General features: G+C 51.4%; 1 protein-coding gene across 2 annotated transcripts; it reads right to left on the bottom strand.

The window, feature by feature from the left end:
• Window positions 1-21,344: 21,344 nt before the first annotated feature.
• ASS1 (argininosuccinate synthase 1) lies at window positions 21,345-95,951 on the bottom strand. Of its 2 annotated transcripts, none has more exons than XM_030535302.1 (16): window positions 95,811-95,951; window positions 87,448-87,499; window positions 86,485-86,597; window positions 84,344-84,412; window positions 83,076-83,264; window positions 76,277-76,333; window positions 72,857-72,931; window positions 67,300-67,370; window positions 65,837-65,867; window positions 57,137-57,227; window positions 54,431-54,515; window positions 50,442-50,506; window positions 39,116-39,247; window positions 29,495-29,651; window positions 23,325-23,390; window positions 21,345-21,624 (listed from the first exon to the last, which is right to left on the bottom strand). In XM_030535302.1, the coding sequence occupies exons 3-16, from the start codon at window positions 86,590-86,592 to the stop codon at window positions 21,570-21,572; spliced, it is 1,251 nt and encodes a 416-aa protein (XP_030391162.1). In that variant the 5' UTR covers window positions 86,593-86,597; window positions 87,448-87,499; window positions 95,811-95,951; the 3' UTR covers window positions 21,345-21,569. The 2 variants fall into 2 exon arrangements, with proteins under 2 accessions (XP_030391162.1, XP_030391163.1); XM_030535303.1 differs by lacking the exon at window positions 95,811-95,951 and adding an exon at window positions 94,174-94,196.
• Between the last annotated feature and the right edge of the window lie 5,079 nt (window positions 95,952-101,030).

Raw genomic sequence — 101,030 nt, 5'->3', positions numbered from 1 at the left:
AGGGGATGTCAGGAGGTCATCTAGTCCAACCCCCTGCTCAAAGCAGGACCAATCCCCCAGAGCTTCTTTCTCTGCAGGTGAGGAACAACTCGGAGCAATGCCTACAGGAGAGCTCCCAAGTCCTCTGCATCCAGGATCTCCCAGTCTTCGTGGGGATGGCCTGTTGACACCATCCCATTGCCATCTCTTCAAAGAAGGGCCACCATCAAGGGGTGTCTGCTGCAGGGAAGCTCATACAGTGCAGTCCATACAGCTGCTAGCCAGGGGCACTGGAACAATTTTTATACAGGGTATGCTGAGAGCCATTGAACCAAACTGTAAACCCTGTATATGATGGAAACCACTTCAAGTCAGGGGGTGCAGTAGTACCCCCCAGCACCCATAGCTCCAGCACCTATGTTGCTAGCATCAAATATCTAGCTATTTTTAACAGGGTGGGTGATTAATCATTAGAACAACTCAACAATGATTGTGGTGGAGTCTCCATCACCGAACATTTTAAAATCAAAGTCAGATCTTTTTCTAAGAGACATGTGCTTGTTCAGCCACAGCTATTGGACTTGGAGGAGTTATTACAGGGATGTCCTAGGGCCTGTGTTATACAGGAGGTCACACTAGATTATCACAATAGGCCCTTCTGGCCTTGGAATCGATGAATCTTCAGATTAATTGTAGTGAGGGGTCACGTGTGGGGACGTGAGACTATGCAGCTGCAAATGTGTGTGACTGGCCATCTCCAAGTGTATGTGTCTACTGCAGTGTGTACGATTGTGTGACTGCAACTGTGCATGTGCATCTGGACAAATAGCTGAGCAAGTGTGAATGTGTGTGTGTGTGAGAGAGATGTGCGTGAGTGCATCGGTGACTATGCATCTGTGTGAGTGGGCATGTGAACATGGGGTGGGCAGGTATAATGGTATCTGTGTGTTAACGTGTGGCTCCAAGAGTGAGCAAGTGTGGGGCGGTGCACACATATGCATTCCTTGTGGAGAAGGATGCCAGCAGGAGTCCTAGCAGAGGACAAGGATCTGACAGGAGAACATCACCCAAGGCCACAGGACCAGCGCTAGGGGTTAGAGCACCCCAGGCAGACGGCAATTTCGCCGCCTTGTGCGCTGGTCCCGCTGCTCCGGTGGAGCTGCCGCAGTGGTGCCTGCGGGCGGTCCACTGGAGCCGTGCGAGCAGCTTACCGTCCGCAGGCACGACTGCGGCAGCTCCACCGGAGCCACAGGACCAACGGACCCTCCGCAGGCACTACTGCAGCAGCTCCACCGGAGCCGCCTGCCGCCCCCTCCAGCAAAACGGTGCCCACCATTTATTCTGGCGCCTTAGGCGATTGCCTAGGCTGCCTAAATGGTAGCGCCGGCCCTGCAAGGCCAGCAGGAACAGAGCCGGGCTGCCAGGTGGAGGAGGCAGCAGAGCAGGGAAGGAGAGCGCTGTATCTTTAAAGACAGGAGGAGAGCAGCAGGAGGAGGATGCAAAATTGGCCCAGTAGGTAGAACTGCTATTTAAGTGCTGTTGAGAGCATACAAGGAATTAGAACATAGATGATGGTGCCCTGACAGCTGCCATTTGCTGCTGCTGTGGCTAGTCTCTCTCCTAATGGAGTTCTAATGTAGTGGCTCTTCACTGACAGTCGAGGCCAGAGATATGGGGGGATGTCTTTGTGTGTGTGACAGATGGGACCGTCCCGCAACAAACCTGTAATCCTTTGATTTCTGCTGGTGCGGGCTGTACTTAATCCCTTCCTCTCTGACCGGGGTGGCGACCAGCTCACTGAACCTCAGACAATTGCATGGGGGGAGGAGGCCCACGAAGAGGCTGAACGTAGCTGTTTTGCCAGACTGTCACCGGAGTAGAGATTTTACTCACCGTAAACATGGACCTGGCCCAACTGAACCGGGCTCTGTAGCAGGTTCTGCAGACGCCGAGCTGGAGCGCAGACAGGGTGTCATTGTGGAGTTGTCACCAAGCTGGCTGTTGCTGGCATCAGGGTGTCAGACAACCTAGAAAGCAAAGCAGGCCTTTATGAATTCCTGTATGCCCCTGCTGTGTGGCCCACTGCCCCCTTCCCCACTCCCACTCCATTCTCCTCACTCCTGTTATGTTTCCTTCCAGGGTCCTCGCCCTCCATTTCACACCCCAGCTCCCGCCCACCCCTCCCTGGGTGCTTCCTTCTCATGCCCTCTCTCTCCACTCCCCCCTTTGTTTCCTCCCCACTTGCACCTCACTGCCCCCCCACCCCACCCCTCCATCACCACAATGTCACCTCCCTCCATCTCTGCCCCATATCCCCCCTGTTCCTCCCACCCTCAGCTCCATTTCTCCATTGCCCACTCACGGGTGGCCCACTGGCCCCACCTCCTAATGCTATTCGTGGATGGCATTGGGTTGTTTTCTGACAATCAAAGCTAAACCCAATTGTCCAAAGCCATCAAAGGGGGTTGGCACCCTGTTAAGATGAATGCCTTCAGAAATACTGCCTGTGTCTTTTACGCAGTGTCTGAAATGAAGCGATCTCTGACATACTGCCTGGTCCCAAGCGCCCTCCAGGATCTCAAAGCACTTCACCTCTATTATTGAAAAAAGCCTCACAAGACCCCCACACGGGCAGAAACCGAGGCACCGAGAGACCACTGCCAACAGTTTTAAACACACCCCAGGTTTTGGGGACTTCACTGGTCCTGATCACACCCTAGCCCACATGCAGTCAGGAGGACCAGCAGGAGTTCGAACATCAGGCTCTAAGGCCAAGATTTTCAGTAGAGCTCAGCTCCCACTTAGGCACCCAACAAAGCAGCTAGATTTTCAGACGAGCTCAGCACATTGGGTGAAAATCGGGCCTTAGGTGTCTCACATTGGGCACCCAGTAAAGAAGACATCGAATGTCGCTAGCTGATTTGTCCCAAAGTGACTTGCCCAGGATTTCCTGGTGAGTCACTGTCAGAGTGGGATTAGGACCCGTTTCCCGCTCACCACACTCGCTTGGGCAAGAGGCATGAGCAGGCTACATGCTGCTGAATATAAGAGGGCTCCAAGCTAGGCTACAGCAGCCAACACATGCCAGAATTACAAACCCAAACTGCCCTCCTGGCTTCCTTAAGAGACTACCACACACGGGGATGGGGTGGGGTTAAACCCCTCTCCTTGCCACTTTTATGTGACATTAAAACACCTTCCCAGGGCAGGTGAGCTCCAAGCCAGGTGTGTATTCCACCAGTGGAGATGCTCCCTCCCGGGGGATTTCCGGGCTGCATTCCCATCTGCTGCGCAGTAGCCAGTTGGCTGAGGCTTGAGTGCTGCAGTGCCTGGCAGCTTAGCTTAGCAGCTTTCACACTGGCCCCACCAGCTTTAGTTTTTATTTGTCTTTGCAGAACCGTGGTGCATTTTGCTCTGACATTAAGAAGTCAGGCTGGGCTGTTAGTGTTTCTCCTTTTGAAAGGGTCCACGGGTTTCTTTCTTCCACAAAGCCCAAGACTGCCTGGACTGCATGTGACTCCTCTCTTGCCCCCTGGTGGCACCGTTTGTGTTTGGAAAAGAGCCAGAGCTCTCAGCTGAGGGTTTTTGCCATGGTCTGGAGAGACTCCCTCAACTACAATGAATCTCAATGAGGGGACAAAATTCTCTCCTGGGAATAAAGTAATCAGTGCCCCCCACATGCATGTTTTTCAGCTTACAGTGAACCCAGCCGTGAGATTTGCTGCCAGATTAACAGCCCTGGAAGCTGAAATCCTCTCCTTAGCCACAGAACAGGTAGAGCACGAGCAGCAGTAACAGCACAGACCTTCCCCCAGCCAACATGCCTCAACCCTGACTGTGACATTTGGAAGGGCCACCTCTATGGGTGAGAGAGGAGCCCCGCTGGTTCAGCCCTTGACCTCTCCACTGAGTCTGCCCAAGGGGCCAGCAGGGATTGGGGGGTGGGGCTCTGTAGATAGGACAGTTGTCCATTAGGAACAGGTCTGACACCAATCAACTCACTTCAAACACAGGCCACCAACCAACCCAACAGTTGCTAACATCTGTCTCTCACTTGCACGTCATTCACACCTGACACACAAGACTGGGCCTGACTCTCCTCTCCCACACACCCATTTTACAGCGGTGACTTCCTCTTGATTTACAGCAACAGGAGAGGAAAGATTTCCTTTCCACCTACCACCTGAACCAACCAGCACCCCATCGCCATCTCATTGTACCTAGGCTATGCACTCATAATGTGCCTATCACCATGGTATCTAGGTGTCGTACACACAGATTAAAAACCAACTATCTGAGAGGCCGAGACAAGCCATCCTTTTGCTGAATTTGTGGGGTTAGTTGCTCTATTCTTGGGGAAGGTGCTCACGGTTATTGAAGAGAGGCTTGAGTGAAGCTATCTGACCATCTATGGATAAAGCACCCTGGGCTCATCTTGATCTCCAGTGGCAAGGAGTTCCACAGTCCAGGGCATGCCACTAGCTCCCAGAACATTACTGTCCCTGTTGATCATGTCTACAGAGGCAGACTTGGAGAGCCACATGGCCCTTGAGCAGCAGGACCTTGACCTGTGTGTTATCCGATGGGGAGGCAGTGTAGAATGCAGGGTACCAGTGGGGCATGCCCCTGTTTGTCCTTATTACCTCGTGGGTGGGCTGTTGCATAATGGTTCAGCTGGAGCTTCCAGATGGCTTTCACCCCCATCTCCAGGTAGAACAGGCTATGGTAGCCTAGCCTGGGGATCGTGAACGCATTGATCACCTCGCTGATGAGAAAGGAGACAGCCCCCTAGCAAGTTGAAGACAGCAGCATTTCTAGCTGATGCTGCTTGTGGGGAGCTGTGGAACAGCGATGAGTCCAGGATGCCCCAGAGGCCGTTTGCTGCCTTCAGAAGTGAAGAGCAGATGGCGGCAATGGACGAGGAGAGGCCAGCATTCCTTCCATGACCTTGAGGTGCTTTCCCCTTCGTAGCTTAAGCTCTCTTTAGCTGGAGCCAGCTGCTTTCCACCCAGGGGCTGGTCTCATCCCCCAAGCACCATGACATCAGAGAGGTGTAACAGTCTGGGGTTAAAGGTCACCTTGCAGAGATCTGTGCTTGTGACCTGGCACTCCTGGGCTCGAGACAAACCATTACTAAGACCTGGGTCAGGTGTAACAAAACAAAAGGGGTTTATTTGGCTGCCGCAATCTTTTCTGCTGCAACGAGCAAGGCACTGGCAGCAAACAACCATCCCGTGTCAGGCCTTGCTGCAGGCAGGAGTTGACAGGCAGCCATCTCCCAGGGACATCCCAGGTAGAACCTCGGGTGGGACCTGCCTTCCTTGAGCAAGGCTCTGGTAGGTAGCAATGTCTTAGCCAGGCCTCTGTCTCAGAGCCAGAGCTGGAGATGAGCTCACTTTCCTGGTCTGCTCCCAGCTGAGCTGGGCTTTCCCCTTGTAACACCTCCCTCCAAGCCTGTCACCTACCACAGGTGTCAGGGGCAGCGATGACTGAGCCCACAGCAGCCCATTAACCCTTCCCTGGCCACTGCGTAGGCCCCATCTCAGTGCCCCTTTAAACACAGAAAAGTGTTCTTAGCAATATCAAGTCTCATATCTTGCTGGAGACCTGGGGTGACGTCCTGGAGCCGGTGAAGTCAATGGCAAAGCTCCCGCTGATGTCCATGAAACCCAGATTTCAGCCTTGAAGAGGGTCAGTCCATCTCTGCAGCCGTACGGGGGCCTTGAGTTTTAACAGAGAGAGCTTATCGCCCAACTGTCCATCGGGTGTTTTAGTAAAAAAGCCACAAATGTTATGGAAGCCTTCTGGATAAAAAGCCCCACCCCTCACAATTCATTAGGCTCCATGGCCTGGGTGCTTGTGATGTCACAGTCCTCCCAGATCTCCTGTTGTCCACGGAGTCTTCCTGGAAAGCAGGGTGGGCCAGTCCTGAACAAAAAGCAAGCACAAAAACATACATACAAACATATATTTTCAGGGCACAAAGAAGCAAAACACAGGCCATGAAGCTAAATGCCAGGTCACAGAGTGAGTCAACGGCATAGCTGGGTTCAGAACCTTCATCTCCACTGCACATCCTTCCATGTCAGCATCTACATGGGCTACAATAAAGGGTCCAACTCTGCAAGCTGCTGAGAACTCTCAGCTCCCATTTCCTCCTGCTCGGAGCTGAGGGCTCTTAGAACCTGCCAGCTCCACGCAGGATCGGGCCTCCCAAAAGCAGCCCAAGAAAGAGAGCACTGGAGTGGGTAGGTACGCAGCACAATTAGCCAACAAGTGGCTGTTTTGTGTAGGATTGTTGCTGATGTGTGTTAAGTGGCTTTTTGAGAGGAAAATGTTAGGCACTAGAGAGATTGACAGACAAAGAGGGGAAATGCATTAGGTTTTATTGGTCTGTTTTGAACACATCTGACATCATGCTATTGAGCAAGTTCTGCTCGGCTTTTGGGAAACTGAAAAAAAAAAGAGCTAGAAGAGGAGGGGGAAGAAGAGAGAGAGAGAATAATTCAGACAGGCAAGTGGTAGCATAATGGCAGGATACACTGGAGCAAACTGTGGCAACCAGATGGGACCTGAGCGCCAATAAAATATAACAGAATTAGCAAACTCGGGCATTGTTCCCCGTAGAATGTGTGCGACGCTCCCTTTGAAAGCTGCCTAGCTGTGGTAGAATACACTCTCTTTTAGTCATTAAGCCGGCCAAGGACAAAAATCACTGGTAAATAGCAAGAAAGACTGAAAAGCAGAAGGCAGAGTTGCTGGTAGAGCCTCCAGCTAGTTTCTACCCACATGGCCAGTCTCAGATTGGCTCACAGAGTGGGCGAAAACCCCCAAAGACAGGCCTCCTGACCACCCATAACCCACTTCGCCTGACCCCTAGCACCCTCCCACCTTTGCTGATATTACATGGGGACAGTTGCACCTGCTGCTCTCTCTGAGGCAACCCAGTCGGCTGCTTTGGTCAGATCTTCCAACCAGTCAGAGGCATCCCAAAATGCACTGGACTCCTCTGGTCCCACATGGTGCCAGACTAGCTCGAAAAGATTTAGCAAAGGTTGGGGACCTCTTGGGGGAAGAAACAGGACTGGAGGAACGTTACTTACTCAGAGTGCAGTAGGTCAATGGAAAGATTAGCACTGACTTCCTGTTGGCTGAGTCAGGCCCCCAGGTTTCCAGTCCTATCACCACTGGCCAGGGTAGAAATATTGGCGGAGGGTGAGGGCAGGACCATAATCAAGGTTGATTTCTGCCTTCTCGCCTCACCAGTCCTGAACCCTGGCAAGACAAGTCAATCAGCCTCTTCCCTAAGCCGTTCCCTCACACTTTCCTGTAGCCAAGTGAGAGGAGCACGATCAGCAAGGAAACAGACGGGAGTCCTCCAGACAGAGCTTTGCTGGGCCAACTAGTCTGAGGACGGCAGAGAGCTACTGTAATATTCCCGCCCAGCCATATTGTCAAAGCCATTGGCCACCTGCCCTCTTCTCCGGTGCCTTTCTGAACTATGGGTAGAGTGCTTTTTAAGGCTAGCGAAGGCTTGGTGCTGCACAGAAACAGGTATTGGGAGAAGGCACTACGGTGACAGAGGAGAGCAATCCAGCTGCTGTGGCCTGGGATGTGAGAGGAGAATTGGCAAACGGGGGCCCTCATCCAGCTCAGGACCGGTTAGGCTGGTGCCATGGTTATATTTGGTCCTGGTGGCATGTCAGCTCCATTCCATAGCATGGGCGGGACTCTTCGGACGTTACATTGCTCTGCATCATGTTATGGGCAGCTTCCCATCAGACCCCAGTTTACAGCACTGCCGATCTCCATTCTAGAGTGCTCTGTGTCATGGCCTCCATACTGATCTGTATTAGCAGGTAGCCCACTGACCCGGCCCTCTTGCAGTAAGGCAGCTGGCCTGGATTACTGCAGTCTGACAAAGCCTGGCATGACGGGGTGGGTCAGATCTGTCCATTAGATTGCCTAGTCTGTGTGTGCCAGGTTCCCAGCACAAGGTAGCCCCAATCCCAGCAGAGGCGCGGGCACCACCACTAAATAATCATCACCTGAATGGGATTAGTGGAGGACGTCCCTGGCAGTATTAACACTTCACAAAATAAAGCTGGATCCAAAACATGAGGGTTCTTGTGGGTACTTAACCCCTCCCCGTCAGCTGTGTCCAGACGACAGCGAGATGCACAGCTGGCCCGAGTGAAGGAGAGGGAAGTGAAGTCATTTCATGTCCTCCAGCATCCACACCCCAGTAGCAAGGGAGTTCTTCCACCCCCATCTCTTCAGTCCCTCACCCATCCCGCCGTTCGATCCTGGCATAAAACGATGTGCCTGAAGCTGCACTTAGGGCCTTTGGTCTATTGATTCCCCACTCTGCGAGCACTAAAACGGCCCGGCTGGCCAGGACAGGGTATTACAGCTTCCTCCCTATTTAACACACACGGCAGAGGAATTGCCACTTTCATTAAACAATGGTTAAGACAGTGGGGAGGGTTATTTTCCCCCCTTCCTTCAGCTCAGGGCTCGACTCACTCAGTCACATTATGGCCACAGAGGAAACTAAGGCCGGAAACATCTTACTGCAGCTCTTTGCGCAGTGAATGAAAGCGAGGTGAAAGCCTCCCGTTGGCTCAGCCAGTTGGGAGGGGCATTTGGGTCCCTGGTCACACCAACATAAATAACGTCACTCCCGCGAGTAATCCTGTTCAAGTCACTTATGCAAGTGAAGTCCTGTGCACAGGCCCTCGCAGGTTTGGGACCATGGAAGGCTCCCCATATTGGGTGCAGGAGATGTGGGGGAGGGAAAGGACTTACCTGGGGTGTGTGTGTGGAGGGGGGGGGCAGTGCAGAATAGATTTTAAAAATAGGAACACCAGCACGTTAACTCTTCCAGGACCAGATCAAAAGGTTTGGGGGGGAGTTCTGGAGTTTTTTGTTTTGTTTTTTTGCAGGAGTCCAAAAACAGCTATAAAAAACATATGGCAAGGAAATAAACCAGGGTAGTGGATGGCCAAACAAAGGAGATAGCAAGGCAGCGACTTTTTAACCTGTAAAAGGATACTGCACCCCCATGCTCCACACAGAGGGCAGCCTAGCCAGGGTGCTGTGCCTGAATGGCCTGGCTGGTGGGCCCTGATGCCTGATGCGCTCCAGCAATAACAGAGGGGACCCCCCTACCACTGCTGTGCCATGTGGCACTTACATTCCCCAGCTTGGTTAGAACAGACACAGCAGAGAAAGAATAAGGAGGGGCCAGCCCCTTAAACAGAGCCATGCGAACCTGGCAGTGACGGGGACAGGGCTGCAGTGGCTGCTTCAAAGCCCTGAGCTACTTGGCTTCCAGCGTAGCCATCCCCAACCATTTAAAAAATCATGCCTCAGGCCCCCAAAACATGGCTTAAAAATCATTAAAAACAATGGCATGTTCCTTTTCTTCACAGCTTGGTTTCTGGGCCTTTAGGCCTCATGCAGCTCTTGTTTTTTCAGCTTCTCTCTGCAGCCGGGAGGGCAAGAAGCTTGCTTTTTCAAAAACGAAACCTGAGATTCTTACATATTCACATGCCTCCAGGAACTGGGGCTTTAAGAGACTCACCAAATATGGTGACACTTTGAGGGAAGCGGGAAATCTCAAGAGCTGGCAACGCTACATTCAGCTGAGAAATGCATCCGCCCACAGGGGCTAGTCAGTGCTGTATGCAAAGGAATCTTCAGCTGGCGTTGGCTCCATTCTGGTGCTTAGCTGGATAAAGTTCTCTAGAACTGAACAGGGATTCCTAGATTTTAAGCCTGGAAGGGACCATTACAATTATCTAGGCTGATCTCCTGGATAATCCCGGTCAGAGAATTCCATTCAGTAATTCCTCCGTTGAGCCCAACAACCAACAGAATTTGAAAGAATTGGCATGTCAGAAGCAGGTCTTTGAGGCAAGGATGCTTTTTGTTATATCTTAGAGCCTAAAGGCCCCATTGTGCCTGCACTGTACAATCATGAGACTAATAATGGATTTTGTTATTTATTGGAGTAGTGTCTAGGAGGCCCACCTCTGGACTAGAGCCCCATTGTGCTAAATGCTGGACAAACACAGACATAATAATAGTCGTCATCATCATTAGATGGTATGAAACTTCTCTAAAAACCTAAGGAATTTAATAGAGATTTGAGATTCTTCCTGTCCAAGCTTTTGAATCAACCTATAACATTCTGGGGAAGGGACAGAAGCAGGGTTTAAATTTAGCCAGAGCTGCTCAGAGCAGAGCTAACCTCTGGTAAATATTTTCAAACTCACGGGGCTGAAGTCCCAGTGTCCCCCGCAGGGCTAAAGTCCTGTTGCCCGGCTCCTCCCGTGGGGGACTCTGGAAAATACTTTATGCAATTTAAACCCTGGACAGAAATCTCTATTAAATTCTGTGGGATAATCCAAAGAACCTGCAGAAAGGATTCTGTGTTCTATTAAATTCTAGAAGATGTTTCCATAAGGGACCAGGACTTATGGGTTTTGTGATGGGAAAGCACCTTGGCTGCACATGCCCGGGGTCCACACCCAAGGCAGACATCAGTCTGTTTACTCCAAAGGCTGACTGGAAAGCCCATTTTAGACCAGCCCCAGGCGGCAAATAAGTGTTATGAAAGTATTTAGACTTTCAGAGAGAGGGAGTGTAGCCGACACGTGGCATTTAAGGCTGGCATCTCAGGCAGGTTCAGCTCAGCCCAGCCAAGCTTTGTCTATAGCAGACAGTCGAGCTCTGAAGTCTACAGAGCTTAAGGACTTTCCCGGCCCAGAACCTGAAGGCCTGCATGCTCCAGACTCCTACAAAAGCTTGCAGACCTTGTCAGGACCTCCCAACCCCCACCATAGCCTCCCATTGCAGAGCCCTGCAGAGAAAAGTGGTCTAAACCAAGCGCACACACACAAAACCAATCAGGAAGTTTATGGTTCTATCTTGCAAACAAGCAGAGGTCAGGGTGGGATTTCTGAGAGCCCCTCAACCTTCCCTCATACTGCTTATTTTTTTATGGAAATATTGATTGAGATAAACCAGGGAGCTGCATTACATCTCCTGCCGAGGTCAGGAGTTCAGCAGCACAGCTGCCAGCTCGCCCAGCGGCCACAATTTAGACCTTCTCAACACTGGCCAGCAGAAGTTATATTTGGTAGCGGTTTTCCCTTCGCCGTCGTCCCCCCGCCCCTGGAGAGCTCAGGATGGGGAATAGAAGGCAGAGAGGGCTTATGAAGCTGGATACAACTCCTAGGGGCTGGGGCCAAAGTGCTTTCGCCAAGGGGAGCTAATAACAAATCGATGAGGGGCTACCATGACATGCTGACCCTGCTGCTAAAACACAGTTTTAACGTGTGACAGTAAATCTGTGTTGTGGTCCCTCTGCGGGAGACGGGCCAGCAGTGGGGCCAGGGCGGGGGGGGGACGAAGGAAGCTGTGCTAGTACATGGGGGAGAGGCAGATGGGGCGGGGGGAGGGGAGCCTGGGACATTGACAATTTCAGCTTGATTCATAAAAAATAAGAAATGCTCTTAACTAAACACAGTCAGCAGCGAGCCCAGCTCAGGGGAGCAAGGCGAGGCCAGAGGGCTCCGGCAGGCATGTGCGGACAGCAGGACTCCAGGCTGGCAAGACCCTGGAGTAGACAGTCTTCTTAGAGCAGGGGTTCTCAAACTGAGGGTCAGGACCCCTCACGGGGTCACAAGGTCATTACATGGGGGGGTCATGAGCTGTCAGCCTCCACCCCAAACCCCACTTGCCTCCTGCATTTATAATAGTGTTAAATATCTTAAACAGTGTGTTTAATGTATTGAAGGAGAGGTCACACTCAAAGGCTTGCAGTGTGAAAGGGGTTGCCAGTAAAAAAGGCTTGAGAGCCACTATCTTAGAGGAATGTTGCTGGGCAGGGGGAGGAGGAGATTACCTGGCCTAGGTAGCTCCTTGCTGGGAGGGAGCTCGTACTGGGCCCTGTTACTTGCAAAGGTGTCAAGGCATGGCCTGAGCTAACATTAGCCATCATGTGAGGGGCTCTCCAACCCCACTGCTTGGAGAAAGGACCATCTTTCCTTGCGTTCCAACCTCTCTCCACTAGGGCAGCTGCAAAGGAGTCTGAAACCCTGAGCAAGGATGAACGGCTCCTTGGAGACGAGGGGAAGCGCATACAATTGGTCACGGGGATACTGCTCTGTAGCCCAGCATCGGGGCATGAATGCTCAGGCCCATGCCGCTACAGGAGACCAGCTCGGTGTCAACAAGAGGTGGTGCTGCATTGCTATGAGCTCCAGCTGAACGTGCAGGAAATGGGCAGTGATTTGTGATATAGGACCTTATAGCTGTAGGGCCAGATCCTGGTCTGCTACCCCATCCTCTTTGTGCCACAGGAGAGCTTAACAGGACAGATGGAAATCCCAAGGCACCATGAGGTTAGGCAGCCGTACATATCTAAATCCACTAGGGGTCTTCTCTGGGGAGGATGGGATTTCCCCTTCTTAGTCTCTGGGAATGGTGTGCAAGCCCTCTGTAGGACATGCCAGCGCCTTAAAGTTGGGAAAACAAGCAACAATCCCACAGTGTCCTTCAAACTTTCCTCGATTCTTTGCAGTATCAGCCTGCGGTGTGCACAGCCAGCCGCAATTCTAGGCCTCATCTCCGGGGTGGGGGAAGGGGACCTGCAGCCTCAATCTAACACAATGGGCAATACCCCTAAAACACTCTCTCTCCAGCAACCCCTTCTAGGCTTTGCATTACTCCAACCCACTGCTGAGCGTGGGTCCCACTCCTCTCCTATTTATACACTCCTCCTTCTTCCCTGGTGTTCCCATTGGTTGCACCCTTGGTGAGTGAGTCTGGGTGTGTCCCACTCAGGTAGCTCCAAACAGCTAACGAGCCAGCCGAGTTTCTGGAAGCTGGATGATTCTGGCCTATCTGGCAAAGTCATCCCAGCTAGCTCAGGTGTGTCTGCAGGCACCCAGACGCCCCCCAAAACAAAAGCAAGACTGTTGTAGCCTGCTGTCACTTCCCTTATTTGCACCACTAAATGCTGCAGTGCAAGGACACGGGCTCCACGTCCATCAGCTGCTGCCTGGGTAACACACAGCCAGCTGCACTGGTAAAGTATAGGGACAGACCGGCTGAGCCAGGGGTGTGGGGCGGATGATGCAGCAGGGCAGGGGTTCTCCTACTCTAATTCATTGTAAGACAAAGAGGGAATGTGTCAAGCGTGCCCAATGACTTAGGAGCCTCGGCCCCACTGACTTTCAGGGAGGAAGCTTAGACGCCTAACTGCCTACAGCACTTTTGAAAGTAATAATACAATATCTAGCTCTTCTGTGGCACTTGTCATCAGTAGATCTCAAAGCACTTCACGGCCAAGCCAGTATTTACCCTCGGAACATCCCTGGGAGACAGGGCAGTGCTGTTATCCCCAGTGCACAGCTGGGAAACTGAGGCCCAGAGAGAGAGACTCAGTGATGTGCCCAAGCTCAAACAGAAAGCCTGTTGCGAATTGAATACAGGTCTCCCAAGTCCTAGGCTTGCTCCACACACTGCCCCAAACTCCTTAGGCGCGTTTACAAATGTGAAAAAGCCTCATCTCTCTAAATGCCCTCGAAGCTACTGGTGCTTGGGTCTCACAGTGCTTCATCCTGCAACTCACCAGCCAAGCCGGGCTCCTGAGGCCCTCCCGCCATGAACCATTCAGGACGTGGGACCCCTTTGGAGAGCGTTTAGGAAAGCACCTGGCCACTAAGCAACATGAATGCCATGGCCTTGGCCTCACTGGACACAAAACAAACACACAGAACAGCCATAGAAAGGTTAACTTTATTTTAGTGGTGGTGAAGTAAAAAAAAACCAAAAACCTGCCCCCCGCCACAGCATTCAAGGGCATTACAAATGCCAGGGCTTTTGCCCCAGAGGAGGGACACTACCCCTTGTATTCAAGCCACAGCCCCGCTCAGGTAATTACATTCACCTTGAAGATTCAGCTGGGCATGATCTGCTTCTTCACATCCTTGGAGCAGGTGTGTGGCTGCGCAATGTTACATGCCTGCTGCCTTAGCTGGGGCTGCATCCTAGGGAGGTGGAAGCTAGTGGGGTAGTTGAGGGTAAAGTCGGATAAGCCCCCTTCTTATTTGGGGACTAGGGAGGTTAGGTTAGGTTATCAATTATTGGGAGTAGACTACATCCACCCTGATCGAATTGGCCCTGTCAGCACTGGTTCTCCACTGGTGAGGTAACTCCCTTCTCTTGGTGTGTCAGTATATAATGGCTGCATCTGTAATTTTCACTCCATGCATCTGAAGCAGTGGGTTTTTTTACCCACGAAAGCTTATGCCCAAAGAAATCTGTTAGCCTTTAAGGTGCCACCGGCCTCCCTGTTGTTTTTGTGGATACAGACTAACACGGATAACCCCTGATACTTGATAGGTTAGGTTAGTTCACCCACTTCTTTTTTTTACCACCATGCCCCGGGTGAAGCTCTGGCTCGTTCTCGTTTGCAGGCGATGTCATGCAGCTTGCGGAGTGCGTTTGGAGCTTTGGGTGGAACGTGCTATAATTAGGGATGCTGGCCATTTAATTGCTCACATGCCACAACTACATTGCGAGCTGTCCTGGTCCCGCTTTCATCACCTCCCTCCCACCCCACTGAAGTGACCCGTAAAGAAACTCCACCATAGATTTCCCCATAATCATGTGGGTTGGAGCCAGAAGGGTGGGGGGAAAAGAGGGCCAGGTGAGAGCAACCCCCTGGAGGCAGCTCATGTGACCACAAAAGGTCACTGCTGCAACCTTTGCTTGCACCTATTTGCCCTGAGAATCCGAGATGCAGAGAGGGTGGAGGCGCTGGGAACAGCAGGGGTCTGACTCTCCAGTTACCAGAGGCCAACAAAACCTACCTGTCCCTTCTACAGCCTTCCGCCAATAACCACGTCTCTCATTCACCCTTCTGGGGTGGGGGGGAAGGGCAGGCCAGAAGGAAGCCCTCACAAAGCAGCAGTAGGTCATTGACCACTGCTATTGAGTGACCAGATGGACTTTCCCGCTCTGCAGCTCCAGCCTCCTGTGTAGGCCTCTTGTTTCTTTCTTCGCTGCGGCTGAGCTTTGACTGTCTGTCCCCTCGGGGCAGCCTTTTGTAATGGGGGTGCATATCTGCCCTGGTGTCTTTCTGATCCCAGGCAGCCTTCTCCCTCTACCGCCCATGGCAGCGCGTCCCAGGAACAAGCATAATGGGCTCTTTCAGGCCTCCCAGCCCCAGCTTTGGGAAACTCCCAGGGAGAAGCAAGAGAGATCCTTGTTAAATGTTTAGACAAAGGCACCTTGTTAAGGGGTTTACAAAGACGCCAATCGCCTGCAAAGCCGTTGGCTAAATGCACCCAACCCCACCGGGGAATTTCACTCTCGTGGAAACGCAGAAACACACTTCACCACCACGCTGGGCTGCGAGTCCGTGAACTGTGCGCAAGGCTCAGGGGCGTCTCATGGCCTTTTGTTAACCGTCCGGGGCCACATTCCCCAGCGCAGATGCAACCACTGTGCAGTAGTCAGAGGGTAACATTTCAAAAGCATGTAGGTGCCTCAGTCCCATTTTCAAAAGTGGCTCCTGAAAGTCAATGGGATTTAGGCACCTAAGTGCTAAGTCATTTTTAAAAATGGGACTTGGCTCCTAAGTCCTTTAGGTCCTTTTGAAATGTTTACCAAAAACTTTTGGTTGCTATTATTCTGATCTATATTCCAGTAATCCCTGTCCCAATGCTGGAGCTCACTGTTCTAGGCACTGTGGGAACACCAACAGTGACATGGGCCCTGTCCGGAAGAGCTTAATTATAATCTAGTCGAGATTACATGGCTGTTGCCTAACTTCTGTCAGTTGTGCAGTAGGTGGTAATAATTAACTAATAATTCTACTTAGCAGCACCCGTGCAGGCTTTTTCAACCCATGACCTCAAAGCACTTTGGAAAGGCAGGGAAGAATCACCGTTTCCCTTTTACAGCTGGGGAAACCGAGGCACAGGGCAGGAATGTGACATGGCCATGGTTACACAAAGCGTCACAAGCAGAGCCCAACCCTTCTGACTCCTAGGTCTGCGCTCTTACCACTAGACTACACAGCTCTAGCTGGGCCAAAATGTTACTCCGCCAAAACTCTCGATCATGGAGCACAAGAACTCCTACAAGGCTCTTATGGTCCCGTGTTAGTGTCACTTGCTTACACAGTGAAAAAGAAAGCAGGCTGTCCACAGGAGCGCTAACACCATGCTTCTGCTCACCAGCAGCGGCCCAGCAGGACCCTCTGCGGATGACAGGCTCCTGGTCAACCGCTGAGGAGGATGCCGAGAAGCTGCATCAGCTCAGGAGCACGGTAGCAACCCCATGCTCCCCCCGCTGCTAGGCGCAGGTGTAGCCCACGGGGCAGCAGTTTAGTGCGAGTGGTGGTCACAGTCTGTGCCACTGGACAAGGTGCACCTAGACTGGCCAGACAAAAATCATCCTCATGCTTTAGCTCTGAGTTTGAATTAACCTATAACCAATGGGGAATGGCAACGCTGGCTGCTTGGCTGCTCCATGGCCCGTGCTGGTCCTTAATCATGAGTGTCGTTGGGGTGCCATCACCTTCCTCGCTACCCAGGGGTGGACGCTCAGGCCTCTGCTGTGGCTGATGGGCTGTTCAGCAAAGCCCCACTGCTGCTATGGAGGCTGCACCGTGATGCTTTGGGGCATTGGATCAGCTGTGCCTGCATGGATCATCCACCTGGGAACTGGGCCTTGTTCAGTTACTGGCTGTGCAGGGCCCACAGGTTGGTTGCTTTCTCTCTGATGGTAGCTTCTCCTTCCTGTGAGGCAGCACCCCCCAAAGCAGAATAGCACCCCCCTAGCTTGGAGATGGCCCAGCATATCTGACAAGGGGTGTGCATGTTCATTCTGCACTGGCTGGAAGGAATCAGCAATAAATTGGGCAGCTGCAGCTTTAAAGAAAAACGTCTGTTCTTCGTTGAGCTGCAAGGCCTTGTGGCAGCCGGGAGGGAGAATGCTGGAGGACACCTGCAGAGATCCTGTACAGCTGGGGAAGATTAGCCTTTTCCACTAGACAAGACCCATTACCATGTTCCAATATACTATCACTTCCGCTAGGAGAGTCTGCAGATGAGATATCGATTGAGGTGACCCCTTCTCTCTAGCCTGAGACACGTGCAGACTAGCCTAGCCAACCTGGGGTTAGAGCCAACAGGAAGGCCGGTCAGCTGCCAATTACCCACAGCTCTTTGGGCTTCCGTGTGCAGGGCTGTCTGCCAAAGCCCTCCTCCGTGTGCTGCTGTCACAGGATGGAGGGGGCTGGAGGAGCTGTAAGGAGCAAACCCTGGACTGGTGGGAGAGCAAGAACTGTTCCCTGGATTCAGAAGCTGGCCTCCACCACCGATTCCAGGGATGTGGACGGACGGGAGATGGGTGAGTTAACTGGCTGCAAGTGGGGCAGGGCGCTGAAAAGAGCGAGGGTATGGTAAAGGGCGTCCAAATGTTCTCCAGCTGAGGCCAGCACTGGCCACGCAGTGGGGAGACAAAGGGAGGAGCTTTCCACTGCCGTTGTCTTTAACGCAGCGCAGCCAGCCATGGAGTTTGCAGATCTGCCCGGGCAAGGCTCGGTGGGATTGAAGACCTCCCAGCTCAAACTGGAGTATTGCACACTCAGCTCTGTGTTCCTCCCAGCCACACCGCTGCACTGGCCGGCCCTACGAGCCACACTTGGCCCCCTGACTGCACTGTGGCTTTCCTGTAGTTATGAGCTTGGAGGCTGCTGCAGGGAGGGAGGGACACCGCTAGCAGATGTTCTGTGCAAGGGGCCACCTTGAATGTTTGTGACCTGAACCACACTCAGCAACCAACCCGGCCTCCGTTAAAGGTCTTTGTGGGGTCCAGCTCCATGGGAGCTCCCAGCCTGGGCTCCCAGGTAGGGTGAAGGGATGTTGTGATAGCACAGTAATAAAGCAAGATACAACGTTACGCACTCACCCAGCACCTTCCATCCACAAATCTCAACCCAGCCTAAATATCAAAATGTGCTTAAACAAAGGGCAGTGCAAATGTTGGGGCTCCCTAGGCACAGGTATCAAGTCACTGAGCAAGGAGATCGAGTCCTCCTTGATATAGGTCTGGTGAGATATCGGACTCAGTTCTTGGCTGGCTAAAATCAGAGAGAGATTGGCAAAAGTTCAGACTCAAGCAATGGAATGATCCCAGCAGCTGGAAGGATGGATTTTTGGAAGAAGGATAAAAGGAGCTAGATAGTATGTAGAGCCTGGCTAACCTGCTGTGACATGATGCCTACTTACAGCCACACGATGTGCAGACGTACCAAGGATGCAAAAAAATTAGAGAGATTCGAGGTGTCACGGGCAGATTGTCAGGAGGAACGCCTCCCAAGAAGATGATGGAAATGATGGTGTGATAGTCTCCAATAGGAAACAGAGGAAGCTCCTTTGCTTGGGACCTGTAAACTTACCTGAACAAAGCACTAGAAGACATGCTGTGTAGGGCATAATACTGCACTAGTTAGTGGGGAAGAAGGGTGGATCATCTCCTGGGTCCTTTCCATCTCTAGGTTCTACAGTTGTAAGAGAATTCTCCATGGAGAAGATTTTTTTTCCCCTACAAGACTTCCAAAGGGTCAGGGTTAGCCTGACCTCCACTGTAACGTGCTTTGAGATCTAGTGAGGAAAAGCACTAGACAAGAGCTGGCTATTGTCAGGTATTTGGATTCTCAGTTCCCCGCAAGCTCCATTTAAACAGCATGCACCTCACGCCACCCACTGCCTGGGAGCTGCAACAGGAGGCTGTCACCGACATAGACCTTCCGAAGGTGACAAAATGAATGCAACAGAACGTACGGTCGGCTTCAACAGCAAAGAAAACAGCCAAGACTTTGTCTGAACCAAGCTGGTTCCCCCTCCCGCGAGTTGAGATCAGGATCTACAGCTGTTGTTTTATGCAACGTGCCCCATTCTCAATTTAAATTAATCCCACCCTAGTGTCACGGCATAACCCAGTTAGCACCCAAATTGCATGGAATAAATGCTCCTGTGGCACTATCTGACCACCAAAGCCATTGTGCTAGGGGTTTAGAGGCCTTGGATTTAAGTGCATCTGTCAGACGATAACACAGGGATCTGAGGGAAACAGGCCAGCATTTGCAATAGCCATGCTAATGAGGCTTTCTAGAGCTCGGTTCTTGCTGGAACTCGAATGCAACATGGGTCAGATTTTCCAAAGTACTCAGCATCCGGCAGCTGCCGTTGTGCTACTTATGGTCAGATTGCTCTAAAGAGATCGGCACCCAACGTCTAAAGTCTGGGGCTGCCTCTCGCTGTGTCCGTTACACCAGGAAATTACATCCTGGAATAGCACACACGGTGTTAAACACCACTTAGCGGTCTGGAGCAAGGAGGACTGCCGTGTTTAGCGTCATGGTAGTTCAAAGTGTTCTAACAAGGAGGCATTTCCCCATCATCGACAAGATCAATCTGTGAAGTTCTTTCGTGCTTTTTTCAGATGATCCACCGGGCGTTGGTGATGTTCCTCATCCATATTTTGCTCCAACAGCCAAATCAGGTTGTTTTCAGATTTTGTGTGTCTGGGGGGAGGGAGTTTATTGTAAGGATACAAACCAGAGTAATAGAGTTGGACTGTTCCATTGTGCTTTGGCCACTCATAGCATCCCAAGCCTGTTTGGTAAAAACCTCTTACGGGATCAGTGACCATTTCAAGAGAGGATAGTCCAAGGTTCATTACCTGCGCAAATAATATTATACGGCATTGGAAAGCTGGTGGCTCCAGCTTTCCCACAATGCATGGCAAATTTTTCTAATGATGGTGGGTGATGACGTATCAGACTGTGAAACTACAACTGTAGGAGTACACACATGCATACTCTGCAGCCTCTCCTGATTGTAGCATGGCCTCCAAGCCTATGCCATGAGGAGCTAAGGGTGCTGAGCACCAGGCAGGATCAAGCCCTTGCCCTCTTACTCTGACAGGCCCATCCAGCACAACAGGAGGTAGCACAGCTGAAAATGGGTGCCAGTGAGATCGCCAAGAACTCTGAAGGAGCCCACCCGAAAGGAATGGTCTCTAAGGAGAATTTTGGAAAGAAGAGGGCTTGGTCCTGGCCATGGTAATTTTTTTTCCCTTGCACAGGGCATGGCCTGGTAGGGGGATGGCGGGAGCATTCAGGGAGGAGGTTTGGAGGAGAGTCGTGCATATGGGTGCAGGGAGAGAGAGCTGTCGGCAAGGCAGAGTGTAGAGTGGCAGAACCCAAGGGAGCTCAGCCCAGCCAGGTGAACATCAGCAGTACAGTGACAAATCCGTAGTCACTGAGCAACTTACTGTGCCCCAGCCCCCTAGAATGTCCTGGTGACAGCTGGGCTGGAACCCAATTCATCCTGTTTCAAACACACAGTCCCTTCCCCCTGCATACCAAGAATTTCACATGATTCAGCCAAGGTTTGGGCATTTATATGGAGCCTGAGACTAGCCTGAGTGAATGAAAAATTCTGGGAGGGATGGTAAACCTCCTGCAGCAGAGCTTAAGCCAGACTCTAACCATGAGAGCCCAAGATGAGCCCCAGTGTGGTTGCAGATTGGCCAACATCTGCTACTGTGGGGTTCAGACATCTTCCTCTGAACCATCTGGTCCTGGCCACTGTCAGAGACAGGACAGTGGATGAGCTGGACCTTGGATCTAATCCAGTCTTTCTTTCTATCGTGCACTTCAAAGCAGGCTCGGTCAGTTTCACCTCTCTCTCCCCAGCCCCTTCCAGCGAGCGGTGTCCACACTCTGCCACAATGCCGCCATGTCAAGGCTGCACCCGGGAATGACTGTATCTCAACCACCTCCTTTTAGAAGATAAAACCTCCCTTTTAAATTGGAATTTAAATAAAAAATAATCATCCTAAGGAACAGAACATTCCTTCTGGACTCAGATTGAGTAAAAAAACAAAACAAAACAAAACCCCACACTTTTAATTAAACAAACCCTAATTCTGACCCTTTGGCACTCAAGAGGATAAGAGAGAAACAATGACATCCCCTTAATGACTTAAAAATCAAAAGCAGCGTAGCAAGGATGGGAGTTTTGCTTCCCCATTCTTGGTGGCCTTTTAGCATTCAGCCAAGGAAGAAGCAGGTAAGTGGATTGTTTGGGTAGATTCCCTCTCCCCCTTCCCACTCCAATCAAAAGGTACATACTGGGACAAAAACGCATGTCCTTCAGAGGCACTTAATCCACTGCAAACCTCACAAAGACTGGCTCCAGGAACAGTTTGGCCATCTAAGTGCAGGAAGAACAAACAGCAACAATCAAATAATAAAACCCGACTCGGTGTAAAGAAACAAAACGCTGGGTTGTTTTAATTTCTTTTTTCCCTCCTCTCCTGCCTGACCCCCTTTTTATGTATTCCATTTCACTTGCCGCCGAAGCCTTGTAACAAAGCCATCACCTCCATGCCGACTCTGGGAGACGCGTTACAATTATAAATTACCAACACAATTAGTGCGAGCGCTTCGAAAAATTAGAAAGGGGAGTGAGAGCCCCATGCGCTATTGATTGCTATTCATTCTGCTTTGCCGCGACCTTGCTCTGAAGACGATGATATTCCTTTAGCCTGTAAACCAGATTAAAAAAAACTTAATTGTAAATTAATAGGAATAACACGCATTTCGAGTCAATTAATTTAGGCGGAATGAGGGGGTGTCGGGGCAAGCATTTGTTAAGGCCTGTACAGTTTGATTCCTTTTTTTCCCTGCCCGCTAGTGCAATTAATTGATAATGGGGGGGTGGGAACGTTGTGCATTATTGTGGAGAACAAAGCAGTTAACAGTCAATGGAAAAAGAAATCGCCCATTATGTAAATATGGTGTGTTTCACAGCATTCAAGGGGATTCACAGGGCCCGGGAGATAAGTAAAATACAGAGACTGGAGGTAAATAGCCAAGGCTCCTGTTCCTGAGATGCTCTGTAATCGCTCTTGCAGGCCATGCGGTCTAGGTTGGGCTGAAGGCACTTGAGTGACCTCTGAGGGGGTAGCGATGAGCGGGCGGTTTTCTTCCTGCCCATGGTCTCATCTACGGCCTTAGGACGGCCTGCCAGGGCAGCTCAGCTTCCAAAGAAGTCAGGCTCCGTTCTCCTTTTAACTTGGCATTAGATGTTGGGAGTTGGGGTCATACACCACCTGGTGAGTCTCAGGCTACGTCTACACTGCAATCGGATCGCTTCGCTCACCTCCAGCAGGCTATGTCTGCCCTGCAGTAGGAGGGGTGATTGCAACGCGGCTTAGCTTACCTGGGCTAGCTTTGCTGTAGCTAGCACAGCTAAGGCTAGCAGTGAAAACGAGGTGGCCCAGACTCCAGCCTGGTCTAGCAACCTGAGTACACACCCAGGGGGACCAGGTGAGCTTGTGCGGCCCAGGCTGCTTCATCTTCCCTGCTATTTTAATCTGTGCTAAAGTGAGTGCAGGTATGCGCACCTGAGCTGCAGTCATGCCGCCAATGGCAGTGTGGACACAGCCTCAGCCCCAGCTGGCTAGAGGTGAGTGAAGTGGACTCCCAGGTGTTGGCTGACTCGGCTAGCAGCAGACATTGGTCTGTCTGTCTGTCTGTCCCAGTGCTAACCCTCGCAGGTAGACAAGGGCAAATCAGGGTTTGCACCAGTTGAGCTAATGGGAGTTAAACCCCAAATACAAGCAGGGGCAAACCCTGATTAGCTCGCCTGGCCAGGGTTTTGCATCGGGACAGCTAGCCCAAAGGCTTGAGCGCACCAGACACAAGGCTTCAGGGCGTGCAAGCCTCACACAGGAAATGCCTCCTGCAAACCCAAAATTGGAGACAGCGAGGGCAGCTCCTAGGAAGGGTGAACACGGGGCCGAATGGGGCCCAGAGAGTGATACAGCCAGGCTGCTGCTCTCTCTCCAGCACTTGATTAAGGAGAAAAAAGCCAGTTTTCATTCCTGTGCTCAGACAGCTGACTAGTTCCCATGTGGCTAAGCCTTTGGAACTAGGGGTCTCAGGAGACCGCTAGTGGGGGGCAGATATGCCAGGGGCTCATGTGGGGAGGGGGATCACAGTCCTTGGCGCAACAAGCCACATACCACCTCCCCACTGCCAGGGAAACCCTGGCTGATCTTTGACCTAGGCTCCCGATGTCTCCTGCCTCCCTGGGAGGGTTCTTGGCTGGGAATGGGAGAGAGAAGCTCTCCATGCATCAGCATTTGCAGGGGTCTCTGGCATGCTACCAAGCCTGCTACAGCAGCTCAGCGCACGCTGGCTTCACCTGAAAATGGGACGTCCATGCTGGGGCTATACAAACCTAAGGGAGTTGATGTTGATGAATCCAGTAGCATCAGAGGGCTCGTAGTCACCTTGTACGTTCATACTGCAAAAAACGGGGGAAGTGGACAGGAAAACAGACCGTTAAGGATCAGGACACCCCTGGCTCGGCAAATGCAACCAGAAAGAGGAGCTGAAAACCCCACGAGGCTGCCTTTTATCTCCGTCGCCCAGGGAGTGATGCAAACTGCCAAACGCCAGGATCGACACCTAAATAAGTGACCATTCTTATCTGGTCCCTGTCAGCGTAGCACGCACAGCTCAGACGCTTGTAATGCAGCCTGTCCTGGGCATCAGGGCAAGGCTAGCATCCCCACGGTGCAGGCCCTGAGAGGCTGAGCAACTTCCTGCAGGTCACAGCGGAAAACTGTGGTGGAGCAGGGAATTGAACTCAGGTCTATCAGCTAACGACATAACCCCTGGCCTCTTCGGTCTGCGCTGAGCACCCCCGCTAGCTAGCGGTGCCAACGGGAGTGGTGGGTATGTAGCACTGCGAAAATGACCAACCCCCTGGTTCAAGGGCCTTCTGTTGAGATTTAGGTGCCTGGTTTTTCACACACTTTCCACCTGGTGGATACAGAACCCCTTTGGAGCAAGGATACCAGGCAGAATTCTTCTTCAGAGCGAGCCATGAGCAGGGCCAAGGGCCAACATCACCTCATCCCGATGGGGTAGGGGAAATGTTATTGGCCCTGCTTGTCAGACAGGGAAACTGAGGCAGAAGTATCCCACATGAAGAAATGCGTGTTTCCCTCAATGCGCATATAAGTAGTAAACAGGATCCTCAAGACAGCAGGGCAAAGAGATGGCAGGAGACAAAGAAAATTTGCATTTCAGCCAACATGGGTGAGAAGAAAGAACATGGAGCCTCCTTCACCACCATACTCCATGTTGCCTTTTTTATTGTTTGAATAAACTTTGCTTTGAGGGGTAACCCTTGGAAGAATCCCCTTGAAAGGTAACTGGACTATAAAAGAAAGGGGCAGAAAATCCCAAGTACATTCTCTCTCTCAAAGGAATCAGCCATTTCACCTGAGAATTTGGTCAGCCATTTGCTGACAGGCTCCTGGGGTCAGAGCTGCTGGACAAGGACTATGGCTGTCCAGACCCACAGGGTGTGACCTGCCTGCTGGTAGGCTGTTGTGAGCAGTCCAGATTGGAAACTAGAACAGCAAAGCATTGCGAGGCACCCAACACTGTGGGGCAGGTGGTGACACAACTGCTCACTGGTCTGGATTGCACCTGAGTGTGACAGCTTAGGAGAAGGTCATGTGAGAAAGTATTAAAAGCCTTACTAAAGTAGGGCTATACCACAGCTACTGCTCCCCCCATCCACAAGGCTTGTTACCTTGTTAAAGGAGGTTCTTAGGGTGGTCTGACATGATTTGTTCTTGACAGAGACATACACAAGCACACAAACAGTAAATACAAGTTTGCACCTCCTAAGCATGTATATATGCACATGCATCGCACAAGTGTGTAACTGTGCACGTGCAATGCACATGTGAGAAGAAAACCTGGGCCCTTAGCCTGGGCCTCAGCCATTAGAATACAGCAAGTCTCATTATTCTGAGAGTCCTCTGGAGAGGAATCCTACCCCTTCCTCCCGGACACTGACTTTTCCTGCACTGTCTGCAGTTGTTGGATGGTCTTGATGGAGGTGGATGCTCTTGAGCCTTTTGGAATTAGTAAAATGGAGCTGCAGGTAATCCCTGGCTCCTTCCCAGCCTCCTACAGAAAAATCCTCCAGGCCTGAGCCTCCTTCTAAGGCAGCACCTCCCTGAACCATTTACCAATGCAACCGTCATGTGCTCCATGATCCATCACCAGGAACAGAGGCTCCAAAGCTCCACAAAGAGAGAACAGCTTCAGCCCCATAGGAATTCAAATCCAATCAAGTAAAACGCTCTGCCCTGTGCTGCCCCTCTGGCGGGCGCTCACCAAAAAGCACCTCCCATCATGGTGGCTTAGGATACGGCCCTTTGTTGGGCTGAGTAAATTCAAATTAATTATAGAGCAAAGGGAAGGGGGGACCCCCCCACACACACACAGTTTGCTGCCCCAAGGTCTCTGACTCAACCTTTCCCTTCTCCCTCCCTGGTAACCTTCTTCCATGTCTTGAATAACGGGCACAATTTACTCTGCCATGTGACTGGCAGGAGGCCCCTCACCTTGAGTCACACACTTTAAATGCAACCCTTTTAACCAAATGGTGGGGGGAGAGCGGGGGGCATAGTAGGTGGCCTTTTCCTCCTCTAAAGTTTCCTCCTTACACTCTCCGGTCATGAGCCCTTGACCCTCACCGACAGAAACAACATCGTCATTTTCTACCAATATGGCGCTAAATGCTAACCACTCCTCCCTCTCCCCAACCTGCGTCCCCATAGCTTGGTCTGCAGCTCCTTCTTCCCAGCTTCTCTTCCCATCGTCCCTCTCCTCTCCACTGCCCCATCTGTCTAGATCTCTCTCGTCTCTCCTCCGCCACCACCCCGTCTGTCTCTCTCGTCTCTCTCCTCCGCCACCGCCCTGTCTGTCTCTCTCCCGTCTCTCTTCTCCGCCACTGCCCCATCTGTCTAGATCTCTCCCATCTCTCCTCTGCCACCGCCCCGCCTGTCTGTCTGTCTCTCTCTCTCTCTCTCACACATGCGCACACACACCCACACACACCCCGTGCTCCTGTTTTCCTTTCTAACCACGCCAAGCCTAGCAGGTTCCCATCTCCCCATCCAGTCCTCGACAATCCCGTCCCACTGCTACTCAGGGAGGTTTCATGCTGAAGGGACTGGCAGTTTCCGTAGAGTGCCTTTACCTCACCCCCACTAGGCAGCACTAAAAACTAGAGGTCGGACAGCACGACAGCAGAGTTCAAAGACCGAGATTTGTCCAGACTGGGGTTCCCCACACCCCAGGCACACCCCAAGGCCTTGTCTGCAGCAGGGATCCCTGGGAAATCAGCCATGCTTGCACTAACACTAGTGGAAGCACTTAGCGTAGCCCAGGTGGAGATGGTTTCACCATGCACCCCTAGCCCTTCCCCGAGCAGGGTTCGCTAACAGCGGTAAAGATGCCCAAGCACTGTGTGCACTAGTGCGCTCCCTGGCACAGCAGCATTGGTGCTGGCACAACTAGCGCCAACCTAGGGCATGAGGGTCAGGTCCCTGTGCTAACTTGACCATAATGCCTGTTGATGCCACCACAAGTGTGGCCGAGCTAGGGTTGAAAACCAGGCCCAGGAGACACAGCCATACCCTCGCCTGGTGCAAAGGGGTGAAGCGCCAAATGAAGGCAATGAAGCAAGGCCCACGTAAACCAGCTGGGATCTGGCCCATTGCCTACCATGGGGCTGCTGCCGACTTACCCCAGCTTGGGATCTGGCCCATTTTTTTTTTTTATCCTTGCCCTTTAACGCCACAATATTAAAATTTAAAAATCCCCCAACCACCTCCAATCACAACAGCCAAGAAAACAAATCCCAACCCAGCTAGCTTCCTGTTTCCTGGCGTCCCCCAAAAAACACGGCTCATTTCTCAGAAACTGCAAACCTAAAAAAAAAAAATAAATAAATAAAATAAAAAAAAAGAGTTTACAATGATTTTACCTCCCCTGACGGGCTACAGAAAAACCTCTGTGCTTTTATTTTTGCTCATTCGAGTGGTTCTGACCTGCTCTATAATTACGTTACTTTCTACCTACTGTGCAGAGGCATTTCCACGCGGTTCTACCTCTCACAGCTTTCTCTCGGGTTCCTGTGACGCCGTCACTCAAAGGCTTTCAAACCAGCGATGTAGAAATCAAAAAGAAAAGGAAAACGCTTGACGACGCACTGAGAATAAGTGCCCCTGCTTTTCTCTCCCTCTCTCTTTTTCTCAGTCCCACCCCCTCCATCCGCAATTTTTTCCCCTCTTTTTTTTTTTTAAATATACTTTATTCATTTAATCTCTACGACTGAGAACGCAAGGCATAATGAAGGGTTGGGATGGATTATTAGGAGCTGTTGATTTCGAGGGGGAGGGAAGGAAAAATGCCAGAGAAGAGAAAGAGAGAAGATAATTTGACATTTACTCCGACTGTTCTAAACTGGTGCGGGGGTATTTATGGCTTATAAAGTGTTTAGAGAGATTGAAAGGAGCTGGGAGGGGGAGGAGGAGGAGGAGAAGGGAGAGAGAGATGACAACATAAAGAAAAGGAAAAGTGTAAAAAAAAAAAATCAACTTCAAAACAAAACTCGCGCTCTAATTTTATACTCGGCTGGGGAGTTAAAGCCAGGCCTTTCGCAGCTGCATGTGTTAGTACCAACTCAGATGGCATCCTAGAGGGCCCTTAGACCCCATATATGCCACCCAAATGCCTTGTTTTAAATCCCTGATCCTGCCCCCCTCCCTCTGCCACGCAGCCTGGATCCCCAGCTATCCTCGAGGCAGACTCAGGTGGCAGGAATTGGGCAAGAGCTTCTCAGCAGAGCTCTCAGGGAGCTGCAGCCCTTCTGTTTGTTCATGGCGTGGCCAGCAAGGCTGTGCAATGAGAGTCGCCTTGCCAGGAACAGTGGATGGGGCTGGGGACACAAAGGAAAGGCCCCTCCAGCTTCGAGCCTGGCTTCTGCACTCCATGGGGCTATGCCAGGCTGGCTGACTAAAGGGATTTGTAATGCAGTGGCCTGACCCTGGTAGGTCTGTCACCAAAGCTAGAGGGGTGAAGGTGTCATCCCCACTACTCCCCATCTCCCCCTGGTTTCTAACACGCCATTGCCACAGTATCCAACTGTCAATAATACCCCACCCTAACCTTGTGTGCCCCTTCAGAGCCTGGCATCAATATCGCCCATGGGGCCCTGTGTCCCCTCAGAGCCTGGCATCAGTATCGCCCACGGGACCCTGTGTCCCCTCAGAGCCTGGCATCAATATCGCCCGTGCCCCACCCTGTGTCCCCTCAGAACCTGGCATCAATATCGCTCATGGGGCCCCAGGGCCGGCTCCGGGGGTTTTGCCACCCCAAGCAGCCAAAAAAACCCAAAAGCCATGATCGCGATCTGCGGCAATTCAGCGGGAGTGAAGGATCCTCCGCCAAATTGCCGCCGAATACCTTAAAGTGCCGCCCTGCTCCGGAGTTGCCGCCCCAAGCACCTGCTTGATAAGCTGGTGCCTGGAGCCGGCCCTAGGGGTCCCTGTGTCCCCTCAGAGCCTGGCATCAATATCGTCCATGGGGCCCTGTGTCCCCTCAGAGCCTGACATCAATATCACCCGTGCCCCACAGTGTGTCCCCTCAGAGCCTGGCATCAATATCACTCATGCCCTGCCATGTGTCTCCTCAGAGCCTGGCATCAATATCGCATGCCCTGCACCCTGTGTCCCCTGACAGCCTGGCATCAATATCATCCCTGCCCCCCTACCCCTGCCCCCTCTCAGAGCCTGGCATCATTATCACCCCTGCTCCACTCTGTGCCCCCTCAGAGATGGGCATTAACATCAGCCCCATCCCACCTATGACCCACTGAAGCTGAGTGGGTGCATGGTCCATTGGAGAGCTCAGAACTGTGTTTACAGGAGCACACTGGCTCAGTCATTAGGGGGAGCAGGACCCGGGGGGCATGGAGCCAGCCTGCAGATCCAGGCCCATCCTGGAAAGGGCACCTTGACGGCTCAGGCATCTGGTGCTGAATGGCCCTGAGTAAGGGAGGGAATTGCCTGTGGGGGTATGAGCCTGCTTTGGGTATCTCAATGCCCTGGGGGCACCAGGACTGCACTGGGAGGCTCCAGGCACAGACTGTCACCCCCACCCATCCACCAGCTCAAGCAGGGCATGAAGACAGGAGCCCCGATCACCGACCCTGTGTGGCGGCAGTTACCACTACCACAGAGGGCATTTTCCCCCACCCCGGCACCCACAGCCCCATTGGGCGTGGTTATCTCAGAGACGAGCCCACTAGGACACCAGGACCCATCTTCCCTATGCTCTGGGGAGCTCAGAATCTAGGTCTCAAGTCTGCAGCTAGGACCCAACTCCACCTTAACGAACACTCAGGTCTGTGGAGAGCCAGCAGGACAGGAAAGGACGGAGGAGAGACCCCCACACCTTGGCAGAGCTGCTTCCCCCAGAGCCCCAGCTCCTTATGATACGTGCACTGCGGGTGAGGCTCCCCAGCCAGCCACTCACCTCACAAGCTCCTCATTGTACAGTGACCGCGGGGACTCTCTGCCCAGGATGTAGACCTGGCCCTTGAAGGCAGAGACACGCACCTTCCCTTCCACCATCTCCTGGGACTTGCTGATGCAATGGCGGACATAGTCGCATTCCGGGCTGTACCAGAAACCTGTGGAAAGAGGGATAACGGAGAGCCGGGCTCAGTCTGTGCCATGGCCAGCAACCACCTGCCTTCCTTGGCGTCTCAGAGGAAAAATGCAAAGAGCTAGTTTGAGTGGCAATGCCGAGACTCTCCGGGCACCAGCCGATAGGGCTCCGACACCGTAAATCTGGGAAGGAGAACTCTATGCTAGTCACTAGTTCGTCCTTCTGTGGAGGAAACACAGTCCGGTAGCTAGAACAGGGGATTGGGAGCTGAGATTCCTGGGATCTACTTTGGGGGCGGCCACTGACTCATGAGTCCATGAGCACATCACATCACTGCTCTGTGCCTCAATTTTCCCCCTTTCACAATGAGACTAATAAAATCGACACCAGAAAGGGGGCTACAAAGATTCCTTATTAAAGCCTCTAAAATGCATCATGGTCCTTGTCTGGAAGGTGTCTGGCAGGGTAAAGTATTTTTATCAAATGCACCCAAAAAGGAGCAACAGGAGGAGGGTCATCTGGAGACAGACAGAAAGACAGACAGGCAGTCTTCTTGCAGCAGATGGTAAATGCTGCAAGAAGAACAGATAGCACCACAGTTCCCTTGCAGCCAGGCAGGATGGGGGCAGCACAGACAGCACAGGCACAGAGGTCCAGGAAGGGAATCAAAACCGGGTGGCCTTTTGGGAAGGCCAGGCGAGTTCCTTGGAGTGGGGAGAGAAGGGAAGGGTGGGTGATTGGGTGTGGGGTGACATGGAGATGGTGGAATTGAGAGCAATGCTTCAAAGGGTTAATCCAAGAAGGGGCATGATACATCTCTGTGCATAGACAGGAACCCACAGCCATTTCCAGTGGTAACTACCCCCACCCCACCCCGCCATGGATAGCTGATTACTCCCACTTAGAACACGCTTTCTGCTCTAGAACAGATACTACTCGACAATGGACATGTGGAGAGGTTACTTCAAAGCCTGCCCCACCAGCGGCTGGGCCACTGGAGCCTGGCCAGTTCCCATCCCCTTTATCTGAGCCCGGCAGACCAGACAGCTCCAGTAAGATAACACAGGCAGGGGCCTGACCTTAGGGGCTTTATCAGGCAGGAGGATCAGGGCCCATATGTCCTGTGTCTGCTCTCAGGTAGGCTCAGCTGCCTCAGCCCGCGTCTCTGCTTTCCTCTGCTGTCCATGGAGCGATGCTACAGGCACATCTGTCTGAGACTTGACTGTCACAGGCACTCTCGCCTCTCTCCTTGGGGACTCGCATCATTCTCTGCAGTCCTGTGAAAGCTGCCAGGGAAGTTTTATTTTCTCCTCTTAGCAGATTTCCCAGGAATGAATGGAAACGGGCGTTGTGTTCTCTCCCTCCATGCTGTTTACGCTGCAGGGCGGACAATTCCGGCGCCCCGCTGTTCTCGGTCTTATCTGCAGTAGCGTGAACTCCCCTGTCCTGTCTGGTCAGACTCCCTCAATCCTGAGCCACAGGGGTGCCTCCAGAACTGAGAAGGTGATTCAGTCTCCGGGGCCATTCAGTTCTTGGCCTCTCTTGGGGCTGCCCCGTCGGCTTTGGACACGACTCTGCTATAAACTGGGTTCAGACCCACCAAACTCATTTCCCAGGAGCCACCAGCCAGCTGTCAAATGGGAATGCTTTTGGCCACAGCTGACTTGGGTCGGATTTGAACAGGCGACCTGGAGATGAAAGTCTAGGCAGGTCTCTTTACTACCAGTCATGACGGCCACCAGCTTCTAGGGTGACATCATCAAGTCAGTTCTGTTTTCATGCAGCAGTCCTGGGGTTGATTGCAGGACCGAGGCTTTTGCTCCCAGGGGCTGGGAGAGTGAAAGAAATATTCAGGCTCTTGGGGGCAAAGAAGAGGGTACATAGCACACAGGGCCATGTAGGAGCTCAGAAGGATGTCTCATCAAAGCCTACTTGATGGAGGGAAAGTATGTGGGGTGAAGCTTTGGATGAGTTAATCAATTCTCAGCTTGCTAAACAAAACGGTTTTCACTCTTAAGCCTGGCCTTGGGGGGTGGTGGTGGGGGAGAAATCGATCTAAGATATGCAACTTCAGATATGAGAATAGCGTAGCTGAAGTCGACGTATCTTACATCGACTTAGAATCACTTACTTCGCAGCCTTGCGGCGCAGGATCGATGTCCGCGGCTCCCCCGTCGACTTTGCTCCTGTCTCTCGCCGAACTGGAGTTCGGCAGTCGACGGGAGAACGTCTACACTACAGGCGATAAATTGATCCCCGATAGATCGATCGCTACCCGCCGATCTGGCAGGTAGTGTAGACGTACTCTTAGAGTCTCATCTCCAAGGCTGCAGCTCAGGGCAGCATCCAGCAAACTGCAGGACTTCAAGCCTAGGTCTGAACCAAGCCCTGGTTTTTGGGTGGCTTGTGATCACAATCTGATGACCAGTACAGTGGCCTTTGTGAACGCATGGCCAGTTCAGGAAGAGGAAACAGCAGCAGGAAAAAAACACCACTAGGAGTGGTCCTCATGACCTGCCCCACTGCTTGTCAGGGACATGCTGAAGGGCACCGTGCAATAAGGTGACCTGGGAATGAGACTCTGTGGCATGCCTAGAACAGAAATGCAGGGTAAGGACGGGTTGTAGACGGCCTGGCTTGGGAGCAGGGAGTTGCACAGTATGATATGGGGAGGGTTTGGTACAGCATGGCATTGTGGGTTTGGGATGGGGCAGCTTGGTATGGCACAACGTGACCCAGCAGCACTTGGTGCTGCATGGTTTAGCATGACACTGTGGAGTCTGGATGGAATCCAAATACTGCAGAGAAAAGAGCCCTCCAGTCCGCCTGCTACTTCACGGGCCAACTCTCACTGGAGAACGAACACGTGCTCCTGTTCTGTCTCCTCTCCCAGGTGCTGGGCTGCACTGTGGCTGGCTGGCAAGCGGGCATGGGGGCTCCCCAAACGGAGACGGTGTCCATAGCCCAGAGCCCAGCACCTGTGTGCCTCTCTGCACTCCTGCCGATGGGCCGGGTCCTGCCTGCCTGCCATTCCTGTGCGCTGTCCTGTCACTAAGTGAGCTAATTAGCCCATTAAGCCCCCTGAGACCTAGAATAAAGACAGGGAGATGGGGAGAGAGATAGTGGGAGAAAGAAAGAATCTATTTAAGCATCTTCAGTGATCCAGAAGTTTTATCTCTTTAATCTTTCTCTGTGCTACCACACAGGTGCCCTCTCAGCTTTCCTTTCCCAGCTGGTCTTTGGGGACTCAGGGTGGAAGCCATTCAGGAAACCAAAAGTACTTTTTCTCCTCCTTCTTGGCCTCAGAATTGGGTCGGATCAACTCAGCCAGAGCAGTGGCCACTCTATAAACTCCATGAGTCAGGGTACCATTCTCCCCACTGCACCAAGACTCCACGGACACCGGTCAGACATTGGTCTCCTGGCAGTATTTGGCAGATTTCTCCTGTGATATGGATTTAGGGAAGGGCTGAGAGAGCTGGAGATATTCCTCCTGGTCTGTTATTGGCCAGTCATCACAAAGGTGTAGCGCATGTCTCCAGGACAGGCTGATGTTAATACATCTCCATTAGTTATCCTGCAGCGGGGACATGCATGCTCTGATATAGCTATTCCCCCTTCTCCTGCCTGCTGTCTGACACGTTTAGTCTCAAGAAGCAGGAATCCCAAATTTTGCTGGATTTGCAGCGTTGCTCTGGCCCAGTGATACAGTTTGGTCACTCGGCTTGCTAACTGACTGACAGCCCGTACGGCACCAGCACCCCTTGTGGCACCCCAGTGACGAGCAGTCCAGGAACAGCTTTGTTCCTCCACCCAGTTTTCTTGGGTAACAGTATTTTGGTCTGTTTATCCAGCACAAATCACAGACAGACCTGCAACCATCCCACTGGGGTATGAGTCTGTCAGATCTCACAAGCTAAGCAGGGCTGAGTACTTGGATGAAATGGAGACATCCCGAGTGCTGTAGGACTTGGTACTGATCATTTGATAGGTGGCTCTCCTCTCTCTGGGTCAGTCGGGAACCAATACCCAGACTGTTGTGCTTCTGAAGATGCCATCTTTGAGCTGAGCCGTGAAAGCAAGGTTCTGACCACGTCTTACTGGTAATGACGCCATGCACCCTTCCTAAGAGAGGGTATAAACCTTGGAGTTTGGGCCAAGTCTTTCCAATGTGGATAGTTGCATTCTGCCTTCCTAAGTTCCCCTTGCAGTTTCAGTGAGGTGCACGGTTCTTTGTCATTTCTTGTCCTAGATGGTTCAGCAGTGTTGCCGTGAGCCATTGGCCAGATGAAAGGGGCCAGTGCATGGATACCAAGCAGCACAGTGAGGCTGGAAGTGCGGCTGCAAGAAAATAAACTTTTTTTTTTTTTGACAAATACAGTTATAGCTCTTGAAATTTAAGGACAATTTAGGGTGTTTGTTCTTCCCTGGTAATGGAGAAAAAACATTAAATCCAAGACACATTAAAATAATAACCAGCTACTTAAATACTGAATCTGACATCTCCAGGTGTGAGGCGCTCCCCCACCTCCCTCCCCCCCACTGCAAACAAATACCCCAGTGGAAGTGATCCGTCTTAATAGCCTTCTCACTTTGTAACTGCACTCCAGCTCTAATCATTTCAATCTGATGGCGCAAACAAGGTCTGTGGGAGACAATGGCATTTAAACACCTGGCCGTACCTGGCAGGGAGAGGGGAGCTGCAAACTGGAGAAATCTGTTGCAAAGTCACCTTCCCACAATGGACTCAATGAGGGGGGAGGGAGATAAACACTAAGTCTCTGAATTTCAGAGCCTAGTTACAATAATTAGGTGTTAAAGAAAGACGGCAGAGCCTGAAAGCCAGGCCTCCAGCACCCTCCCTCAGCTGGGGGGTAACCTCAGATGTGCAATATGGTAATGCGGCTTTCATGCCCTTTATTCCAGGCTGAATTATTTACTGTGTTCATGCTCTGCTAATCTAGGCTTAGCCTTCCCGATTCTGTCCTGATTGGTCTGAGTTCACACAGGCCTGATTTAACCCAGACCAAAAAATGGTCTCTAAAGCAGGGGTTTTCAACCTTTATCTTTCTGAGGCCCCTGCAACATGTTATAAAAACTCCACGGCCGGCCCACCTGTGCCACAATAGCTGGTTTTCTGCATATAAAAGCCAGGGCCGGTGTTAGGGGGTAGCAAGCAGGGCTTGCTGCTACCTGGCAGGCTACCCCAAAACTGCAGGCCAAGGAAGCCCCAGCTGCCAGGAAGCTAGGTGGGTAAGCTGGCAGGGAGCCAGGAAGGCACCATTGGAACATCAGCGAAACGGAGCTGTTTTCAAACATTTCATTTCGACCCATTGGCAAATGCCAAAGAAAAAATGTCTTGAGAATTTTTCCAGCTAGCTCTATGTTTTACACATGTGCAACCACCATTAAAATGCAACTTGCAAAGAACCTTCTCTCTGCCCCTGGAGCGCCACCAACCGAAAATCTTCCCTCATTTGTTCCTTCTGTGCTACACGAAGGATTCTCCGTAACTTTATTCACACTATTCACACTTTCCACAATCATGCCTTCAACTTTGCTGCTCTGGCCCCTTCACTAGCATTAACCTAAAACACCACTATTGGTTTCTAGCACAATTTAGCTAGCACGGTCTCAGGGAAAAAAGAGTTTGAACAGATCTTCAGCTGGTGTGAACTGAGGTAGGATCAAAGGAGCCTTACTGATTGACACCAGGGTCAGGGTCCCTTCCCATCTGTGGTAAGGAAAACCATGACTAGAGCCCTGCCTGACGCTAGCACATATGGAAAAGGTAACTAAGAAACCCACCAGTGTTCATGTCAAAATCTCTCCATGCCTGAGCAGCTTGCTGCCTCCAGATAAAGCAGCTTGGTGAATATTTCAGCCGATATGGAAAGGTTACTAGCTAAAAAGGTAATTATCAGTTTCAATTTTCTTTTCTAACAGCTGGTTTGGAGAAAGCCTGGCTGTCGGATGCACAGTAAGGAAAGTTCATTTCTGCAAAAAAGCCAACAGGTTCTACACTGACAAGAACCCCAGCATTTTATTTTCTGGCCTGACAGCATTTCAGATGAGCTACACAAAAGCCCCTTCCACTTACGAGGAGAGAAAAAAAACCCACCCCAGATTTCTCCAAGCAGCTTTTTAATCCCATGGCTTCAGAATAACTGGGGTCGTCAGAAATAAACAACTCTCTCACGCTTTTCTTTTTTCAAGCCTAAGGAAAGTGAAATCAAAATAACCAGGGACAGATGCTGCATCAGAAAGAAAATTAAAAGAATAGAGGTGGGGAAGATTTCAAGAGTTTCTTTCCTTCTGAATGGTCCAGTGACACACCGCACGCTCTCACGCCACTACACAGTAGCTGTTGCTACTCTCTATTGTCTGCTTAGGCCCCTCCTCCCCATGTAAAACATCTTTGCTGTGGGTGAAATTCACACCGGAAGAGGGCCAGCAGCATGAGGCCTATGAACCACTAAAGCCTTCAAAATAGGGGTTAAGCAGTGTGTAGGCCTCTGTCCAGGGGTGACTTTCACCCCATGATTGTATGCATTTCTGGAGACAAGGAAACAGACTGGATATCTCAAGGAGGAGGAGGGAAGAGAGGAAGGGGACAAGAACACATTAACACAAGGCAGACTTGGGCATCTCTCTTTGGATAGTGGAAGGAGGGAAACCAGCCTTGCCAAATCTTGTTTTCTTAAAGCCCCAGCTCCTGGAGTCATGTTATATCATGGGAATCTGATGATTGTAAAGAAAAGTTTGGAACGTGACCTAAAGGCTCAGAAACTAGACGACAAATAAAAAGCACCCGATGCTTATTTTAAAAAAAATTCCAGTGATTTTTTGGGGCCTCACTCCTGGTTTGAATGTTGAGGTTGGCCACCTGGGAAAGAGAGAGAGTCACAGTCCCCCTCTGAGGATGGGCTTAGAAATGAAAAATGGTCCCAGGGCTGCTGCAGGGTCTTTCACAGTCCACTAATGCACTACTCTTGAGCACTACATGACAAGACGGGAGGTGCTCATTGCTACTGTAAAGCCGTGGTTTGTGCCTGGTGTTTTGACTGTGCCCTCCAGTGGTTATGTCAGGTATAGTACTACTTAGTAAAGGAAACTGCCAGTTGAGCTTTGCTACCCAGAATCCTTGCCTGGAGGCTTGCTGGTAATGATCCACTGTGCTTCATTTTGTACTTTCCGGACACATCCAACCTTCAGCTGTCTTTTTTTTTTTAATTAATACAATACATCCCATGGGTGTGCAACACGTAGTCCCCCAGCTGGGGCTTCACAAAAGGGTGCACGTCCCAGCTGCCAGCTTACAGTAGCCACATGTGGATTTCAAGCATGGGAAAAAAACCCAAATCAACATGAGTTTTACAAGATTTAAAAATCAAAACTTGCACACCTTAATTTAGTGCTAGCAACTGGCTCGGAGTTTATCCACAGAATAAGCACAGCGTGAGTGGCAACACCCCTAGGCCACTCCTGTCTCCTCTAAAGCGACCGTCTCCACAGTACGAGAGGCATGCTCCAAGGGTATAGCCCACTCAATCACTGGCCTCGTCAATTCCAGCCCGGGGGTTAGTAATGACTGAAGCTTGCTACCATCTGATGTATGCTCCACCTGGGGCCCGCTGTGGTGGTGGTGTGTGTGTGCAAGTCTCCTAGGAACTGAACTCTGATCCATCAAGCTCATTTCATGTGGGGTGCAGAGCAGACATCAGGTGGTATCAAGCTTGGGTCATTTTCAACTTGGGCTGGAGTTGAACCAGTGACTTAGAAGTGAGGGGTTTCATGTCCTATTCCTCCCACTCCTGCTGCCCTTCTCAGGTGTTCAGATCAACAGCACCACAGTCATAACCGCAGCGAACAGCACGACTGGCTGCATGACTGATCGGCTGAGTTATCTCAGATTTTGCAATCCCCTCTCTCCCCAAAAAGCAGCCGTTCAGAGCTGCCTTAAAGCCAAAAACTTTGTCTCCTGTTTTGTTGTGTTGCGTCTACCCAAACCAAATCATAGATCACATAAAAATGCACAGTGCCCCATTGTGGGCTACACGCTGCATAGCACATTTCTGCAACCAGGAAGAAGCACAAACGAAATGCTCAAGGGTTGGGAGAAGGTTTCGACATGCACATTCTCCCTCTTCAAATCTGCTCATGCAGAAACACTGCAAAATTCTGACCTGGAATGCAAACACCCTAGAGTTGGGAGTTGTTTGGGACTGGAGCTGCTTTCACACTGGGCCCAATTCCGGCAGACACCCCTCCGAAACATGAAACACAAACCGTGAGAACACCTCCATACAAGCACGTCATGCTTAACCACAGAGGGTTTCCTGGATCAGCTCATTGGTCCCACAAGGCCTGGGTCCTGCCTCCAGCAGTGGCCAACACCTGCTGCTTTAAAGGAAGGCATAGAACTCCCATAATGCATCCTGTTAATTGTACAGTGATGAACGTGGTGAGGAAGAGGGCAAATGGTGACTTTTCACGACCCCTGCAGTGAGATCGGTGTACACCCTGACGTATGAGACCTGATTCCCCTTATTATCCTAGCTAGTATGGGGACAAATGGTCATGAAATTAACCAACCCTTTTAAACACTCAGCCACTTGCTGGCCTCCTGCAGCAGTGATGAATCTAGAGGATCACTCTTGTGGTCACTGAGAAGCCAAAAGAACTTGAGAGATGACCCGAGCTGCAAGATTCAGTGCTAGGTTTGAGCTTCCCTAAACTTTTGGGGGTGTTCAGATCTGCACCTTTCCTCAATACGCATGCATAACCTTAGAGCTCACTTACCTTCATGCTATCCTGGTGGTATTCGTGGGTGGTAGATGCTGTGGTCATAAACCTACAAAACCATCCCACCATATCAGCCACCCTAGAGTTCAATGGAGTCACTCCATCAATCAAGTGGCTGGAGGGACCCACTTAACAGAGAATATTACAAGGGCTACTCTGGACAGCTTGGCTGCAAAACGACTGAAGAGGCACCTGCATGGGGCAGGGCGGGAGGAGAGAACAGGCTACAGCTATCTGAAGAGTGTTAGCACCCAGGAGGAATTCTTTGGGGTGGGTCAAACTGTGGAACTGGAGCGAGGCTAGAAAACAGTGATGCTTTCCTAATTGTGAGCGCGACTGGCAGCCGGCATAGTCTCCCAAGGGCAGTCGTGGCCACCCCACAGGTTGGACCCTTTCATGTTACACTGGACAGAATGCTGTGCCCTGGGGACCAATCCTAGGCAGGGAGATGGAGTGTGTGACAGAACAGGTCTTTCCCCCCCATCTCTACAAGGGGCCTCAAATCCAGACCTAAATTTCCCAGCTTGGGCCCATCTCTGGTAAAGCCAGAGCCATGTAACAAACACGCAGTGCCGGCTGCCTTTAGTCGTAATGGGGTTTGCACCATTATGGGGGGAGGGGTGCGGGGGGGAAATCTGATTTTGTGGGAGGTAGGTTGGGGGGAAGGGGGACAGTACATACCATTGTACACCAATTCTGAGAATTTCAAGGCGAGCCCCTGCTTGATTTTCCGCACCTCCCGGTCCATGGTGAAGGCCTCAATATCTAAATGAGCATGGTACAGGATGGTCCCTGCTGGGGTCTCGTAGATACCTAGCCATTTTTCCAGGCAGGGGAAAAAAAAAACAGGAAAAAAAAAAAAAAAGGAGAGAAAAACGAATGAGATCAAAACTGTCAGCAAATGACAAAAAATAATGACTTGGCTGACAGAAGGAGCTGTGCTTGAGTCCATTCAGTCCCAGCTTGCTGTAAAATGCATCTGTCATTATATTCACGCTGGGGCCGAGACAGTCCACTCCGCGCCTTGCGGAGAAAATGTCTAGATTCCCCTCTTTGAAGAGGCACTCTGGCGAGGCGAAATGACAGGGTTTAGGAGCCGATCCCCCTGCCGATGCATGCCCACCGGTCTGTGGCTGAAAACCTGTAATTAAACAAGCGACGCGGGGCACAGGCACGGGGAGACGGGGGCCTGAAATACCCTCCACTCCCCTCCAGCGTAAAAAAAAAACAACAACACAACGAGAACCACACGTCAGCTGTGAAGAAATGAGGCTACCTGGGGTACTGGAGTGCAACCTCATTTGGGGCTGTCGACCCCCCCAGCTCCTCTCCCGCCTCTTCCCACCCCCACACCCCCGTTCTGAATCGCGGCAGAGCTTCGGAAAAACAGCCGCCGCAAGAGAAGTTTAATTATTTTGATGACTGAGTGCTGTGGGGCTGAGCCGGTTGGGCATCTCTGGGGGCAGAGGCAGAAAAGCCAGCTTTTTTTGTTCCAGCCTCTCTCGGCTTGGTTTACATTGATTTATTTTTGGTTAAATTTGAACCATGCCACTACCCTCATTCACCTCCACATCATGCATACGCGATGCCTGTGGATGAAGCATGTATCCATCGCCATGTGCTGGACACAGCAGGTAGGCACTCAGGCATATCCTGCAGTTACACACGCCTGCAGGGTCAAGTGACACACACACACCCCCCTTAATGTTTCAAGTGGCTCAAGTGGGATGGGCGATGTGACCTGGAGCACGGAGCTGCAGTGCCACTCAGATTTGGCCCATCCGCCCCTCCATAGACAGAGACAGGGTGTGGGGGGGATGGGCCAAGTCCTCAATGGTGCTGTGACCCCATGCACCAGGTCACAACATCATTCCGTTTCAGGGCCTGCTCAAACAGTGGACCCAGGACAAAATGCCCCTTTTGCAGGACAGGGGCTTGGAGCATCAATGCGGGAGAGTCCCACAAAACCCAGGACTGTTGGGAAGTACATGCATGCGCACACACACACACACACACAATCAGCAGGTCACATGCAGCATGCATGTTCATGAAGTGCGTGCACACACACACACACACACACACACACAGCGTGCCCAATAAATATGCAGAATGCACACACAGTAGGCTTAGCTACAAAGCACATACATGCAGTATGCATACCCTCAAAACACATATAAGTCCATCAGTGGCTATTAGCCAGGATGGGTAAGGAATGGTGTCCCTAGCCTCTGTTTGTCAGAGGGTGGAGATGGATGGCAGGAGAGAGATCACTTGATCATTACCTGTTACGTTCACTCCCTCTGGGGCACCTGGCATTGGCCACTGTTGGCAGACAGGATACTGGGCTGGATGGACCTTTGGTCTGACCTAGTATGGCCATTCTTATGTTCTTATGTACACCCATATCCCAGGGCTGTACATACTCACAAAGAATACCACCTGCCGTCTCCCCTCTCCGTCCCCATATTTCTAATATACAAGTGAAAACAGCTGTCTTGCACATACATCGTTTAACATTTTTGATCCTGGCAAACACAGCTAAAATACTGCTGCACGACCAGCAGGAGGAGCTCACATATTGTGTTTTGTTGTATCACACTACAAAAATAGATGCCTTAAAAAAAACAAAGCAGCAACAGTGTTAAATTGTTGTGGCTCCAAAATATACTTGAATGTAGACTACATCTTGAGGAGTGCTGCTGACTAATGCTGCAAACTAGAGAGGTATTTGAATTCAAGTGGGCATGCTGCAAGCTTTAACAGCTTTACAGGTCAATCCAATACCGCACAGGGCTGCTTTCAGTTTCAGTAAAGAAAAATGTGCCAAAGTATTCATTTAACTGGAAAATTCAGCACAAACTAATGGGAGAAGCTAACCCCCTGCAAAAAGGGCAAAGAAACATGAAATGAACCAAAGAAGGAAAATGCCTTTGTCCAGGTTCGGGTACCTGAGAATGTTTGCTGCTCAGTAGATCCACAAGGGCTAAGGGGTCGAGGAACAATTTTAGACACAACGGACTTATCATGCCAGACTGGGTCACTGGTCCAGAACATCCCATCAATGACTGTCATCTTGTTCTGATTTTTGTACAGTGCCCAGCACAATGGGGCCCTGGTCCAGGCATGCTCCTAGGTGCTCCAGTAACACATAATTAATAACAATATCCTGCTTCCAGCCGCAGATAATACTCGAGGCTTCAGAGTGAAGAGCAACCACCTCCATCACGCGCCTGACTGATGGGAGAGGGGAGCAGAGGAGATTCCTTTCTGACCCCCGTGGAGATCACGTATATTCTACCTACTTGGTGGGGCACTGGTGACTAGGACAACTAGCAACTGATGAGTCTGCTACAGCCTTGGGTAAGAGAGATGGGTCTTTTAGCTCAGGCAGTAGCAGCTCATGCATTAAGAGCTAAAGATCCTGGTTCAAGCCCCCTGCCGCTAGCCCAGCCAGGGTGTGGGCATCACAATCCGGTAAGGCCTTGACACTTGAGTGGGGATTGCCCTTACGCTTGCTCACAGAGCAACCGGGCATTGAATTACCCAGCCCTGCCTATTAAAGGGAAGAAGAGAGGAAGGAACCCCACTGACACCAAAAAGCCACGGCTAAAACGTACGTCTATCCACAGGACCAGACTGGAGCCAACGTCATGCTCAATGGCAAGACGAGATGTCACTCAGTTACACCTCTCTGCAGGTGACACGACAAGGGGGATCAATAGCTACCTTCAGGCAAGTCAAGTGGGACTCTCACTGACTCAGTTTTTCTACCTGTACTATTCCTCTCCTCCCGTGATTAGTCTGGCTTGCCTATTTAGAGGATGACAAGACAGTCTCTGAACTGAACTGCTCACTAGACAAGCATACAGCACCTAGAACAATAAGTACATTAGAATGGCCATACTGGGTCAGACCAAAGGTCCATCTAGCCCAGCATCCTGTCTTCCAACAGTGGCCAGTGCCAGGCACCCCAGAGGGAATGAACTGAACAGGGAATCCTCAAGTGATCCATCTCCTGTCGCCCATTCCCAGCTTCTGGCAAACAGAGGTTAGGGACACCATCCCTGCCCATCCTGCCTAATAGCCATTGATGGACCGATCCTCCATGAACTTATTTAGTTCATTTTTGAACCCTTATAGTCTTGGCCTTTGCAACATCCTCTGGACAGGAACTGGTGTAATGCACATAATAAAATAATGCCCTGGGGGCACTTACTGGTACATTAGACCCTCTGGAGAGGTGGATGTATTGGGCTTCAGAGAGACTGCGGCAAAGCAACTGCTCCAAACAGAACATTTAAAAGCAACACGTAACGCCAATAACACAATTAATATTCCTGCACCTTCCCTTAGAAGGTGTTAAAGTTAATTTGGACTGATCAAAAGCTTGGTTTTTGTGTCTCTTTCCCTCCCCCACCCACATTTCCCCTTCGCTCACGGCAGGGGATGCAGAATAGACGAGCACTGTCTGTGTTTCTTTATTATTTTTATTTGATTTGTGACAGAAATCTGATGCTAAAAGACTGCAGTTCCGAGCGCCTTTGACAGTCGGCGTATGAACCACTGCGCAAGGAAGGGAGGGAAGTGACAGCCAAGCTCCCAGCATTGCAATGGAGGAGACAAGAGACACCTTCAAAGTGACACTCACAGCGTCTCCAAGTGTCTATTTTCATCTCCCCGTGTTTACAGGAAAAAGACAGAGGTGTCAGCGATGCAGCCTGGCGGCGCTTCAATCACACCATAATTACTGCTGAGAAAGGAGATGTGGGGGGGAGAGAAAGTGGACGGGAAGAAGGGGAGAGGAACGGAGACAGCTGCTGCTTAAAATTTTCTAATTTGTAACCTCTACTGTCAGTTTACCGTGAACTGAACCGTTTAGCCGTATTGACTGTGATCTGTCAATTTCAACAGGGATCAATATGCTGACATGCCATGCCTGCTCCTGCCAAACCGGGTCCAAAAGGGAAAATGAGGGGGACACAAGATTAAAAGTGAGAACGCCCCCACCCCAGCTCTTGCATGACGCACAAGCTCACATGCACACCAGAGCTGAAGGGCCCCAGAGGTTTGACAGTACGCGCTCTAGGGCAGGGAAGTGTCTGCACAGAGCCCGGCCCAGCAGGGCCCGGAGCCGAGCTCACAGCAAGGAGGATACCACGGCTGGTGGAACTAGAGAGAGCACTTAATGCTACACTCGTTACTAAGTTCATCCCTGACTGTGCAATCCCCCCAAAGTTCTTGGACATTACGATCCAGGGTAGGGGACGCTCCCCGCCGAGCTCTATTCCCAAAGCATCCTCAGCAGCCTGGGACAAAGGACCCTGTTGTGCTGCTACACAGACTGCGGCAAGGCCAGGCTGTCCCTGTAGGGCTGGACTGGCAGACCAAGAAGCCTCAAGGTACAGCTACACTGCAGCTGGATGGACTCGCACTAGCTTGGACTGCAAGGGCGGCTCGGGGTGCAAGTGGTGGGAAAGGCTGGCCTCCCTGCGTACGCACCGAGGGGCTCAGGCAGGCCTGCATTCAGGCAAGGAGGAAATGAAACACCCAGCACTTTTGGCAGAGGCAGAAGCCCGACTGTCCCCTCCCTTCCAGCTTCCTCCCCATCGATTTCATTTACTTCCCTAATTAGCCCCCCTTCAGAGTTAAAAAGATAATTTGATAATGAGGCCATGAAAAGCCGCACGAGGCAGGAAAACGACTCCCATTTGCAGCCTGCCCTCTCGAGCCGCAGCGGCGCTTAGCTGGTTCGGCTTCATTGTCGCTGGCAGGCAGGAGCTGCGCTATAAGCGCGGGTGCCCAGAGCACTATGAATTAGCCACCGGCGTCCCACTAAAACATACACAACCAAACCTGGTAAACAGGGCTTACGAGGCTGGTGCCAAGCTTCCCCGCTCGCCCTCCTCCCGGGAGCCCGTAACGAATTTCAGTGAGAGGCTTTGTAAAAATCAATACAACTGAATTTTCCCCTTCCCACCTCCCCACCTTTGCTTGTTGGGATGGACGTTAGAATTCCCATAGCAATGTCCCACCACTCCATCTCCCCTCAATGTAAGAGGCGACTCTGGGATGGGTGATGGGGAAGGTGGCGATCCCCAGTCCCCACTGCAGGGCCCTGGATCCTACGTGTCCATGGGGAGCCCCAGTGAAGTTAAGGGGCTTTGCCCAGGCACAGGAGCCTAGCCATGTCCCTCTTTGCTGAATCAAGGTCTAAAGCAGCAGCAAGCTAACCCTGCTCCACTTGGGTCAGGAAGGAGAAATGACTATTGGGACATGTATCTCCCATGGCCCAGCTACCTCTACAGATTAAAAGAGGAGGGAAGTCGCTTCCTGCAGGGAGCAAGGGGCAGCCCTCAGCTGGAAGCCTAGCCCCACTGAAACCAGTGGGAGCTTTGCCATGGGCTCCAGTGGAGCCAGGATTTCACCCCGGGACGGATAGGAAGCTGCCAGCATGGCTCTCTCTTGGGCACAAGTTGGGTGCCCCAGTCTATGATTAAAATACTTTTTCAGAGTGGCTCAAATGCTTGTTCTCTTCTCTCTGGTTTCTTCCCCCACTATTATCAATCACCAAGACACTGAAAGAGAGCTTCTCTTTAGACTCCAATCACCCACAGCTTCTGTCCCCCAGGCCCTTGTTAACGGTACAGATCTAGGGGTCCTGGTATCACAATCTGGCACTCTTGGAGGGTCTGTGTCATAAACCCTGGACCACGACTTCTCTGCACAGAAGCCCAGAAAAGTTTAATCAAGGAGCTGGTGAAGAACCAGCTTGGTAAAGCCTGTTCTGCATGCTCCTGATCATACCAGAGATCTGCGTGGCTTGAGGGGCCCTGAGCTTAGCTATGGAACAGCCACTATTCTGATCTATGTTCACAGGTTCCTGGCACTTGCTTCCTCCAAAACTCATCCCACTTCTTCTGCGCTGACTTGTACAAAACAAATCCTATTTGTTGTTCCTTCCCTATCCCGTGTGTCAGTCTGCCCCTAGGCCAGGAGCACCCTGGAACAGGGACCATTCCTTCTTGAAAGCCTGGAAAGCACCTACCCCATCACAAGTGCTACAATAACCAACCAACAACTAACTGTTTTCTAATTAGTAACAGCAGCAGCCTGGAAAAGGACAGGGGAAAAATGGCAATTTTTTCCCCCCCATCAAAACTTGAAATTGACATTTCAAAATTCCCAACCAGCTCTTGAGAGTTGGTCACATGAATGGGAGGGGGAGGAATTCATCAAACACTTTCTCTGTTTTTTTCCCCATCAAAATTTCAACCAGTTTCACTAATTCTCTCCCTGCCATTGTCCTAGAGGAGTATTCCTGTGATGAGGCCCAGAGGCTGCATCCTATGATCTCCGATCACCATTTTTGTAGTCATTAGACTGTTTCAGTCAGGGTGCGATTTTTTACTAAAAGTGAGTTACATGGTACAATCCATAATTCTATCAGTAGAAAGAAGTCTTTTACCAGTAATGCTTATTCCCCAGCCCTTCTGGGAATAGCTATACCAATATAACTGCATCCACAAGGGGGGAGTCGTACTAGGAGCTGAAGGAATCTTTGGAGAAAAAAATCAAAATGTTTCATTTAGGGCTGTCAATTAATCGCAGTTAACTCACATGATTAACTAAAAAAAAAATTCACTGCAATTAAAAAAATCAATCGTGTTTATCGCACTGTTAAACAATAGAATATGAATTGAAATTTATTAAATCTTTTGGATGTTTTTCCACATTTTCAAATATGCTGATTTCTATTACAACACAGAATACAAAGTGTACACTGCTCACTTAATATTATTTTTATTACAAAGATTTGCACTGTAAAAATAAGCAAAAGATAGTATTTTTCAATTCACCTCATACAATTACTGCAGTGCAATCTCTTTATCGTGAAAGTGTAACTTACAAATGTAGATTTTTTTTTGTTACATAACTGCACTCAGAAACAAAACAATGTAAAACTTTAGAGCCTACAAGTCCACTCAGTCCTATTTTTTGTTCAGCCAATTGCTAAGACAAACAAGTTTGTTTACATTTACAGGAGATAATGCTGACTGCTTCTTATTCACAATTAGAACAGGCATTCCCATGGCACTTTTGTAGCAGGCATTGCAAGGTATTTACATGCCAGATATCCTAAACATTCATATGCCCCCTCATGCTTTGGCTGCCATTCCAGAGGACATGCTTCCACGCTGATGATGCTCATTAAAAATAATAATGCATTAATTAAATTTGTGACTGACCTCCTTGGAGGAGAATTGTATGTTTCCTGTTCTGTTTTACCCACATTCTGCCATATATTTCATGTTATAGCAGTCTCAGATGATGACCCAGCACATGTTCGTTTTAAGAACACTTACTACAGATTTGACAAAACAGAAATCTCACATTGGTACCTTTTTTGTAAGGCTAGATACAGCACTCGACCCAAGGTTTTAGAATCTGAAGTGCCTTCCAAAATCTGAGAGGGACGAGGTGTGGAGAATGCTTTGAGATGACTTAAAAGAGCAACACTATGACACGGAAACTACAGAACCCAAACCACCAAAAATAGAAAATCAACCTTCTGCTGGGGGCATCTGACTCACGTGATACAAATGAACAAGCATCAGTCCGCACTATTTTGGATCATTACTGAGCAGAAGCTATCATCAGCATGGACACATGTCTTCTGGAATTATGGTTGAAGCATGAAGGGACAAATAAATCTTTAGTGCATCTGGCATGTAAATGATCTTCGATGCCGGCTACAACAGTGCTATGCGAAAGCCTGATTGTAAACAGGGCATGGGCAGCATTATCTCCTGCAAATTGTAACCAAACTTGTTTGTCTGAGTGATTGGCTAAAGTAGGACTGAGTGGACTTGTAGGTTCTAAAGTTTTACATTGCATTTAAAAATAAAACAGTTATTTTTTGTACCTAATTCTACATTTGTAAGTTCAACTTTCATTATAAAGAAATTGCACTACAGTACTTGTATTAGGTTGCCAATCTGTTCTGGAGGAAAATTCCTTCCCGATCCCAAATATAGCGATCAGCTAAACCCTGAGCATGTGGGCAAGGTTCACCAACCAGCACCCAGGAAATAATTCTCTGTAGTAACTCAGATCCCACCCCATCTAACATCCCACCACAGGCCACTGGGCATATTTACTGCTAATAGTCAAAGATCATTAATTGCCAAAATTAAGCTATCCCATCATACCATCCCCTCCACAAACTTATCAAGCTTAGTCTTGAAGCCAGATATGTCTTTTATCCCCACTGCTCCCCTTGGAAGGCTGTTCCAGAACTTCACTTCTCTGATGGTCAGAAACCGTCATCTAATTTCAAGTCTAAACTGCTTGATGGCCAGTTTATATCCATTTGTTCTTGCGTCCACATTGGTACTGAGCTTAAATAATTCCTCTCCCTCCCTGGTATTTATCCCTCTGATATATTTATAGAGAGCAATTATATCTCCGCTCAGCCTTCTTTTGAGCCTCTCTCTCTCTCTCTCATGTATCCCAGCCCTAAAACATGGCCTAGTCACAAATGTTGTACAGCTTTACTTATACTGATGTGGTTAAAGCAGTACAAATCTCCTAGTGGAGATGCAGTTATATCAGTAAAAAGGCACCTAGATGGGTATAGGAAGTGGAATAAACGTACAGGAGTAAGACACCTTTATACCATGTTAGGTGTTACTGCTATAACTATACTGGGAAAAAAATGCATATCCCTAGCTGATGAAATTATACCAGTACAAAACCTGTGTACACACTAGACCTAATTTAGCAAAGATAGGCATTAGCTTGAGCCTGGTCTACACTACGGAGTTAGGTTGATGTAAGGCAGCTTATGTCGACCTAACTCTGTAATCGTCTACACTAAAATGTCGCTCCCACTGATGTAACTCGCCCACTACGCTGACTTACTAACTCCACCTCCACGAGAGGCGTAGCGCTTAAGTTGATGCAGTTCGGTTGATGCAGTGTGTTGCTTACATCAACTGGGGCTGCCTTTCAGTAGCCATCCCACAATGCCCCACACTCACAATACAACCGATACAAGTGCTCCTGGTGAGGACGTGCACCGCTAACACAAGGAGCACAACGTGGACATGCAAAAGTGATTTAATTTTGTAGTGTAGATTTGCCCAAAGTCCTGCTGATGTTAGTGGGACTAAGCACATGCTTAAAGTTAAGCTTGCACTTAAATGCTTAGATGGACACAGAATGGGGTCCTGGTCCAGGAGTAGGGCTCCTCTGCGCTATGGTAATACAAACAATGAAGAGCGATAAACACAATGGTAAATGTTTTATGTGGTCAGCAATGTCACAGTGCAGGGGCTTGGAGCATCACGGCAATGTCTGATGGCGTAATGCTTGGATTGTCGCCCTAGCTGGAGGAGGCTGACTGAGAAGGAGAACTCGCCTGTTTATACCCAAACACGCTGGCGATCACTCAGCAATGACACGCGGGAAATGTACATGATGGTTAAATGGGATTTAGGGCAATTATTGAATGCTGTAAGGGTCACTGGAGCACATCAGTGGCTCTTTAAAATAAAACAAACCAAAAAAGATCGTGACAAATGACTCAGTGTCCGGAGACTCACAAACAAAGGGCATCAGTTTAGAGAGCTGATGACTTTTTAAATTCAATTGCGCTAACTAAAATCAAACCAGGGGGGTTGGGCCTTTGGCTGCAGGACTTGCTAACGCACTTGTAAATAATTCCCTCCTGTCTTGATCTGAAGGAAGACTGAGCTGGATTGTGTTTTGCTGTGAAATGCTATCATAATATTAGCTCCTGCCTTGCTGCCTAGGGTAGGTTTAAATATAGGGTGCACATAAATAAATATTAAAGAGAGTTGAAGGGAGCGGGGAAATGAAATGGAGACGCTAACTAGCTGTACTGATATTCACCTCAGAAGGAGGCAGCTCTTGTCCCCTGAGATTTTCAACAAAGCTGTTTCTCACCAACAAATGACAACCCCAAGAGTTCAAGAGTCAGGCCAGCCAAAATAAACAAATAAATAAAAATATCAAGAGATTAGCTTACAAATCATGAGATTTTAAAAATATTTTGGGTTCTTTTTATTTGCCTTCTGAGCTACTAACCTTTAGGGGGTCATGTTCCCAAGCTTACCCCTGCAATCTTCAGCACTAGAAATTCACATTTTTGAATGAAAGCCGAGACTCTAACATTATCCCCTGACTCCAGGAGCTGGGACTTGGAAAACACTAAATATTGTGAGAGCTTGTGAAAAAATCATGAGAGTTGGCAGCACTAATCCCCCTCCCTGCCTAAACCTTGACATTTGTCCACTGGTAAAAAAAACAATGGCTTAGATATTTACTGTTTCCCCTTTTGATTCACTTAGCTCAAGATACTGGAAGGAAGTTCCTTGGAGTTTTCAATGTTCCTCACTGAAGAGGAAAGTTAAAAGTCCTTAAAAATGAAAAACTGATTCTAGACTCAGAGGTTCACAGGAAAAGAAGGAGATTTTAGAGATATGGTGTTTTAGGTGGGAGGACGTGAATAAATATTATTTATTAATTGTGTTGCAGTAACACCTTGAGGCAGCAATCAGGGATCTCTCTCTCACACACAAACAAAGTCCCTACCAAAAAAACCTTATAATCACAGGCCTCAATCCTGTGCACACTGGGCCCCAAACGAGAAAAGGAACAGGGCCCCTTAATCCAATAAGCATTAGTGACTATTAAGAGAGGCTGCTGGTTAGATATCGAGGGCAATTCTTGATGACCAGATGCTCACCTACAATGGTGAGGGAGGCTGGATAAGTGCTTTCATAGGGTGGAATCCTGGCTCTGTTGAATCAGTGACAAAACTCCCTTTCACTTCAATCAGCAGGGCCAGGATTTCACCCATAGGGCTTCGTAGGTCTGGATCCTGCACTCTGCCCACGGCTGAGCAGTGGAGAGTAGCCAGCTCTTTTTTGAGGGCGAGGCCCTTAGGAGCTGCCTGGGGCTGAGGCGTGGGAGGGGCTCTCACCTCGGGACTTCATGCCGATGAACCGATTCTCCACAATGTCAATGCGCCCCACGCCGTGCTTGCCTCTGGGGAAAGAAGGGAGAGGAGAGGTGGGACAGTTGTCACACGTTGCCAGGGGATGAACGAGCCACTGGGAGGCGGCTGAGCTGCTCGGCAAAAGGAGTTTATGAGATGCCAACCGGGCAGCGTCAGCCCTTTCTGGCACTCCGCACTAGGAGGGCTCAGTTCGACTCCCATTGAGGTCACTGGGATCCACTGGCTTTATGGGAAGTTCTGGCTAGGCTTTTATGCTGTGGCCAGCACTGTGATACAGGATCCCCTCCGATCCAGCCCCAGAGAGAGGGCTACTGACCTAGCGGATGGGAGGAAGCAGATGTGATCAATCGGGATTTTAGCATGGCTTTTGACACAGTCCCACATGAGTCTCATAACCAAAGCAGGGAAATGTGGTCTAGGTGAAAATACTATAAGGTGGGTGCCCAACTGTTTGAAAGACCATGCTCCAAGAGGAGTTATCAATGGTTCGCTGTCAAACTGGAAGGCCGTATCTAGTGGGGCCCAGCAGGGGTCAGTCCTGGGTCCGGTACTATTCAATATTTTCATTGATGACTTGGATAATGGAGTGGATAATGTGTTTAGAATATTTGCGGAGGACACCAAGATAGGAAGGCTTGCAAGGACAATCTGGAGGCTTTCCAGATTAACCCCTGAGGGGGCTTGAACTAGAATAGCCCCCTCACCCATCGCCAAGCCCTTCCCACTGCTTCCTCAGGGATTTCTCACATGAAAGCTCAACCGCTCTCAGCCACCATATGCCATTAACCCTGACATGCCCACGGTTCAGGTCAGCACCTGGACTGCAGGTTGCCTCCCCCAGGCCAGGACTTAGACAGACCCAGTGTGGAGATAGGAGGCAGCACAGCCTGTTAGTCAGCCTGGGAGCTGGAGAGCCCAAGAGAACCACCAGGTTCTTGTCTGCCAGCAGCTTCAGTAAAGAATCCTTTTTATAATCATTACTGCCCTGTTTCTCCTCTGCCACAAAATTACAACACCCATTTTTAAATTCATGGGATGGTCCCAATTTCCACAGCCTCCCTCCAGGCCCTGAGAGCATGGCTCAGGGGGCAGGTACAGAGCCTTGGATTTAGCTTGGACTTTGCAGCGCAGCGACCCACATCAGGATGCTGTGCACCACCAGACAGTGTCACTATGGGCAGGCGGCTCAGGGGAGGGCCAGGCCTGGCAGTGCCAGCCCGAAGCAGAGGGGAGGAAAGTGGGTGACAGCATTTCTCTCCCTTCTCTGCCCCACAGAGATGGATGAGAGCGGAGCCCAGCGCCACCACAGACACACGCTGGCCCAGATCCTCAAAAGTGTTTAGGTACTTTGGAGTTAGGCACTAAATACCTTTGAGGTTCCAGGCCAGTACTTCTGGCTGCGGAGCGTATGTGCTGAAGCCATCAAACAGGCTCTGTCAGCAGTCACGCTGCCTCACAGTAGGCTGGGAACAGCTGGAATATGATCCATTATCAGGAGTCCTCCCCTCACCGTGCCACCAAAAAAAACCCCTTTGCAGCTTGGATAGAGAAGGGAATGTGGAAGCCCCTTCCCCACCCCCGAAAGCCGACCCTCGTTGCCAATGAAAATCCTCCTTTCATCTCCTCATTTACCCCTTGGGCCAGGAGAGCTCCGAGTAAACGTGGCCCAGCAGGCCATGAGACAAATACACAGGCAAGAGAAGGGACGAAGGGGAGCTGCTGCAGCTGCATTCGCCCTTGGTGAAGTCATTTTAAAACCACTTAATTAACATTTAAAAAGAGAACTACATGGAAAAGTTCATTCACATTCAACTGCAGGGGGATAAAGGCAGGGGCACAAAGGAGGAGTGGGATGGGGGCATCTGTGTGGCACTTGGCGAAGGGATGGATGAATGGTTCCCCTGGGGCCTGCCTACTTCTGAGCCAAAGACGGGACCATAGCCCGTTGAGAAGCGGTGGAACACAGAGCCATGTGGAAGGTACCAGAGGGAAGGGGCAGAGGGACATTTTCCAAGGTGTACATGAAAGCATCATGCCCAGCTGAAAGGCTTTTCGTCTGAATCACAGCTTGGATTCCTGACCCTGGGGCTGTGCTGGAGACGACTCTCAGCTCACACCCGCGGGGGTCAGTCAGAGGCAGCTTTACTGGCGTCGGTGGAGTAAGTGAGGAAAGCATCCAAGCCAGGATGGCTCGCCACAGTCCCCAGGCCCTGTTAAGGTGGAACGCGGTCTTGTTCTCCTGGGCCAGAAGAATGGGTTGTGTCTCGGGGACTTGATGGTGGTGGAGGGAATCCAACACCACAGTTATCTGGCAGAGCAGAAAACCCTAAAGCACCCACTTCCCGACAAAGGAAGGGAGACAAAAGAGACAGGGAAAGCATCCAAGTGACCAAATCTTCTGTTTCTAGTAGCCCTGTAAAAGCAGAATCATCCCTCGCAGTGAGAGAGGACAGGGATGGCTGAAGGGAAGGAACCTATCTGAAAAAACAGTGTGGGTAGGAGAGCCTGGCACATGAGTAGTGATGAGTCAGTCCAGCTGGATGTCAGGTACTTGGCCAGGGGCCACTGAGGCAATCGGACCTTTGGGGCAGGTAACCTAGAACCTAGGGACTGATGCTGACACAGTTACTGGAAAGCCAGTTCTTCCCAGTCAAAAAACACCAAGGGAACTGAGCGTTACCATGGGAGAGAGGATTCTGGGCTCTGGGCTCAGCTGGGCCACTGGTTCCCTGTGTAACCAGGACTCAGGAGCAGAGCTGAAACTAGAACTGTTGGTCATGTGCTCTAACCACTAGACCATGCTCCCTTTACGGTTGCCAACTTTCTATCTGCATAAAACCAAACATACTTGCACCGCCCCCTGGCCTGTCCCCTCTGAGGCCCCACGCCCACTCACTCCAGCCCCCCTCCCTCCATTGCTCTCTCTCCCCTCCTCCCTCACTTGGCTGGGGCCAGAGGCTGGGGTGCAGGAGGGATGCAGGCTCCAGGTGGGGGTGCAGGCTCTGAGGTGAGGCCAGAAATGAGGGCTTCAGGGTGTGAGAAGGGACTCCAGGCTAGGGTGCAGAAGGGCGTGCGGGGTGCAGACTCTGGGAGGGGGCTCAGGGCTGGAGTAGGTGGCTGAAGCGTGGAAGGGGGTGAGGGCTCCAGCTGGAGGTGAGGGCTTTGGGGTGGGGCCAGAAATGAGGGCTTCAGGGTGCAGGAGGAGGCTCCTAGCTGGGACAGAGGGTTGGGGTGCAGGATCCAGTAGGGAGTTAGGGTGCAGGCTCTGTCCGGTTGGTGCTTACCTAGGGTGGCTCTTGTTGGCAGTGCTGTGGGGTTAAGGCAGGCTACTTGGCTGCCCTGGCTCCATGCTGCTTCCAAAAGTGGCCGCATGTCCAGCCTCTAGGAGGAGGCATGGCCTGGTCATCTCTGCACAGTGTCCATAGGCACCACACCCACTGCTCCCATTGGCTGCTGTTTCCAGCGAATGGGAGCTGTGGAGCTGGTGCTCAGGCAGCACGCGGAGCTTTCCTGATGGCCCCTGCGCCTTGGGGCCGCAGGGACATGCTGGCTGCTTCCGAGAGCTGCGCGGAGCCAGGACAGGCAAGGACCCTGTCTTAGTCCCGCTGTGCTGCTGACCACAAACCGGACACCTGGCAACCCTAGGTCCCTTCCCGGTGAACGTATGTAAACTCTGCTCTTCGTGTAAACAGTCAGAACCTAGAATAGCCCACAACTGGCCCCAAAACGCAGGCACCGCCTGTTATTTGTTGGACCACCCTAGTATAACCCAGTATCGATGTTTGGTACATCTTGCAGGAGGGCAAGTGCTGCTTTAGATGCCTTGCCCATAGCCAAGCCTATGAGGTGGGTGGGTGTCCTTGCACAGCCCTCCGGGCATGTGCACACACGTCAATGGGGACTCTTCTCCGAAGATGAGCGTGTAAGAGATGGCACGAGTGTCCAACACTTACGCAATTTCATTCAGGTAAACAAACAGCTCCAGGGAGGACTGGTGAGTTGCCCCATCTTTGGTGTTCGTGACCTTCACCGGGACACCTGCAGAACAAGAGATAGATGCAGAGAGTGGATGGGGGTGGGTGGGAAAGGGAGCTGAATCAGCTTTTTAACGTCAAGAACACCTCTTCACATCACCCAGAGTACGTTAAATAGATGTGACAGATATGAACTCTAAATAACTTCTTAAAAAGGCATGTCCAAGCCGCCGCGCTCAGGGGGGAAAGCCCTCAGGAGAAAAGAGAAATAAATTTAAAAGGCCATAAAATGCCCCCGCTTCTGTCCTCCTCCTTTTTTTTAGGGCCGTGAAATTGCAACCAGGCCCTTAACTAATTGAATTTCACGCTCCGCTATTGTCTTATGCCACGGCACCTTCTGTCCCACCAGCCGCTGAGGCAGGGCCTGACAAATGACCCAACAGCCAAAGAAAGGGGTTTGTGTGTGTGGATGTGTGTGGGTTGAGTGGGGAAGTGATGGAGGTGCGGGTGTGTACACACACACACACACACACACACACACACACACACACACACAGTAGCGTCTGTTCTGCAGACAAACGCAACACATGCTTCCAGTGATCTGCCTGACAGGAGTGAATGGGAGCCCATCTCAGGCCAGTCCCTGGCAGGCCGCAGTGAGGACCAAGGGCTCCATGAATTAATTATTACACTTTTTTTTTTTTAAGGCGCTGGGTGGGACAGGGGAGCAGCTCTGAATAGAAAGAGGCATTTTCTTTAGCAGTGTGAAATGAGCAATAAATGTATTAGGAAGCTGACAAGGGGGCTGCGGGGCCCACAAAGAAAAGCTGTTGAGAGTTGGAGGCTAATCTCCCCTCCATCTGCCCTTCTCATTACCATTTGCCACACTATCAGTTGCCAATCAGGCCTCAATGGTTCCCTTTCTAGTCTTTATTACAAAGGCGCCCGCGAGAGCCACTGTCCAGTGAAGGGCCCTGTCAGCTTTCCCCATTCTAAACCCTCTATTTTCCAGGGGTTTATAAACTCGGTTGTAAATTGCTATTAAATGTAAGTAGGCAATAATGAACCTTAAGCCCCTTCTCACTGAGCCCTCCCCCCCCTTCCCTTGCCCCACTCCCTTTCTATTATCGTCTTGCACCGGGGTACTGGATGCACTCCACCCGATGGAGAGCCGCCAATTGTCAGGCCCCTTGTTGGAGAAAGCTGCTTAGCCTTTAAAATAGTTAATAATTAGATTAAAACTTCAAATAAATTAACTAGCGGCTGAATGGGGAGCCGGCGGGGGGGCTGCAAGGGAGGGATTCTTAATGCTCAGGGAGGATCATTAAAATGGAGAGGACTCTCTGGCCTGTCTGCAGGGGGGCTGCATGCAGACACAGTGGCCCGAGAAGGATTCCCCACCATCTCCTAAGAGCCATCAGGGCCAGTTGAACATGGGATGGGAACATGAGATGTTTCCCCCTGGAGTTGCATGCTCTGCTGGCCTCGTTCTGCGATAAGTCTTTGCACCTTCCGGAGCGACCTGTGTTGGAGGCTCTCCAAGCAAGGGCTGTGACAAACCTTGCCCACATCTTCTCATCCCTCTTCCAAATCACAGAGAGGGAAAGTCACTAGCCTACAATCCACATGGTGAGGCGGTGGTAGGAGCAGAAAGAGAACCCAAGCGTCCGGATTCTCAGGTCCCTGGGCAAAACCCCTTTCCTATAGGTCAGAGCCCACTTGCTTCTCTCTCCACACACCACTGCCTTGTATAAGACACCACGCCCCTGTGGTTATGCATCGCTCTGTGGCCTCAAGAATGCACCAGCCTATGGAAATTGAGACACCCAGCATGCACCCATGGCCTTTGGCAACAGAGCACACTCCGCTCGTCCTTCTGTCTGGAATGACTCCATGTGAGTTTGAGGTGAGACCTTCCAGGGCACATTCTGCCCTCGACTCCCAGGCCAGATCCCAATCCGAGTCGGGTGGACGTTACTGAGGAGAGAGCTGAGATCGAGGTACCTGCAGGTTTTCCTCCTCTTGCTTCAAACCGGGCTCAGTGTCTCTGTGCTGCACGTGTCAGAATGGATGGACGTCTCAGCTGTGCGGATGTAGCTCATTTCCCAGGGCAGAGGAGCACATATGCACACTCATGTCTTGCGTGATTCGGCACACGGCCGCATCGGGATGGGTCACTGACCTCACACCTACATGCTGCCCCAGCACATAGCAGAGCAGGCAGGCCCATCTCTGCGCTCAGGCAGCTGCATCCATGCTGGCATGAAGCACTCCAGCAAGTAAGAGGCCGCTAGTATTGAGAGCTGCACCAAGCCAAGTAAGATGGAAGTCAGGAGAGGTATTCTCTGACCAAAAGTGATCAGGGTGAGACTACTGGCCTGTCTCACTACCCAGAAAGGAGCAGGAGCAGAGATGGGGGAGGAGTTTGGATTCAGCTCCATAGCCAGGTCTGGAAACTTATGCCCCCCTCTAGCTAAAAACAGCCTGGATCCAAATTCTCCTACACCTCCTTGTTCAAAATATACCACATCCAATGAAAGACAAAAAGGCTGAAATTCTGGTCTTGTTGAAGTCCATGGCTAACTCCCCCCCCCCCGAATCCAAAGGACTTTTGCTGGGGGAGACCAAACTCCAGCCCCAAAAGAGGTAATCTGGAAAATAAAACTCAGACCCCAAGGCACTTACCCTTCCGGAATTCAATCTCTAGGATGTCTGGAGTATCTGGAGAGGAGGCAGGATCTTTGGTCTTGGTGTAGAGGCCGGGAGGTGCCTGATTCTGAAGGGAAGAGAGGAAGGTTGAGAGCTACTGCCAGCTATAACTGTGCATGCCCAAAGGCGGGGCTACTTGCTCCCGGACAACACACTGTATGTACTGTGCCCCTGAAACCCCCGGCTTATACTCAGGGTTTAACTTCACCCAGACTTCACAGACACTCCTGACTTCCTCCCTGTCAGTCCTCTCAAACCTCACTCATCCCGTGTGTAATTCACACCCACTCTGCGTGGCACTAGCACACTGTCCCACTTTAGCACGACTGAGCTACAGATAGAGGCTGAGGAACCTTCAACAGGCGCGGCTCACAGAGCTGGGTCCCTTAACTCAGGCAGGAGAGGCTTAATGCTTTAAGATCCAGAGGTCCCAGGTGTGATCCCTGCGGCAGATGACCCACTCGGGGTTTCACTTCTCTCTCTGTTCTAGGCTCGCTTCTTATCCAACTCTGGGCACCCATGCTTTCATAGCTGTCTTTCAGCTCTTGTTAAAATGATGACCTCTCGCTGGGACCACAACACATTCCTCCTCCCCGGCTTATCAAGCTACAGCCATCCAGGCCTTTGGTGGCTACAAAGAAGATGAGAGAGAAGACCCACACAGCTAGCTTGGATGGAACATCTGGATCCCCCCTGCCCAGGGCTCTCACTTCAGCTCCCTCCTGGGGCTTATTTGTACGTAAGTCCAGGGGTGCTCACCAAACACCATCTCAAAAGTAGAAGCCTGGGTTAGCACGGGCAGCAAACCCTGCCTAGCACAGAGTTTGGATGTCGTCACAAAGGAGAGCGCTGGATCTTACTAGGGGTCTGGGAACAAAGGGTTAGAGAAATCAGACAATTTTTCCCCTCAACTTGATCTCATCTTTTTCTTTGACGCCCCCACAGCTGGAGGTGGAATAGCTGTGGAGGAACAAGTCAGGCAGGAAAAAGTGGGACTTTGGCAGAGAGCGAGCGGCAGAGCGCACACTTCCAGAGAGCGGCACAGATGCAGAGAATTGGGGTTTATGCTGCACTGACCGAAAAAACTAATGACTAGTCCTGACCCCAGCAGGTGCTCCTGCCGCATGTGCTTTTTTTTTTTACAGTGTCCCCGAGGTTAATATGCCCAGAGGGAAAATAGAGGAACAAAGCAAAAACCCATTTCAAAACACATCAACCTTTATGTATATTTCTTCCAGATTTATAGTAAAGAGGCATCTTCTCTCTTTTAAAGCTGGTCCAGTGGAAATGGCTCTCACAATTAGTTTATGGTTCAGGACTCGGGTGACTCCAAGGAATTGCCACATTTGGAAGCACGTACCAGAAAAGGTGGCCGGGGGGGGGGGTGGGGGGGAAGAAGAGACTCTCTCCCCTTCTGGAATGTGAATGTAGCTGCCTCTTTCAAGCTTTGCAATTTTGTGCCTCCCTCCTGCACTCCTCACCCCACCCCTCATCTCCCGCATGTACATAACTGAATGCAATGGCCCTGATATGCTTTCAGGCCATTTGCAAACTCACGTGCCTAGCGGCAGACACCCTACTAAAAACTGGCCCTGATTTTCCGAGGTGCTGAGCACCCACAGCTCCTGTTGACTTCAAAATTCTGAGCACTCAGCAGCTCCCATTATCAACTCAGGCTACTGATTTAGGTTCCTAAATATGGATTTAGATGTCTAACTTTAGGCACCCTACTTTGAAAATGTTGGTCTCGGATCCTTCTATGCCCAGGCTTGTCACAACTTCCTAACACTGCTTTTCCTGTTACAACCAAGAGGAGGTTTTCCTATTTCAGAGACAGCTGTTGGGGTCTTCTCCTGACTTGTACTGCCCACTCTGGACAGCTCTTCTAATGTTTTCATCTGGAGGTAGCTGGGCTCATCTTGTGTCTGAAGTTACAGGCCACATGGAAAATCATTCCATTGACACTTCCCCTCACAGACTGTTTTTTTTTGGGCTAATGAAGTGCCCTTTGGTGGCACCCTCCACGTGTCATAATGGACACAGGGGAGGCTCCAGGCACCAGCATGCCAAGCGCGTGTTTGGGGCGGCAAGCCATGGGGGGCGCTCTGCCAGGCGGCGCGAGGGCGGCAGGCAGGTTGCCTTCGGCAGCTTGTCTGTGGAGGGTCCGCTGGTCCCATGGCTTCGGAGGACCTCCCACAGACTGCCGCCAAATTCGTGGGATCAGGGACCTCCCGCAGGCACGCCGCCGAAGGCAGCCTGCCTGCCGTGCTTGGGGCGGCAAAATGCCTAGAGTCGCCCCTGAATGGACACATTCTCTCAAAGCAGCCATTTGAATGAGATCCCCTTGCATGGGAGAAACAGCAATAGCTTCCTCCTAACATTTCTTTTGTTGTTTTAAAATGTGACTTAGGTGCATAAGTTGCATTCAAACTGTTAACTGTCAGGGTTGCAGTTGGGTACATATCAACTCTCAGAGCTCTGTTACCAGCACCCCTCAAAGAATCTCAACATGGTTTACAAATGTTAAACTAATTAAACTCCAGTGGGGTCGGGGAGTATTATTTTACAAATGGGGAAACTGAGGCACAGAAAGGCAAGCGATTTGCCAAAGGGCACATGGTAAATCAGAGGCAAAGACAGGAACAAAACCAAAATATCCTAATTCCCTGCCCAGTGCTTTAGCTCTCAGATCATCCTTCCTAAAGGCTCCGTAAAGCCAGACTCAGAGCACCACTTCAAGGGGAATTGAGGATGTTCAGGGCATTGCAGGACCAGCTCCTTAAAGGCTGTTTTATGCTTTGATCTGGAGATGGGGAGGATCAGGCGGAACTGGCTTTTTAAAAAATAAACTTTTCTCCCTTTTTACTTCATTCCCGCTGTGGGGAAAAAGTGGGGTTGGAAGGGAAAAAAAACCCTAATAAATCCAAATCTTTTGGGGTGGGGGTGGCAGAGGGAAATGAAACATTTCCATGTGAAATGAAAATGTGTTTTGTTTTGAGTTTATTTCACCTGAAGTTTTTTTGGGGGAAAAAAATGAACTTTTTGACACAAATTTCCATTTAATTCTAATTCCCTTCCTTTTTTAAAAAAACCCAAAAACACAAAAAACCCAGAAGAGACGGCCACCAGTCCCAGTTTATTTTCACACCATTCTCCATTCACTTCAGTTCCTTGCACCTCTCTCTCTCTAACCACCCCAAGGCAAAGCAGAAATGTCAGAGCAACACAGGCAAGTTCTGTCCCCGTCCGTCTCTCTCGAGTTCTGTCGGAAGCTTTCCTCCGACCACTCAATGTGCTGACACAAAGGTTACATCATGAAACTCAACCCTTGCCACATCCGTGCCAATCAAGAGGACAATGTTCTGCCTGGAGATTCAACACAGGTTTCATCAATTCACTACGTGCAGCTGGAAGTCCATACAGATGGCACATAGAGCCCCCCGAAAGAGCCGCGTTAAGGGGATTAGGCTCAAACATGCTCATCTCACATGCATCAGTTGGTCTATGCAGCTGCATTTTCTCCTGCATTACAATCTTGTCTTCTTTACCCCTACCGCACTGCACACTTACCGCACCGCACCCCTACCGAACTGCTACCCCATATGACCACTGATATCGGGGGCAAAGGAGTGCAGGATTTCCCCAACACAGCATGGTATAAGTACGCGGTAAATTTGCCTGTGTAGACAAGCCCTCCGTGAGGAGGCCTCTACATGGTCCCCACCTCCATCCCACAGACCTGTCTCACCACCAGCTGACCTTGTTTGGCATGATGGAGTATCCCAGAGCACCAGTCACAAGCATGACTCATCCTCACAAGGGGCCAAATCCAACACTCAACTAACGGCTCTGGCTGAAGCCCTACGTCATGTGCACCATTATCCCAGAGGACAAACCCAACGAAATGGGAATCTGAGGAGTGCAGAGCCAAAGAGCAAAGGGTGGCTGCACCAGGAGGCGCACAGGGTCTAGTGTAGCTAGTGCATGCTGGGAAAGGAGAAAATTGCCATCTTTACAGTGACTTTCCCAGCCCTATGGGAAACCCCAGTGCTGAGGGGCACAGAGTACTCTGAACTGCCGCAAACAGGGGGCGCTCAATACATCACAATCTTTGGGCCTTCTAGTTTAACTATGGTAGGGCAAATTCTCTGCTGGCGTAAACGGGTGTAACTTCATCCTCTTCAAAGGAGTTATGCCTGTTTACACCACCAGCAACCCACAGGCAAAACACAGGGCTGGCGCTTCCATTGAGGCGAACTAGGCAATCGCCTAGGCCACCAGCATTTTTGGGGGGGCGGCCTTTTGCCCGGGGGAGGCAAGCGGCTCCGGTGGACCTGCCGCAGTCGTGCCTGAGGAGGGTCCGTTGGTCCCCCGCGGCTCCGGTGGGCCTCCCGCAGGCACGGCTGCGGCAGCTCCACCAGAGCCGCGGACCAACGGACCCTCTGCAGAAATGGCTGCGGCAGCTTCACCAGAGCCGCGGGAGCGGCGTGCGGGGCGGCGAAATGGCCGTGCGCCTAGGCCCCGAAAAACTCTAGCGCCAGTCCAGGGCACACAGAAGCCAGATGCTCAGCTGGTTTAAAACTAGCAAAGATCCACCCAAGTCAGTGGCACTTTGCTGATCTACACGAGCTGAAGATTTGGTACATGCATTAGACACACCCATACTAACAATCCTCAGAGAGAACAGACATTGCCTTCTCTTTAAAACAAGACAAAGAGCAACATGACTATTTTAATTTTTTTTTAACCAAAAACTATCTAGGATTTTCATGCCTCTTTCTTTAAACAAGATATATGCACACTCACCTCCCGCACACCCACACAGATTACACGGGCTGCAGGTTTCAATTTTACATCATCTGGCCTTTTCTAGCCCTGATCATACTTATTAACTAGACCAACCCGTTTGAGATGATGAAAAACTTTGAATTCAAAAGGAGAGACAGGAGAGGGAGGGAGGAAGAAAAGTATTAAAATCTCTTTACTAAACATGGGAAGTCAAAGTCAGATAGTTTCCAATTTTCTAAGCCAACTATGAAAACCCCTATTAAATCAAATAACTAAATAGAAATAAAAGTGACATTTGGCTTGCATTCCATCATTACCGTGCGCGGCTGCCTTCTTTTTATTCTCTCTCCTAAAAGCACAGTTCAAATGACAAATAGTTCGTTGCCGTGTATCAATGCCGTCTATTTATCCATCCCTGCAGGGAGGCTAGTCCTGCAATGTCATCTTTAAAGGGAAGGAAGGGGGGGAGAGAGAGGGGGAGAGAGAAAGAGAAAGGAAGAGTGTGTGTATGAAGGGGGGGAGAGAAGAAAGAAGCAAGAAAAACGGGGCAAGAAGAGAAGAAATTGGAAGCAAATGGTCCATGAACTAACCCATGATGTAGAGCTATCGATGCCGCAAATGGTTTATTCATCCGGCTGATATTGTTGTGCCCGGGCCTGAATGAACTCTTTCAGAGTGCCATATGAAGTTAACGCAAGTAAATTTCTATCTTTCTCCGCATTAGCTGCCTCATTGCTCTTCAATCGGGCCTCACAGAGGCAGAAAATAGCTCAACCATCTGCTTTCAAATCCCTTCGTTTGGCAGGTCTGAGAGGTTTGGGGGGGAGGGAGGCTCGCAGGGGTTTGGCACCCCTCTTTTCTTCTAAGGCCTTTTCCACAGCAATTAGATCTTCGCCCTAGGCCCCAGGTTTTCTTCCTGGGCTCAGGAAGCGGGTTGAGGCGGAGGGGGAGGCCAGTGAAGTCACTACCCCTTTAGAAATGGGAAGAGACTGTGTTAAAGTTTAATCCCTTGCAAGTGTCTCCCTGTGAATTCCATTGCTGGAAATGGCTGGTGCTCTTAAAAGGGGACCCGGGAAAGGGTTACGGTAGAAAGGCAAGCGCCTTTATTCCCTGACTGCGCTAGACTAGAAAATGGAGTTTTCTAATCTGGCTTTGGTCACAAGTGACATGAGTGGGGGTGGCCGCAGGCTGGTCCCGAGTGGACAGCTGGGCTCAGTGTGGGAGCACAGCAGGGCTTGGTGGAGGTACAGCGACAGTCACAAAGGCCCAGGCCTGGGGAGCTGCAGGCCAGGCGCGAGATGCACTGGCAGATCTGGGAGGGACGAGCCCAGAGGTTGGAACTTGCTACAGACCAGGATTGGGAGTGCACTGGCAAAGCTGCGGGGTGGGTGAGGGGACGCTTGCCCATAGCTGGCCCACACACGCTCAGTGGCCAGGGGTTTCAGTCCTTTGCTCTCTTTGACTTCATACCAACCCAGACCACTCCTAAGGGAGGGGGAGGGCCCACAAAGGAACTGGGGCCAACTCACCCTAGGGACCAAATCAGTGGTGAGTGCTGGGCCGAGAGCCCCAGGGAGCGAGACCCTGAGAACAGGTACAGCCCAGGCAGTAGCCGGGCAAGCTTCCCCATAGTGCTTCAGAGCCTGACCTGGATAGACCTCATCTGGGGCAAGAGGGGACTTCAGGCCCAGGTCCGAGGCTGCTACCACAGATGCCCATTGGGTGCCCGCTGAGGCAGTGGTTTATGCGATACACACACTGGCCTGCTAGAAGATAGAGTGAGACCCTGCAAGCTCATTTCACACAGGCCCCTGAACAGACGCATCCGACGGGAATAATCACGACAGGCCTGGGCTAGATGCACTCCCACAAGCTAGTGGTGACAGGCTCCAGACTGAAGCAGCTGTCAGCCTCGTGAGCCCACACAGCCGTCACCATCTCTGTGTCCAAAACTGGAGACTCCCTCTTCCCCGGGGCTATCCCCTGTGATCGCCACTGCCTCGTGAGCGGACACACCGGCCTGGCCACAGGCTACGTGACCCATCAGTGCACCACGGGAGCGAGGAGGATTCCTTTGCATCTCTCCCTCCTCATCCTTCCTGCCCCGCTGCTTGTCTTATTGGTGTTGATGGATAGTTTAAGTAGTTCTCTAAGTGTGGCAAGGCCGGTGGAGCATGAACTGGAAAAACAGTGGCCAGCAGGCAGCAAGCACTGCAAGCCCTATTAGAACACAGTCAGAGCACCGGAGTGACAGGCGCTGCACCAGAACAAGGACAGCGAGGGGAGGGCTGTCAGCTCACCCCAGGACACAGGGCCTCAGGGGATGGGAGTCAGTTAACATAGGGATCAGTGGCTGGAAAGTGGGGTGAGGGGATTTCCCCATCCGAGAGGGGTAGGAGGCTGGGACTGGCTCGAGAGGGCAAGTTGGCATTCTGTGCAGAAGTCAAGAGAAGGCTGCACTAGGGAGGCTGAGATCTGCATCCCTTTCTGACTGGGGAAGCCACAATTCATGGGGACTTAGCAACCACCTGGCCAAGTATTTATGGGGCCTTGGCCCATAAACATCAGGGAAACACACACCCAGACCTGCCCGTCCACCTTGTGTCTGGAGGCCCCTCCCTACCCTGGGAACTCCCCAGGGGCTAATGCCTCACAGGACCAAGCCCCTTGACTGGCAGAAGAATCTGTAGCCCAGGTGGTGCAGAGAATGTTCTCCTCGACATTCCTCCACGGCACCCAGCCTGTCCCCAGCTGGCTCCAATGCACAGCCCAGCCTTGAGGTTCATGTAGCAATAAGGGAGGGGAATCCTTGCTAACAGGGAGAGAGGAGTCTGGGATCCAGGCTTCTCTGGATGGAAGACCCACATGAGGACTTTCCCTCCTGAATGGGAGTTTCCTCCTGAAGATTGTCCTGTAGCCTCCAACCGCCCATGACTCCACATCAGGAGCTAGGCTCCAGCCACTGCCCGGCTCTATTCCCCCATCCCTCCTCAGACAGCCCAGCTAAAGCAGTACTGGTCTGCAGATCTCCTCCCCATACATCCCTCACTCTACCCTGCTGGGGGCTCATTGCATAAGCTGTGCCTAACATCTCAGCCCCTGGCTGTTTTCCTCCCTCGCCCCCTGGCATGCAAAGCCAGGTTCACAAACAGCAACAGTGCAGGAGGAGAGCCCATTTTCTCCCTCTGCAAGGCACTCCCAGCCAGGGTTCTTTTGGGCTACTTCCCAGCTGGACAGCATCTGAGCAGCAGCTCCCCGAGGTGATCTGAACCCCGGAGAAGGTACCTACACAAAGAGATTTTCTATTCCTGCTACAGAGCTCCCGCTCCCCCCCGGAGAGGAATCCCTCCAGGGGCTCTGAACCCTTCACTTCACAACAGAGACAAGCAAGCAAAAGGTATGCCCGGGCTACGGAACTGGGCCACGGTGGAGGGGACGTGGCTCCTGAGTGGCACATGGCAGGGGAATGACCAAAACCACTCCATCCGTCTGAGGTGGCACCCGCCACCCCCACCTCCCATCTCCAGCACCAGATGGGGACAGGAGTGGCACTCTGGAAGCTGGGGTGCATTCAGCAGCCAGCCCCACTCCTTCTTCCCTCAGTCAAGTGCCTCATCTGGCTAATTGCTTCTTCATTGTTTCCCAATGACATTTTCTCCTTCAGTGTCACCCTGAAACGGCTCCTTTCCCTATTCATCCCAGCAGCAATTAACGTAGCAGGAGGAGGAAGGCGGGGGTGGGGGGTGGGGGAGGAGAATGGCAGGGCTTGGCCTCCCCGCCACACACGGCCTGCCGTGAAATTTCAAATTAGGCTGCAAATACATCACACGCCCTTGGCCCTAATCACTGCCATGTAAGACGAGAGACGTAAAGGAGATGATCGATTACCTTGGGGTTCTCCAGGATCCCGGCCTCGTAGCTTCAGAGGGGAGAGAGAGAGAGAAAAAGAAATTAAGATCTGCCCATGCAAATCCAGCAAAGACAGGAATATCTCACAGAGAGGAACTGGGCCCATAGGGTTTAGCATAAGAACTGCCGGGCTGGATCAGACCTGGGTCCATCTAGTCCAGTATCCTGCCTCCAGAAGTGGGTCCCTAGCCTGTTTGCCAGAAGCTGACAATGGGAGACAGGGGATGGATCACTTGATGATCACCTGTTCTGTTCATTTCCTCTGAAGCATCTGGCATTGGCCAAGGTCAGAAGACAGAATACTGGGCTAGATGGACCTTTGGTCTGATCCAGTATGGCTGTTTTTATGTGGCCAGTACCAGTTGCTTTGGCGGAAGATGGAACAAACCATGCAGTGGGTAGTTACAGAGTAACCTGTCTCCCAGGAAAAGTTTCTTACTATGTCCCCATGACCCTCTCCAGCTGGGACTGGTTGAAAGTGAGACATGCTCATTCAGTGGGACTGCAAGGAGAACGTCAGAGGGAGGAGGTTGCAATCTGACATCAGGGGAGACTCGCAAGGACCCGCTCTATAGAGAGCTGCTCAGAGACAAGCGATGGGCACCAGCAGAACCTAAGAGCAGTGAGGAGTCTCTCTCCCTCCTATTACCAGGACCGGCGCTAGTAGTTTTAGTGCCCTCGGCGCACGGCCATTTCGCTGCCCCGCGCTCTGGTCCTGCGGCTCCGGTGGAGCTGCCACAGTCGCGCCTGCAGAGGATCCCCTGGTCCGCGGCTCCAGTGGAGCTGCCGCAGTCGTGCCTGCAGAGGATCCCCTGGTCCGCGGCTCCGGTAGAGCTGCCGCAGTCGTGCCTGCGGGAGGTCCACCGGAGCCGCTGGAGCAGCCAACCATCCGCAGGCACAACTGCGGCAGGTCAACCGGAGCTGCAGAAGCAGCAGACCCTCCGCAGGCACCACTGCGGCAGGTCAACTGGAGTCGCCTGCCGCCCCCTCCACGGCAAAATGCCGCTCCCCAATAATCCTGGCGCCCTAAGCGATTGCCTAGGCCACTGAAATGGAAGCGCCGGCCCTGCCTATTACTAATCCTCATGTTAAGGGAGGGATGTTAAGTTTGTGTGTGTGTGTGTGTGTGTGTGTGTGTGTGTGTGTGTGTGTGTGTGTGTGTGTGTGTGTGTGAGAAATTAAGTACATGTCAAGGGGGTTCTTCATCAGTAGGCTCTTACACTGATGTCACTCCAGGTGTGGAAGACAAGCAAAGTAACAGATGTTGTCTGTTTGGGAAATGGGGCATTGGGCGAGATGCTGAGCTCCACAGAGAAGGGGCTGAAGCCCGGCCCTCCATTGCCCTGCTTTGAAATGACTGCGCAAGGCGCAGGACACAGAGTCAGGCCAGTGTGCTGATCACACCTCACCCTTGGGAAGCTCCTTTATCCACCCAGGCTCACCTGATGTGCATGAGGTTTTCATCCATGCTCCAGGGGCTCTTGGGAGTGACTGGAACTGGGATGCCGTGTTTCTGTGGGAGAGAAGGCAAAACAGGCTCAGAATCCAGCTGGGCAAGAAAGGCAGACTGGCTCAGTACTGCCCAGGGCACAGGTCTGAAAACCCTGCGCATCACCCAGTGCTGCTGTTACCACCAAGACACGAGCACGTTAATGGGGGACCTGGCAGCAGTGTCCATTAAAGATCCCCTGGAGCTTTTCTAAGAGACTGGTGCACAACCCCACTGGCAGGGCCGATCGCCATCTCTCACCAGAGCAGGTTCCAGGAGATCCAAGCTACTGCCCAGCTGGGGAAAGACTGCAGGAAGTGGGCACAAGCATTGCATTCCTGGGGCCACATTCAGAGCCAGGGGTGGCAGTGACACCTAGGGGAATAGAGCCAAGGGAGTCCAAGTGTGTCACTCACACGCCAAGGGACTGGCAGATCTTGCACAGCCGTGTTCTTCATACTACAGATACCATGCCATATCCATGCACGGCGCTGCACAGGGCAGAGAGACTGATTCCTTGACCAGAAGCACCCACAATCCAGGACGTGAGCAGAGACTGCTGGTCAATGGCTAGCACGCAGGCTTTGCAGCACCATCGCTCCATTCAGCCCAAAGGCCACATCTTTTACCCGCAGAAGGAAGCCAAACGAATGGAGAGGTCATAGAGTGAAGGGGGACATCCCTCCTTTGTTCTATGTCAATGAGGCTGCTCATCCCCTCCAAAATGGCTCGCTCGCCCAGGTGCACGCAGGCAGAAAGCCCCAGTTATCCTCCCGTTGGCAATGATTGCCAGGACTCGAACCCAGGTCAGCAGAACCACCAGGCAGTGGACACCGCCATGTGTCCACTTGGCGGCAGCCCTGACCTGGCTGTTCCCCGCGACCTGCAGCAGCAGACACATTTATAGGAAGCCCTGCCTGAGAGATCCTATTGGCAGCCACCTTGGAGGCTCCCAATTGTCCCCTGCCCCCATATATGCCCTCTGGGTGTACCAGGAAGCGTCTAGGCCACGACGGGGATTCCCAGTGAGCTGCCATGACGGAGCGTGATCCTGAACTCCCAGCTTCCTTCAGCTCTCACTTGGATTCTGTCCCTCACTTTGGACCTGGATCCCCCAACACCGGTCCTGACCTCTGGCATGGACCTCGGCTCGCCTGAGCCCTGCTCCCCGCCACAGGACCCTGACACCTTTCACTCGCCCTTCCCACGCGTGCTCCCCCTTCACACCCCTACCCACGCCCCTCCTCCATCCAACCCCTCCGTTCTCCAGGTCAGTCTGCACTGCAGCGCACAGCTAGGCATACCCATGCTAACCTGAACCCGGCCAGCCCGGCTAAGAACAGCAGCGAGGATGTGCCCTCCCCCCTTTCTCTCTAGTAGAGGTTTGTTAGAGGCCAGGGCTGCCCAGAGAAGGGGGAAAGTAGGGCAACTAAACTATTGTTGTATGTAAAGTAAATAATGTTTTTAAAATGTTGAAGAAGCTTCATTTAAAACTAAATTAAAGTGCAGAGCCCTCTGGACCGGTGGCCAGGACCCGGGCAGTGAGAGTGCCACTGAAAATCAGCTTGTGTGCCGCCTTCGGCACCCGTGCCATAGGTTGCCTGCTGCTGGTCTATAACCATGTCTGGACATGCACAGGCAGGCTATCCCAGAGTAGGATCTCCCAGCAAACCCCGATCCCCACCCCAAGACCTTCTCCCCAACCCTCAGTGCAGGGTCCATGAAGCACGGCCAAGCCCCACAGCCTGACAGAGGGGACCCTGCTCACACTCCAGCAGCCCCGCTGCCTGCAGACTGCTCCACTAGCTTTCAAGAGCTTGTTAGTCAATTAATGCTCCTCTTTATTTATTCTGAATGGGCCATAATCACCAGCACAGGGTGGCCCTGAGGTAATGCGCTCTGCTAACAGCTCCTTTCCTCCAGTCCACCCCCCTGGAGCCTTTGCGCAGAAGAGCAAACACTCACACACTTGTTTCACAACTGTCCTGACAGGCACGCCCTTGCCTCCCTTCAATCGTCCGCCAGCATAGCATCCTTTTCCTTCAGACTCTGAGTTTTCACAGGTTAGTGGGACTTGAACCAGAAAATTAATTGGCTTTCCAATTAGAGTTTAAAAAACAAGCATTTTGACCTGAAATCCAGACCAGTTTCTAGTTCCCTGGTTCTAGGTGTTTTTTACAAAACATAATAACAACTGTCGCTTCAAAGTTGTGTTCGCCTTGGGCAGCTTAGCCTAGCATGCTAGAGACCAGGATCGATTCAGGAGTCCGATTCTGATCTCACATCAGTTTTAGGCTCGTGTCACACCATTGACCTCAATCAAGTTACTCCAGGATTTAGACCCAAGCCTGCAAACAGACACTTATGCACCTGCTCAAAGTGCACGAATAGTCCCACAAGGCTAAAACCAGGCCGCATGAGATTGTAACTGAGAGGCGAGGGAGGCTCTCTGGGCCAGATGCTCAGCTGGTATAAGTCAGTCTAGCTCCGTGGATGGCAAGGATTTATACTGGCAGAAGACTGAGCCCTGAATATTTTTAAAATATCCTTTTTCGGGTTACTAAGCCATAGATCATTGGCAGAGAAATGATGTAATAGACCTTTCACCATTTATGCCCATTTGGTATTGTGAGCCTGCAGGCATTCAAAAAAATCCTGAGATTTTTAAAAATACTACAGCGTGGGTTACTTTAATTTGCCTTCTGATTTTTGAGCCTTTAAGGGTCGAGTTTTCCTCCACAGCCAGGAGTGCTAGAAACATGATTTTAAAAATGGAAGCTGAGATTCTCACATCACATGACTCCAGGAGCTAAGGCTTTAAGAAACCCCCCCAAATAACCTGAGGCTCATAATAAAGTCATGAGAGTTGGTGCTGCTGCCCTTTGTTTACCTTTTGCATTTCACTCAGCTTGGGCATTGAAAGGTAGATCTGAGTGAACGTTATCCAAGGACATTATTTGATGAAAGCCATCATTAGTCATCAGATGGATACTGTTCTCAACTTTACTAAAACTAGACTGATCTGTTTCACTTGTGTTTATCGTGAGTTTCACTTTTTGTCTGGCACCAGCCTAATGTTCCTGGATGTGGATTTCCAACAACGTAAGGCAATGCTCAGAGACAGATTTTAAAAAACCCTCACGCCCGACACCTGCGTTCCGTGAAATTTAAGACAGAAGTGCCGCTATTCCTATTTGCGTTAGGTTTCCTAAAGCACCCGTTGGATCCCCTACTTGCAGAATTAAACTAAGTGCACAGCATCAGATTACAAACATAAAACTAATTCAAGGGCCTGGTCCGGCCAACACCCCTATGATGTCAATGCTCACGTGAGTAAACTACATACGTGAGCCAGGCCCTGATCCCGCAATTCTCTACCCAGGTGCTTCACTTTACTCACACGAGCAGTAAAATTAGCAAAGGCAACGTGGGCCCGATTTTCATCTCATCGAGACCCACCGGAACCCAGGTGAGTAAGACTAAATATGTGCAGGATTGAGCCCTGCAAGAAGAACAGAACAGCTGATTTCTTCAGATCATGGATCATGAAAGAGAACAGAAAACTCCTTTTGTCTGTACGTTAAAGAGAGGGCAGGAGCTCACGTATCTCTGAAAGCTGTGTTTGCAACCCTGTCCTTTTAAATAGGGATCCCAAACTGTGGTGGTGGGTGGGTTTGTTTTGGTGGGTTTTTTTTTGGCTTTTTTAAAGAGAGACATACTATTTTCCATATAATAAAAACACAGCTCTCTTCCCAATTCTGCTATTTGACAATTTGTTTGGCAACATATGGGAAGCTCTTGTAAACTGCCTTTTTAATAATGAAACAACAGATGGCAAACACAATCCTCAACACGCAGCACTCGGGGCTTTAATGGGATGCTGAGGCCGCGGTCTCTGCTGTTAACGCTCCATGCAGCGCATCCCCTGCAACTCAGCACCTTGGCTTCACAGATATTATCCAGCCAGCCTAGACGGCTGCTATTTAAAAACTGAAGCAATTTTCTGGTTTATGCACAGAGCTGCTTTTTCCCTTTTGATTGATTGAGCCCAGTTGTCAAGCATTTCCATGAAGTCGCTAAAAAAGAAAGGTATCCTGGTGGGCACTTAAAGAACCTGATGGAAAACTTCTAATATGTTATATTGCAACTTGTACTTCAAAAAGGAAGGGACGACAAAAGGGAAATGTATTTGCTTTGTCTATTACGCAAGGCATTGAGCTGGGACCAGTTCCCTTGGCAAATGGATTACAATTAACATCCAGGTAATTACGGGCCATTAAAACACCACACACTCACACACACCCTTGCATCCAGAAATAACAGCAGAAATCTCACGCAGAGCCAGTCTAAATTCCCACAAGGGATATGAGAGGTGGTGCTCAGCTCAATCCAGAGCACCTTTGAATTGGAAAAGAAGGCATCAAGACAGTCATAATAATGAACAGCAACAGAACCCAGCTCTTCCATGGTGCTTTTCAACAGTCGACCGCCAAGTGTTTTACAAAAGGAGGGCAGTGTCATTATCCACATTTTACACATGGGGAAACTGAGGCACGGCAGTGTAGTGACTTGCCCAGGGTCACTCTGCAGGTCAGTGGCAGAGCTGGTAACAGAACCCAGATTTCCCCGAGCCCTAGTCCTGTGCTCTGTCCACTAGGCCACACTGCATCATGAGGATTAAAGGGAGACTAAGGATGGGTGTGTGCTTTAAGGTACAGAATGGGGACTCGGAAGACAGGATCCATTTCTCTGCCACAGAGCCCTGGGTGGCCTTGAGCAGTTAATTCAGGGTGAAATCCTAAAGTCAATGGCAAAACTCCCATTGGGCCAAGATTTCATCCTTAATCTCTCTGGGCCTGACTGTCCAGTATCCTGAACCAAGTGCCGTCATTCACCCCAGCGTACAGTGGGTGTAAAATACTGCCGCTCTGATTCCACTCTGCAGCGGTGTCAATGACCACACCTGATGCAGGGTGACAGAGCGCCGGGCCACCTGGGCCTCAGCTCCCCATCTGTAAAATGGGGAGAATTACTCTTCCTTCCTCCATACCTCTGCCGTGTCTAGTTTAGGACTGGGAGATTTTAGGGGGCAGGAATGGTCTCTTCCTACGTGTCTATGCAGAACCCAGCACGATGGAGCCCTGACCTTGGCTGGTGCCTCTTAATGCTACCCCCCCAGTGCAACTAAGAGCAATAGATTTGGAGGGGGGCAGCCCAGTGGAACCACCTTGAGCTGCCACGCAGGAGACTTGGGGGCAGTTCCCACCCCTTGCACTTCAGGGGAGGTTTTGCTCTGACCGTCGGCGTGGTGGGACCGCCTGGGCATTGCCCAACTGGGTCACCTCCTGGCCATTTAAGGAGCAATTAAGTAAATCTAATGCCGTCTCCATTGCCTGGCAGAGCAAGAACTGTGACCCACGGCCCGGAGCGTGGGATAGACTGGGGAGCAACAAAGGCAGGAAAAAGCAAAGGGTGAGTGCGTAGCGGACACCACGGAGGGGCGATCGTACCTTGGCGTAGTCCATCAGGTCGCTGCGTCCGCAGAAGCGATTGTAGAACTCGGGCATCCTCCAGGGAGCGATGATCTAAGGGACGGGGCAGAGACAGACAGCGGGTTCAGCAAGGCTGCCTCTGCGGCATTTCAAATACAAGCCATGAGAGGGAGGTGGCCAATTCCTCCGTGTCCCACAGTGGCAGCAGGTCCTTTCTGAGACCCCTGTTCACACGCATGTGCCAGCCCGGCCATGCAGAGATCCTGACCTACAGAGCCCCCTGGCAAGTTCACACTCAGCAGCCCCAAGTCAGAAAGAGCCGCCCTGAGCCAGGGCTCTCCTCTTCTCTCAGCCATGGAGTCAGATGGTGGGAGGAGACCTACATGGCAGAGAGTGGCACTCCCTTGGCCAAGAGGCCCGCCAGACGCTTGGAGGAGGAGGGCAGGAGCAGTTCTGAAGGGACCTTCGCCCACTCAGTCCCCCAATGCAGTGGCATAGAGTTCGGACCTGCATCAGCACCTGCCTGGGCCAGGCAAGTGAGTGCAAAGCCCCTGGGCCTGATCACCCTCCACCCCCAGGCAAGGATTCAGCTGTTCTGGTTTTTCTCCAGAAGCAAAGCACCCTCATGTAGCCAGGCCTGAGGCAGAGGCTGCATCTAGCTGCAAGAGAGGAGCTCAGGCTCTATGGCCCATTTAGGCCTTCGTCCCACCACTAAGGCTGCCAGGCTTGATGGCGGACAGAGAGGATGGGCTGAGCGACCGCCGCCCACACACCTCGTCTCCCATGCACCAAGCAGCCACCCAACAGAAACAATGGCCCAGCACAGCTGAGCAAAGCTAACTCTGGCACAACGATGGAGCACTCAGAGACTCGACCTCCCATTGCCAATTGCCCAAGTCCTCCAGGCTCCAGGCGAGCATCTGATGAGCCCGTCCGACCCAAGCTTCCTCCCTCATCTGTGCAGCATGACTTCATGTCTCATCGGGACCTTCCTGACAGAGGGACTGATCTGCCCTCGCTAACCTGCCACCGGCTGACAGGACCACTCCCACCTCACCCTAGGAGAGCGGGATCAGGGGGCAGGCCAGGACATTGAGAAGTATTTGACTGCGAGCTGGGAAATGCCAAGATGAGGACGGTTTGGGGAATAGGAATAGTGTACATGGACCTGTCTCCACCCCACCCATCACAGGAGCTTCCGTGGGTCAGATAAAAAGGAATCAAGTCAATCTTTGGAGGTTTTACGAGCCCAGACCCGAAGCCTGTTCCCTTTTGATTCCTCCCCCATAATAATACTCCCCTCACACACCCGCCTGTTCTCTCTCCACACCCTTCCGCAGACGAGTCACTATGAGCCTTTTCCTCACCAATACCATCCGAGTCCCAAACAGCACTGAGAGAATCAATCGGAACAGCCTCGCCTGCAGCAAAAGACCCTGGGGACTAGTTTTGTAAGTTTCCCAGAGCAGGGAGTGCGGCAAAGCGATTCTCATCGCCTGAAGCGCACACCACATCCATCGGCAGAGATTTAATCTCCCCATACAAAGGTTGAGTAACCCGAGACCCTTCCAAGCTGCCACCGTAACCCTAACAAGCAGCAGAAAATGCTTGCAGGGAGGGGGACGGGCCCATTATCCCACCAGCCGCTCAAGGCGGCTGCCTTGTTACTGTTTGTTTCACAGCACTGCGGTGTTTGGGGTAAAAATAGGTCAATTAAAGATCATTACAGCCCCCTCAAATGCCAAAACGTCACCTCGAGCAGCTGGCGGCTTGTTAAAGAGAAACTGAGTCGCTTGCGTCTGTGTTAAAAAGTAAAACCCCCAACAGCAGATTATCTAGAGACCCTGCGCCTTTCCTTTCCCTCTGCAGGGCTAGTGAACGAGCCGACAGATCCTGGAACCCACTTGCATGGTGGGAAGCGTAGTAGGATGGAGGGGCCCGGTGACAATGCCGGATTTGGAGGTCTTTACGCATATGGCATTCAGTGATCCAAAGACCACTCAAGACAATGGGGTATTCCCCTAGGCTTTGGCTCAGGCCCTGAGTGAGGGGATTCGTGAGCAGTTACTCAGTGGGGTCTCTGTGGGTATTCAGTAACATCTGACTTGGGTGTGAGGCTGGCAGCAAAGAGGCGTCACGAGGAGATCCCTAAAGGGCTGGCTGGCTGGGTCTGATCAGCCCCCACGTACAGGTTTCAGAGTAGCAGCCATGTTAGTCTGTATCCACAAAAAGAACAGGAGTACTTATGGTACCTTAGAGACTAAAATTTATTTGGGCATAAATTTTCATGGGCTGTAGCTCACAAAAGCTTATGCGCAAATAAATTTGTTAGCACCCAAGTGCAGATGCTTTCTTGGGTCTGCAGAGTTGGTACGGAAAAATGAGAGAGGAGTCCAAGCTGCTGAATTGAGATCTGGGTTCAAGTGGGCCAAATCCTGGGGTTCTTGCAGGAGGTCCGTGCTACCAGAAGAGTGTCATGATCTCATGATGTGTCTAGTCCCAGCCAGAACTTGGATGAGCAGAGGCAGCCAGGAATGCTACAAAGACTTAAGCCAATTTATTTCAAGCTCAGAAGAGGCTGAAGACCAGAGGTCCGGTCCGAGGTTCTGGATAGGGGCAGGGCTTAGATTCTATCCAATCTGATTTGTCCATTTTTAGTCAGCTGACTAAGCATGAAGAAAATAAAACGGGGCTCGCTCCATTACTAGATTTCTTGGGGTCCTTGAACCCCTCAAAGCTGAGGGCTAATTGGTGGTCCCCAACCCCAACGACTTAATGGTTTACAGGCTTTATGGGCCACCCAAGCAATTCTGAACAATACATTCACCAGAGCTGTGCCAAATTACACGTGTGTTTCAACAAAGATTTTAAATGAGGGTGGAGGGGTTACATTTTTCATTGAAAAACCAAATCCAAAACCTGAAATTTTAAGCAATTTTCCAAAAAAAAAAAAAAAAAATTATTTCCCCGTTTCCTGCCCCTCCCCCACTTTCCAAATGGGAAAATGAAAAAGAGGGGAAGAAGGGAAACATTTTGGGTTTTTTGTTGAAAACAGAAATGTTCAGAAGAAACAAACATTTTCATGGGGTGGGGGAGGTTTTCCTCCACTGAAAAGTGTCTGATGTAAAATGTTCCGATTAGCGCTAACTTTAACACCCTGCAGGTGGCTGGGCTGGCAGAGGGAACCTCATTGCAAAGCACTGCAGCTGGCCAACACAAAGTGAAACTGCGCCATTGAGCCAGCTGAGGGCAAGGGTGGGGAACGCTGTTCCGGCATCTGCAAGGTGGGAGTCACACCAGAATACACGAATAGACCCTCGTGCAGAGGGTGAACCCGATAGCCAGATGCTCAAGATCCTTCCCCACACCCGTCAGACGTCCCAAAGGGGGCCTGTGTCACAGCCATGCTGAGTGGGAGCAGTCATCCGAACGCCTTACCTTGACCTGAGGCCACAGAGCATAACAGGTGAGCTCAAATCGAACCTGGTCATTCCCCTGAAAGAGAACAGAGGGGAGTTTAGGAACAGCTCTGAGCCCCATCCCATGAGGTCAGACTTGATGGGAAAGGCTGTGATCTTGGTCCATGCCACCACCGGTGTATGAAGGAGACGACATCCCAGAGTCGGCCTACATGGAGCAAGCCTGTTGTCCCCACTCTGAGCTGAGGCTTGGTCTCTGGCCCCTCGCCGGGTGTTCCTGCCAGGACCAGGGTCTGGGGCTACGCACGCCATCACCAGGGGCTCAGACTTAGGTGGAGAGGTCTTTGGGAGAGCAGATGAAACACGACGCCATGAGTCTATCAAAACCAATGACGTCATGTGGATTTCCCAATCCACTGTGAGAGCAAGAAGGGATGAGCCAGCACCCAGGCAACCGTGTCCCCACCCAGTGCCAATGGCCTTCCCTGGAGAGGCCTTGGAGGCCAAAGCCCAGCAGGACACAAAGGGTGGGGAAGGTTTGGGAGAGGGACTGTGGATTTCTCAGCAGATCAGGTCCTCAGCTGGCCTAGCTCATACAGCTTACCCAGCTTCAACTAGCTGAGGGTCTGGCCCAGTTACTCAATCTTCTGCTCCACTCTTGGTAAATAAAACAAGGAGAAAAAAACTCTGCAGGTTTGGACTGAAGAAGAAAAGCTACAAAATGGTCAATATTTCAGCCAGGCCTAGTTAATGTGCAGTTATTGGAAAGAAGGGGAAAAAACGGAATTAGAGAAAGAAGTGAGGGTTGGTCGGTCCAGCCCTCACCTCCCCATATTCCCTGGGACAGCAGCTAATGGGCAAGTAGCCCCTAAGTACACCACTGTAAGAGCCTGAGAGACCCAGACAGTATCTGTCTCTAATTAACCTCCTCTTGCTGCAAGCGCTAACCCATCTGTTTGGAAATGGCTGGAGAAGACGAATACTGGCTCCGTGCCATGTCACAGCCATATCGCTCCGTGCACCTCTGCCTCAGCTCCTAGCCAAGCGCACCGCGGAGCTGGGAAAGTTAGATACAGCCTCGCAAGGCACTGTTAAAGCCAAGTCGTTGGCAGAACACATGTGTTTGCACAGGGATGTGCAAGTCCATTCCAAGCTTGAGATACCTGTATTAATCATCCCCTGCCCTAGCACCCAGGAACCATAACAAGCAGTGTCTCAACAGGAGATGCCATCTTGTTTGAATTAACTAACCCAAGGGTCTGTCACAATCCTGTAATAAATCTGTGGCTGATCAGAACTCTGATTAGTGCTATGCTGCCATTCAAAACTTCACAACAAAACAGGGATGGAACCCAGAGCCTCCTCTACCAAAAGCATAAGGAGAATCTCCATTAGCTGCTAGCAATATAGGGCCTATGGCACACAGCTGAGCAGTTCTGGCTCTATCCACTAGAGGGCAGTGAGGTACATCAACATCTTATTCATGGTGCTAGTTAACTGATGCCATGCATGTTTTCATTGCATTGCACCCAGAAACACACCATGCTTGGGCACAGGCAGTTGAGGGCCCCTCATTTGAGAAATGTGCTCTTGGGCAGCAAATCATTACATGGGGAATGCAGCCAATCTGAACCGTCCTGAAGGGACCTCCAGTTCCTAGACCACTCAGGGCTTTCAATCAGAAAGATCCTGGATATGGCACAAGGAGCTAGATTGAGACAACCACAGGCGGGAAAGGCTTCTGAAACCGAGGACTTGTCTGTGTGGGGAGATTTACCAGCTGTACTACACTGGTATAATTCCTGCTGGGCACACTCGTTATATGGAATAAGAATGAGCTTTTTTTGGTCTAGCTTAGGTCACTTCCAAACAGTTACATTGGTAGAGCAGGGGTGGCCAACCTGGGACTCCGGAGCCACCTGCGGCTCTTCAGAGGTTAATATGCGGCTCCTTGTATAGGCACCGACTCCAGGGCTGGAGCTACAGGCACCAACTTTCCAATGTGCCGGGGGGTGCTCACTGCTCAACCCCTGGCTCTGCCACAGGCCCTGCCCCCACTCCACCCCTTCCTGCCCCCAGGAGTGCTGTCAGCTTTTTTGGCGCCCTAGGCGGTGGAAGGTCCCGCCCCCGAAATACCGCCCCCGAAATACCAACGATGACTGGGGAAGCCGAAGATTCAGCTGCTGCGGTTGCTGCCCCCAAAATGTTAGTGCCCTAGGCGACCGTCAGCCCTGTCTGCCCCCTTCCTTGAGCCTGCAGTGCCCTCACTCCTCCCACTCCCCCCCCCAGAGCCTGCTGCATGCCACCAAACAGCTGATTGGGAGGTGCGGGGAGGGAGGGGGAGACGCTGGGAGTGGGGGGAGCTGAGTGGGGGCTGCTGACGTCTTACTGTGGCTCTTTGGTAATGTACATTGGTAAATTATGGCTCAGGCTGGCCACCCCTGACGGTGGAGTAACAATATAGACAAGCCCTGAAACAGAGACTTCATCTTTATCCTGTGGTCTATGTATCTTGAATTCTTCTTGATGCATCTATGTCCCACAGTGAAGGTGGCACAGTCGATCGACGCCAGCACCAGGGGCAGAACCGGGCAGTGGGCAGGATGGCAGAACAGCAGCAAGACATTTTCACCAGCGTTGGCCAGGGTGGGAAGGAGGGGAGAGAGAAATAGCCTCCACTCCAGCAGTGCCCACGGTGCCATGGGTGCATTCCACCAAAGGGCTAGATTTAAACGTTACTTTAAAGGGCCAAATTTTCCAAACTAGCTGAGCTCCCCTCCCCACAGGCACCCAACGGGCCAAACTCTTGCCAGCCTGGTCCTTGGGTGCCACGGGCCATCGCACGCAGCTGCAGTCACACACCCAGCCGAGTGCACCCACTCAGCTCTACACCAGAGCTGCTCTCGCTGAGGGCCCTGCCCCTAGGAACGGGGTGATTCGGGAGAGTCCAGGCAGGAGAGATGGCTGATGAGCTGGTGGATCTGGACACCCCTTTGTTATCAGTCCCTGCCAACAAGCCCCCTGGAAAGGGCTTCCTAATGAGGACAGGTACCTTGGGGAGGGAGGGTTTGAGCAGCTCTGGGAGCTATTAGAGCTTCTAGGGGAAGAAAGATGACAGAGGCCCAATTTCCAGCAACACTGCGGGCAAATGGGGCACCTCCTCTTCCCTAGATCCAGGCAGGCTGGTTACATTTGCTGCTGGGTCGAGGAACCCCCCCAGGACTATTACACACACAGGCACATATTCCAGGGCACTCATTTCCCTTACGGGCCCCAAACAAGTCCATCTGCTCCCAAGACAGGGTGCTGCAGATGGTGAGCATTTAAGATGCTGGAGCCCCTGCTGCTGCCTCAGCCAGGGATGGCATGCTCCCGGGTCGAGTTACCAGCACACGCTCCCTCCTACCCGGCTTAATGGATGGGGGGCGGGGAGAGTTAGAGACTTGGCAGCAGCTCAGGGTACAGCTTCCTTGCTGCTCGTGGATGCTGGAAGGGGGGGGGGAGGATTGGTTTGTGCAATATCCAATAACGGAGGTGACATTTTAACTGGGAAGTGGGGAGCTCAGCTCAGTGTGGAGAGGAGGGATTTTTCCCCAGGTGCCACATCGCTCAAGAGCGCCCTCTGGCGGATGGTTGGAAGAGGTGAGAGGCGGCCGAGTCTCCAAACAGGGGCTGCGCAAGAGGGGATATGGGAAACGCCCCAGCAGAAGCAATGGCTCATTCAGGCCTGTCTCCAACACTGACTAGTAGCAGATGTTTCAAAATGCCATAACACGGGGCACTGCACGAGGCAGGAAGCTTCTCCCTGGCTCTTGCTGGTGACCAGCTTACGAGAAGTAGTGATTTGAGAGCCCTTATACCAAGCCACTATAATTGCAGGGGATACTGCTAGCTCCTCTGAGTCTTCTTCAGCTTATTTGCCTCAACAATATCCTGCACCAACAAGATACGCAGGTTGATGGTTGCTACTGTGCCCAGGAGTCAGGTTAAGTATCCCCGCTCACAGCTGGCCAGGGGGCAGCACTGCTGAAAAGGATCTGGGGTCCTCGTGGATCACATACTGAACTGAGGCAACAATGTCATGCAGCTGTGAAAAAGACCAAGATCATTCTGGGGTGTATTAACAGGAGTGCCAAGCGTAAGGATGGGAGGTAATTGTCCCACTCTCCTCAGCCCTGGCAAGGCCTCTGCTGGAGTACGGGGTCCAATTCCAGGCCCCACACTGTAGGAAGGATGTGGACAATTGGAGCGATTCCAGGAGAGCGACAAAACCGATAAAAAGTTTTTAAAACTGCATCTATGAAGAAATGTTTAAAACAAAACTGAACACACTTAGTCTTGAGAAATGAAGATGGGGAGAGAGAAGGCGGTCACAGACATCAAATGTGTTAAGGGCTGTTATGAAGAAGACAGGGGATCAATCCTTCTCGACGGATGCTGCAGGTAGGACAAAAGTAACTGGCCTAATCTGCAGCAAGAGAGATTTAAGTTAGAAAGTTTTTCCGAATATCTAACCATAAAGGTAGGTTTTCTTGGTCCTGCCTCAGAGCAGATCCCTTCCAGCCCTACACATCTATGATGCTTTTCAGAATCCCTTTGCTTCTCTGTGGACCCTGGAGGTCCGATACTCCGTCTGACTCTCCCGGGCTAAATCATCACCTGGAAAACTCCGACATGCATCCAGTTTGGAAGCACAGAAGTTTTATAATGGTAACTATGGAGAAGCAGCCTCCAACCCACTCTGTCTCCAGGCCTCTTCTTGCTGTATGTTGCATGAACACTTTCCACAGAGGCTCTAACTTGGCCATCGACAAGTGCTGATAGCGTACGGGTGTTTAGAGGTGTGTGGATTTTAGCCAGGAGATTGGGGCGGGGGAGTTTACACCATTTGTACAATGTTTCCCCAGTTGCAATTCACCATCAGGGGTTTGTTAGGACAATGGAGGACAAGCAACTCCTAGCTGAAAGGAAAATGGAAATTGACCAGCCCTACGAGAAAGCTCCAACTCATTTTCCATAGGAAATAAAGTGACATCCCTCATTTGGTTTATATGGGCAGCTTCTCTCGCTGATCTGCACCGGTTCTGCGGTCTCTGTCTGCCTCTAGCGGGGAATCTCTGCATGTAAATTCCCTCTCGGGGGTCAGTGAGCTGGCTACACCTGCCTACTGCCTTGCTATGCAGATTTCTAGCTCCCTCTAGTGGTAAATGCTGGCCAAAAAAACCTTTCCCAATCTGGTATCAACATCTCTGCCCCCTCTCTACAGAGCAATCCAGCCAAGGGAAGCCAGCTCCATGGCTCTGAGATCACTCCAGCAATCTGTGTTTGCAGATGGATGAGAGGGAGGAGGTTTGTTTTTTGTTTTTTTTTTTAAATGCCTTCCACCTGGATCAGAACCCAGGTTCCTCAAGGTTCTCCTACTGCACAGGAGTGAAATATCAGCCACAGCCCAGACTGAAGCCAGGGGCTTTGCAACACAGAGCTCAATGAGACAGCAACCCCATGCACAAGAAAACCTAGCACCTTTCATCAGGCAATCTCAGAGTGCAGTACAATGGATGGCAGTGTCATCAACCCCATTATACAGCTGGGGAAACTGAGGCACAGAGCAGGCAGTGACTTGCCCACAGCTACGCAGCAGACCACTGGCAGAGCCAAGAACAGGTCTCCTAAGTCCCAGTCCTGTGCTTTATCCACTAGGACACACTTTGGGTCAAAACAAACATTTGGGTTCCCTACTAACCCCCTACTGGGCTCTCCAGGGCATGCGTTAACCTTCCATTTCAGAGCCTTCCCCCAGCACCACAGTTTCCCTGACCAGCAGGGGGAGGGAAGCAGTTCTTCCCTTCCCCCTCTCGCCCAGCACGCAGCACCAAAGTCAAGGATTGCTTTGCAAAGCTTATATTGCAGTGGTTTACGCAGAAGGCCAGGCCATTCACTGCACTGGCTTTCCTGCAGACTTCCCAAGGGGGCCTCCCACAGCCACAATGGCCCCGGTGCTGTAGCTGGAACACTACCACTGTTTCCCCCTCCACACACACACACACACACACACACACATCATCTTTAAATTAAAATTCCTTCTGATCCAGGATTTGTGCCATCAATTGGCTGGCGAGGCCCAGGGAGCCAGGATTCTCCCACCCCTTCCGTGCAAACACAAGTTTTAAGTTTCTAACTAGAGCTGGATGAAAATCAGAGTTGCCATCCCAGTGGAACGTCCATTATTTCCAGGGTTGTTTTAGACCCAAAGGAGGATGAAAAGTTGAAATATCAACAAAGGGGTGAAATTGCCATGAGGCACCTTGGGCAGCCACAGATTGAGCTGACTCAAAACATTTCAGTTCATTCAACAAGCCAAGACATTTCATCATTTTTTTTTTTTTTAAAAGAAAGTTCCCCAGTCAGTGCTAACCCTACCAGAAGTTGCAGGAGAGTTTCCAGCCAAGAGCTCTAAAACAGGGGCTTGCTCTGTGATAGCAGGCAAATCATATCTCCACGCCCCAGTTTCCCCATCTATAAAGTGGTGGGGGTGGGGGAACTCCTATCTACCAGCCTCACGAGGGGGCTGAGAGGGTTAATTCATTAAATCTTTAGATGGAAGGTGCCGAGTGTTTATCATGACTCCTATAAAGCGAGGAAGGAACCAGCAACAGACTGGGCCCTGCAGCAGAAAGCGGAGGGATACCAGGGCAGTCTGAGAATCAGAGCCGGTCCTTAGGGCAAGTTTCAGATTCAGGAATTATTTGGGGAAACCCACATTCCTAGCCACCCAAAGCCCAGACCCACTGCCAAGCAATGGCCTGCCTTTCCTTTACCTTCCCGGTGGCTCCATGGGAAACAAACTGGGCTCCCTCCTTCCGGGCAATTTCCACCTGCTTCCGTGCGATGCAAGGTCTAGCCAGTGAGGTACCCAGGAGATATCTGTCCTCATACAGGGCATTGGCTTGGACCGCCGGCCAGATGAATTCCTCCACGAACTCCTTGCTGACATCTTCGATGTAAACCTGCACAATAAAGAGAGCCTCAAACAATGAGGCTCCTGCTGGGATAGGGTGTTGCTAGGGGTGAAGATTCATTTATTCAACAGACGAATCATCCCCTAAGAGGCTGGAACCCTGCTCCAACCACCTGTTTTTGAGGTCTTCCATAAACTGCACCCATAGATTTGACTAACTTCCCAAAGACAAATTTATCTCGGCAGAAGTGTCACTGATTTCAGTGGAGGATGAAACAGCCCAGTGTCACCAATGACTCATAAGCATCTCCCCTTTTCTAGGTGCTGGTGAAAAGTTCTGGATCAACAGCTCTAGAAACCGAAGCCCCTTTTCTAGCCCTAGAACAGATACATCATGGCAGTAGCATATACTCCCCTGGGCTACCTCCCTCCGCTGGGAGACAGACTGAGACCACCAAACAGTGGGAATGACTCTAAGCCCTGATCTGGACGTGAACCAGCGGCACAGACAGAAAGGTTTTGTAGCTGATCAACCATCCCTTGAACCCACTAGCCCTGCAATGGCTGCTCCTCGTTTTTAAGGGCACGAAGAAAGGTCTGAGAGGGAAAATAAACCAGAAACGTTGGGGGTGGAGGGGAGAGAAGCAGCAGAAGAAAAACAGAAAAAAAGATAGAGGGAAAAAAGAGGGAAGTGAGAAACGGAGAAGATATCGAAATTTGGTGGTAGAGAGGCTTACAAAGGGTTGAGGAAACAAGGGAGACACATCGAGTTACGGATGTGGCTATGTGCCATGTTTCTTTGCATCTAGAATTTATTGGTGGTTTGGCCATTTATAGAGGGAAATCTCTGAAAACGTTTCTGACCTTGGACAAAGAGGAGGGAGGACACCCGGCCACCCCCATCCAGAGTTTGGAGACGCCCTCCAAACTCTGAAAAGCCGGTAGATATGCAGCTTTCATTGGGCCAGTGGCAAAGCCCTGTACTTATGGAGCTGAAGCAGCCAGGACTCTGGTCCCAGCTGCCCAGGCGTGTGAACATAGCACGCCCGTCCGTGAGCTGCAGGGATGGCATGACGACAGAACTGGGGACAGAGCTACGTCCGTGACAGGTAGCAGGGTTTGTGTTACCTTTCTGGCTCCCAGAGCTAGTGCCTTCTTTCTCGCCTCTTCGAAGTTCTCATTTTGCCCAATGTTGGCCTGGGAGTAAAAATGAGGAAGAGATTGAACAGCTCAGCCCTGGCCAGGATGGCAGCCCCCAGCCCGCCAACTTGGCCCCACCAGGCTCCTACTGATAAATCTCAAGTATTCCAAGGCATGAAGGAATCCACAGTCATTTGGCTTCTGGTCATAACAGGATGAGGGAGGAATCCCACCAGGGACAGAAGGGCTCCAGGCTGTGGCGATTTATCTGAGCCAAAGGTTAGAACACAGATCGACCCTGGGCTTTCCCTGGTCATTCTGTACTGGAGGGGAGACTAGACCCCCCGGAGGTGCCACAAGATGCACCCTGGAGGCTACCCTATATGGGAGACCGCTAGGCCACCAGGTGCCCAGTGGAGAACAGCATGCACCACTCAGACTGTCTGGATTGAGGAAAAGCCAACACGCTGTAATGGAGATTTCAGTTCCCTCTACTGGAGCAAACTCACCCGACCGGTCCCAGCAGGACCGTTTACGGCTGCGCTATTGAATCTTGATCATCACCCAACGTCAACAATGCTCATTTCTACTGACACTGACCAACATCCCCAGCCCAGGTGGAGCCACATCACCTCTCTAGTGCGCCCTGGTCCTGCCCCTCAGCCACCAGGTATACCCAACAGCCACCCCCAGCCCACGGGACCCCCTTGCCTGCTGACTTTGTGCCTGTTCCCCTGCTAATGCACAGCTCACAGCTGCTCTTTACCTCTCCAGCGCACTAGGGAGAATCTGTTTGCAGTCACTGTTGTGCCTGCTCCATAGATTCAGCTCCCCTTTTAACAAAGGCCTCCTTCCTGGCCATCTACAGGAGACAGAGCCCTTGGTGAAGTCCTGTCACTTGGGGGCACTGGGAGTCTAGCCGTCCATCCCCAGCCAGGCAGAGTCTCTGCTCATTAAGGCTAGTATGGCAGGTCTCACTCCAGCACTGCAAGGCTGATGTCCAGGCTCCTCAGTGGTCCCATTTTATTAAATTGGGAATAATGGCTCAAGAGGGGCCATGTCCCAAATGTGCCAGTCGAGCAGAACCTCCCGGGTCACTGACCCAGGAACGTACCAGCCAGCCAATATTTAAGCAGCTACAGCAGCAGGGTCACGGCTGCTGCCTCAGATCCTGCATGCAGAGATTAACGCCATAGGAGGATCACTGTGTGTTTACCCTTATTATTTGGAGCTAGGATCCCACTGCCACTGTCACCCTGCCTCCGCCCCACTAGCCCTCTCACACCCCAGGAGGGGCTATTACTGGGTGGGAATCAGCATTTTTCTGCCGGGGAAATTCCAAGATACTGAAATGTTTTCTGTTCCACAACGGAATGAATTTTTTAAAAAGAAAATGGAAATTTCCCTGCAAAAACAAAATTTTGAAGACTATTCTTTGCAGGTGGATGGAAGCTGTCCGGTCCCATTTCAACCGTTTAAAAGACGTTTGATTCAAAAGAGAATTTCAGTTTGAAAATTTGTTTCGAAATGAAACGTCAGAACATTCCATCCCCCTATTGGCCAAACTGCTCCGCTTCCTTTTTTCCTAAGCAAAATTTCATCAACATCTTCTAAGGTTTCCATTTTGATGAAAATGGGGTTTTCCACTGAAACAACACTTCCGACCAGCTCTGGCTGGTTCCCCCTCACCATGATCGCCTTGACCCCCTGAAACCTGACAGGCCCCAGGCAGGGAAGCAGGGCCTTCCAAATCACACTCACCCCCGGGACACTTTTGACAGAGAAAAGAGCAGGTTTTTTAAAATAAGATCACGATTCTGTCACTCCAGGAGCCCAAAGCCCCACAAGCGCGTCATCTCCCTGTTGCTGCGGTAAGACCCAGAATCATCAGGGCCGACGCTCACAGCAGCCCTGGAGCTGGCAAAAAAATGCCTGTTTTCTGACAGCTCCCGCTGTTTAGCCGAACACGGAAAACCCCAGCCCAGGGGAGCCAGCCACTGCTTTTCCAGAGCCTGTCGCACAGAACCCCGCCTGAAAGAGACGGGCTAGGGAGTGTCAGGAAAAGACAGGGGGTGAGAAGGGGGAAGAGAGGAAGCATGAGGCGACCAGCATTTCAGAGAGCTCCTCACCAGGTAAGCGATGACATCGTAGCCTTGCTCCTTCAGCCACACCAGGATGCAGGAGGTGTCCAGGCCACCGCTGTAGGCAAGAACCACTGTGCCCTTGGACTGAGACATCGTGTCTGGGGAAAGCAGGGAGACCCAGTCACATACCCACCGCTGCACGGGACTCCACCACAGACAAGGCCTCAGCCCCTCAGCCCAGCACAGAGGGGAGCTAGTTAACCCTGAGGCCACTACTGTTATTCCCATTTTCCATATTCTAGCAAGTGAGTAGGCCAAATTTCTGAGCAGCTCTCACCCCAGCTAGGACCATGCAGGCCACTTAAAAAGCAACCGTGATGCTTAGGTGTGACCAGAAGAGACTGGAAACAGTACAGCCTGGAGTCCAATGATATGGTATAATCAATAACCTCCCGGAAGGGTGCTCTGCAGGTCACAGAGTTACATAACGTAACGGGACGGGACGGTGCTTTAACTTTTGCTCTTTATTTGCTGCCACTTTCTCGAGCCAGGCACGTTACTAAGTGCTAACACACACTGCAGCTGCACTGCTCCAACACAAAGCAGGGTTTACACTGGGTGCAGCTCCCTTTATAAGGTATCACATCCAGTTGCACAGGCATAAACCCCACCCTGCTTCAGTGCAGAAAGCCTACCTCCAGGGAGTTGCACAATGTCATGACCTCCATGGAGGTCAGATGGTGCAACTTTCTCTAGTGTCCCCAGGGCCTTAGATCCCTGCTGACAGGCTCCGGGGGATGGGGTGGGGTGTTCCTTCACCACTGTTTCTTCCATTCCTAGCTAATGCATTTCTCCTGATCTGCCTGATGATTGGGGAGCAGCAGAGAAGCTGATAAATCACAGAGAGTCCCACGACCCCACTGAACTACCTGGTTTACATGAAAACTGCAGCCAGGCACACAGACCACAAAAGTACCAAGAAATGCAAGAAGCAGCTTTGCTCCTTACCTTTGCTTTGATGGATGAGCAGGAATCCTTCCTCAAGCACTCAGCAAACGTCCTGAAAAAGAGGTAAGCGAACGAGACTAATGTATCCAACTGTACAAGAAAAGGCCACAAAAAAAGAACAATTTAGATGGAATCCTAATCATGACCAGGCATGTCAGCGGCAGATCTGAACGTTTTGCTTTAGCAGGATAGTATATGACCCTGATCCCACATGTGGCAGTCAGGATTGGAGGATCTGCACCAGGACAGAATGCTGATCTTGCTTCCCCTAGCAGCCATCACCCTCCATAACTCCATGCACCCAGCGAACTGTGAAATGCTGCGGGTAGAGGGGCAAGGGAGGGAGGAGGACAGGACACATGCATGTGGTTGCAGCGTAAACAGAATCCACAGAGACATTCCCAAGCATTGTCTTCCCATTACACTTACACACACACACACACACCCCAATTCCTAAGAGGGAAAGACTCCAAATAGGGAAACTGAGGCAGGGACCTGACCAAGGGGACCTGGGCCTCATTTATACTGGGAAAAAGCACAATGTTAGAAAACTTGCACAATGCTAACCATCATTTGTCCTTTCTGTGGACTAGCTGTATTTAAAAACATGCTAGCTGGTCTGTGGATCCCAGGGTTAACTACCAACCAGCTGACAGGAAGTCTCTAATTCTACACTGACCAGGCAGCAGGGGGTGCTCTGGGCGTGGTGATTGGGATAAACCCTCAGAGGGTGAAAGGGAAGCCAAGTGCTACTTCGGGGGCTGTAGGAAAATGGCACTCTCTGGAGGAATGTGTCCACATTTAGAGCTGGGTCTGATTCCCAGCTCGAGGAGACATACTCCTGCTAGCTGTCAGCGAGCCAGTGCGCTGAAATCAGAGTGCGGCCGTTGCAGCGTGAGCAGCAGGACAGGCTAGCTGCCCCCGAGCATGCACACATCCGAGACCCATGGCACATACTCGGGGCAGCTGGCCCATCCTGCTGCCGCAGCCACATTCTGATTTTAGTGCGCTGAGAGCAGGCATGAGCGTGTCTCATTGTGCCGGGAATCATACTCCCAGCTCCAAGCACAACGTCCCAAGGACTTACGTGTCTGGGGCATGATGGCCATGGAACCCCCTGGGCTCAGGGGAACGAAAGCCAGAGTGCCCGCATGCTAGCCGGCCCTTCCCCAGAGTCTGTTAGCTGCAGAGCTGGTGGAAATGCTCATGAAGCAATGTTCATGCTGGTGGCAAACCCTCCACCAATTTCCACAAGGTGACCTGCTACCCTCCAACCTACGTCTCTGGCGTAAGTTCAAATTCTGCCTTAGTAGACAGTCCGGGTTGAACCCAAGGCTGCTGACCCCAGTGTCACTTAGTGTGCTGTCCAGGCTTGGGGCTCTGAAAGGAACAGGTCAGCACATAGCGGGGTCGCGAACCTGCACACTAAGGAACTTGGCACCTCCTGCGGTTCCTGCTGCCAATGCCCAGAACCAGCATTTCATTCATGATTCCGTGCAGTGACTTAGGCGAGCAGGGAGTGTACACGCTGGTTCAGGTTAAACAGGAAATTGCCCAGCCCTGTCTGAGTGCCCGGAATGTGGACATTCTCGCAATCCCAGCACAAAGGAACTTTCACTTCTTCCTAGAGGCAAGGGGGGTCAGATCTATTGATGTAAAGCCCATGGAGCCATGCCACTCTATACCCGTAGTGAATTTGGCTCAGTGCTGTCAGTTTCTAAATGAACAGCAGGCAGATTTAGTAAATAGTACATCCCATATGCCCAGCAATGACTCAGCTTCCCCGAATCTTCCCCTCAGCCCTTCCTGATTTCAGCATTAGCCAGCCACTCCCAGAGGAGGTGGGGCAGGCAGATTAAGAGGGGAATTTTCAGAAGACGCCAGCTGGCATCTCACAGAGCATTTTCAGAGAAATGTTTTATTTCACAGTAATTCCAGGTGCACCCTCTGTCCCTTTTGATGAGACAGGATGTTTACACCAGGGCAGGAGTTTTGTTTCTTAATGGATTAGGTCAACAATGATGATAATCCCCATGAAGACAATGTTTCTCTGTCCTACAACATCCCCATGTTTCCTTTGAGCAAATTAGTGCTGGGAAAAAGTGCCCTGAAGAACGCAGCCCTGCCTTTATCCACAGAAAAGGGATGGGACCCAGAGCAACCACTGCTGGAAATGAGGAGGGAGTTTAGCCTCTGTAGTCCAGTCAGTCTTTGCTTTCTCTTCTGAGATTGCCAGCAAAAGGCTAGTTGGACCAGCTGTGGTGTTTATGAGGCTGATCAACATATGCGGGCTGGCAAATATATCTCCTATTAATAATATGTATTTGCTGTACCAAAGACACATTAGTATGCATTGAGCACAAATAACATAGCAGTTATATAGCCTAAATTGGCCTATACCTTGACTATAATCCTGTTCTCTTATACAAAGCATCCCATAACACCTTGCATTAGCTGAAGTAAGCTTTGGCATAAGCAGATAGGGAACTTGTCAAAAATCAAGACACATTGGTTCTGTGTCTTCATATAAGCTAGAGAAATACCTTCATAGACCCCTACCCGAAACGCTAGTTTCCAAAACAAAGTTAAGGAAGACACAGAAAAAGTTTGGGAACTGGGACAAATGGGTTGAATTTTTGTGAGGTGTAAAGGAATGCGTCACTCATATAAACATCACCAGCTGGAATGTGTCACTTTGCGAGCACATTTCCTACAGCAGGTGAATGTAACACCGCTGGGTACTTGTCTTACAAGAACTGACCTGAGACACACATGCCCCTACTACATACACCCCCAAACTCAGTCAACACAGGCCACCAATGAGGATATTTATTCTCCTCCCCGCTTTTGGCCACTACTGACTTATTCTAGATTTGAACAGAGGACGCAGAGATGCACATGCCAGTACCAGCAACCTGAGCCATCCAGATCCCACTGGACAGGACAGCAGTCTAACGAATAGCTCTGCCAGCCAAAGGATAATACCTGGCTCAGTTCATTGTCACTGGAAACCAAACTGACACCACCAGCTTACTGTGTCACGGACAAAGGAGCCAGCCAACTGAAACAGCGTTTAGTGAATACTGACGTGAGGGGGTATGAATTGGCAACCTAGGAATTAAAAACACCATCACCCATTAACAGTCCCCCGAGCCTTCATTAACTTCCTCTTATTGATCCCTCATAGAGTCTAAATGCCACCAAGCACAGGAGATTAGCAAATATATGCCTGTCACTGACCACAGTCCTCTGGTCTCCACCCTGATCTCTAGTGGGAACCATGCCAGCATTGATATGGACAAGGCTCCTGCTTATTGAAAGAGCAGGAAACTTGTAAATTTCAATCCCACCAACTGCAGGAGGGAGCTGTCAGAGTGAGCAAAGGGGACACGGATAGTCACATGTTTGTCCGCAGTCTCAATAAACCCAGCTTCCTGGGCCATGAGGATGAGGGTTGCCCATCTGGGATGCCCACACTTGTTGCAGCCTCTGTTGAGAGAGATGATTTTACTATCAAGGGACCATTTTCCAACAGAACACATCTGTGTTCTGGAGATGGAGTGGCCAGATTCTGGGGTCTTCAAACTCAAGTGCCTCTTTCAAAAGTTTGCTCATTCCTGGTGCGACTTCCCTACTAATAGTCCCACAATCTTTTCCACTGTAGCCCACTGTAACCTCCCAGACAATGATCTCAGCTGCAGAATAAACAGGTGGAGCAGGCAAGCCCCTTATAACAGTACTTAGTTCTTTGTATCACCGCCGCCATTTACACATTGGAATAAATTCACAACTATCCCTGTGAGGTAGTGTGACGCTCTGTACCCCGGGGGAACACCCTACACCCCCATGTTCATCTTTATAAAATGATGGTGTGGTATCCAATGCAAAGTTTGTCATTCTGGGTGTCTTCGGAAGGCTCATAAGGCACTGAACGTGGTTGTTATAGTGATGTTATAGTAATTGTTACACTAATGTTATAGTAAGTTTACAGGCTATAATTTCATGTATATAGTCATGAGGCTGAAAATATATCCTCATGGCTTAAAGCAAGCCCAGGCAAAAACTCTCCAAGAACAGAGTGGCAGTTCACACCTCGTCAGGGCATGGATGGGACAAACCCAGCCCAGCCTCACAGGAACAATGGACACTGGCTTAGGCAGTTAGACCCTCGAGGGAGTCACCCCCTTCCTTTGGGCAGTTTGGGACTGCGATGAGGTAATGCTCACCTGACTCTGAAAGGGGGCAGGCAAAGCCAAGAGGAAAGAAAGGACATGCTAAAAGGGAGAGACATTTTGCCATGCTCTCCATCTTCAACCTACATCTACAGACGCCACCACCACCAAGCAACTGAACCACTGATCAAAGGCTGTGGTGAGAAGCATCAAAGTTTTAAGGACACTGAAAGTGTTAAGAGCAGCTTAGAATGCGTTTTGCTTTTATTTCATTTGACCAAATCTGACTTCTTAGGCTTTGACTCACAATCACTTAAATCCACCTTTACAGTTAATCAATGTTTGTTTATTCTCCCCAAAGCAGTGAATCTGGTTTGCAGTGTGTCAGAAACTCCCCATGGGAGAACAAGCCTGGTACGTATCAATTTCTTTGTTAAATTGACAAACTCCGCTTGCAGCACCCAGTGGGCATAACTGGACATTGAAAGACAGAGGTTCCTAGGGTTGTGTCCAGAACCGGAGAAAATGGCTAGTGTCATTTGCTTGCTAGCTGGGAGCAGCTGACATGCCAGAGGCTGTGCGTGACCAGCCCAGGAGTGGGGGTTCTCACAGCAGAGCAGGGTGTGATGAACTGGGAATGTTCTTGGTGTTTCCTCTGAATACTGTGTTGGTGCCTCAGTGTCCCCTATGCAGTTCTAAAGTATCTAGGTGGTGGGATAAGGGCATGTGATTGCTGAAGAGCAAAGGGACAGTGCACCTAAATGCCTGGCACTCTGTCTCCTAGCAAATGGTGGCCTGGGCCCCTGCTCTGCAAAGGTGCCAGCTGAAGGTGTTGGAGACAAAGGGATCAGGTGACCTCCTGGCCCGGGAAAGGAGCTGAGCAGAGAAGAGGGGCTGGGAGGGGTTGTTAGTCTGGAGCTGGCTGGGGTCGAGGAATGGAGGGCAGATGTGGGGGGTCTGGCTCACTGCCCCCCAGAATGGACCCAGCTGAGGGGTCCGATTCGCTGTATCTACAAGCTCTGTTTTAGACCCTGTTCCTGTCATCGAATAAACCTCAGTTTTACTGGCTGGCTGAGAGTCACGTCTGACTGCAAAGTGAGGGTGCAGGACCCTGTGGCTTCCCCAGGACCCTGCTGGGGCAGGCTCGCTCTGGGAAGCGCACGGAGGGGCAGAGGATGCTGAATGCTCCAAGGAGAGGCCCAGGAGGTGAAGACGTGTGAGCTTCTTGCCCTGAACAAGTCTGCTCCAAGGAAGAGGAGGCTCCCCAAAGTCCTGACTGGCTTGGTGGAGAGCAGTTCCAGAGCATCGCCCGGTGACTCTGTGACACAGGGTAAGGCTGGCTCCCAGAGTCAAGGATCACTGGTCCAGACAACACCAGAGGGGAATGTCACAGGTAGATACTATTATCCCCAATGGATGGGGAGACCAAGCCAGAGAATTGAAGGTCAGAATGCCATGGGTGCTGGGCTCTTAATCACCAAGCTGTGAGTTTTTGAAAACCTGGCCCTCAGGGACTTGCAAAGACAAACCAGAGAGAGGTCGCATGTGTTAGAGTTGGGATGAGAACTCAGGAGTTCTGGGTCCCACCTTGGTGCTCATACTAATAGGCTGCATAGACACTGCGAGAAACATAGGGATGATTTTCATGCACCTGTCCTCCTTAATGAAGGGTGAGGGAAATGCAGTTGAGGAGATTTGGAGCAGGGTTGTTTTCTACACAGTCTGGATCACCCCAGTTTCCTGCAAGGAGGCAGTTACCCAAAGCTTCTCGCCCCTGGGGATCATGCCAAGAAAAGCCAAGCCCAGCCAGGAAGGGAGAGGTATTTCCTGCATTTCATGGAGTTTATATCTGGGGACATTAAATTAAGAGAAAAAGGAAAGCGAAACCCAGATTAAGGGAAAGTCTTTCTCAACATTGCATATTGCTCTGTAGCAATGTTCTTTGGACCCGACTCATCCTTCTTAGAGGAACTTCAACAGCAAACCACGTAGATGAGCATTCCCCAGGCTGTTGGGTGAGGTCAAACAGCTGTTGATTTCAATAACCAGCCTGGGAAGGGCAGGTGTGAGTTTGCCTTCCAGACACACTTGCCTGCCCAGCATTATGCCAGGCTAATTGCTCTTGGCATGGAGAGTAAGGAGGAAGGGGAGAGGTGGGGTGGGTGGTGGAAATACCCTACTACAAAGAACCGTCCTCTCCTAGTGTTATTCTTTGTGTTGTGGCAGCACTCAATGCACCCATCACAGGACCCCTTTGTGCTGGACACAGAATGAAGAGGCAGCCCCTGCTCCAGAGAACTTGCAGTTTAAGGCCACATCTATAACAGGAATGAGGTTTGTGTTTTAACCCATTAGCTAGTCCCTAAACTTTACCTGGACCAATGAACACCACCATCCCATCTGCACTAGGGGTGGGAAAATCCCCACCACCATCCCCTCTGCACTAGGGGTGGGAAAATCCTGACGCCATTGGCAGAACTTCCATCAGCTGCAACGAGGCCATAATTGCAGCCTAGGATTGTAACACAGAGAAGAAAAAGCCACACACCCCCACCTTGGTTTCCTAGTGAAGATGAGGCAACTTATGGGCACACAGTGCCTAGCACCAATGGGGCCCTGGCTCCTGACTGGGTGCTGCAACAAAACAGAATAACAAGCATCACTATTGCTGGGGCTGGGAACAGTGTTGTTCCAAAGCAAGCAGCCCGTGACTAGGGTGACGACCGTTTCCAAGCCATTCCCCGAACCTGCCTCGGCCAGCCGAACAACTCTCCCACCTCCACTCACATTTCTAGGCAGCTTTCGCTCCTCTGAAACCTCGTCCCAGGTCAGTGGGGAGGGCCGGTACCTCTCCCCCCACCCCCCAGCGCAACCCCCAGGACCTAGCAGAGACCCAGGCCCAACAAGGTGAGAAGCCGTTAAATGAGCGGGGCTGGCCCAAGCTGAGTGACTGGAGCCTGACTATTTAATTCACTGCCTGCCACTGTGTCCATTTCATTCACTGACAGGGAAGGAAGGAAAACAGAGCAGCAGACAGGCTGGGGGTGGACGGGGGGGGGAGGCGCTGTGCTGGGGAGTCAGCGCCAGGGATGGAGGGAGCAGAGTGTTGCCTCCTGATGAGCAAAGGGCTGTTTGATCCTCCATCCCCACAAAACAAACAGGTGCCAAAGCAGCAGGGGTCCCCTTCACCAGAACCTGCCCCCCTCATTGCTTCCACACCATGAGACCTCCCCCCAGCTTCCCCCCACTGGTCCCCAGCCTCCCCCCAAAAAAACAGGTTTCCAATGACCCTCACTCCCCCCCAGCCTCCCCCCACTGGTCCCCAGCTCCTGCCAACCCCCCCCTACAGGTTTCCACTGACCATCACCCCCCCAGCCTCCCCAAACTGGTCCCCAGCTCCCACCAGCCTCCCACTCCTGGTCCTCATGGATCGCTACCCCCCAGCATCCCTCTGCTGATCTCTCTAGCCTCCCTCCCCCTACTGACCCTCCACCCATTGGTCCCCACAGATCTCCATCCCATATCCCTCTAGCCTCTCTCCCCTCTTTGGACCCCACTGACCCTCACTCCCCCCAATCTGTCCTTACTGGTCCCCAGCTTCCACCCCCAGGCCCCACAGATCTCCATCCCACAGCATCCCTCCACTGATCTCTCTAGCCTCCCTCCCTCTACTGACCCTCCCTGCCAGCCTCACCCCACTGGTCCCCAGTTCCTGTCAGCCTCCCCTACATGGGTTTCCACTGACCCTCACTCCCCCCCCCCACCGCTCCCCATCTCCCACCAGCCTCCCCCCACTGGGTCCCCCCCAGCCTCCCTCCACTATACCTCTAGAGACTCCCTCCCCCTACTGACCCTTCCTGCCAGCCTCTCCCCCACTGGCCCTCATGGATCTCTACCCCTGATCCCTCTAGCCTCCCTCCCCCCACTTCCCCCCTTTGGTCCCCACGGACCCTCACTCCCCCCAGCCTCCCCATGGATCTCCACCCCTGATCCCTCTAGCCTCCCACCTTTGGTTCCCACTGACCCTCACTCCCGCCGAGCCTCACCCCACTGGTCCCCAGCTCCCACTCCGGATCTCCACCCCATAGCATCCCTCTCGCCTCCTCCCCCCACCGACCCTCCCGCCAGCCTCCCCCCGCGGATCTCCCCCCCCCCCGATCCCGTAACCTCCCTCCTCCCCAGCCGAATTACCCCGAAAGCCGCAGCGGGCTCCGCTCCGGACGCAGGGAGGCGATCAGGCGAGGGGGGCACCGGGCACCCCTGTTATGAAGCGCGGCGGGGCGGGGCCAGGAAGGGGGCGTCTCCCTGCCGTGGGTGGGGGCCGCGGGAGCGACTCCCCTTCCCGCAGGTGGGCCGGGGCCGGGCTGCTGCCGGGCGGGGGCCGAGCCTGCAGCCGAGCGCCCCGGAGCCGGCCGCCGCTGACCGCTCCTGAGCCCCAGGCTCCATCGGCCGCCCGCGCCCCGGCCACGCTGCTGCTCCGCGCTGGCGGAAGAGCCCCGGCACCAAGCGGCCCCGGCCCGGCCTCCGGCCCTTCCTCGCGGACGCCGAGCCGCAGGCCTGGCCCCCCCAAGGGAGCAGGGCAGCCGGGAGCCTGTGCCCGCGGCCCGGCCCCGCTCCAGCTCAGCACGTGGGCAGCAGCAGGCTCCGGGAGGCGTCAGACACCTGTTAAATAGGGTCTGTGACGAGCTCCTGCGCGCAGAGTAACCGCTCTGCTGGCCCGATTGTATAGAGACAATCCTGATCGTTGGGGCTTTTTCTTACACGGGTGCCTGTTCCCCCCATCCTCTGTGCCGATTGCTCACACTTGCTGTCTGGTCACCCTACGGCTGCTGCCAGTGGCAGAAGACTGAGTTGGCTCTCAGCCCCATATTTTGTTGGCTATTATTAATTAACCTAGTTTGGGCCCTTTCTACCCAGGCTGATCACTGCTTATGACACTAAACACAATTGTCTCTGGTACCTTGTGCTCCTCTGCCTGCCTTGCAGCCACCTGTTGTGTCTCATCCGGTGATTGTAGGATCTGTGGGGCAGCATCTACCCTATGGCTGAGTGTAGCACAATAGGGCCCAGATTCCTGATTGAGGGCATAATATAAATAACGACCAGCAGCGGCTACAGCAATGGAAAAATATTGACAGAACATCCACCTCAGACAAAGGAAAATACGGATTTTGACATACAGCCTCATGCACACTCTCTGGCTAACAGAATTGCGTGTGTGTCATTGTGTGCGTATCATTCAGTGTATGTGCCTTCACTATTCTCCATGGACTGGCACAATCGTTTTTAACCCAAATGTATTGCTAATTGACATGGAAAATAATAACACTCCGTACTCATATAGCAGCTTCCAGCTGAGATTCTCAGAGATTAATGAATTGTCGTTTCACATGGATTGTCACAGGGGACAAGCATTATTAGCCTGACAGAAAGTTTAAGGCCTAAATTTTCAAGAGGCCATTCATTTTGGATGGCCAACAGTAGATAGGGCTTGACTTCCTGAGATGCTAGGCACTACCAGCTCCCACTGGAGGGGTGGGCCCGTGCCAAACTGGAAAAAACAAACAGGTGCTCTCCCAACCTCTGCTCACAATCCAGGCTCCACCCACATCCAAAATGAGATTGTAGATTGTGCAGCTCTTCATAGCTCTACCAGGCATGCTGAGATCATGGGTGTAATAGTTAACAACTCGGACATGTAATTTGTCATCATTAGTCTCTGGAGTTAACACGTCAAGTGAAATGAATAGGTGGCTATTTCAAATGTCAGCCTTGTCGTTTTAGGCTCTCTCTGCAGCCATCACTGCAAGTGTTTACACCCATTTCACAGTTCGGAGACGTGCTTCGTGGCCACAAAACACTACAGAAAGCTTAGATTCTGGGCCTCAAGATACAGACACTGGGAAAAGGTCCAGGAGTCAGGCCAATCTAACCCCAAGGTTGTTAGTGCCCAGCACCTATGAAAATCAGGCCCTAGCTGTCTTAAGTTGGTTAAAATGGAAACCCTCAAAATTAGTGCCTACTTTTGAAAATGTTAGCCTTCCATGATTTGCCCACCGTCGCACAATGAATCGGTGGCAGATTTGGGAATAAAGCCCAGATTTTCTCAGTCCCACTCCTCTGCTTTGGGCAAGTCACAATCTCTCTATGCCTCAGTTTCCCCACTGGTAAAATGAGAATATCTCTGTAAAGCACTTTGATAACTATACATCGCATGTGCTATATCTGTATTATTTAAAGATCTGTAAAATGGAATACCATCCTTAAGACCCTGAGATCCATGGAAGAAAAGTGCTAGGTTTTATTATCCACCACAAAGCCACTCTTCCTTAGCTATCCAAGCCCACGGATTCTTCCCCTTCCTCCCAGCTGAATATGCACCTGTCTGCGCCTCAGAAGCATCCTTTGACTGAGAACATAACTCACCAGTTATTAAACAGCTGACAGCCTGCTGGGTCGTTTATTCCCCTGTGTAGCAAGTGTCACGGCGACTGCTTTCCTCATTACAGAACCCTCATGAAGATAAATGCAACTGCCAACAGAGCCCTTCTTGTTCCCTGCTGCAAGGAGCCTGGCAGCCCTGCGCCCGCTCCCATTAGCCCTGGTGAACTGCAGTTACGTTGGTCATTGTCAGCCAGCACGGCACAATTGCTGGCATGCTGCTGTATGGGCCTGCGGGCTAGGGACTTGTCCATGAGAAGGCAGCAGCACAGGGCTGTTCTGCAATGACACAGGACATTGCTGAGGATAGCAAGAAAATACCTTCCAGCTGGGGTAAACCCTGACTAGCTCAAGTGTGCAAATCCTGAGGCCTGGGTAGTTGCAGTGATGGGGTAGCACTCGTGCCAGCACAGCAAGAGGAGACTAAGGGGGGATATGATAGAGGTCTATAAAATCATGAGTGATGTGGAGAAAGTGAAAAAGGACAAGTTATTTATTTGTTCCCATAATATAAGAACTAGGGGCCACCAAATGAAATTAATGGGCAGCAGGTTTAAAACAAATAAAAGGAAGTTCTTCTTCACGCAGCGCACAGTCAACCCGTGGAACTCCTTGCCTGAGGAGGTTGTGAAGGCTAGGACTGTAACAGGGTTTAAAAGCGAACTAGATAAATTCATGGAGGTTAAGTCCATTAATGGCTAGTAGCCAGGATGGGTAAGGAATGGTGTCCCTAGCCTCTGTCAGAGGGTGGAGATGGATGGCAGGAGAGAGATCACTTGATCATTACCTGTTAGGTTGACTCTCTCTGGGGCACCTGGCATTGGCCGCTGTCGGCAGACAGGATACTGGGCTGGATGGACCTTTGATCTGACCCAGTACAGCTGTTTTTATGTTCAGCGTGTCCACACTAGCCTTAGTAGTTTGGTTGTGGTTTTGTCCCCTGCCCCAGGCTGAGCAGAGAGGCCAAAGGACTGCATGGGTCTCTGAACTTGAGCTCTAGGCTCACACCTTATGGGTGACGCCTTCCAGGTCAGTGGCCAGATGAGAATGAGGCCACGCACGGGAAGTTTGCTGTGCCCCTGGCCACACTGTCCCTCTTCCCTAGACGGCTCCAGCCTCCAGGGACGTCAATCAGGCGCCTTTCACCAGCACTGACTTCACTGCAGTATCTTTCAAAGCAAACAAGGAACTAAATCAAATGTCCATGGAGCCAAAGAAATGTCCCTTTGCTGCATGAAATATTGACAGGAACATCCCCAGGGACAAGCCCGGCTTCCTGCCGCTCTCTGCCAGCAAAGGGCCTTGCAGACTACGTCTTCAGCTGTTTTCCAAGACAACGAGCTAACACAATTGGGAAGTCTTTAGGGAGATGGCATCTTGATGCCTGACTGATGAGTGTAGTTAATTTCACATGTTCTTGGTTTTCCACTTAACCACAACCTGGTGCACCAGATGCGTCAGGAAACAAGGCCTCTTCAGTACCAATACTAATAATACCACCTAGCTCTTCTCACCAGTATATCTCATTGTAAAGCAGGACAGTATAATTATCCTCATTTAACAGATGGTGAAATTGAGGTACAGTGACTTGCCCATGGTCATGCAGCAGGCCTGTGGCAGAGATGGGAAAACCCAGCTCTCCTGAGTCCCAGTTCAGTGCACAATCCTTTAGGCAACACCAGGTCCAGGACTCATGCTGCCATGGGGAGGTTGAGGGAAATGCCCAGTTCCCTTTTGAAATTAAAGCAGGAAGGCCTCAGGTTAAATATTTAGCCTTCAATCACCTTTAGGAACATCTGTTTGATCCATTTGGCAGACCCCTTAGACTCAAAACGGTACGGTGCATGCTGGGACCTGCAGGCTCTGCAGATTATCGCTCTATATTGGAGAGGAGAGCAATTTCATCCTGTTCTGTTTTAGGCAAAATGAGGTAGGTGGCACCCACATTCCCAGCACACTGCACAGCTTGGGTTCTCCCAAGACAGAGGGGCTTTCCCCACAGCTGAATGCAGCCACCTCTGGAACATGGCGGCCTCTTGTGGCCCAGCAACACACCACCAGCAAGGTCTAGAAGAGGGAGTGGTGAGTGAGAGAAACCCTCCCGATGCTACAGATGATTGCAGTCACATTGAATCCCTGCCCTGCTGTATCGTTGAGGGCTGGGAGATTACAGGGGTCAGACCCACAATATTACGCATTACACCGAGGTCTTGGTGGTGGTCTGGTGGGGGGTAAGGGGGTCAGGTGACTGGGACAGAGGGGGCCATTTGCAGCACCAAAGCGACTGGTTCCATTCACATGGCTCCAGCTGAGGCTGTCCCATGGAAGCTCCAAACTTCCCAGCTCCCACCAAGCCGGACAGCTGCACAGGGCGGGGGCACGTCACGAGGGAGCGTTTTGAAATCCAAACAGTTCCCTCATGACTGGGTCACTTGACTTCAAAGGACCCGGCCTCCTCCCCACTTAGCAGGGGCATGGGGGAACTGGGAGCCAGCGCTGTGTGAGTATCAGCACATCTCAAAGGGCAGTGCTGCCTAGCCCAGGCCAGGCCCTGTGCAGGGACAGAACACAACTGAGTAAAGCCTTGCAACCCCCCGAATCTGCTGGGAACTGATCCCAAGGGTCAGCTTTGGGTGGGGGCTGAAAACAGCTTGACCCTCCCTCTGGGGCTTGGGTCGTCTCTGATCACCTCCAGCCCTGGGGGTTCGGCCCAGTGCCCAACTCCGGCAGCTGCAGAGGGAGAGTCTAGAGCCGGCGAGTGGCTGCACGGCTCCCTCTGCAGTGCACACAGTGCCGCCGGCAGGAGCTGGGCAGCCAGGCGCCGCCCAGCATGCCCAGCAGGAGCTGCCACCCTGCTGACCCCCCAGGCAGGAGGCGGGCAGAGGCTGTTCGCACGCATCGGGAACGGGCAGCTCTCCCCAGGCAAAGACCCAAAGATGAGGCAATGGGCGTTGGGCTGCTGACGCAGGT

The sequence above is a fragment of the Gopherus evgoodei genome, chromosome 16, assembly GCF_007399415.2.
Source record: "Gopherus evgoodei ecotype Sinaloan lineage chromosome 16, rGopEvg1_v1.p, whole genome shotgun sequence".
In the NCBI taxonomy this organism is placed as follows: domain Eukaryota; kingdom Metazoa; phylum Chordata; order Testudines; family Testudinidae; genus Gopherus; species Gopherus evgoodei.
Note: the sequence above shows the minus strand (reverse complement) of the source record. Positions and strands in the feature narration are given on the sequence as shown.

Excerpts from the sequence above, each read along its gene's own strand:
- ASS1 (XM_030535302.1), bottom strand. The coding sequence starts at position 86,592 with ATGTCTCAGTCCAAGGGCACAGTGGTTCTTGCCTACAGCGGTGGCCTG. Across the intron at positions 76,334-83,075 it reads CCCATGGAGCCACCGGGAAG|GGGAATGACCAGGTTCGATT; the intron begins GTAAAGGAAAGG and ends GTTCTCTTTCAG. Across the intron at positions 67,371-72,856 it reads ACCTGATGGACTACGCCAAG|AAACACGGCATCCCAGTTCC; the intron begins GTACGATCGCCC and ends TCTCTCCCACAG.